General features: G+C 35.5%; 2 protein-coding genes and 1 long non-coding RNA gene across 6 annotated transcripts; all 3 read left to right on the top strand.

Moving 5' to 3' along the window:
- The first annotated feature begins 21,142 nt into the window (after positions 1 to 21,142).
- Positions 21,143 to 53,297, top strand: LOC105750863 (hepatitis A virus cellular receptor 1 homolog). Of its 3 annotated transcripts, none has more exons than XM_031953592.1 (8): positions 21,143 to 21,347; positions 25,334 to 25,672; positions 32,510 to 32,620; positions 35,214 to 35,303; positions 39,865 to 39,920; positions 43,393 to 43,501; positions 48,724 to 48,760; positions 50,632 to 53,297. In XM_031953592.1, exons 1-8 carry the CDS (start codon positions 21,299 to 21,301, stop codon positions 50,819 to 50,821), a joined length of 981 nt encoding a protein of 326 aa, XP_031809452.1. In that variant the 5' UTR covers positions 21,143 to 21,298; the 3' UTR covers positions 50,822 to 53,297. The 3 variants fall into 3 exon arrangements, with proteins under 3 accessions (XP_031809452.1, XP_031809451.1, XP_031809453.1); XM_031953591.1 differs by having other exon boundaries at positions 21,145 to 21,347; positions 25,331 to 25,672; positions 50,632 to 53,296; XM_031953593.1 differs by lacking the exon at positions 32,510 to 32,620 and having other exon boundaries at positions 21,147 to 21,347; positions 25,331 to 25,672; positions 50,632 to 53,296.
- A 19,420-nt stretch (positions 53,298 to 72,717) lies between these two features.
- LOC116421140 lies at positions 72,718 to 78,142 on the top strand. 2 transcript variants are annotated; one of them, XR_004231445.1, is made up of 3 exons: positions 72,718 to 72,913; positions 73,474 to 73,558; positions 77,401 to 78,142. It is a non-coding gene; the product is annotated as an uncharacterized LOC116421140 (long non-coding RNA). The 2 variants fall into 2 exon arrangements; XR_004231446.1 differs by having other exon boundaries at positions 72,718 to 72,932.
- Positions 78,143 to 98,562: 20,420 nt separating this feature from the next.
- On the top strand, positions 98,563 to 137,387 carry LOC100930663 (T-cell immunoglobulin and mucin domain-containing protein 4). The gene is made up of 7 exons (XM_012552010.3): positions 98,563 to 98,663; positions 107,495 to 107,833; positions 108,466 to 108,888; positions 130,372 to 130,409; positions 131,642 to 131,735; positions 133,545 to 133,584; positions 134,743 to 137,387. Exons 1-7 carry the CDS (start codon positions 98,615 to 98,617, stop codon positions 134,828 to 134,830), a joined length of 1,071 nt encoding a protein of 356 aa, XP_012407464.1. The 5' UTR covers positions 98,563 to 98,614; the 3' UTR covers positions 134,831 to 137,387.
- The last annotated feature ends 264 nt before the right edge of the window (positions 137,388 to 137,651 follow it).

Raw genomic sequence — 137,651 nt, 5'->3', positions numbered from 1 at the left:
TGTCTAGAACAATTCCAAGTTCCCACTTAATTTTCAGTTAAGGCACCATTTTTATATAGAAAATTCAGCATTTCCTACTAATAATTATTATGAGACAGTTTCAAGCTTGGATGAGTCCCAAAAGAATACTGCATCGCATGCCAGGGGACCTTGGTTAGAACCTTGACTCTACTACTAAATTCCTTGTGTGATGGGGTAAATTAACTTTCCTTGACTTCAATTTTTTTGTTGGTAAAATGAGGGGGTTGAGTTAGATCATTCTTAAATTCCTTTTACCTCTAAATCCATGATTCTATTACAATAGGCTCTTAATCTGGGATCCAAGAATTTATTAAAATTTTCTTTTTGATCCCTTTCTTAAATATAATTCTGTAATCCAATGTGTTTTATTCTATGCATTTAAAGACATTATTTTGGGAAGTCCATAGGGTTCATCAGACTGCCAAAGGGGTCATGCTGCAAAAAAGGTTAAGAATCCTCTCTTTGTATATGGGCATACAGTTTGAAGCACCAAGTACTGAGAAAGTCACTACCTTTCTGACCTACTCATTCTACTTGGGCATAGTTCTAATTCTGAGAAAGTTTTCTCTCATCAAGTTGGAATCTGAAATGTCCATCTATTATGTTGCTATTAAGTCTTCAAAGATCAAACAACATGACTCTAATCCCTCTCTTTTATATTTTAGGTCAACAATCCACATAAGATTTGTTCTAATATTTTTCTTGTGCATTATGATAAATGTGGAAACATGTTTAGAAGAATTGCACATGTTTAACCTATATTGGATTCCATGCTGTCTAGGGGAAGGGGGAGGTGGGTAAGGAGGGAGAAAAATTTGGAACATAAGGTTTTGCAAGAGTGAATGCTGAAAACTATTTTTGCATGATCTTTGAAAAATAAAAAGCTATTATTAAAAAAATAAACAAAGTTAAAGAAATTATTCAAATATATGAAGATATCTCTTAGGTCTTCAGTCTTATGTGAAGCTCAAATAACAATATGAAACAGATTGTCTGTGTTACCTGTAAATAAAATGCTTTGTAAATTGTAAGTCTTTGCTTTTATTATTATGAGACATCACAGTGTATTGGAAAGATCTCTGAGAATAAAAGACATGATCGAATCCTGATTATCACACTTAATAGATGGCCATCAGGAGCAAGCAACAGCCCTTGGAATTAAATTTTTCTTATTTGAAAAATGAGTATTATTTAGTACTTGCACTACCTACTTTCCAGGGTCATTCTGAGGAAAACTTTTTGTAAGTTTTATAGACAGCACCACTATGGCACCATAAAATTATAGGATCATAGAGGGCATTTTTCTTCATTTTATAGTGAAAGAAATTGAGACCCAGAGGGTATGTAAGAGAGCCAGGATGTAAACCCCAGTCTTTTGACTGTCTATATATTGTAGTATACCACACTGTCCCCAAGCATGCTACTGCTATTAGCCATCGCTATCCTTCCTCCCACCAGAACGTCCCAGTATCCCAGTATCAACAACATGGGCTGAATTCAATATGATTGCCCTGAAAGACAAATCAGGACAGCTCCCAGAGAACTAAAAAAATGCATCTTGCTCCATTTTATGAATTAATGGCCTGAGATTTCACTTATGAAAATATTCTCTTTTCTTACACTATCTCTATTTTTGGAAAGAACTGGAAGATTTTTTTACTGGAGATAAAACTGAGTCTCATTTCTTCTTGGAGAGAAGACAGTGGCATAGAGCCATTTGAGAAGGTCCCCTTTTCATTCACAATTGCCTCCTTGAAAGGTGTGTAAGCAGGGGACAAACCCAACATCTCTGCTGGAAGATTTTTATATTGAACAGTTCAAAGTGTGACATTGTGGCTTTCTATCCCAGAATGCCAAAAACCAACTCCAGTATTGGTTTGTTAATCAGGTAAAAGTGGCCTTCACTTCTGAATGCCCTCTTTCTAATTCAGACATTCCAACACTTATTATTCGCCTTCTATATCTGCTTTCTCTCCCTTAATTCTCAAAATTTCCTCACCAGATAAAGTACAAATCAGCTTGGGTCTGTTAGTACCAGTGACATGCTTGTTTTTTATTACCTCGTGGATAAGTTGCCATTACACTATGAGAGGGAAAAGGCATACATTACCAAGAAAGAAGATGGATCATACATTAGTCTTCATAAATCATAATGTCACACCTATGGCATGCAATATATTGTTTATTTGTTTATAGGTATTTTCAACAAGCAAAGGAAGAAAAAGCAAAAATGATGTTTTACAAAAATGGGCAGAAGTAGCCTAGGTTTTAGAGCTTTCATAGGGCAAACAGTCAATTTGAGATCAGAAGACATAGATTTAAAATGTGGGTTGGTTGCTTCTCACGATCTGGTCAAGTCACTTAAGCCTGTTTGCCTCAGTTTCCTCATTTCCTCAACTTATTGAATAAGTTATGGTATATGAATGTAATGTAATATTATTGTTCTATGAGAAACAATCAGTAGACTGATTTCAGAAAGTAAGGAAGTTGAATTAGATAATCTTTATGATCTTTTCCTGCTCCTCTGAAATTAATACCCTGGAAGGAGACCTTAAAAATCATCCATTGCAATGTCCTCATTTTATTAGAAACTGAAATGCAGTTAAATAGGCTGCCCAAGAACACAGAGTTAAGTAGTAGAGTCCAGGATTTGATCCCAGGACCTCAAAATTACTCTCTTATTTCTACCATCATATACTGCATTTGTTCTGGTATGAAATGAAAATTATTCAGCAGCTACTAAGCATGCTGAAAGTCAGTCTAGTGGAGATGGAATAAGAAGAAAGGGGCTTGTAGTGAATGACTCAGAGGAAAAAAAGTGGGGAAAAAAAGTAGAGACAATGGGCATTGATTTTGAGGAAATAATTGTCCAGTAGTTTTCAGTTGTGTTTGACTCTGGCCCCATTTGGGAAAGATACTGGCATGGTTTGCCATTTCTTTCTCCACCTCATTTTATAGATGAAGAAATTAAAGCAAAATAGCCTTAAGTGACTTGTCCAGAGTCACACAACTAGAAAGTGTCTGAGGACAGATTTGAACTTGGGTCTTTAAAAAAAATAATAATAATAGCTTTTTTATTTTTCAAAATACATACAAACATAATTTTCAACATTCAATCTTGAAAAAACCTGGTGTTCCAAATTTTTCCCTCCCTCCCCATTTCCCTTCTCTCCTAGACAGCCAATAATCCAATATAAATTGAGCATGTGAAATTCTTTTAAACATATTTCTACATTTATCATGCCCAAGAAAAAATCGTATCAAAAGGGAAAAAAGAGAAAGAAAAAACAAACAAACAAGCAAGCAAATAACAACAGCAAAAAAGGTGGAAATAACTATATTGTGATATATATTCAGTCTCCATCGTCCTCTCTCCATCAGAAGACTATTGGAACCAGCCTGAACCATCTCCTTGTTGAAAAAAACCAACTCCATCACAGTTGATCATCACATAATCTTGTTTCTATGTACAATATTCTCTTGGTTCTACTCACTTCACTTAACCTCAGTTCAGGCCTTTCTGAAATCAGTCTGCTGATTGTTTCTCATAGAACAATAATATTATATTACATTCATATACCACAACCTATTCAATTATTCTCCAATTGAGAGGCAAACATTCAGTTTCCATTTTCTTGCTACTACAAAAAGAGCTGCCACAAACATTTTTTCACATGTGGGTCCTTTTCCCTTTTTTATGATCTCTTTGGGATGCAGACCCAGTAAATACACTGCTGAGTCAAACAGTAAGCACAGTTTGAGAGCCCCTTGGGCATATGAACTTTGGTCTTCTTGATTCTACTGTGCCATCTGGTTGTATTTTTTGAAGTATGAATTTCTAAGGTCTCTAAATCTACCCCTGAGATTCCAGAAGATATCCTGGGGACATTTGGAAGGATAGACTTAGACCCCTTGTCTTCTTAGCCTGACTTCTTGAAGGACTCACCAGACTCTCTTACCTATAGCTTATAGACCCATAGGTAAGTCAGTTAGATTCTCTGGGCCTCAATTCCTTTTACTATAAAATGAAGAAGTTTCTTTCCAATTCTAGATCTATGATCCTATCATCCTATGTTGCCATAGGTGCCATATCATGCTCCCTGTAAAACTCAAAAGGCTAATAACTCACTGAGCAATATTCATTTCTTGTTTGTCAGTCACTAGAGCAGTGATCTCTGATCATGATTTAATTTCAAGACTTAGAGAACATCAAGACTCAAAAGGACCTTCCTTAAATGTCATAGAATCTGAACTTAGTCTTGAACTCAGGATCACTGACCGTAGAACAATAGAGCTGAAAAAACAAATAAACAAAATCTCTATGAAGAAAACCGAAATTGACTCTGGAGTCAGAGCATCTGGGTTCAATTCCATTTCTGATAGCTTATTATCTATGTGATATTGGGCTAGTCACTGAACCTTTCTAAGATTTAGCTTTCTCATTCATAAAATGAGGGCGTTGGATTAAATGTTTTAATTAAGACTCCTTTTATCTATAGATTGGTGATCCTATAAAGCTGAGACCCAGACTTGGCTTCTTGACCAGGCTTACATTTCTTTCCAAAAGTTAAACCTACCCTCAAAGGCCTTGTTCTAGCCAAGAATGTTCAAAAATCTCTGAAGACAATTTCCACAAAACAAATTCCAAAAATGTTTTGGAAAGTTATGGCATCATTAGCTAGCATAAAATGTATGACTTTTCAAAAGAATCTTTCGAAGTCACAATCTTGAGTAGCAAAAACTCTTTACTCTAAGCCTTGTTCTGTTCTGATTTTATATTCCTCCATTGAGGAAGGAGGGTTAACAACTGAAAGGAAGTAGGTAAAAAGATCAGGAAGAATTTCCTCCATTCTCACCACAACCTTGGGAGGTAAACACCCTTATCATCCCTGACTAAGGAGGACTTAGCCCTGTGTTCATCTAGACTATTATGTTTAGTACTTGTGTAATCTCAAGTAATTTAATCTCCTGGGACCTCAGTTTCATCTTCATCACAATAATAATATAGTTATTATTTATATCAAAGCTTTTTAAACTGTGGATTGGGATCCTCTATGAGGTCTCCTAGTTAAATATAGGGGTTGCAGAATTATGGTCAGTTATCAGTAAATACCTGATTTGTATACCTATCTTATATCCCTATATACCTGGGGTCACAAAAATCAAAAGGGGTTTTGAGTGGGAAAAGTTTAAGAAGTCCTGGTTTATATAATGCTTTAAGGTATACTTTATAATCATCTCATTCAATTCTCATACAACCTTGGGAGATAAACACCATTATCATCCTCCTTTTCCAAAAAAGGAAACTAAGATTGAGAGGTTAACTGACTTATTGGGGGGTCACATATTAAGTATGTAGACCAGATTTGAATTCAGGTCTTCCTGAATTCTTGTTGCTCTGCCATCTTGCTCACTTCGGATTTGCAAAGTGAAGACACTAAATTTTCAATAATAGGGTTATGATCTTTATGTTCTAGCAAAACTTAATTTGACATATCTTAATTGACGTCATTTCCCATTACTGTAAAACTCTGCTTCCTAATCTCTGACTTAGAAACTTTATCTTTACTCAAAGTGCAACTCTGATATCTACTTCCCTGTGAAATTCTTCCTGATCTTTTTACCCACTTCCTTTCAGTTGTCAATCCTCCTTCTTCAAATTATCTAATATTATCCTTACTTTTGAACAAGCCATACTCCCCTACTAACCTCAAAACTCAAGGAAAATCTAAGTTCCTTGAGAGCAGGGAAGTTTGTCTTTGCATCTTTGAATTTAGCAATATGTCTTGCATAGAGTAGACATTTAAATATTGACTTAAAATAATTAATTGCATCTCAGTGGAACTACTTTGGGAGCAGTTATTTGGAGCAGTTGTTAGACTCATCTTTATCAGTTCAAATCTGGCCTCAGACATTAGCCATGTGGACCTGAACAAGTCATTTTACCCTGTTGCCTCAGTTTCATCATCTGTAATATGAACTGGAGAAGGAAATGGTAAACCATTCCAATATCTTTGCCAAGAAAATCCCAAATGGGATAAATTAAATATGGATAAAAACAATTGAACATCATGGAACTCCCTTGAAGTGAACTGAATTCATTTGGACATAGAAGTTCTGTTTTCTGGGTTAAAACACAACAACAACAACAACAACAAACATAGAGCTTTGTTCATATGTTGTTGTTGTTCAGTGTATTGGACTTTTCATGATTCCCATTTGGGGTTTTCTTGACAAAAATATTGGAATGGTTTGCTAGTTCCTCCTCCAGCTTATTTTTACAGGCAAGGAAATTGAGGCAAACAGGGTGAAGTAACTTGGCCAGGGTCCCACAGCTAGTGTCTGAGGTCAAATTTGAACTTGGGGCTTTTTAACTCCAGGCCTGTTATCTATTTATTGCACCACCTAGCTGCCCCTTTATTGATATAGCTCAGCTGTTATAGACATGTCTCATATTCTGTGAGAGACTGGTTTTTGTTTATTTTTCATTCTGTCTTCTTGAAATGAAGACTCTCCAGAACCAATTTGTCTTGATGGCTGTGTTTAGTTACTTCAGTGGAAAAATAAATAAATAAAAATAAAATTGTAAATATAGACAATCTATCCAAGATTGAATAATTCTGAGGTATATAAGCCATTTCATATTTATAGGTGGTTCTTCCTTCGGGCTTATAGCAGTCTCAGTCCTCTATGTTGTCTCTTAATAACAGTCAGAACACATCTCAAGGTCTTTGTGGAAGGCTGTTAAACTTAGTCTTTTTCAGAAGGGAGCATATTGTTTATCTCAGTGCTAGTTTACCTTCTAATCCTTTTACCATCAAATACCAGACTATTGTTTGTGTTAATGATTGGTTTAAATCAGTTTGGCAAAAATTACTGAGGGGAAGTGGGTGAGATGGAGAAGTTTGACTTTCAAAGATACTTCAAAGTGTTATGCAAAGCCGTGTTTCAGAGATAGGGCATGGGATTCTGGGAGAAAGTTTCATTTAGGAAAAGAAGGAAGTAGATAAAAGAAGTGCTGAGGAAACTAAAGCCTTGTGACCAGCATCCCAAAGCATTTCTTCTGACCAGGTTTCACTTCACTAAAGGTGAGTAGATTTATAAGCAAGAGAAAATTCCATCAATGTAGGCAGATTTGGGCAAACTTTTTCCTAGTTGTTTGGCTATAAGAATCAAAAAGGGACAATTGATAATCAATGAGAGAAAAATAAATCTTGTTTAAAAGTTGTGAAATGCCCTGGCTGATTTTTCCTCATTCTTTATTCATTGACAAGTTTTCTTTCATTTAATTTTATTTTTTTTCATTTTAAACAGAAGCCTATTGTGAAATTGCTTCTGTGAGTTCTTTTGGGGAAGGTTGCTCTACAATGAACAACCTGCGTGGGTTGGCGCCAGATTGTTGATTTCCAAGGTATATGAGAAATGGAAGGATTTAGGTAGTAACGTTAGGACTCAATAGGAATGTGGCTCACTTTGATCATTTGTAAAGTATGACCTGGTGTAATTTTAAGGTGGAAATACCAGGAGTGGATGGGTGAGAAAACTAGCTATATTAAAATTGACACAAACATACTTTTATAGCCACTGGATCTCTTAGTTGGAGCCAACAGTTATGTCTTGTTAGAGAAGCTATGGTTTCTGCCTTAGTTCATTCTAATCTTATTCCTGTCTAATCCCATGACGATTAAAATTACATAATGAAAATATTTCTAAGCCAGTATTGCATAGTAGCCAGAGGATTGAAGATATAATTGGAATAATACTTGCTTGGCTTAAATTTTCATAGACTATTCATCTATTCTATCCATTTCCAATTCTGAAGCAGAATGCAAAATTGAGAAAAGGGACTATTACTTTTGTATTCTCAGTAAATTTAACCTTGCACATAGGAGGTGCTTATTAAATGTCTGTTGAATTGAGAGTATTGCAAATATTATTGGTGTAATTTTATGGAGGTGGAAACTAAGGCTGAGAGAGAAAAAAGTTGATTTCTAGGATTACATGACTAATAAATTTGAGACCTCTGTTTTGAAGCCAGCTCTAATAATTTCAGATCTAGTTCTCTTCTCATTGCAAGGACTGATCAGCCACAGTCAAATACACTGTACTTTGACCCCATTGTGGTGAAGTCATCGATTTTCTTTTGAGTAAGGATGAACAGAAATTATTTTTTCCCATCTGTAATTTACCAACTTACTTGCTTAACCTTTCTGAGTTTGTTTCCTCATCTGTTAAATATGGATAATCCACTAGCCACTTCTTAGAGTTGTTTGCTGAGGATCAAACGAGACACACTTTGTGTCCATTAAAAGCCAGCTGTAAATTTAACTAGCATTATCATTATGTGAAATGTTTGCTGCCACAAAATTGCAATAAAATTAAAGGAATTTTAAATAGTCTCAGAGGTGGATTTGACTTTGTACTAACTTGCACTTGCTTAATACAGATAAAAAGAATTTTAATTTTGCCCTATCTGAAAGAAAGATTCTTTGCTCTCCTTCAGAAATTGCTGATGCTTAGCATTTTATCTGCTCTGCATCCCTTTGTACTGCTCTAGGAAAACAAAACAACACCAAGGGGAAAATTTTCCATTTTATAGCCTTAGGCTGATTCCTTTCCCCCATTCCTACCCAAATAGACCGGTTGATAAGGGACTGCCTCTTGGTTTCTGCCTGCCTTAACTTGAGGCTTAGATTAAAGGTAGTTGTGGCCTATTTAGGCAACTCAGATACTTAATAGGTATTTTATGCTTTTTGTTTCTCTGGAATGTAAGATGATTAACATTTTTATTCTAAATTTCTTTGTGGGATGGAGAAAAACTTAAAAGTGCTCTGATATTTGCATCTTTCTTAGTGTGATTAATATTAATTTTGGTACCATGTAATATTAGAGAAGCATTTTTTTTCAGCTTTACTTTAAAGTGGGTGCACTAACACAAGAGTCCCCTTTCTCCTGTAAATTGGGAATCATGGATTTATTCATGTAAGATACCTTAGAGGTCACTGAGTCAAATCCCCTTCATTTATTTATGAGGAAACTTAGGCCCAGAGAAGTTCAATAACTTGTCTGTGGACCTACAGGCTATAAGGGATAAAGAAAAAAATGTTTTCAAACTCGGGTGCATTGTCTTTCCCAGCTCTCTTTGCACTATCCCAGGCTAAAGTGAGAGAGAGAGAGAGGAATGGGAATAATAATAGCATTTATCTTCCAGGATTATTATAAGTATCAAATAAGGTAATTTTCATAAATAACTTGGAATGCCTGGTACATACGAGATGCTTGATAACTGCTTGTTCCCTTCCCCTGGAAGAGAGGCCATCCAGTCTAATTCTCCCTATATATACATGAAGAAACTGAGACCCAGAAAGGAAATTTCATTTGCTTAATATTAGACAATTAATGAATGGCTGAGCTGGACTAGAACCCAGTTCTCTGGAGTCCTAATTCAATGCTCTTTCTGTTTTTGTTCACAGCTAGCTATTTATTGTCTGAGATTTGGCTACAGACTATGTATTGTCTGTTATTCCATTTTTTTTTTCCTTTTCACAATTTCCTCTTGAGTTTCTGTTCCCTTGCAGAATAATTTTCATGGAGGGAAGGAAATGTGTTATAGTTCATAGAATTGGATCTCAAGGCTCTAAATTACCCTTGTAGGGTCAATAACTACCTGCTGAAGCAATCTCTAGCTAGTGCATGGAAAATTTCTCACTCAGGACAGAGCTTAAATCATCCCCAATAGGTCTACTTTATGATCTTGCTGAAAGTGCCAATTTTTGTATCCATTTGGAAAGATGGGTAAGGTAGGTAAGAGACAATTTCTCTCCTGGCTGATGAATGGAGCCCAAAAGAAGGGTCAGTGTGTTTTTCTGGCACTTGATTGAGCTTAGAGAATCATTTTTCATTTCAAATATACTCATTTTATCTCTAGAATATGATTTTTGTGTGGATCTTTTGTTGTTAAAATGTCATTGAGGTAGGAAGACAGTTGTCAAGTGTTTACTATCTTTTCCTCTGCCCCACTATGAGGCTCCTACTATGAAACTCCAAAAGATGATCTGTCTCCACTTTGTCATCCAGCTTTCATGCTACTAGTTCTCTTCCTCCTTTTCGTTTTTCTAGCTAGGAAAATAAACTTGAATTTAAACATCTTTAGAATAGGTAGATGGAATTATTATTAAATGGAATCTGATGAAACTGTTAGATGTAAAAAAGTGCTCAATAACTATTTAAGGACTTTACATTTACTCTCTTGTTTGGAAAGAAAAGGAATTTTCAATGGGCATATGGATAAGAAGAGAATACAGAATATGGGGGCCCCATTTTTTAAAGCATAATTGCATTTTATTTTCAGGCAATAAGTATTTATTGTCTCTCTTCTACTGCTATTCTTTGGGGGGGGGGAACTCAAATTTTGTAACAAACTTGCATATTTAAGAAAAAAAAATTCCCTCATTAAATGTCTCCAAATCGGAGTCTCATTCTGCATAATAGTCTCTTACCTCTTTGTTGGGAGGTAAGTAGCATGTTTTCATCATCTCTTCATTGGTCATTGCATTGATCAGAGCTCTTAGATTTTTCAGTTTGTCTTTACAATGTTGTTATCATTGTATAAACTGTTCTCCTGGGGCTACTCCCTTCACTCTGCCTCAGTTCATGATTTCTTTCTAAAAACATTCCTGTCATCACTTCTTCTGGCACAATAGTGTTCTATTATATTCATAGTCATTTGCCAATTAATAGGTTCCCCCCCCTTAGTTTTCAGTTCTTTGTCATTAAATAAAGAGCAGCAATAAATGTTTTTGTACATATATGGTCAGTATCCCCTTTTTAAGAACCCTTGGCCTTAAGCTTTGTCACCAGGTGACAAAAGAGGTGTCAGAGGTGATACAGAATTAGTTGTGTGACCTTCTTGAGATACCTGACTTGAGCTTCCTAATCTCCAAATGGAATAATTGGACTAAAAATGACCTTTCCCTTCTCTAAAATTTGATGACTAAGATTCTTTACCTTTCTGTAGAATCTAAAGTTGTATGAGACAAGAAAGTTTGTTGCACACAGTGAATCATTTAGGCATACAATTTCCTGGGTCTGAAGATCTGGCTGAGCCAAGCAATAATAATGAAACTATATTCTGAGTGTTGGCTAATTTATGAAGGTTGTTTCAACAAAACTCCAAATCTCCCCTGGAATGATTTGAGGCTTTGGACCACTTTCAGGTCTAGGGAGGATATTTTTTTAAGAGGGAGAAGGACTGAATTGTATCCACAGAAAAATAGCTAAAGTATCATGGGATTTTTGAATAGGAAGTGACCTTACAAGTTTATTTGTTCAATTCATTCATTTTACATATCAGGAAAATCTCTTGAATTTTAAATTTAGAGAAAACTGGGCGTAAGATGAATTGAGACTCTCAACAGGAGTCAAGATAACTTGAGTTCAGATTCTATCTCTGACACAAGCTCTATGTCCCTGTGCAAGTAACTTAATCTTTGTCTGCCTCAGTTTCCTTATTTGGGGATAATACCACCTATCTCACAGGATGGTTGTGAGAGCAAAATATTTGTAAAGCACATTGCAAACCTCAAAGCACTATACAAATGATTTGTTATTTAGTTGTTTTCAGTTATATCTGACTTCATTACTCCTTTTGGGATTTTCTTAGAAAAAATATTGAATACTGTTTCCTTCTCCAGGAAACTAAGACAAATAGGGGTAAGAGACTTGTCCAGAATCACACAGCCAGTAAGTATACAGGCTAAATTTGAACTTAACCAGGCCTAGAGCTCTATTCCTGCTACTCAGGAGCCACTCAGCTTTCCTTTTAGTTTTTTCCCCTCTCAATTTGTTATTCTTATTCAAGTATTACAGTGATTTAGCTATGATACATATATATCATATATTATACATGTATTATGTTACATATATATTATATACATATTCATATATTATATATAGTTACGTATATAAATATGGAGTCCATTTGATTGAGAAAGAAAAGTGATCTTGAATAGAGAAAACCCTTATAAGTAGACACAGGATTCTGGGGTATAAGATAAGGACTAAACTTGATGCTTCAGCAACTACTTATTGGGCAGAAAGACTAGGAGCAGATTGATTATCATTTATAACTTTAAAATTCATCACCCCTCCCCCCCCATGGGAAGAGAGTCAGTGGAGTTTTATCCATTGGCAGAGATATAGAAGTAGAAAAATTTGTTTATTTGAGAAACATGATCACACTACTGAGTGGATAGAGGTGGGGCACAAAGTTTAGGTAAAACATAGTCCTACTACTACTCTCATGAAATTTATAAACTAATAGGGGGATTAAATACAAATTGGTAATTATAAACAGTTATAAGTTGACCAGATTTGACTTCAAATCCTACCTGACATACTTAAGAACTTCAGTTTATCAAATACAAAATAGCTAATGATCACAGTATTTTACATCAGGAAGTGACCATAGAAGTCATCTTTGAAGTCATCAGGGTCTGTCCCAGCCCCACCCGGATCTGAGCCAATTTAGGGCTGCACCAACAGGCCCCTTTAGCTTAATCTCCCAATAAATTATAAAACAGCCAAGCTGGGACCAGCCCCAATCTTCTATTGAATTCAAAGGGACCAGTATTTGTGAATCAAAAGGTTTTTGATTGATCATTACATCAACTAGGAGGGGTTGGGAATCAGAAAGAAAGGAATCTTAAAGGGATCACATTAGTATTAATGTGACTTATTGTACAAATCAGAAAAGTCTCTAAGCTTTAAGTTCAGAGGCAGTTAGGAAGCAAGCTGGATAGAGTCCCTGACTAGGGGTCAGGAAGATGAGTTCAAAGGTCAAAATCCTACCTCTCTGGTCGTGTGATCCCAGTCCAATCATTTAACCTCTGTCTTTTTCATTTGTGGGTTGTTGAAGAGCAGCATAAATGCCAGTTTATTATAAAGAATATTATAAGGTAAATTTTGAGAGTTTAAAAACAAAGCTTGTAAGATCTGAAAGGAAAAGATAATATCAAATGGGGGGTATCAGGGAAACTTTGATTAAGACATTTTGAGCTGAGAGTTAATGGATAAGTAGGATTTCAACAGGCAAAAGGGAGAGGTTTGGGATAAGCATAAGACAAAAGCATGGAATTGATCTCACATTGAGAGAGACTTGTTCAGTTTAACTGGAGCACAAAAGCAATGAAGGAAAAATATACTAGATATACTTAGAAAAAGAAGATAGGACCGGATACTGGAAAATTTTGAGTGCTTGAACTTCACAATGACAGTTAATATTACTATGAAAGAGGCACTGTGCTAAGCCTTTAACAATGATGCTTTTATTCCCCTTTTACAAATGAGGAAACTGAGACAAACCAGAATTACACGGCTTGTAAATGTCAGGCAAGATTTCAACTCATGTTTTTCTTGACTCTAAACTCAGTGCTCACTACTGCCTCAGGTAGATAATGTGGGAATTATCCACTGAAAATTTTTGAATGAGTAGAATAAGCAGAATTATGTATTTGTTCAGTTGTGGGTGATTTTTTGTGACCCTATTTAGGGTTTTCTTTGCAAAGGTACTGAAATGATTTGCCATTTCCTTCAGCCCATTTTTACAAGTGAGGAAACTGAGGCAAACAAGAAGGAATGACTTGCCCAGGGTCTAGTGTTAGTGTTTGAGGCTGACTTTGAACTTAGGTCTGCTTGACTGGGCTTTCTATAATAGTTGCCTGAATAGAATAATGGATAAAGATTAATCTGATAGAGGTCTTGGGGAGGAGAAGACTTTTAGAGGTGGGAAGGTGGATTAGAAGTAGGAAGAGCTACTTATTAGAAAAATGACTTGCTGCAGGCTAGGTAGGTGATAATAAGATTTACCCCATGGTGATGGCAGTGAAAATAGAGAGGAGAATCAAAGTGGAATTCATTGAAGTTGATAAACTTATTGGATAGGAGAAGTAAGGAAGGGGGGGAAATGGAAGATAAGTCACTGTCTTCCAAAATTGACATACTGGCTGGATGTGGTGCCTGGGTGAAGTTTTAGCTACTTAGGAGGCTAAGGCTGGAGGATCCCTTGAACACAGGAGATCTGTCATGTGTCATGTGCTATGTTGACATGTGTTATGCTGATTGGGGGTCTACACTAAGTTCAGCATCAATATGGTGACCCCTTGTGAATAAGGGACCAGCCATTTACCTAAGGAGGGGTGGAAATGGAGTAGGTCAAAATTAGCATACTGGTAAAGTAGAATTCACTCTCTTGCACGCTGAAACAACCCCATTCAGAGCTACTTGGATATTATCTTTAGAGCTGCAGCTCAGCCTTAGGTTAAGAAAGTCTCGTTTAGATTGTTTAAGACTTTATGACAGACTAAGATAATTCCCAAAGACTCATGATGCAAAATGCTATCCACATCCAGAGAAGGAACTATGAATTATGAATGTAAATTAAAGCACACTATTTTTCACTTTTTTCCCCTCCATGTTTTTTTCCTTTTGTTCTGTCAATTTTTTCATATCACTTATGTGGAAATATGTTTAATGTAATTGCACACGTATAGCCTTATATCAGATTACTTTCTGTCTTGGGGAGGGGAAAGGGAGACAAAATTGGAACTAAAAAATCTAGGTAGCGCAGTGGATAGAGCACCAGCCCTGAAGTCAGGAGGACCTGAGTTCAAATTTGCTCTTAGAAACAACACTTCCTGGCTGTGTGACCTGGGCAAGTCACTTAACCCCAATTGTCTCAGTCAAAAAAAAAAATCAATGTTGAAATATATCTTTACATGTAATTAAAAAAGTGAAATTGTATCTTCCAGAAAAGAAAATAAAAAGACCAAGATAGGTAGCTTCCATATAACTTTGTGCTAAGACAAGGGGCAGTGTTTATTTTTTGCTAGATAAAACTGGAAGGGGTCACAGAAAATCCTGTGGAAACCTCAGTTTTCAAGATAGGAAAGATAATTCTGAATTCAGTCTTTTCAGTTGGTCTAGCTCCATGATGAGTTTCTTACACAGAAGACATTTCAATAATTGGTTTTCGAATGGCTAAAGGAACTCCAGTAAGATATGTTTTTGAATTTTGGGGGGGAAGAAGAATGAGTTAGAGCAAGTCAGACAAGTTTATTTCCTTATTCCTTTCCATTCCTCCTGTTGCCCCTCTCCACTCATGACATCTCGAAAAGTTCATTTTAATCAATTTTGTTTCTAGGCTGCTTTAATTTTCAAATATAGCCACTATCATCCTTTCTATTCAGCAAGCCATTTCCTAATAATAATAGCATTAGGATTGGAAAGTATGGTACACATGCTATCTCATTTTTTAAAATTGTATTTTATTTTTTCAAATACATACAAAGATAAAACCTTGTATTACAGATTTTTCACCCTCCTATTCCTCAAGACAGCCAGCAATCCGATATTGGTAAACATGTGAAATTTTTCTAGATATATTTCCATGTCTAGAAAAATTGCACATGTTTACCAATATTGGATACCAATATGCTTGCATATGCTGTGCAAGAAAAATCAGATCACAAGGGGAAAATCCATGAGAAAGGAAAAAAAAACACCAAGTAAACAACAACCTCAAAAAGGTGAAAATACTATGTTTTGATCCACATTCAGTCTCCATAATCCTCTCTGGATGCAGATAGCACTTTCTATCACAAACCTATTGGAATTTCCTTGAAATACCTCATTGTTGAAAAGAGCCAAGTCTCTCACAGTTGATCATCACATAATCTTCTTATTGTGTACAATGCTCTCTGCAGAATCAAGACAATTGTACAATTGGCTATTCCTTTTAAATATATAATAAAGTTATTCTGTAGATTTTCTCCCTTTCTTCCCTCTCCCTTGCCCCATCCCAGAGATGGGGCATCTCTACCGTTACTTAAAAAGTGTTGGCAACAAATTGGAAATGTGGAGTGAGAGTGAAAATTGAGAATGAACTCTAGATTACAAGATTGGGTAATTGTTGGTAGTGTCGCCAAAAGTAATAGGGAAGTTTGGAAGGAAGGAGGATTTTAGGAGAAAGGTGATTAATTTAGTAATTTATACTGAATTTATACTCTCAGCCTCAATTTCTTCATCTGTTAAAATGAAGATAATATCACCTATCTAACAAAAGTAATGTGATAATCAAGTGAGATAACATATTGTATTAGCCCTTTCCATAGTGGCAAAGAATTGAAAATTGAGTGGATGCCCACCAAGTAGGGAAAAGCTGAATAAGATATGATATATGAATATAAAGGAATATTATTATGTTATAAGAAATGATGAGCAGGCTGAGTTTAGAAAAGACTGGAAAGACTTTAATGAATAGATGCTGAGTAAAGTGAGCAGAATCAAGTGCAATTATCTTTTTTATAATACTATGTATTTATACTATAAAAGATAAAATGAATTTTTAAAAAGTTTACTTTTGTAATATCTTTCACATATACAATCTTTTCTCCTGATCCTATCACTACCATGGTGTAGGTCTTCATTACCTCACATCTGGACCAGTCTGCTGGTTGGTCTGCCTGATGTAAACCTCCCCACCCCAGTCTTTTCTCCCTTAAAGCCCAAGTCTGACTATATCATCCTCTACCCTATAAATTCCAGTGGTTCTCTATCTCTTCCAAGATCAACTATAAAATCATCTGCTGTTCAGATGCCTTCCAACACTCTCCAGCTCCTTTCTGCCAATCCCTTTCCAGTCTTGTTATATAACCCATCATCCCAGTAATCTTCAATACAGTGATAAAGGCCTTTTTGGTATTTACATCTTCTGACATTTTCTCTGGCAGGAAGTTTTCCTGCTTCATTTCCACTTCTAACCCCTGGTTTCCTTCAAGTCCTAGTTAAAATCCCACCTATTACGAGAAGCTGCTCTCAATCTCTCTTAATTCTAATGCTTTCCCATTGTTGATTTTTTTTCAGTCTTATTTGTATATAGTTACTTGCCTCCCTCATTAGATTGTGAGATTTTTGAGTCTTTGTGTCTTTTATCTGTCTATAAATTGTCTCTCTTATTAGATTGTGAGATTTTTGAGTCTTTGTATCTTTTACCTGTCTTTGTATTCCTAACACTGAAGTGTCTAACACATAGGAGGTACTTAAGTGTTTATTGACTAATTGATTTGCTTTGGGTCACACAACTGTTGAGTGGGATTTGAACTTAGGTTTTCCTGATTCCAAGTTCAGTGATTTTAGCCACTAAGAACTCTTGTAAGATAAAGGAGCAAAAGATCACACAACTGAGTAGAATAGCATATGCAATTGTTATGATATGGGAGCCCCACCTGCCAGTGGCTGCTGGAGGTCTAAGTCAGACCTGGATCTCTTCCTGTAAGAGGATGATGATACAAGAAGACTGAGAGGCCGTAGTGTTCTCTGATCTCTCTCTTCTTCCCTCTGCCTCCAATTTATTTCATTCCCATTCCACAAGGAACATCTGCGAAGGCTGCTTTGCAACGCCTTCAAGTGTCATGATTCACAACTGTGAAGGCTCTAGGAAAATTGACCTGCTCGTTCACTTAGGCATGGTCCTTAACAATTCCCCACTTTTTGTTTTATGGAAGTGTAATTATTTTTCCCCCACAGCATGGTCTGTAAGTTTATGCATTGGCTGTTATCTAAGTCCACATGCTAAGGTGTCTGAATCCCCATTCTAGAGAGTGAAAACAGCACTATAGCAGGTGTTGAAGCTTGTGAGATGTCATGGGGGCAAACTTTCAAATTGAGAAGAGGACTATAGTCAAAACATTTAAGTGTCTCTTCAGTCTCCTGTCTCAGCCCTTTGATGTGTTGGCTCATTTAATTACCCTGACTCTTCTTTTCTCCCCCCTTCCCTGCAGGTTAGCAAAGGAATTCTGGGAGGATCCTACTCACAAACAGCTCTTGGATGCTGTTGCTTCTTTGTTTCTTGTATTACTTGTGTCCCATGTTCAGGAACCATAATATAGTGTCCAGACTAGCTCTTTGGAGTGTCTTGGGACCAGCTTTGGCCTTAGTAGAGGAGTGAAGGAGGCAGGAGAACCACCAGGATCGTCTCTCTCATTTCCAGTCCTCTCAGTCCTTAAATACCTCAGTATGATTACATCATTACGGCACACTAAGTATGTGCAATTCGAGATCACACTGATTAAGTGCTAACTATAAGCACCTTGTAAGTATCCCTTGCTTCAAGTATACCTTACCCAGAGTTCCCCCACTATCTGCAACCCTCTACATGTAATATTCACAGCTGCAATGAAGGGGCATAATGGATAGAGTGTCAGGCCTGGAGTAAGGAAGACTCATCTTCTCAAGTTCAAATCTGACCTCAAACACTTAGTAGCTGTGTGACCCTGGGCAAATTACTTGTTTGCCTCAGTTTCTTTATCTGTAAAATGAATTGGAGAAGGAAATAGCAAACCACTCCAGTATTATTGCCAGGAAAACCCCCAAATGGGGTAACAAAGAGTCAGACACAATTGAAAATGATTGAATAACAATGAGGGGAAGTGAAATTTTCTCAATTCTTCTTTGAGGTCAAATTTGCTTACAATTCATTTTGTGTTTTTTCCTCCCATTTATACTGCTGCAGTAATTGTGAGTACTCTTTTTCTTAATTCTACTTACTTGTAGAGATTTTAGCCAATAATCTCATTTTATAGATATGGCAGGTGAGGTCCAGATTGGTTTAGATTCACTCAGTCACACAGGTAGTAAATGTCGGAAGTGGGATTTGAATTATGTTCCTGAGCAAAATACTATGTCTCTGTTTACTGGTTATAACTCAGCATCTAAGTGGATCCCAGAGAGAAATGTTCTCCTATATTTTCTTGATATGGGAAAAAATTGACCGCAAAATTTTTTCTGTAGCTTGGTCTCTGTTGTTAAAGACTTCAAAGGCTTTCTCTCTCTAATAATTAGACTGGAGATATGTAGGGTACCCTAATCAAATTTTGGAGATTCCACCAAATATCTGGGGGTGGACTGACCAATAAAATTCACCTGGAGAAGGGTCAAAGTTAGTATATTTTTTAAAAGCTTCTAATTGACTTTGGAAAAGAACTAAATTTTCATCAATCCCTTAGGTTATCTCTTTAAGATTTTCATAATTTACCTGTTTCTTAATTCTTTTCATGTCTTCTAGCAGGCAGGTTATCATTTATTTTTCCTCTTTCTATCTCTGTCATCCTGATTGTCCCATGGGAATTGGTGAATGGGTCAGCTATTGTCCTGGAACAATAGCTAGTACCTGAGGACTCAATTGTCCCTGAATTTTTGAGCCATATCACCAATTCTTTTTTTCTCAACTGCACAAAGATTTTAACATCTTCCCAAGAAAGATTAAATTGGGGAGCTACCATTTTAAAATCTTCAAAAAAACTGAGTGGGATCTATGGAATAATGGCCAAAGTTTCCTTTAACTTGGGAAAGATCAAATATCAGAGTCTGGCCCTTACTGTAAGAATCTGGGAGACTAATGAGAAGGAGGGTTGGATGGATAAAGGAGAGTTTTTTGATACTGGTGGTGTGGGAAGAGGAGCTCATCATCTAGAAGATCGTTTATTTTTCATTCCCCTTTTCTGGAATAAATTTAGATAGGAGCATCCTCCTTTGTTGAGACTGGGTTGGATCTTGCAAAAGGTCTGTAAAATCCTGGATATATGGAAGCGCAATCCATTTCCTTTAGTGGCAGGGGGAATAAAAGTTTCAAAATAGCATTATATTTAAGGGATTCCAAAACAGTCCATTTTTTTTTTTTTTTTTTTTTTTTTTTTTTTTTTGGTCTTCAAGGTTGTAATGAGACCAGATAGCATTTAAAAAAAAATCAAGACCAAGCTTCTTTCATTTCTTCAAAAGACAATCTAAGGATGAATCCCAGGTTGTAGAAGGTGATTGACTGGTCAACTTTTGCTATGAATTGTAAAAGGGTAGGGGAGCAGGAAACCAAAAACTTTAGTCACTCATCTCTGCTGGTCTAGTAGGAGAGGAATAAACAGCAGATATTCCCAAGAAAAGCCTTGAGAGCTTCCCCTCTCAAGAGGGAATTCTATGGGGCTATGACATGATCCACTCAACCCAATAGTTGGGGAATTCTGTGTAAAGTATACTTGAAGCAAGGGATACTTACAGGGTGCTTATAGTTAACACTTAGTGTGATTGACCAGATAATGGTTCGCACATACTTAGTGTGCTGTAATGATGTAATCCTAAGTGCTTGAAGGGATAAAACTACAGAGCAAAGGGAAGGAGATGAGAGGTTTACTTTGATTAGATGAGGTCTTGAGACACAGACTATTCCACATCCAGGGCAGCTACATTCACAAAGTACACCATAAGTCAAGAAGATGAGGAGATGTTTGGAATGAATTCCCAAACTCAGCCCATCTCCAGGCAAAGGACCATTGCTTTATTAGGATGCTTAGCAAGCTAGCAAAATTCCTAATGAACTTGTAATTATGGAGAAGGTGGGACCTTTTATGAGAAAGGACCCTAAACAGGTATGCTAACTATGCTAGTTATATGTGTCAGTAAGATTACAAATTATCATAGTACAGGTTAGATTTGTGCAAGATTAGTTGCCTTCCTGCATGTATATAGCAACTGTGGCATCATTACAAGGTAGTTCTGTCTAAAGACAATTTTGTCAAAACAAGAAATTCTGTAGTGTCAATTAGTCCCTGTATCAAGAAGAGATAGCAGTAAATAGCATTTCTCACTAGGACCTACTTAGATACTGGGATAACATAGTATTTAGCCAGAGTCTATTCATCCTAATACTGGGAAACCAAATCCAGTCCTCTTTCCATTGTGGTTGTTATCTTTTGTTATCTCTGTACCATTTCATGGTTCTGTATTCTACATATTCTTGGTTTTTTCATTATCCCCCAATTTATAGACATCAATCTATGGCCCTAAAAGGGGCACTGCCAAAGAAAATCTTTCTTGGGCATTGGAAGACTCAGTCTTCTTCCTGGAATTCCTTTAATTTAGTCACACTGTACAGTTCTTTTCTCTTTCCCTTCATTTTGCTGGGTCAGAAATAGCAACTTAGGATGGATTTTATGTGGTGGGAACTGGATGAACTTATGAAGTTTCCTTTTTCATCATTCAGAAGTGAAGCAGCAACTATACAGCAGATACCATGGACTTCACTAGTGCCTGAGGGTTTTGTGGTTGCCAAGTTTGATGTCTAATATAATTTGTCAAGACAGGGGGAAGAGGAAGTTAAAACTAAGAGACTTAGACCTCTTCTCCCTGAGAAACTTAACCAGTCTGTTTGACTTTTTTTCCAGCTAATGCCATGATGCTTTCCAGCTTGTTCAGTTGCATACTGATGGTACTTCTTACAGGTATGTATATGTGTGTGTGGCTATAGATAGGAGGAATTTAGGACTTTGTTTAGTCTCTGTATTTCTTATATTTCAGTAAATCTCCTACTTCCCATTCAATACTAAAGGAAAATATATTAGTGTGCCAGATATATGCACATGAGAATTATAATATAAAGATTAATTAATTTTTCATAAAGAAAGCTTTATTTGACACTTAACCTTATTAATATTATAAAGCTGTTAAATGTTTATTAGAATACAGTTAAATAAATTAGGGAGGCTTCTGATTCTGTTTCATATTAACCAACAGTCTTGTTTTTCTTAAAGTTTTTAAAAAGGATAACTATCATTTTCATTCTCCATTGCTTCTTGCTTTGGAGTGGAAGTAACTCTTTTTGGAATGTTTTAATAGGATAATACAGTTATTTTTAAACTATTCCCCTCTTGTTCCTTTAATAAGTTTCGTGTAAAGGGTAAGTGAAACTGAATTTGGAAACTGAATTTGTGGATGGCAAAATAAGGACAGGAAAGGATTATTTGATCTAGTGAATCTCAAGCCTAGTTCACATAAGAGGGCATGGGAAATTCTCTGGAGAAGGATGGCCACCTAATGGGCTAGGAATCAATCTGAAGTCAAATGCCATCTGTGCATGGAATAGGAAAGCTACTCTTTAGGATCAAAGGATAATATAGAGCTGGAAGAGACCCCAGAGACTCTCTAGTGAAGTTTCCTTATTTTCCAGATGGGGAAACTCAGAACAGGGCAGTTAAATGACTTATTCAGGGTCACACAAGTGATGAGCCTCAGAGACTCTGAGGTCCTAAGCCTTCAAATCTAGTACCATATGTCAGGCTCCCACCATTATATCATACGGAATGTAATTGGTAAGCTACCTGCATCCTACCTTTAAGCTGCCAGAATTGGTTTGGACTAACAAGGAGTAATGAGAAGAGGATAGATCATATATATGTATACATATATTTATATTTACATGTATCTCTCTTTATAGATGGATGGATTTCTCTTTCTGTCCCTCTCTCCTCTCCCTACTCCCCTCCTCCTTCTTTTCCTCTCTTCCCCTTCCCATCTCTCTCTTTCTCCTCTCTCCCTCCCTCTGTTTTTTCTTCTCCCTCCCTCTCTCCCTCTGTCTCCTTCTGTCTCCCTCTGTCACCCTCTCTTCCTCTGTCTGTCTGTCTTGAACATCAGTTCATGTAAGTCCAGGTTTTTGTTATTTCTGGAACAATAACATTTCATTACACTCATCTTGTTCAGCAGCCAGTTTATGGACATTTGCTCCATTTCCCAATTTCTTTGCCACCACAGAAAGAGCTGCTATAAACAATTTTGTACAAATAGGTCTTTTTTATCTTTAAAAAGAATCTCTTTGAGATATAAACTTCCTGGATCAAAGAATATGCACAAGTTTTATGGCTCTTAGGTGTAGTTTCAAATTGCTTTTTACAATGGTTGGGTCAGTTCACAACTCTACCAACAATGCATTAGGGTTCCGGTTTTTCTACATTACTTGGAACACTTCTCATTTTTCTTTTCCTTCATATCAGGCAATCAGAGAGCTGTGAGATCATATCTTAGAATTATTTTAATTTGCATTTCTTTAGTGATTTAGAGCATTTTTTCAGTGACTAGAGATAACTGGTTTCAACTGCCTGTTCATATATTTGGCTATTTATCAATTGGGAAATAACTTGTATGTTATATGTTTATATGTTATAAATTTGACTCGTTCTCTATATATTTGAGAAATAAGACCTTTATTACAGATACTTGGTGAATTTCTCCTTTCCCTGCAGCTTTCTGCTTTCCTTCTAATCTTGGTTGCATTGGCTTTTGTTTGTGCAAAAATTTTTAATTTAATTAATAATTGATTTCTGAAGGTTTCAGGACACATTTCTGTCCTCACTCCAATAATCTTTACAATTTGAAAGTAATGGATCCTTAGGGCTTCATGTGAAGATAGTTATTTTTTATACAACATTTTAAAGTACATTTATTTTAAAAATCATAATGTAGGAATCTTGTTGTTGGAGTCATAAACCTTGGATTTGAAGCACAACCTAGAACACTTAAGTAGTCATGTGATCCTTTGTCAAGTACCTTAATTTCTTTGAACTTCAGCTTTTCTGAAGAGACAAATGGAGACAAATAATATTCACTAGTTCAGAGATTATTCACACCATTTCAATTCAACCACTGAAAACTATGCACTATTATTAAGTGTTAGAGATATAAAGAGGGTCATGAAAACAGCTCTGTCCTTAAGGACTGTACATTCTACAAGAAAGCCTTTGAAAATCGTCGGGCTAATGTCTGACAGTAGAAATGTAGGTTCTTATTATTAGAGTAGTGAGGTGTCCCATAGTGCACAGAGTGCCAGTACAGAGTTAGAAAGACATCTTCTGACCTCACTAGTTGTATGACCCTGGGCAAGTCACTTGACCTTGTTTGCCTTCAGTTTCCTCATCTAGAAAATGAGTTGTAGAAAGAAATGGCAAACCATTTCAGTACCTTTGCCAAGAAAATCCTAAATGGAGTCACAAAGAGTCAGGCATGACTGAAAATGACTAAAACTCAAATTACTATTATTTTTTCTGATTTATTGTTTTATTTATTTATTATTATTTTGTTGCTGTTTTTCTACCTCTTTTATGAGAGGCATCTTGATGTAGTGGATAGAGAGCCAGCCTCAGAGCCAGGAAAACCTAGTCCTGCCTCTGACATATACTGATTGTTTGGCTCAATGATATAAAACTCAAATAGAAATTATATTCGGGGAAGCTAAGTGGTACAGTCAGGCCATGGAGTCAGGAGGAACTTGAATTCAAATGTGGTCTCAGATCCTTCCTAGCTATGTGACCCTGGGCAAGTCATTTAAGCCTGATTGTGTTTAAATAAAAAATAGAAAGAGAGAGAGAAAGAAAGGAAAAAAGAGAGGAAGAACAAAAGAAAGAAAGAAAGAAGGAAAGAAATGCACTAGATTTTACATAAGAATCCTTGTGGCCTAAATCTTGAATTAGAAAATCACATATTAACATTATCTGTGCTCTACTACATTTTTTATTTAATTTGTTAAATATTTCACTATTGTATTTTGTTTTTGTTAAGATACAGAGTGTGAGAGAATGGCAATGCAGAAAAAGCAGGTCTTAAATTTGATACCTCTGCTTTCTAGGCAATTCTCTTATTTTTTTTTATTTATTTATTTTTTATTTAATAGCCTTTTATTTACAGGATATATACATGGGTAACTTTACAGCATTAACAATTGCCAAACCTCTTCTTCCAATTTTTCACCTCTTACCCCCCCACCCCCTCCCCTAGATGGCAGGATGACCAGTAGATGTTAAATATATTAAAATATAACTTAGATACACAATAAGTATACATGACCAAAACATTATTTTGCTGTACAAAAAGAATCAGACTCTGAATTATTGTACAATTAGCTTGTGAAGGAAATCAAAAATGCAGGTGTGCATAAATATAGGGATTGGGAATTCAATGTAATGGTTTTTAGTCATCTCCCAGAGTTCTTTTTCTGGGTATAGCTAGTTCAGTTCATTACTGCTCCATTAGAAATGATTTGGTTGATCTCGTTCTAGGCAATTCTCTTAGACCAGAAGGTCTACCTCTAGTAGATAGAGGTATCTATCATGCTAGAGGTAGTTTCCTCATTGGGCCTTCCTTAGATGATTGAAATCAAAGATCTAGTCTCTACTTTACACTCTACAAAGTACCTTATTCTTTTTCATTTTCCATCATGCTCACACGATAACTCTGATTCTTACATTCCTGTGAATGAGGAGCTGTTATTATCCCCATTTTATAAGATGAAGGAAACTGAGACTGAACTAGCCTAAGTGACTTCTACAGGGATGCAGAACTTGTGTCTGAAACAATCTTGAACTCCTGTCCTGACTCCCAAGTCCAAAGCCCAGTCACTACAGTCTGTTTTCTAATCTCCATCTTTTTTCTTTACCAGCAGGTCCTTCTGAGTCTGTAAAGATTATCAGAGCAATAAAGGGTCAATCTGCCACTTTGCCTTGCACATATTCAGTGCATAAGGGTGTCACCAGTATGTGTTGGGGCCGGGCATGGTGTCCTGTGATTAGGTGCTCAAATGAAATCATCTGGACAGATGGACACGAGGTGACTTTTCAGCATTCCAACCGATACCACTTAAAGGAGAACCTTTCTCAAGGAATTGTGTCCTTGACAATAGAGAATGTGACAGAGGCAGATACTGGATTCTATTGCTGCCGGGTGCAAATTTCTAATTGGTTAAATGATCAGAAAATTTCAATGATACTCAAAGTTGAACAAGGTGAGTCTTTTTCCTTTTCTCCAAATGAAATATATTTGTAAAAGAATTAGCTCAGTGTCTTGCTCATAGTAAATGTTATAGAAATGCTTTATCTCCCCCATTCCCTTCTCCTTTTCTTTAAAAATCTTCCTAAAGAAAACTGAGTCAAAGGAACTTTTCCTAGGTTTGCTGATCTCAATTTCCTGTTTGGATTAGTTAAGGTCTTTGTTCTAGGTCCTCTCTTTTGTAAGGAAACTGGTATTTAGATAACTCTGACCAACTCTATTTTTTGTGGAGAGCTGATAAGAGGTGTTTTTTTTTTGGGGGGGGGAGAGGTAATTGGGGTTAAGTGACTTGCCAAGGGTCACACAGCCAGTAAATTTTAAATGTCTGACACTTTACTCAGATCCTCCAGACTCCAGACCTGGAACCATTTAGCTGTCCTGAGAGCTGATACATTCAGAAGATTCACCTTTACTTTCTAGGCTTTTGGAAAAGAGATTTATTGAAACTGATACAGTTTTGTCCCCTCTTGATGCCATGACCAGCAGAAAGGATAATGAATTTTGGAAAAGACCTGAATTCTCATCTTGATTCTGCTACTTTTGGGACTTTGGGTCCACAAATGGCAGATCTAGAGTCATAATTGGATTAATCTCTAGTCCTAGATTTTCTCATCTGCAAAGCGAAGATGTTAGTCTAGATGACCATTATAAAGTTCTTTTTCAGATCTAAACCAAGAATTCCATGATGTCATTTGATCTTTGCTAGACCAAGCAATTCATTCCCATATTGAGATAATGTTAAGATACCTCAGATAGAGTTGAAGAGATTCCACAAATATTGCTTAAGGCCCTTAAGTATAAGGTATAGATAGATGTGGGAAAATAAATATCTCAATCCTGACTTCAAAGAACTTGACTTTTACTACATGGTTCTCCAAAGTTATTTGGTATCAGATGTCATCTTCCCCATTGGGCAGTTTCATTTATAGAGGGCCTGAGTCATAGTAATGCTTTAATATCACAACCTAACAGGAATGAATCCTCAAACTCTGAACTCCACCCCTTTGTTTATTGATTTTTTTTTTTAAAGGAGTAAAGGGATTTCGGATGTGAGTTTTCAAGATAAGACCCAAAACAGTGCCCTCTAAATGACTGACTTAAAGGAAGCAATGTCTGAGAAAGGGAGAGATGCCAAGAGCAAGTGAACTTAGAAGTGTTAGCGTAGACACTCCACTTGTCAAGTGGAGACATCTCTCCTGCTGTACAAAAGTAAAGGAAAGAAACAAATATTTATTAAACAACAACTATGTGTCAGATGCAGCACTCTATCCCTTGTACTACCCAGCTGCCACTGCAATGAGAACATAGAGAAATGATTCCAAATTCAGCTCGTGTCATCTTTTTTCAAGAAGATTTTGTTACTAGAGTATCCTTTCCAAACTATGTTAGGGTCAACATAAAATCCTTGAAGGCAAAGACTTATATCTTGGTGACCTCTGTGCACTCTGTATAGTGCCTAGAACAGTATAAGAGGCTAATATATAGCTGATGAATTGAATGATTTCTAGTCTTCTTGGAGCAGTAACGTTTTCCATACTTATTTGATTTGATTTTTGCCCTCTGCTTCTCTTGCTTCTATGGAAAATGATGCATGGCATTTATTGGGATGACACAATCAAGGTTAAGTGATTTTTCCCAGAATCACATAGCTAGCAAACGTTTGAGACTGTATTTGTACTCAGGTTCTCCTGACTCCAGATCCCCTTGCTCTATCTACTGTATCACCCTGCTGCCTTGATATATAATATTTATATCATCTATTATAATTTAACTGAATAAACATAAATATGTTGAAAAATTAAAGATAATTCCATAAAATCCCTTAAATAATTAGACACCCTCTAGGATAATGACAAAAAAAATAATATTGAGGAATTCCTGTGGTCAGAGTTTTGAGTAGGGGATATAAAAATGAAAATCAAGTTTTGAGATATCTTAGGTCAGGTATGTATGCTAGGACATGCTTTAGAGAAGCTGAATCAATGAGGCAGATAGTTTTAAAAACCTTTTATTAAATACAAATACTCAGCAAAGATAGAGATGTGGCTCTAGATCCCCTCAAGGAATCACTTAGATCAATGGCATCCTGAGAAGAAAGAGCCAAATTAAGTCTAGAAGAAAGCACTGGACTGTGAGTCAGGAGATCTTGCTTCAGGGTGTGCTAGGAAATGTTTAACAAATGGTTTCCCCCTGAGACACACTTTTAAATTTAATTTTCATCTCCATCACTTTCTTAAATCTAGACAATCAACAAAAAAACTCGAGCTTGATTTGTAGTATTTGCCATACTCTAAGGCATAAATGCTCACACTGAAAATTTAACAAACCAGCTCTCTGGTTCAAGTTTTCTCCAGCACTCTGCCAGAGTCAGGGCTGTGGCTTTTTACCTTAGGTAGAATACAGTAATCTTTACCCATAGCTTTCCCAGTTGTTGACAAAGCATATAGAGTCCTGGGTTTGGAGTCAAGAAGATCTAAATTCTCTTGGGTAAGTCACAATCTCTGTCTGCTTTAGCTTTTTTCACTTACAAAATGGGCAATAATCCCAGAGTTGGGAGGGATGGTACATAGATAGATACACTGAGTCTGAAGTTAGAAAGACCTGAATTCCAATCTGTCCTCAGATATTTGGTAACTGTGTGATTCTGGGCAAATCACATATCTCTGCCTCAGTTTCCTCATATAAAATGCAAATAATAGATAAAACTGACTGCAGTCATTAAATGAGATAATATTTGTAAAGTGATTTGCAAACCTTAAAGCAATATTTAAGTGCTAGCTATTATATCTGTCAAATAGGCATTATAATCTCTGATTTATCCTGTAAGTATAAAGGAGACAAAGTGCTTTGAAAATAACTATGCAAATAAAGAGTGTCAGTTATTTCTTTTTCCTCATAAATAAGCCTAGAGGAAGCTATTACTTGTTCATTAACTATTCCTTGATGTTGACCCATGAAATAGATTTGTGTGGACCTCATTTAAGAATTTATGCTGGGTCTTACCCTTACTCAGAGATAGATTCTAGGATCATAAGAATTTTAGAACTGGAATTATAGAATTGGAAAATAAATTCAAGTTGGAAAGGACCTGAGTGGCCATTTAGTTCAAACTATATCTGATTAAGAATCCCTTCCCCAATATCTTTGACAAGTGGCTATTCAGCCTTTGTTTGAAAAGATATTTAGTGAGGGGAATCTTACTACTTCTAAAGTAAGCCATTCTACTTTGAGAATAGCTCTGATTGTTAATAACTAGGATTTATTTAGCAATTTCAGATTTGCAAAGCACTGTAAAAAATATTTAATTTGATCCTCATAGTAATCCTGTGAAGAAGGTACTATTAATTTTCCCATTTTATAGACGAATGAACTGAAATAGAGATTAAATGACTTGACTAGCGATCATACAGCTAATTAGGCTTGAAGTTGAATTTGAACTCAGGACCTTTTGACTCCAGCACTAGTGCTCTATCCACTGGGTCACCTACCTTCTTTTAAGGAAGTTTTTTTTTTTCCCTTCTAAAGAAGCTTTTCCTTATATAAATCTACCCTTTTATAAATACCATCTGGGTCAGTTAGATGGCAGGGAGGTCCTGTAGTCAGGCAGAATTGAGTTCAAATCCAATCTCAGTCACTTAATTATTTACTAACGGTGTGACAGTCACTTAACCCCAATTGCCTTGCCAAAAAAAAAAAAATGCCATCTATTGCTTCTGATTCTTCTTTCTGTGGTTACACTAAAGCAGCTTAGAGGTCATGAACTCCTCATTTCATAGATATGGTGAAGAAATTGTTCTTTATACAGGAGAAAAGACTTCTCCATCTTTATAAGTACCAGCACTGTCATTTGGCTTGCATTGTCACTGATCTTTGTATTATTCACCCTTTTGTATTATTAATAATTTGCATTATTGAAGTTCACTGATTTTTATATTATGCTCCTTGCCCTAAATTTTTGTTTGTTGGTCATTTCTCACAATTCCCCCCAACTCATGTTTTTGTCTACTTCTGTCTCTGAGGCTTCATTCTTGTCCTGAAAGTTTTATTTCTAATACTAGTCAGCATTGTTAATGCTCTACTTCCTCTTATCTGATGTTGACAATCACCTAGATTGGGGGATTTTTCTTGAGAGAGAAGAGGAAACTTTAAGTATTGGAGCAATGCAGAGTTTAATACAACTGAGATTATCATTCTAACATCCCCTATGTGGAGACAAGATATTACATTGCCAAAACTATCTTCAGAGAAGAGAATGTATTTTCAATGAGATAAATTAAATTCTAAATAGAGAGAAATAAATCTGGACAAGTCTTTAGTAGGACCAACCAAGGCAGATCCCTCCAAAGCTTTTTTTGACACCTATTTAATCTTACAATAAAACAACTCATTGGTGCTGCGGTGATTGGACTCCAATCCCTTTAATCATTTAGATAGCACTTTGAGTTGGCAAAGATTTTATTTGTACAGATGAAAATTATTTTGAAAGGATCCTGGGACCCTGCTTCTTAGTCCCTGCTTTTGAGAGACTGAGGCTGGGATGTCCCTTTGGTTCAGAAATTCTAAGATACCTTGGGCTAAAGCTGATTGGGTGCTTGCACTATAAATCTGGCACCCACATAGTGAACTCAAGAGTGAGGGGAACCATCTTCCTTTCCTAAGGGAGGGTCAACCATTCTATATTGGAAAAATGGAGCAGGTAAAGGCTATTGGGATAATTAGTATTGGAACTGGGCCCATGAGAACACTTTCTCTGCACTTTCAGTCTAAGTGAGATAAGGAGATCTAGTCTTCCCCCACCAAAAAGAAGACTTGGGGATAATGTGAAAAAATTTATCATTATCTTTTATTTTTCTAGAGTGGAAATTCTTGATGTGCTTAAAAGTCTTGTTAATTTTGCAACTACAGTCAAAGGGTTTATACTCTAAATTCTTTTTTTAGACAGTCTAATAATATATATTAGATTTAAGAGAAGCTGAAAGATAATCTCAGTTCACTGTTGAGGAAATAGCTTATCTCTATTTAGACAAATGGTGGGATTAAAAATTTTGCTAATTTTGACTTTTGATATGGATCTCAAAGCCCCTTATAAACATTAAAGACCTTTAATCATTTAGAAGTTGACCATAATATCTTGGGAGGGCCAGAGGTATTTCAAACTGTTAGGAAATTCAGTAAAGAATGATCGTTTTGAAATTATGTATGAGATAAATTATTATTTTTGAAAAGTAAGCAATATGAAATGGAGATAGATGGTTTCATAGATACAATACTTTTTGTGGTTTACTGTGTATAAGGAAGTTGTCTCTTCATATTTGAAGTTCAGGATAAAAATGTTTTTGAGAGTCAGAAAGAGGAATTTGGGTTATGACGTTTTAAAATTTTTTTTATTTCTTTAAAATATTTTCCAATCCCATATAAATTTGTTAACATTCCTTTTTAAAAATTTGTGTTCCAAATCATTTTTCCCACGAACCTCTTCTACTCCTTGAGAAGGCCAGCAATATAGTTATCGATTATACATGTGATATCATGCAAATTACATTTTCATATTAGCCATAGGATAAAAGAAAAAGTACAGAAAACCAAGAAAAACAAAGTAAAAAAAAATGCACTCAGATTTTATCTGTTCTTCCTATGTTTTGGCTTCTTGATATTGATCTGGATTTATGATTTCTTGTCACTGTTGCAGATCAGAGAAAGCATTCCTTTTTTGAGTCTATGGAACACTAATGGATATGTGGAGAGATTTCAGGGTATCCCTGAAATTGAATGGGAAAAATTGCATATTTATTTTAATGCCATTTTCTTTATTGGAATTTTGGCCACTAGATGACGCAGTGGATAGAGTATGGGGCTTAGAATCAGGAAGACTCATTTTCCTGAGTTCAAATCAGTCACTAAAACATTAGCTTTATAACTCGGGGCAAGTCATTTAACCCTGTTTCCTTCTGTTCCTCATCTGTAAAATGAATTGGAGAGGAAATGGCATTTTGGTCATTTAAAACATAATTCTGCTTATATTACCATAGACTTCTCTAGATTGCCAAAGTGTAGATGTGAGGTGCATGCCACCAGAATGGTAAAGATCTCTTAGAATGTTACTTGGGGCATTGAAAGAGATTTATTCAAAGTTACACACTCTTAAGTGTGTGTCAGAGGAAGGACTTTAAGCTAGATATGCCTTATTACAATCCTGGCCTTCAATCCAACCTGCTTAATTCCTCTTAGTATGGTTTATAGAATTATGAATTATTATTTTTTTAAAGGTGGCTGAACACAGTAGGTTACTGATTCTCTAATAATAATAATGACTAGACTTCTCAGTATTTACTTATTTATATATTACATGAAATTTAATGCAGAATTTAGAGAAATCACTGTCATTTTTAGAAGATAATGGAATAGAAGATAAATAATAGCTTCTGTGACTGTGTGCCTTTAGCAACTATAGCACAAAAGGAAGTACCTTACTCTAATCCTTACTTGCTTTGATAGATTTCTTAGAGGAAGTGAGTTCAGAACTGAGATTTGTTATAGGAAGAAGGTACTTGGATAGATGTGTGATTGTTGTAGACACAAGAAAGAGTGGGGAAGAACTCCATTAAATGAGGAAGTAGCTAAGAGATCAAGAAATTATTTGCAAAGTCAAGAATTGGGCATTAAGACGAGTCAATTGACTTTTGATGCTTTTCTAGTTTTCATTGACATAAGAAAAGTTGCCTCCCAATAGAAGGTAGCAGAAGCAAGCTGTGGCTTAATTAATCCTTGTTTTTAATGTTTATTTTAACTCTAGCCAGTACTGTTACTGCTCTAACAACCTTCACTTCCACTCACCCAATGCTGACAACCCTAACATCTGCTTCTACTTATCCAATGTTGACAACCACCCAAGACCAAAACTCAGGTAATGTCTATGTTTTAAGATTATGTGATTTTTTTTTTTTGGTGAGAGAAAGATTTTCTCAGTGATTATTGGAGCAATCAATATACAAGTGCAATTGAGATTTGAGATGGAATGAAGTAGGTTGGGAACTGATTAAAAATGTGATTTTTAAATTAGGGGTTTCCGAAGATTGGTAAGAATGGTAAGAATGTTAAGAATGTTGGCAACCCTAATTCTAAAGGCCCTCTAGTTGGAGCATTTCAAATCGAAACAAGAAGTTGTAATGTAGTTAAGACATCCTTCAGAGGAATAGCAGAAGGAAGACAAATTATGATATAGTATAAATTTCACAGAAATAAAAATATTAATCTAATATCTCAACTATTTCTAGCTTAATGAGAGATGTCAAAACTGAAATAGTTCTCTCATGTCCTCTGACATGTCAGCTTCTCCTAAGACAATTTGAAGTAACCCTTACAGGAATCCTGAACAAGGAAAAGATCATATGTTGAAATTATTTTAAAGTCTCTGCTTCCTGGCTTTCTTCTAATTACAGACAAAATCCCACTTACATGAAGTCTTTTCTTATACTCCTTATTGCTAGTGCCTTCCCTCTGTCAATTGTCTCCAATATATCCTGTATTTATCTTGCTTCAATATTGTAGTTTGCTGTTACATCCTTTCTTAGGCTAAGACCTTCTCTGAGAAAAGTTTGTTTGTTTGGTGTGTGTGTGTGTGTTTTGCTTTGTTTTCATATTCCTTGGGGCTTAAATGGGTTCCTGGCACAGCCTGTTGACTGACTGTGTGACTGAGCGACCGAGCTGGTTAACATTCCAAAATTGGAGTAACTCTGTTTCTTCAAGGACTACTACCTTCCATGATTATCTCTTTCCTGTGATCAGTATCATTTCTTAATAATAGAGGAGGACTTTTCATTTTGAATGGAACAAAAGCTAATTTTCTTTGTATTTCCTTGACCATTCCTTCTGGGCTGAGGAGGAATCTGAACTAAAAGAAGACTGATTAGAAGATCTCCATATTGGAACTTGAATTTCCACTCAAGTTCCTTATAAACAGCACCCTCCTCTTTGCCCTCCCCACCTTTTTTTGCATAACTATGGAAAGCACTTTTAGAACAGACATGTTATTTCTTAATATTTCCAGTTGAACTAAAAAGGAGGTTTTTAATCTGCTTTCATGTGGTGAAAGAAAAATCAATCAAACATAGAGTGAAGGGAATCTATCAAGCTGAAAGCCAAGATTATGTCCAGGCTATAGAGAAGGGGATCATTGATGTAAAGGAATGACAAGGAAAGAAAACCATAAAGAAGAGAAAGATATTTGGGGAGAGAAGTGGAAAAGGCAAATTAGAGAAATCTAAAGGGAAGTAATATCTAGAATGGAAAAAAGATGTATAAGGAACTTATTGAGGTTGAATTCTCCCAGAGATAAAGAGGAAGCAGAAGAGGGCACAAATTACAGGACAAAGAACATTTATTCTTGAATTTGATGAGATACTGTTTGTAAAGTGCTTAGAACAGTGCTTGGCACAGAGGTGTTTATACTCTTCCTCCCTTAGGAGATTGAGATTCAGATTCTTATTTTGTTCCTGCTTCCCTGTGTACTTCTGGGTAGTCGTGTAACCTTTCTGGACCTCTATTTTCATATCCCTAAAATGAGGTCTGTTCCAGTTTTGCAGAGTTAAGAAAGAGAGCCTAGAGTCAGGGTCAGCAAAGAAAGTGATAGAAAGGCCGGGTCCACAAATGCAGTTGTCATTTTGCCATCTGAAGTAGCTCCTGGAAGAAGGGGAGTGGGAAAATTGAATTTGAAAAAGGATATGTAGTATGGGGGAGTGGAAATCAGTATGTAACTTAAAAAGGAAAAGAAAAAAAGAGGACATTGACAAAAGCCCTTGCTTACTTCATTGTTGAAAAAAGCCAAGTCCCTCACAGTTAATTTTTACAAAATCTTTCTGTACTGTGTACAATGTTCTCTTGGTTCTGCTCACTTCACTCAGTATCAATTCATATAAATCTTTCCAGGCTTTTCTGAAATCAGCCTGCTCATCATTTCTTATAGAATGGTAATATTCCATTACATTCATATATCATACTTTATTCATCCATTCCCCAACTGAGGAGCATCCACTCAATTTCCAGTTTCTTGCTTCTGGAAAAAAGGGCTGCTTCACATTTTTGCACTTTTTCCTCTTTTATGCTCTCTTTGGGAATACAGACTCAGTAGAGCCACTGTTAGATCTGAGTAGGCACAAATTGATAGTCCTTTGGTCATATAATAGAGGAAAAGGTTAGAAAGGAAGGTCTGCCTGACTGGGCTCAGAAAGAGCTGACCTTCTTAGGGGTGGTTGCAGCAAAGAGATAGCCTAAATAAAAGAAAAGGCAGAGTGTAAAGATTAGAAAAGAGGAGATAGGGAGCTATATAGAAAATGGGTCATGACTTTCTGAATGATGGAGTATATGGAATGGGGGAGATACATACTAGTACCTTTGGGGAAAATGGAAAAAATAGGAGAGATGAATTTGGGAGACATTCCTTGGATATAGCACTCTTCCTTGACAAATTTTTTTTTTGTCTTGTTTGTTTTTTCCGATAGTTTCTTCCACTCCTGTTTTGGACATAGTGATAACCAGACCTTCAGAAACATCAATTAGAAAAAACTGGACACAGCCTGATAGCCCAATTGGTAATGATTTCTCTCCTCGTATTATTTACATAAAATAAGATAAACCATAAATTTAGTCTGAACATTTATATAGAGCTCAGCTACTCATGTTTATATATATATATATACATACAAATGAGTGATTAATATGGCTCCATTCACATGAGTTTTGTGGATTGTCCTAAAGTAGATAACAGACGTGAAAGCTTTGGAATGGGGGAGATACATATTAGTGCCTTTGAGGAAAATGGAAAAGATAGGAGAGATGAATCTGGGAGACATTCCTTGGCTAAAGCACTCTTCCTTGACAGATTATGGGTTTTTTGTTTTTGTTTTTTTTTTGGTTTTTGTCTTGTTTGTTTTTTTCTGGTAGTTTCTTCCACTCCTCTTTTGGACATAGTGATAACTAGACCCTCAGAAACATCAAATGGAAAAAACTGGACACATCCTGATATCCCAAAATCAGAACATTTATATAGAACTCAGCTACTCATGTTTATATATAGTTACATACAAATGAGTGATTAATATGGTTCCATTCACCTGAGTTTTGTGGATTGTCCTAGAGTAGATAACACATGTGACAGTTTAGTTATGTACCCTAAATTTGCATGTTGATCCATTTATGTTATATCTGTGCAAGGTCTAATGACTATATGGTTTATATGGTCTGTATGTAACTGTGTGGTCTACATTTATAGAAGACTTCTCATATGCTAGGGCTGCTAAATTGTATAGGAAAAAGAAACCTTGTGGTATCTTAGCATATATGCTGTAGCATATATGCTCAATTAAAGAGATTAGGATTAGAACTGTGATCTCACTGTTATAGGAAGAGAACAAAACACACATTTATGCAATCAATGTCTACTATAGTTATAGGAAATTCCTTGGTAAGGAAATTTCTAGAAATAAAAGTCTGTTTCTTTAAAGACAGCTAGATTATGGAATGGATAAAGTGTTGGGTCTGGAGTCAGGAAGACTTCTTCCTGAGTTCAAATTTGGCCTCAGACTCTCACTAGTTACTAGTGTAACCCTGGACTAGTCACTTAACTCAGTTTGTCTACATTTTCTCAACTAGAAAATAAATTCAAGAAGGAAATGGCAAACCAGCCCAGTATCTTCCAAGAAAACCCTCAATGGGGTCCAGAAGAGTAGGATACAACCAAACAACAACAGCAGTAATAAACAGCTGCAGCAGCAGCACATTTTCTCTGCAGTTTATAAACTTAGGGAGTTGTTGAGGATACCAAGAGATAAAGTAGAGCCTAAGTTAAACAGCTAGCATGTGCTATAATCAAGACTTAAACCCCATTTGTCCAGCATTTGGAAATGGTTTTGTTCTACGTTATTCATCTCTGTTCAATTAAAAAGGCCTCAAGTTAAAAAGTCACAGGACTTTCTTCATGTGAAACAATTGAATTGGCATTTTGTTTGGGAGGTGAGTACAAAATGACCATGTGGAAATGGGCTAAACAATAGTGTAAAAAGCAAAAGCCTTTAGAATTTAGTGTTGTTGGGAGGATAAATGTTGGGTAAAAAGAGGAGGGTGGGGATCATTCTCTAAAATATGTCAAGAAAAAAGTTTAAAAAGTGACATCTTTTGAAAAGTTGAAGATAGGGTCAGATTTAAAGATAGATGATTCACCTAATCTAACCCTTTCATTTTATAGAGGAAATGAAAGCCCATAGAGTTTCCTCCACTTATAAAGATCATATGTGAGATCTGAATCCAGGTTCTTTGACTTCTAAACTAGTGTTGTTTCCATTGGGCCATTATGTCTCTAAAACAGATGCTGTATTTTGAAGTTCTCTTTATTATCATCAGTGGCTCAAGAGCTAATTCTTTCTTTCTTTCTTTTTTTCTTGCTGAGGCAGTTGGGGTTAAGTGACTTGCCCAGCATCACATAGTCAAGAAGTATTAAATCTCTGAGGCCAGATTTAACCTCAGATCCTCCCGATTTCAGGGCTCGTGCTCTATGTACTACACCAACTTGCTGCCCTTCAAGGGCAAATTCTTACTAAACCATGTTTTAAATGAATATAAAACCATAGATTAAGAGACTTTAGAGATAATCTGGTCTAATACTTCACACAGGAAGAAATTGGCCAGAAAGGTGGAAAGACACAAGAGTTAGAATCCCCACTGTATTCTAGCATTCAAATTTTACTGAATTCCGCGAAACATAATACAAAAAAACATAGAAATAGACTACGAGACAGTCATAAAGAATTGAAATGGGATTTTTGATTTGATTTTCTATAATTACAAGATTTCCTTTTCCAGTAAAGTTTTCCTCTCATACTTGATTGTGATGTAAATGTAACTCTGTGATCTTGAAGGCTATATGTGGCAGGTCCTATGATCCTGGAAAAGCTTTGTGCTTCTTCAGTGACCAGTCTAACATACCAGTCTAACATAAATCAGAAATCTTATGCTATGTTGTTCACAGAGTGATGGTTTCTTTTTTTGGCTACTGAAACTCTTAAAGCCAACTATTCATTTGAAGAGTGGTTATGGTTTGCCTCTGTTCTGGTCAACACCATTCAAGACAGATGCTTGAGGCATAAGAAGGGGATTTTATCTGTTAGTGGTTGTTTAGAGGCAATGATTCATATTTAACATAAGGAAGATCTTCATATTTCTTTACTTGTGATTTGATATATTACCTTATTAATTCTCTCATCTTAGATTCCAATCACTTGAGAGATATGTTCTGAATTTTCTTAATAAACTGCTAAAATTATGATAACTCCTTAATTAATTAACATTGGGCTCCCATAATAGTTTGTTAAATAGTCCAGTGAAACCTTTTTTGCCATAACTTCTTTTGATCATCACTGTCTATACCCAATATTATTAGAAAGAAGGTTCTTTGTAAACTTTTAAATGTAACAAGGGCAGGCTACCTTAATAGGAAAATTTCCCATGTACCTTTGGGTTCTCATAAAGACAAAGGAAGGAGAAAAGCTTGTTAAAATAAGCAAAATAGTATGTTAGCAGGTACAAGTCAGGTGACTTGCTCATCTCTTTTTTCAGGCTCTAATTTGCTCTTATGTCTCTACATAAGATGGATAGGCTTTTCCTAGGTGAGGTATGGGGCATCTGACTAAGTGGTCAAAAGATGGTCACCTGTTCATGTTAGATAAGAGACAATGGTGCAGAGGTACAAAAATAAATTGGAGGATTTTCTCTGTAGTTGTCACTTCTGCCATACCAGGCTTGGTCCCATGACAAAATAAAACAAAGGTGGAGAGCCTTTCTATGATTAAGCAAGTGAATTTACAATCTACAATTCACAGTTCTGGGGCTTTGCAATTACCATCCCTATTGAATCATATTAAATCGATTAATATTGAGTGGAATAGAGTAGGGGACCAAATGAATTATATCTCACAGACTGCATGAAAAAGGGAAGTTTTAGGGCATTCTTGAGCAGCTGCAAGTAGGAAGCCATATGGTCTTGGGATAGAAGTGAGAAAAGTAGGAACAAGCAGATTGGAGAAACAAATGGTAGGCTGCAGTTGGGAGTGGAGAGACAGAAGGAAAAATACATGGCATCCCTGAATCCAGGACTCCTGGCAAAAGCCTAATGAACCTTGAGTTAAGCAAGTTGAACAAGAGGCTTCACAGATCTCTTACTTGCTCCTGAAGATAATCAATTTCATGAGTAAGAAGGGACCTAATTTTAAGTTTTTACCATCTGGGTCATGAGTTCTGAATAGATTATATCTCTCTCCTGTTCTGTTGGGATTAGTGGAGATGAATATAAAATTAAGATTACATTCTCTTTGGACTTATTCTATTATTTGATTTACTCATGCCATTTATATTGCTTTATGACTTCGTTAAATAATTGTTGGTTTGGTAATTCTTTCATGTCTGGGAACATAGGATGAAGGCTTTATTTCTTTATTTGAATAACAAATTAAGCAAAAGTAACTTTTAAAGAAATTGAATGAAATGACAACTGTCCAGAGTCGCCATTGTTACATAAATGAGACTATTATTCATTTAAAAATAAAGATTTGGGATGGAATAGGGGAGAGGAATGGAATTTAATAAAGCCCAGTATAACAATACAGATGTTATATAAAATAAGTTGTACTATTATCCCCATTTTATAGAGGGGAAAGGTGAGTTTTAGAGGAATTACGTAATTTGTCCAAGGTTAGCATATCTAATTTTAACAATGTAACACATTTCTTTTCAAAGTGTTTTTAATTTAAGAGGTATATTCCAATTTGGGGGGCATATTTTATTCACACTAATAAAAAATCACAGAATAATGTTTATTCTGAGTTTCATTATTCTGTACTTTGCATATGCTTTTGGCTATTTTCCCCTGAAGTTTTATTGATGGCTTTTGGGTTGATGGGAAAGTTGTGGTTATTTTAAAGGTTAAATATATGTCTAACTCGAGTGTGATTGTTAGCACTTGTCCTAATTTTATCGTCATCTCTTCTACTCTATATTCATCAACAGAGTTATGCTACTTTCATTTCTTTCTAGTTACTCTGAATATGTAAGTAGAAATCCAAGAGTTCTTAGCTAATCTAGTTGATGTTTCCTTTCTTTCAGGAGTGAATGATACCGTGACAGGGACTTCAGAAGGCTACCAGGGTGAACATCAAATGGTAGGTAAATAGTTTCTCCACCTACAAACTGTAATCAATCAGTTTCTACAATATCTAAAGGATTCCCTACAAATAAATTGGATATAGGGAATGGTTCCTGGAGAAGCAGCTCATTCAGTAACATTCTCATGACTCACAATGAAAATAAGGCTCATTGGGGACTCTACTGGGATCTTCGAAGTTGATCATCTTAATGCTTGTGTCATATTGCAGTCCTTTTGATTTATCTTTTTTTGGCCCTTTGACCATTTGAAATGAATGAATTTCTTTTATTTCTATCACTAAATTCTTCAAGAATTTGAGTTCTCTTCTCTTCCCCCCAGAATACAATCATTTGATTTTATTAGTACCAGAACATGGTAATCAGTAATGCATGATGATGACCTTGAATCGTCAAGAACAGATTAAGTTATTAAAAGATTAATCATTTTTTGGTTCATGATATCAGAAATTTAGAGCTGGAGGGCATCATAAAAGTCATCTAATTCAAATTTATTCTTTTATAGATGAAGAAACTAAAGCCAAAGTCACACAGGTCACACATTTGACAGTTAGGATTTGAACTCAGAGCCTCTGATTCTAGACTCTACCACTCTGTGCATTCACAGAGTTGACTACAAAAACCTGTTGAAGAACATTTCTCTTTTAAAAAACATTTTAAAAATTATTATAAATTTGATAAATATCCAACTTGATAAATAGCAACAGATACAACATTCACTATACAACAGACCATAAGGTCTGTGTACTATGTACAACTTTTTGGGGAAAATTTCAAATTTATCATGGTAGTTCCAATAATGTTCTGCTTGTTTGTGTATTTTTTTTGGATATTTCTTGTATTTTCTTTTTAATTTTTAATGATTCTTTTCAGCATTAAGATCATTATCCAAAAACTTTCTCCATCCCCACAAAAGTTCAGGTATGGTCGTCACATGAGAAATTCCCATGTTGGCCATTTTTGAAAATATCTTTGTCCCACTTGTCCTTCGCCTCTCTGCCAAAAGACCTCCCCTTTTCATTTTATCATTCTCATCGCAATTTCTACACTCCACTTCTTTTGGAAATATTAGAAAAGAAAAGCAAGGAATCCCAAAATGTCATGGGAATATAGGTAGAACAACTTTATAATCCTTAATGTAAAATGATGATTTAGATTCCTTGAGGTCCAGCTCTGTCTTTTGGTAAGGAGTCCTAATGTCTGAGTCTTTAAGGACTCAGTCCTTTTTTGCTATTTCCAGATGAAATTCCAGATTATCAGAGTCCTTGAAACCCAGTACTTTGTGGTCATATATACAAATAGATTTTCCACTTTGTGTAGCAATCCCACCTGCTAAGCCCTTACCTCTTGGAAATGCACCAATTATCTTAGGAAAAACACAATTATTTAACATCTACTGGTCATCCTGTCATCTAGGGGAGGGGTGGGGGGGGGGTAAGAGGTGAAAAATTGGAACAAGAGGTTTGGCAATTGTTAATGCTGTAAAGTTACCCATGCATATATCCTGTAAATAAAAGGCTATTAAATTTAAAAAAAAAAAAAAAAAAAAGGAAAAACACAATTAACATACACACCTAAATAGTAACCCTGGGCATTGAGAAAATAATGATTTGCAAGGTTATTGTGAATTGCTCTCAAGAAAAGTGCCATGAATGCTCCAGAGAAAATATGAAATGTATCTATCTATCTTTAATACTGTATGGTCATTTCTTTCCCTAAAATTTATTGTTTAGCTTGATACCCAAGACCATTAGCAATTGTTTTCCAGTATTATCACCTACTATTTCCTTTTTGTAACTTGTATTCTAGACGGACTGGCCTTGTAAACTTTTTTGAATATTTTTAGCACTTTTTCTGCATATGTATCCTTGTTCATGTCATATTATTTCTGAGATGTTTCTCCCTTTTACTTAGCCCCTATCTTATCTCCATTAGTTGAAATCTTTGCCATTCTTTTAGGCCTTGTCAAAATATTATCTTCCATGTGGCCTTTCTTGTTTTCTATCATATCTGATTCTCAGGCAGAAGTAACCCCTTCCTCCTTTGAACTCTCAAAATATTTTTCTTGTATATCTTTTATATACTATAAAACATTTAGCATAGTGCCTGACACATAGTAGCCACAATATAAAGGCTTATTATTCTCTTCCTTTCCCCATCTATTAAGTATTTGTTTGTGTATATAAGACCTTGGCAACTGGTTCCCTCACTTCCTGGAAGTTAGAGGGAGAAGAAATGGAAGCAATGTTAGATTTTATATTCTTGGACTCAAAGATCATTGCAGAGGATGACTGCAGTCATAAAATTAAAAGACATTTGCTCCTTGGAAGGAAAGCTATGGCAAAATATGTAAAGCATACTAAAAAACAGAGACATCACTTTTCTGACAAAGGTTCATGTAGTCAAAACTATGGTTTTGGAAGTAGCAATATATGTCTATGAGAATGGAAGTATAAGAAAAACTTGAGTATCACAGAATCAACACTTTTGAATTGTACTGAGGAAGATTTTTGTGAGTTCCTTGAACAGCAAGAAGATTAAAGCAGTCAAAACTTAAATTATTTCAGTTTATTTACTGAAGCTTAACTATTTTGGTCATAAAATAAGGAGACAGGATTCATTGGGAAAGATTGAAGGCAAAAGGAAAAGTGTATGTCAGTGGATGAGATGGATGGTATTATGGAAATAATGAACATGAACTTGGACAGACTTTAAGAGATAGTGGAGATAGTGAAGGGTCTGGCATGCTATGGTTAATAAGTTAATAGGATCATGAAGAAATGGACACAATTGAGTAACAACTATTCTAGATCATAAGCTCTTTAAGGAAAGGCGTCATGTTTTAATTACCTTTGTGATCAATAATTATGCAAGATCTTAAAAAATAACCACTATGTCTTACATATCTATGGCATCACATGAGAGGAAATGGAGTAACCATTGGTAAATTTGGTGTGACTTTTTGAAGTGATATTTGGTTTGGTTATTGGATTAGTCCAAATCTTAAAAAGAGCAATACTTTCATGCTTTTAAAAAAGGTCATTAATTTTGTTTCTAATTCCCATCTGTCCTCGTCTGCCGATTTCACTTATTTATATAACTAACTCTTGGTGTTGAGTTCTCCTCTTGACAAATGAAGTTAATGTTGCTATTTACCCCTAATTCCATGGTGTTATTCTTATCCTTAGATAACTATCCATTTGATAACTATTTATTGGGATTTAACAAATGTCATCTTAGAAATAACTTTTCAGACTTTACAAACTTTACAAGTTTGTAAATTTCAAATTTATGAACTAGAATTTTGGACTTGGAATAACTTTAGAGAAAATTTTTGCTTTCCCTATTTCCACTTATTTTACAGATTTGGGAACATGAGACTAAGCAATTCCAATAAACAATAATTATCCTAGGCAATGCTTTCTAGGTATTTCACCAATACTTTATTTTTTATATCTTTGTGTCTCATAGGCCATCGTACATGATCAAGTGGTGACCACTAATAAGGGTATATATATTGGAGTTGGTGTCTTTGTAGGAGTGCTTCTCATTGTGATTCTACTTGTCTTTGTTTTGAAACGTAAGTTATTTCCAAGTTTTTGACAATTATATAGAAATCTTTAATACCTAGAAGGACAACTTATTGGAAAAATAAGAGACTTTGATTTTTATACCAATGATTATATTGAGGCATACAATGTCTTCTACCTTATGAGATGATTCTTTGTAAATTTAGTATAAAATTTCTGATAGAATTACTATTTGAAGTATCAAATTTGGAGAGTGGTCACAATCAATAGTTGGGAAATTACATAAATCAAATCAATTATTTGAAAAGTAATGATAATAGTGTACCTCAATATGCTATAATTTTGTTTTCTAATTTTATCATTAACTTCTTTTTGGAGGGTAGAGTCAAGATGGTAAAATGAAAGATTATAACTGTTAAACGTCTTCCAAAACTTCTTTTACAAAATGACCACAAAAAAAGGCCAAACAAAATTCTGAGCAGGAAAAGCCAAGAAAAGTCACAACTTAGAAAGACAGGGAAAAAAAGCCTGTGGATACTGGAGTGGAGACTGGCTGAGAACATGATGCTACAGAAGTGCACAAGCTGTGTGTTGTGGCTCCAGTGGCATTGGCAGTGGGGAGAAGGGTATAGTCATTGTGCACTATGACCAAGTTGGATTTATAGCAAGAATGCATAATAGGTTCAGTATAAGGAAAATAATAAATCCAACAAAAATCTCAAAATTATATTAAAAAATGCAGAAGAAAATTGATGAAATACAATACTTATTCCTATTAAAAGACACTAAATGCATAGGAATAAAAGGAGCTTTTGCTAAAATAAGTATTATCTAAAACTAAGAGCAAGAATCATTTGTAAAGGGGATAAGCTGGAAGCCTTACTGATAAGAATAAGGATAAAGCAAGTTATCCATTATTTAGTATTGTATTATATATGCTATCCAAAGCAATCATAAAATGAAGGAATAAATATAGGCTATGAGGAAACAAAACTGTCACTTTTGTAGATGATATAAAGGTATACTTAGAGAACCCTAGAGAGTCAATGAAAAATTGGTTGAAATAATTAACTTAACTTATTACATAAAATAAAGCCACAGAAATCATTAGCATTTCTAGATTTTATTAATAAAACCCAGAAGTAGGAGATGGAAAGAAAAATTCCCTTTAAAATAATTGCAGACAAGAGAAAATGCTTAGGAGTTTGCCTGTAAAGACATACATAGGAATTATATGAACACAATTACATAATACTTTCCCACACAAAGACAGAGCTAAATAATTGAAGAAATATTAATTGCTCATTTGTACATCAATCCAATATGATAATTATGAAATCATCTAAATTAATTTACTTATTCAGTGCCATAGCAATCAAATTGACAAAGAATTATTTTATATAGCTAAAAAAATAACAATTCATTTAGAGGAATAAAAGGTCAAGAATATTGAGGATATTGATGAAAAAAAATAAATGGCATCTATTAGTATGAGGTACTATGTTACAAAAGTGGTAATAGCAAAACAATTTGGTGCAAGAAAGGAAACAGTGGTTGATCAACAGACTAGATTATGTATACAACATATGGAAACAAATGAACACATTAAGAGATATTTGATGAGCTCAAAGATTAAAGGACTTTTGTCTGAGAAACTGAGAAAAACTGCTGAGAAAATATGAAAGTAACCTTGTAAAAACTAGGCATAATCCAACATTTTATACCATATATTAAAATAAGGTGAAAATTAGTAAATGATTTTGACATAAAGGGTGATAGAATAATCAAATTATAGAAGTGCAGAAAAAAAGTTGCTTGATATATTGATATATTGATAAGGGAAGAGTTCATTACCAATAATAGATGAAAGATTTGTAAGAGGTACAGTGAATACTATACTTTTGATTACATTAAATAAATGTTTGTGTACAAACAAAACAAATGTAGCCAAAATTACAAAAAAACAAAAACTGGAAAAAATTACAATGAGTTTCTTTGACAAAGGTCTCATTTCTGAAAATATAGGGAATTGAAATTCATTAATTTCGTAGCCATTCTCCAATTAATAAGGATACGAAGCCAAAACTTATCAATAATCAAATAAAAGATACTCTCAATCATTAATAAATAGATAAGTGAAAACTAAAACAACTCTGAGGTACCACCTCAACTAACAGATTGGTTAAGAAAAGGAAAATGAAAAATGCTGGGTGGGGAGAGTGTGGGATATAAGCAAATAGATACATTAATGAATTCCTGGTGGAGATATGAACTAGTTCAACCATTTTAGAAAACAATATGGACTTATGCTGAAAGGTATAATGCTACTAGGTTCATACTCTAATGATACTAAAAAAAAATAGGAAAAGGATTGCTATGTACAAATATATATCTCACCTTTTTTGTAGTGTCAAAGAATTGGAAACTGAGAGGATGCCTATCAATTAGGGGATGACTGAACAAGTTAATGGTATATGACTGTGCTGACATACTATTGTGCCATAAGAAATGATGAAGGGAATGGCTGAAGTGAAAACTCCCATGAACTATGGCAAATTGAAGTGTAGCAAAACCAGGAGAACAAAATACACAACAGCACTATTATAATGGTTATCAACTGTGAAAGACTTAGTTATATTGATCAATAGAATGATCTGTGACAATTCCAAAAGATTCATAATGAAAAATGTTATCTACACTTCAGATAAAGAACTGATAGACTCTTAGATAAAGAATGAAACTTTTTATCTTTATTTTTCTTCTCCCCTCACAAAATTACTAATGGGGAAGTAGAGTGAATAATATATTTCTTGCCTTCTCAATGAGTGAGGAAAGGGATGGAGGAGAAATGAAATTTGAAACTAAAAACAAACATAAAAAAAATAAATATTGCTCCCAATGATAGGGAAAGATCGTATACAGATGCTGATTAAAAACAAAACAAAATAAAAAACTCAAACAACAACAATTTGTTGAATAGCTCTTGAATTGCATTGGTCAATGAGAAAGTTGATATGCACACCTAATCTGAAAGAATTTTGAATGAAATTATGATAAACTGTTAGTTTTTCCATGGTACTACATAATTTGGATTATAAAATGGGATTTTAAGAGTTTAATCTAGGGTTCTCTAAGCAGCTAGGGAATTCTAGATTAAGAGACCAATTGGTCTTGAAGCTTTTGTAGATTGCAGGAACTTTAACTGTGTAAGTGGATGGCATACCCTTCCTCTTTGACTTTTATACTTAGGAAAATTTTTTAAAAAGTGTATCATTCTCCTTTAGAAAGAGTTAATGATCTTTTGATGATCAAAATGTGGCATATTGGAAAGAGTACTGGATTGGGAATTGGGAAATCTGGACTGGAATCTCAATTTAGGTTCTAAATACCTGTAACTCTGAGAAAATAAGCTGACTTTTCTGTTTTATCATGTTTTATCATCTATAAAACAAGATTTGAGTAACTCACCTAAGTTCATGTCCGTCTTAAAGCTATGATTCCATGATACTATGAAATATTATGTATAATGTAGCTGTTGTTCAGATAAGTGGATGTATTCTTTGGGAGTTTTTGTGGAAAGAAACAAGAAATATAAGGGTGCTCTGGAGTGGGAGAGCAAAGGCAGGAAATATAGCCAGGACACACTTTTTTTTAACTTCATTTTTTAAAAAGCTTTTTATTTTCAAAACATATACATAGATAGTTTTCAACATTCACCCTTGCAAAACCTTGTGTTCCATTTTTTTTCCTCCCTGCCCTTTCCCCTAGATGGCAAGTAATCCAATATATGTTAAACACGTGCAATTTTTCTATAAACATTTGCACAAATATCATGCTGTACAAGAAAAATCATATTAAAAGGGGAAAAATGAGAAAAAACAAATTGCAAGCAAATAACAACAACAAAAAAGTGAAAATACTATGTTGTGATCCACACTCAGTCCCCACAGTCCTCTCTCTGAGTGCAAATGGCTCTCTCCATCACATGACTATTGGAACTGGCCTGAAGAGCCATGTCCATCAGAACTGATCATCATATAATATTGTTTCTGCTGTGTACAATGCTCTTTTGGTTCTACTTCCTTCACTTAGCATCAGTTCATGTAAGTCTCTCCAGGTCTTTCTGAAATTTTCTTACAGAACAGTTACATTCCATAACTTTAATACATCATAACTTATTCAGCCATTTTCCAACTGATGGGCATCCACTCAGTTCAGGACATACTTTAAGTTTATTCTGCATCATTAATACTTTAAATTTAGACAGTCAACAAAACAATAAACATCTTTATTTAGAATGTTTGCTTATTTCTGAAGTGTGAATGATGACATCGAAAGTTTAACAATGGGACTCCAAATTATTCTAATTGGTTCAACAGAACCCTGAGAATAAGGCATCTTCCTTGTCAAAAAGCTTACAGAATATTAATATTTTTAAAAAATCTTTAAAATTATCTAATTCAGGGATTTCCTTAAAAATAAAAAAAAAATTTTTTTAAAAATATTTCCCAATCACATTTTCAAAGATTTCTTAACATTCATTTTTTTAAAAAAAGTTTTGAGTTCCAAATTGAGTTCCCTTTCTATAGCTCTTCCCTTACCAAAGGAGAAAGTAAGCAATATGATAGCCATCATATGTGGGAAATCGGGAGAAGGAATTGGCAAATCGCTCTAGTATCTTTGCCAAAAAAACAAAACAAAACAAAACAAAAAACCCAAATGAGGTCACATTCAGATTGAAGTGATAAACAACCACCACAGCATACATGTGAAGTAATGAAAGACACTTCCATGTTAGAACTGTTGTAAAAGAAAACACACCAAAAAATCAAGAAAGTAAGAAAAATTAAAACAACAACAACAATATAGGGCATCTTAATCTTATGGATTCCATCTTAGAATACATGTTTTCTGAAAATAAAATACAAAGGATTAGAAAAGAAGTTAATTACATTGAAATGAAGTTATAGAAATAAAACCCAGAACACAAATTTTAAACCAACATAAACTAAGTAAGCTCATAGAATCCAGACTAACAATTCCTCATGCTAATCTAATGTTTTCATTTTATAGATGAATGTGCTGGGATTTAGAGATATTGTTCAAGGCATTAATGACAGGTCCAAAATGCAAATGACTCCTAATGCAATTGTATGAATATATATCATGAGGGTTTAATCTTGAACTCTTATTTTATAAGCTTTGCTGACACATTCAATTTATCATCTTTTGGATTTTGACACCTACTTTTCCCCATTTTCTTCCTACCTAGGATATTTCTATAACGGAAAGAATGCACATGTTCTAAGGTAAGCCTCGGCATTGTTCTGAATACTTATATTACTCAGTATAGAGTTGCCTCTGGAAGAAATGGAACAGCCCATATTCCTTCTTAATTATTTCTGACATTTCTATCTTAAGTGAAAATTGAATTTCAGTCTTCCTTCTTGTTCTGACTCCTTTCTGTGCACCCCACCTCTCCTCACCTACAGAGTAAATATCCTAACTCATCCTTGCATGTCTTTTCTCATGCCCATCCCAATTTTAGTAATTTTCACTAGTTTCTTCATTTCTCTGGAACACTGTCAGAACTGTCATAGGATTAACCAAGCAGTTGCTGTTTGCTAGGAGTATAATTGAATCTTTTTGCCTACTTGGTGATGGGGTGAGAAATTGAATTAAATGCTCTGGTCTCTATAGTTGGTCAAATTGGAATGGCCTAGAGCCAGGTTTCTATGGAGCCAAAATGAGCAGGCAAGAGTTAGGTTGTGTGCCTGAAACTCAAGATATTTGGCTGAATGGAAGAGTAGGGATCTGTTTGGGTGGATTTGTATTTGGTACTTTTTTGGAGTAGCTTTCATGTTGGGTTGGCACATGTGAGTGCTTTTACTCACAGGTGTTATCTCTACCTAAGAAGATCAATTGCAAAAATAAATGGTGACTGGAGGACTTTACTGTCTTGGAACTGAATTCTTATGGATACAAATAATTTTCCTAAGAGTTTCAGGGCCTTATAACCCTAATTTAAGTATCTTCTGATTAATTTTTTTGCTTCTGTTTTGAAATTAACTTTTTTGGGTGGCGACTTGGAGATAGGGCACAGTTCCCATAGCTGTCAATGCTTCTATTCTTGTTCAGCTTCTGTGTTTAAAAGTTTGTTTTTATTCATTTGTGGAGAGTTAAGGGCATATTTTTGGATTCATCTTGAATCAGCTCCTCTTTCCCAAAATGAACTTACCACTTTCTTATTGGCACACCATTCTCCCAGTGGAATACAAGCTTTTTGGGGAGCAAGTATTATTTCATTTAGTCTTTCTATCCCTAGGATCTTATGTACTGCAGCTCATGATGCTCACAATCAAAACTCAATAAATGTTCTATAGATTTGATTATTTTTGAAAAAACTGATCATTCTTCTTATGATCACATCACGTTCATTTCTGAGTCTGTTCCTTTTTATCAGAACAAGAAAATGAAATGACTAAATAACCTGTGAAATGATTTTTTTTTCTTTTTTTTCTTTTTTAACTGTGATACCTCCTTTTTTTGTTTTTTCTACAAAGGGGTATTTGTGAGTAGTACATTTAGCTACACCTTTTTCCTTTTTTTTTCTTTACATAGAATATGAAGATTGATATTATTCAATTATCTGACAATATGTCTATTTCTGATTCTTGATCAACACTTTCACATTTAGAGTATGAAAATTAAAGTTCATATTCTAAAAATTGATCCTTAGACCCTTTCACCTCTTTTTCTACTCATGATCACTGAAAGTGGGAAGGACCACACAGGACAGAAAACATTATACAATTCTTTGTTTCATGGGTTGCCATAGCCAAAAGATTTTTCTCTGTGGGGCTAGACTCTTGACCACATTTTCTTAATTTCCAAATAAATTCTTCTCTTTTCCTCTACCCAGAAATCCAGCTTTTTGTAACAAAGACCAAAAAAAAGAAAGGGGAAAAAAAAGGAAAAATCCATTTAGGAAAACTAAGTGGGTTGGTTGCTTTCTAACAAGTGATTTAAAAAAAACATACAAACAAAAAAACCCAACTATCCTTTAAGTGTTCTGAATTTAAAGGGAATTTTCAACTAGGGATTTTAGGTAGTTTGTATTTTAGATGACTTTCTTGTTACACCAATTTCTTATTCATCATTTACTCTTCTCTTTCTGTAGTCTGACTTTCTTGGCACGTGGTAGAGAAAGAATGGAGAGGACTACTACTGAAGATATCAACCATGCAGTGGACAATGGCTATGAAATTGAAGATAATTCTTACATTATTGAAAAGGATAATATCCATATTATACAAACATGCAATGAGAAGCAGCAACCTTCCAAGTTTAGCCATAACATCCTGAATTGACAATTTTTCTGACTTTTTTCCTTATTACTTTCTTTCAAGCTCATGGACTACTTCTGGGTGTTATCTCTACCTGACAGGAGCAATTGCAAAACTAAATAGTGACTCTGGAGATGATAAAAACTAACTTGGTACCAAACAAGGGCACATTTATCAGACTACAAATTGTGCCAGAAAAATTGGGGATTATATCTGGCACTGATTCTCCTAAGCTATGCCATTTTGTGTCATGTGTGAACGTAGAAAAGTTAGGATTTCTGGAGAGTAGCACAATCACTGTAGCTTTCAATCAATCAATAAAACAAATAAAAGGGTAGTTTTGTTTTTGTTAATCCCAATTGCTACATTTCTCCTTAAGTTCTCATGTAGGCAGCTGGTTTTATTTCCATTATATATATTTTAGCACAGGTAGATCCAATTTCCTTTCTTGTTTTTGCAAATGTGGCTTGTTGCCAACTTATTTCCTGGGATCTGAGAGAGCTCATTTCCATAGTTACAGTGCCTTTCCTATATTATGCTACAATATATGCAAAAACATTCTATTAATAAGTGGTAGATATTGCTTGGAAATGAGAACATGAATCCAATGTAGAGAAATTGCAACTGTCTCGACCTTCTGCTGCCACAAATTGACATAAGATATACAAGTCTGAGCTATGGAAAGAAAAACTACTTTGGAAAACTGCAGTGAATGAGTTGTTCAATAGGAAAAGCTTTTTTAGAAAGAAACAGAAGCTATTGCTGTTTGAGATATCCTACTTTAGAGTGACAGATTGTTTCCATCTTTACCTAACAAATTCAAACTTAAAAGATTCAATGATTAATGGGAAAAGGCCAGTTTGTTGATTTTTCTTTACTAACATTATGGGAAATCTGCTATTTCTTCCTCAAAAGCTTAGTTAGGCTTTTTTGTTTCACTGGGGAAATTTGTACGGTAGAAAAAATGATAAACTGATATAGGGACAATAAAGCTATTATTATGGTTGTTTTAACCAATAATTTAAAACAAGAACCTTTTTTTTTTTCCCTCTTTTCAAGTATTTAGAACATTTTGAAAGTTAAGATCACCTGCTAACTTCCTATATTTATAATTTGATGTAGAATGAATTTCCATTCTGAATTACTATTTACAATTTTGTGATGTATGGTTGTCCTAACTTTAAACTGGAAATTTATAGCAACTTTTGGAAGAGATTTCAGTGGTGGTGACAGCTCCACTAAGAAAGAGGGCTGGCTTTAAGATTTTAATGATGGTCAGTATGTAACACATCCTAAAATAGTACTAGAAGGATCATAAGTTGAGGAAATTACCCCCATTATATTACTAAGTAGATGTAGTGTATGTCACATACCAATTAGCTTATACTTCAGCTTTCTGCGTTCTCCAGTGGGTAAAAGTGTCATCATGATCAATGGTGATAAAAGATGTGAAGAGTCTTTGAGAAATTAAGCACTCTGCAAATGTAAGGTATAATCATCCTTATCATTATTACTTAGGATTATAAGTCTATGTGGAGCCTGTCACAGTAGGAAGTCCACAATTACATGCCCAATAAGTTGGATGTTGATGAAAATGATGATGACAGTGGTCTCAAAGCTAAATTGCTGCTCTAGCTTATATGTATCTCTTTAACAACTTATCGTTAGGAATTATTTTTGTTCCATGAAACAAGAGGAAAACAATCTGTTGAACAACTTTGAGTACAAAACACGTTTCATGATTTAATAATCTTTTTTGAATGAAATATTTGTAAAGAAGAAAAATGTATATTATGACATTTAGATTCATGACAATTCATAAACCTCTTTAGCTGGTTTGAGATGGGATATAATGTAGAGTTATCAGTGTCTTTATTTTTAAATTTAAATGCCTCTTTGAAAACAAGCTACTCTTGTCTTTCACTGAAGGGTATAGATCTAACTGAACAATTTTTCAAAATTATGTGCTGTATGTACTCTGTGAAGAGGGTATTTTAGTCCCGTTATGATCATAAAACAAAAATAGTTTTCTTTTGAAAGTGGCTTGTTATTTTCTTAATTTGTGAATGAATAGTGTACACAGTTAGACCACGACATTGTAATATTTCTTCACTAGAGGTCCTTTTATTATTGTATGGATGTAATTGAAGATACTCGGTAAAAGTATCACAATATAATTATAACTAAGTTATAATCTAAGTAGAAACTATGAAGAGAAGTTCAATACCAGATCTATAATTCAGTACAATAATAGATCTATAATTCAAATCATTCAGCAGAACTATGTGAAAATATCTCAGTGAAAACAGCTAGATGAATATTTCTAGTTAAAAGAGGGAAATAGTAAATCCTCAACAAGATGCCAAAATAAAATGATATTAATATATATTACACAAAATCTTAGCTTAAAAAAGTTTTCCTTTGGGGCAGCTCATTGGTGTAGTGTTTAGTAGACCATCATCCCTGAATTTAGGAGGACCTGAGTTCAAATCTGCCCTCAGACACAATACTTTCTGGCTGTGTCACCCTGGTCAAGTCACTTAACCCCAATTGGCCTCAGCCAAAAAAAAAAAATTCCCTTGAGAGTAGGTTAAAAAAAAGTAGCTAAGAGACCCCAGTCCCAGATGTAAAAAATATAATAATGTTATTAGGAACCTAAATAGCTAATAAGTCATGTATATACATTAGAGATAATGCATCATCGATAGGGCCTATAGTTTGTACCAGTTTGATATTTTTTTTTACCTAAATAGCTAAAGGAATCAATTTCTACCTAAAGCAGAGGGACAAATATAATAGTATGGTTTTAAATATAAAAATAACGACATTTTTGATATGTCAAATTTGTACATATTTTATGTATTAAATAAACATTTGTATATATATATATATATATATATATTATGAATATAAATTACATTAAGTTTAAATACCTGGTTAAATTATATTAAACCATTAAAATATAAAATTATTATATATAAGTTTTAAATTATTAAATTGTATATTATAAATTACATTATATAATTATTATATATAATATATATAGTAAGATAAATTAGCTTACCCATGATATTTTAATATTGATTACTAGTAGTAATATCAGTGGCATTCTACTGGGTATCCAGTACTTTACCACTTACCACTAATAGATCAAGAAGAAATCTCTGAAGAAATATACAAATGTCAAGGTCTAACTTCTTAAATCTATTTCTGGGCTATAGTATACAGGGTGTTCTAAAAATCTTAGTTCAGTTGAGTATTATAATATTACATCATGATAATATTTAATAGCTTAAAACTTCAATAAGATCTTTCATATACTGTATGTAGTAGAGTCTATAAGCAAGTGACTTAAGGGAAATAGATCTTGACAGTGTACATTTCTCTGGTTTGAGTTCCTCTTGATGCATTGATGTAAGTAGATAGAATACTGGATACTTAAAAGGAGGCGGTCAATATTACTACCAGCAAATTTAATGCCAGTAAGTTTTTATTGCTATATAAATATGACTACTGTATTTTATAGTTAACTAGAAATAATCCATATTACCCATGACGTATATGTGGCAAGTGGATCAATTTTATCTGGTTTGGTATAATTCTAAATAACTAGATTAATCTATTGCTAAGTATTGGAATAATATCTTAAAACCTGCAAAACCTTGTTTGCAAACTCCTTAAGTAGAATTAAGTTATGTATGCATTCAAGATAACCCTAGTTGCAGCAGAAGATATATTGGGGTGCTGGATTAAGATGAAAGGTTAGATTACTAGAATCCAAATTATAAAAATCCATTATTTTTAGTGGAAAACTAGCAATATATTGAGACATTTAACTAGAATATTTTAATCCTAAATGTAGAAACATGATCAAGAAATGGTGTTAGATTGCAATTTCCTCTAGATTCCACCAATTTATTTCTATTATTCTAAATAGCTGTTTCTATTCAGTGCAGTAATCAACTAGAACCTTTAAATAAGATACTTAAGGGGATTACAATTATACCTGACATTAATTTCTTCATCACAGTTCTTCCTTGAGTTTGTATTGATACAAGTAGCCAGACTACAGAATATTCTGTATTTCTTTAAATCATATAGTTAATTAGGATTCATGAATAAATTATGATGTGTACATTGTAAATGGGCCAAATAGATTATTCCAAATTGTTCAGAATGGTTTTCACATAGCTGGCTGAATCTATTTTTTGTATTAGAAACTCCAGTCAAGTATATGAGAATTAAATACTATTGGCAGATAGGTGGCATGGTGGATAGATTAGTGAACCTGTAGTTAGCAGGATATCAATTTAAATCTAGCCTCAGAGACTTATTAACTTTGTGACTCTAGGTAAGTCACTTAACCTTTCTCTACTTCAGTTTCACCATATGTAAAATGGGAACAATAATAATATCTATGTCAAAGGGTGGTTGTGAGGATAAAATGAGACAATTGTTATTAAAAGTACTTTGTAATTCTTAAAATACTATATCAATGCTAGCTGTTATTCTTAATCTTTGCAGAAGGTTCTCTAGCTAGATTATTTGAGTCACTGATTTAAAATATAATATTCCTATTAGGAAGCCAGGTAGCTTCTAAATCATGCTACAGGAAACATTGTCAAAAAATAGATTGTAACATTTTTGTTTTTTTTAATTACTATGTGCATCTATCTCTACCTAAAGTAGTGATCTTTTAGAACTTAAAATTTAAAGTTCTTGATGTAACATTATTATTATAATAGTTAACAAAACTGCACTGAGATTTTTAGAACATCCTGAGTAGCCCAGGAAAAAGAAATTTAAGGGGAATAGTTAGACCTTTATATTGTATATTTCTTTATAGAGATTTCCTCTTAATTTAACAGTGGAAAATAGCTATAGGACTGAATACTCAGTAGGATTCCATTATTATTACAACTAATAACATTTTGTTACTAGTAAGTAATCAATAGTATCAAGTAAGGCAGGAATTTTAAGTTAACTAAAGCTTAAACATATACCAATATTTTTATATTTTAATAATTTAATAATATAAGTTTGATATGTAAATATAAATTTATGTTCACAAATTTTTACATACATTTTTGTAACTCCCTAGTTACTGTTTCCTTTAACATTGCATCTTGGGAGTCATCTGAAGAAGACAGAGGGAGGGTAAATTCTCCATTCTCCAGAGTCAGGAGAGGGGACTACAGTCTGAGGTCCACCTCTTGCTCACTTTCCCCCCTTCTCTCATTCCATCTCTTCTTTCTTGCTACCATTTCCCATCCATCTTCCCTCTTTAACCCTTTTCTGGACACCTACCAGATCCCCAAGGAGCCTATGTGTGCCCTTATAGGAATGTGTGAGGCAGGGGGGGGAAAGTCAGTCCACTTGTTTGAGTAATTCAAAAAATGTGTGCAAAACATACCTGGAAACCAATCATCTTCAGGAAGGGGGAGGGAAAAAAGTCAGTAAAACAAAAAAAAAAACACTCAAAGGACATGGTACTTGTGATTGGAGATCTTCTGATAACATTTCAATTACTACTGGCTTATTCTCTATGGAAATCTATCTCAGAACATGGAAAAAACAGGATACTAATAGCATAATCTACATTGTCTGATAACATTTCAATTGCCTCAAGGTTGGTCTCTGTAAAAGCTAATGTTAAGCTCAGACTCTCATTCTGGCTATGTTACATGAAAAATATAGGTAAACTGAGGTTAAAAAAAAAAAACAGCCATTGCATTTTGATGCTCTTGATTCATTTGTTCTGGGTACTCTTACAGTTTTGGTGGTTAGGACATTTTTTTTCTCTGAGGTTTCATTTAAATTTTTGTGCAGTTCTTTTCTTCTGGGTTTATCTCTTGTGTTTCTCATAGCTCAACATATTTCATCATTTTCTTTCCAGGATTGGACATTTTTAGTTTTTGGATTGATGCATTGTGTTTAGGTCAAACTCTATTCCCTTCAGTATTCTTGGAAGTAGTATGGAAAGATCCTACTTGGTCTGGATTAAGTAGAGAAGACTAGGCTCCATTCTTACAGGAATTAAACTAACTAAACACTTCATCTCTCTACTCTGGATAATCTCTTTGGCTGTCCTCTATGCATAGAATATTCTTCCTCCACCCCAACTACTGATCTCTCTGGCTTCCTTTAAATCCTAACTAAAATCTTGCCTTCTATAGGAGGCTTTCCTCAGCACCTCTTAATCCCAATTAATTTCCCTGTTTTCCTATTTAGCCTATATATAGTTTGCTTTGTATAAATTTGTTTGCATCAAGTCTTCCCCATTAGATAGTAAGCTCCTTGAGGGCAGGGACTATCTTTTGCCTCTTTTTGTATGCCTAGTGTTTAGCATAGTGCCTGGAACAAAAGTACTTAATTGGTGTTGATTGATTTATTAATTGGATTCATTTAGGTATTGGTCGTGCTTCCATGCCTTTGCAGAAGCAAAAGAAATGGTATGAAATACTGAGCTATTTGGGTGTTAGTCTCGTTGTGTCCCATGTTGTACTTCCATTTGGGCTTCTTGGATATTGGATGCTAAACTGAGCTACTTGGGTACTAATCTGTCCCTGTCTCCTCTTGAGTCCCTGGCAATGCTAAAATATAACCTCATCCCCTACGCTGCTCTGTACTTTGGTTTTTGCTTTCCCAGGACTGTCTTTGATGGAGAAATATCCCTGTGAGGTAGGTAATAAAGAAGTTTTCACTTTACAGGTGAGGAGGTTGAAAAGCAGGGGATACTCAAAATTGACAAGGAACTGAGAAAGTCATATTTCACTTAAAAAAAAAAGCCTAAAAACTATGCATAAGTGATTCTATAAATTTATAAGTTTCTCTTTTAAAATAGAAATTTAGGTCTTTGGTCTGAGAAACAGTAAAATGACCATCCTTTTATTAATAATCTGCTGATCTTGTTAATAAAATGATTAAATTACCCATAAACTATATCTCTTAAAAACTTTTTAATCATCAGTTTGGGTTAAACATGAAGGAATCAGTCTTTTAACTTTAGATTCTTAACTTCAGTTGGGCCCATGTGGACAGTTTCTTTAAAGGATAATTTTCTGTGAGAACTCTGGCCATTATCTGACTCTCCCTTTTATCAGTGAGTAAATTTTATTTGCGTAACCATTTATATCTATATATCTATTTTTAGTAAAAACAGATTTGTGTGGCAGCTTTTTTCTAATTTTTACTTTCACAATGAGGCAATCAGTAGGCAGATGGGTCTACTTGAAAAATCCTCTGAAGTAATCTCAAATTTTCACTCTTCTGGGTCACTTAGGCCCTGTTCTATTTGTCTCTGTGTATGTTTGTGTGAGCTTTCTTAAACTTAGCTTTTTAAATAAGGAAACTGGAAAAGTAGGAGTTGTTTTGGAGAGGCATCAAGGAAAGGACTTTCTCTTTGAATACTCCCTTGAAGTAAAAGGCCCAGTTTTACCAAAGGGCTTAGAATTGTAGCCTTCAAATGCTGATTAAAGAATGCTACTTTTGAGTTTTTTAGTGGGTAAGTGAAGTGAAATTCAAATTAATTTAAAGTGAATTAAATCATCACAAAAGGGTTTTCCCCTCTCTTCTCAAAGAGAGGAACACAGAGAAAAACCCATCATCAGAGGTGGTAGTTCTACTCCTTTCTGAAGAACAACCAGTGCTGGTACCCACTATTTTTGAATGCTATGGAAGTTCTAAGGCTAAGTATGATATCATGAACTATTTTGCTATTTGAAAATGATAACTGAAATTCTGGGGAAAGTGGGATAGTTTATCCCATTTGGCCAAGTGCTCCATTTGGTCAAGATGTCACCATTTCTAAGGAGATTGTTTAAGTCAACTATTACCCATGATATGTTCACTGGATTCAGGAACATGCCATTGGAGGGAGAGTCCATGTGCTGCTTTGACAGTTTTCCAAATCTTGAGGGGGAGATTTCCAAACAAATGATATAATCTAGTAGCCTCTGGAAGCATGGAGTTCTTCCAAATAGGGAGAATATAAATTGATGAGGGTCAACTGCAGGAAAATCTCATTGAGGGGAGAAAATAAACTAAAACAAAATGAGTTCCATCAGGGACAAATGGGAATAATAATAATAATAATAAAAATAAAAAAGCCCAACTGTATTCATCAGATAATGGACTACCATAATTTAATGTTCTCATTTCCTTAACATGTATTTTTAGCCAAAACCTTCCCTGTCCCAAATAAGGTTGGCATTCTCAAGATGACTCTTGGAAAACAAAATTGAAATCTTTGTATAAAAACCAACCAAACAAAAACAATCAAACTTCTTTGACTATATACTCATATCTTTTTCATCATAATATGATTCAGAGTCTAGAGAAGACTCACTATAGAGTTTCAGTTTCTAATCCATTATTAACGTATTTACTTGATACAAATCAGAGATGAAGCTGTATTTCTCTATTAACAAGGTATTCATACCCAATTTCCTAAAAAGTGTGATTACTTCTTTTTCTAGTGAAATGGAAGGGATCATACCATTTACTGACTGACCCATTGTAATTTCAAAAGATAGTTTGACAATTGTTCCTAAGGTAGGTCTGGTGGGGGCCAACAGTAAAAGAAGAACCTGGCCCCTGATCAATCATTGTGAGGAAGGAGGGGTTTCTATTGCATCCTTCTTCCTATCACCAACCACAGCATCCAGGAAGGGACATTTTCTAGTAGTCAGAAAGATGAAACAAAAGAACTAGAAGTAGAGTTGAAGGAAATGCTCTCCAGTCAGACACTGATAAAAGGGGACAACCAATTGATATTAAAGTAGCTTCAAGGAGTGTGACCTCTGACAAAAAAAAAAAAGGAGGAAAGCTCACTGTAGACTCGAGAAAACTAGCCCTTGCAATAAAAAATTTGTGTTGCAAAGAGTAGAAAAGCCTCTCTCTCTCTCTCTCTCTCTCTCTCTCTCTCTCTCTCTCTCTCTCTCTCTCTCTCTCTCTCTCTCTCTTTCTCTCTCTCTCTCGTCTAGAAAAGCCAGGAACTTTGGTCATGTTATCTACTTATTGACCATATTCTTATAGTAGTATAAGATTATGTCCACTTATTTCTTAGTGCTCTGGATATTTGTAGGAAAGTATGACATAGTTTCCTGAGAAGAATGATTTATAAAAACTAATTTTTTTACTACCCTATTTTAGTAAAAAAAACATAATGAACAAAACTTTACTTTGAGCTTAAAAAAAAAGAGTTGACACTTCTCTTCCCCTTAGTTAGGATTGCTAAAAATTAGCTCTGAGAAAGAGTTCTGATTGGGTTGGAGAAGAATGGTGATGGGAGAGAGGACAGAGTAAAAGGAAAAGAAAGCTGTGGAAGTGTACAGAGTTCCAATTAGAGAAATGAAAAAAGTCTGAACCATTCTGAAGAAGAAAAGGATTTTTTCCCTTAAATTCCTGGGAATTTGAAGAAGAGTTTGCATTTTAGCGAATGCTGGTCAGTGGTTTGTTAGTAAATGTTTCACAATTGGATTTTCCTCCCCACACCCAAATGTATACAACATATACTTTTAATTTAAGTTTTCTTTTGGAAACAATTGGGATTAAGTGACTTGCTCAGGGTCACACAGCTAATAAGTATCTGATACTGGATTTGAACTCAGGATCTCCTGGCTTCAGAGCCAATTAGTGCTCTATATTCTGTGCTACCTTGCTGCCTCATGCTTTTAATTTTAATCTGCAAAAAAAAAAAAAAAAAAAAAAACAATCTGCATTATTATTTATTTTATCCATCACTTTCTTAAATCTAGATAGTTAATAACAACAAAAAAATGTTGCGGCTCTTATTTGTAGCACTGGTCAATTTCTCAGGTGTTAATAATGTTCATAATAAGCATTTAATAGAACAGCCTTTCCTGACTATAATTTCAGACCTATGACACACCATTGATAGTTGAGGTCTTGTGCTGAATACCTCATTTATTTCTCCTCTAAAAGATTCTCCATGAATCAATCAATCAGTTGATCCACAGGTATATAGGAAATGCTTACTATGTACTAGGCATTGCACTGAGTGTTGGGGATATAAGGTCAAAAATAAAGATGGTCGCTGTCCTCATATTCTATTGAAAGGTACAACATGTAGTTGTCAACTGGGTTGAAAACAATTACAGAATGTCCATGCAATTCTCCAGGGAATTTCTATTACATACCATGATGGCTCTTGCAGAACCAGATTTCTTAGAATCTTCCACATGAGGAATTTGCATCAGTGGTATTATGTATATGTATGTATGCCATTTCATAGGCAAACTAACCACTCCTCCCACCCCCCCACCCCCATTATATGTGTGTATGTGTGGGGAAGTTGCAGGAAATACTAGTAGTTAAGTGAATAAGCAGAAGGAGACTCCATAAAGGTGGTAAGCTTTAAGGTGAACTTTGATAAAAACTAATTTCCTCCCTTAATTAAAAAAAAATTGATATCAATTAAAATAACTCTGAGGTATCACCTCATACCTATTAGACTTTGTATGATGACATGTTGGAGAGGAAATGGGAAAACTGGGATACTTATGCATTGTTGGTAGAATTGTGAACTCATCCAACTATTCTGGAGAGCAATTTGGAACTATGCCCAATGACCTATGAAACTGCATATCCTTTGATCTAGCAGTACCACTATTGGATCTGTATCCCAAAAAGATTACAAAAAGGAAAAAGGATCCACATGTGCAAAAATGTTTGTAGCAGCTTTATTTGTGATGGCAAAGAATTGAAAAATAAGTGGATGCCCATCAGTTGGGGAATAGCTGAATAAGTTATGGTATATGAAAGTAATGGAATATTATTCTATAAGAAATGATGAATAGGCTGATTTCAGAAAAGCCTAGCTAGACTTATATGAACTGATACAGAGTGAAATGAGCAGAACCAGAAAAACATTGTAAACAGCAATAGCAAAATTGTGTTATGATTAACTATGAAAAATTTAGCTCTTCTCAGGAGTTCATTGATTCAAGGCAATTCCAATAAACTTAGGATGGAAAATGCCACCCAAACCCAGAGAAAAAAACTATGAAGACTGAATTGGATCAAAACATACTTTTTTCACCTTTTTTTCCTTTGTTATGGGTTTTCCTTTTTGTTCTGATTTTTCTCTCTCAATATGACTGTTTGAGAAAATATTTTTAAAAAATAATTATACTTGTATAATCTAAAGACTTTAAAATATTGATATCTTATATTTTCACACCTTTATTTGCAAATATGTCTCCTTTCCCTTCTCTAGCCATCTCTTGTTGCAAAGATTAGAAAAGAAAGGAGAAAATTTTACAGTTTAATCAAACTAACTATTAAACATCAACAATTTGACATTGCAGTGCTTCCCATTCATAGTTCCTCATCCCTGCAAGCAAGAGAAGGAAGTGTATTTGCTAAAATCTCAAGAACAAAGTTTGGTAACTGCAGTTTATTAACATTGCATCCCTTTTTTATTTTTTTTGTTCCATTGTTGGAATCATCCTGTCTTATCTTTTCATGGTTCTCCTTCCTTTACTCTGCATCAGTTCATATATCTTTTTCTTTAAAGTAGATTTTTATTGAAATTTTTTGTTGTACATCATCTAGACATATATCTAGTATCTAGTGTCTCCTAAGCCATCCTTTAAACAAAGAATTTTTTTTTTTAAGAAAAAATACAAAGAGAAAAGAAATCAGCAAATGCATCAATACCTCAAAGAATCTTATATTATATTATACGTCATGCTCTGTACCCATGGACTCTGTAAAGAAACAGAGCATATTTTCTTTGGGACCAAAATTGTTTTGTAATTAACAAACTTGTTACAATTTTGCAACAGTCATTTTTATTTTAGGTGTTTTTTTAAATTGATATAGGCATTGTATTTATTGTTTTTTATCTTTATTTTGAATTAGCTTGTACCTTTCCATGCTTCTTTATATTCATATTTATCATTTCTTATAGTGCTATAATATTTCATTACATTTATGTATCAAAAAGATAGACATATTTTGTTTCTAGTTCTTTACCACCATGAAAAGTGCTACTATCAATATTTTATGTGTATGAGACCTTCCTTTCTGTCGTTGACTTCCTTGAGCTATATGTAGCATAATGCTTGTTGGATCAAAATTTTGGACATTTTTGGTCTCTTTCATTTGTATAATGTTCTCTGTCTTTTAGCATTCTTTTCAACATTGCTTATTTCCATCTTTTATCCCTTTTGGTAATTTGCTGGATGTGATATGACTTCTCAAGGTTCTCTTTTTGACTTGACTTGAGTTTTCCTTACTATTAGTGATTTGGAGCAACTTTTCACATGAAGCTTTATAGTTTGAGCTTTTTCTTTTTAGAACTGTCTGCTTATATTTTTTGATTTCTTATCCAATAAAAAACAGTTCTTGGTTTTATATATTTGTATGTTTATAGAGTGCCCTTTAAAGGAATTCTAGGGGGAAAACTCATCCAACCTATGCAGATGATCAGAAGTCATTGCTGACTGTTAAGGGTGGATAATGCACTTAATATTTCTCAACCATTTAAAAAAAGTCTCTTATTAATACATCCTGTGTTTGCTGGTATGTAACTTTATTTTAACTCATATTTCTGATAGTTCTTTAGTTCAAGAAAGGAGGAAAAGGGGAAGCGAAATCCTTGGAGTTGCATTATTTCATGTAAGTAGTTAAGGAAGCTTGCATTTCAAATAGTTTGATGCCAAATTTTCATTCAAAGTTCCTCTTCTTTAAAAGAGGATGAGGAAGAATTTTTTTTTAAGTGGCCATTAAAAAAAAGCTTCAAGACAGTATCAACGAAATTATCTGAGAGACTTTTAAGGTGGACTTATTTCTTTACTTACCTAAATTTTCAATGTAGCTTAATTAAAAACTATATTTCATAGAATCACAGAATTCCAAAATTGTAGAACCAGAAACCATACTCTTTCTATCCTATACCTAATAATAATAACCAACATTTTTATAAGCACTTAGTATACATCAAACATTGAACTAAGTGCTTTACAAATATTATCTTATATGATCCTCACAAAGCTTGTGAACTATATGCCAATATTTCCTATTTTACAGATGAGGAAATTGAGCCAAAAAGATCTTAAATGAGGTCACATAGTTAGAAAGTACCTGAGGCCAAATTTGAATTTAAGTCTTTCTGACTCTAAATTCAGAACTTGATTACTGTACCACCTCATTGCTTTTAAATAAGATTTCCTTATACATTATATGAAAAAAAAAGTGGTTAGTCATTTTTTTTTTTTTTTTTTTTTGGGAGAATATCAGTGAGGGGGGAAATCACTAACTCTGGAGGTGGACTTCTTTTTACTTTGGGTTAACTCTGATTGTTAGGATGTTTTTCCTTTAGACATTAAACTCATTTTTTTTTTCCGTTGTAACTTCCATTCATGGTAAGACCAAACAAAACAACTCTATTCCTTAGTTACTCGTCTTTCCTTCCATTTTCTATATGTAATCCTAGTTGTCTGGATATACTCAGTTCTAACATGGAGGTGATGAGGTATGGATCGTGGCAGGAATATGGGTTGGTCTCCTAGTTCTCCAAAACACCAAGTTATGGCGGGTTTGCAGGGAGAAACGCTACACAAAAGGCTATGATAAGAAAAGGCACTTTATTAAAGAGAGAAAGACACTAAGATGTTCTCTTAGTGGGCAATATCAGAGAATTGCAAGGAGACATTTTCTCGAGCTTACTTATATACAGAAACAAAACAATTTGGGTTTTTGCATTCGAAAGGAACGTATTTGGGATGGGTTTGCATCCAAAAGGTGCATAGGTTTTACATCTGAAAGGGACATACTTGGGCTGGGTTTGCATCCAAAAAGGTGAGCATCTGAAAGGAACATTTTAATGCAGATGCTCTCCAGGGCGAGGCTGTATTGTCCTCATCATCTCCCCCCTTAAGCACTAAACACAAATTCTTTTGGAAAAGGGTAGGTGGTCTCTAGTCTTCTGTATCTACTTCCTGCTGGGGATGGGCGTAGAGCTCAACCTAAAGGAGGGAAGAAGGGGAAGTGGTGCTTGGAGGAGAGAAGCGAGATCTGAAGGCGGCCGCCATAGTGTCCAGTGGTTGCGAAGTTGGTATTTCAGTTATTTCAGGGTTCCCGGGTTGCAGGAGAAGTTGAAAGTTTGCAGCTTGTAGCCTAGAAGAAACAAGTCTCACGAGCAATTTGAAAACGCAAGGACCAAATATGAGTAGAAGGATAATAATCAGAAGAGGGGTTAGTATAGGTGCCAGTAGGGACCATATCCAGGAATCCTACCCAGTGGACTTGGGGGGTGTAAGAAACTGCTCATGGATGTCTTGCATCCAGGCAGCCTTCTGTAAGATTCTCTCTGTGAGCAACTCAACTTTCCTTGAGTTAATATACATACAGCAAGAGCTGTTGACTAGAGCACAGACACCTCCGCTGGAGGCAAGAAGATAATCTAAAGCCATGCGATTATCCAAAACCATATTAGCCAAAGAGTCAAGAGATTCCTGAATCTCTCTCAAGGAATGAGCCGTTTTGTTGGCAAACTGGTGGATTGTGGCTGTCAGGTTGGAGAGAATGCTTTCATGCTCTAAATATCCAACCCAAGGAAATAGCATCCCGGCCCCTTTCTTCAAGTACCACAGAGTGTTTTCCCAAAATCCCCGTTTATGTCTCCTCAAGGGAATGGGGGCTGCCTCTGGGGCACTGGCATTGTATATAGTGAAAGGGGTAATCAAGTGGCCTAAGGTGCAAGACCCAAAGTGTTTGAAGGGTGTCAAGCACCGGGTGGAGAGAATCACAGGTGGGAGTGGGTTCCAATCAGAGGCATTTCTCTTAATAGGCCTCTGAGAGGTGATGGAGGGGGATGGGGAACTTACTTTGCAGAGGAAGGCATATCCCTTAGGTGCACAGACGGTACCTGAGGTTAGATTCTGAAGCAGTCTCCTGGTTGCTTGGCCCCATGGATGAGTATGGTCACAAAGCATTCTGTCTATTGGGAGGTTAGTTTTTAAAAGGTTACGTAGAAGCCCCTGGGAAGGCAATTTAGAAGCATTGTTAAGGAATTTGTCAGGATAATCCCGGAATGGGCTTCCCACAGTCACTTTCTGGGGAGGTACATAATTGAAAGTGCACCTGACCCATGACCCTTTTACACAGCTGGTACAAGTTGCCGAAGTGAAATTACGGCAGGTCCGAGAGAGACCACAGTCGCTTGCACCCACAGTGGTGGTGGTGCAAGTCAGTGTCTCAACATCAGGGATATAAACCTGGCCGTCCTCAGAAACAGTAAACATCCACTGTCTCCGTAGTGTAGTGATATATAGACGCAAGATCCTTCCCAGCCAGGAAGCAGGGGATAGTCGGGTCAGAGAAGTCCCCTTGGGGACTGGCTAGTACGAAGGGGGTGGCATCCAGGGAAGAGATAATGGCACGTGGGAATGGGACCTTTGCAACAAATGCATTAGGTCTCATCTGTGGGCCACCCTGAGGGTGGTGATGACATACCCAACAGTCCTGGACACCCCCATTCCCCGCGGAGTTCCCTAGTCTGACCAGGAAGTTGTCACCCCACTTGCCAGGGCCCACGGAGTAAGACCAGGAGAGCTGGAAAAAGAACAGTAAAAGTAGGATCTTCATAATGGGGAGGGAAGAAGATTAGAGTGAGAGCCTTATTTCTCCAGAATTTTTCCAGGAGTCTTGCGGAAGAGAAACTTCAGGTCCTCAATGCGTTCACAGGAGTACTCTGGGGTATCTGAAGGAGAGGTAGAAGCAGCATTTTTAATTCTAGAGATATGGGTCCAGCTGGGGGACCCTTCCAGTTTAACAGCTGTTGGAGTGGTTAAAATGACCTTGTAAGGGCCTTTCCACTTTACACCTAGAGGGTCTGATCCCTGGGGCTTCCAGGTTTTCAGATACACCAAATCACCTGGATTGACCTGAGACATTTGGTTTGAGACTTCTGAGGGAGTAGGGAAGTGCTCTTTTGCGTATTCAGAGAGCGCCTTTTGAAATGCACTGAGCTGAGTAGCAAACTGAGTGACTCCGTGCAAGTCCTCATCTATTAGGATGTCAGTGATTAGGAAAGGCCTCCCATACAGAAGTTCGAAAGGACTTAGTTTAATTTTTTCCCGGGGGGCGATTCTCACTCTAAGTAGCCCCAATGGGAGATTCTTTATCCAGTCCTCCTTAGTTTGGTGAGAACCCTCTTAAGGGTGTGATTCATTTTTTCTACTTTCCCAGAAGCTTGAGGATGCCAGGCAGAGTGGAGATGATAAGAGATGTTTAGTGCCTTGGCTATCCCTTGGGTTATCTGAGAAATGAAGGCTGTCCCATTGTCACTCTGTAAGGAGCTGGGCAACCCAAAACGGGGTATGATCTCCTTCAGTAGACACTTAGATACCTCATGGGCCTTTTCAGTCCTGCAAGGAAAAGCTTCCACCCAGTTAGTGAATGTATCAACAAATACCAAAAGCAACTTAAAACCTCTACAAGGAGGCATATGTGTGAAGTCTAGCTGCCATTCCTCACCTGGGTACATGCCTCTCCTCTGGACTGGCTTCAGGAGAGGTGGGGGTTTAACGGCTCCCTCAGGATTTACCTGGACACAGATTGGGCAGGCCTGGCACACCTGTTTGATTGTTTCCCCCAGTTTGTGGCCCGTGAAAACGCGTTTCACCAGGGAATAGAGAGCATTTCTCCCCAGGTGTGTGGCCTGGTGGAGACCAGAGATCAGTTTCCACTGACTTGCCTCCGGGATTAAGAGTTGGTCTGAGGGCGTTTGAAACCAGCCGGAGGGAGCAAGGCTGTACCCTTTTTCCTCTGCAAGGGCTTTTTCCTGTGAGCTATAGGAAGGAACAAAAGATTCAGGCAGTTGGGGAATTAAAGGTACCATAGTCAGTGGTGAAAGGGCAGCAGACTTAGCCGCTAAGTCTGCCAGCCTGTTTCCCTTGGCTTGAAATGAATCTCCCTTCCGGTGCCCTTTGCAGAATATGACCGAGACCTCTCTCGGTTCATGGACAGCTTTCAATAGGTGCATAATTTCTCCTGCATGTTTAATGGGAGAGTTTTTTGCTGTCAACAAACCCCTTTCTTTCCAAATAGCTCCATGAGCGTGTAAGATATGGAAAGCATATTTGGAGTCCGTGTATATGTTGACTCTCATCCCCTTCCCGAGTTCTAATGCTCTGGTTAATGATTTCTGTGCAGAGGTGCCAGGAGGCAATGGTTTGGTCTCCACAGTGCCGTGAAGAGATACCACAGCATAGCCCGCCTTTCTCTCCCCATTCTCGAGAAAGCTAGACCCATCTGTGAACCACTCCCCGTCTGGGTTCTCAAGGGGGGTGTCCTTTAAGTCAGGTCTACTAGAGTAGAGAGAATCTATAACTTCCTCACAATTATGAACAATCTCTTCCGATTGAGAGATGTCAGGGAGAAGAGTGGCAGGATTTAAGGTACGACAGACTTGGAGGGACAGGTCCGGGGTATCCAGCAGGAGAGCCTGGTACTTAGTAAGCCTCCCACTTGAGAGCCACTGATGCCCTTTGGCTTTTTCTAAAATGCTTTGGACTCTGTGTGGGGTTAAAACCTCTAATGTCTGACCCAGGGTCAGTTTGGAGGCTTCCTCAATTAACAGGGCTGTGGCAGCCACTGCTCTGAGACAGGAAGGCCACCCTAGGGAGACAGAGTCCAGTTTCTTTGAAAAATAAGCCACGGGTCTGGGGTCAGGCCCTAGAAGCTGAGTAAGGACACCCAATGCCTGTCCACCCCTCTCATCTACATACAGAGTGAAAGGTTTCTGTAAGTTAGGCAGGGCAAGAGCAGGAGCAGAGGTCAGTTTGGCTTTCAGGGTTTTAAAGACTTTGACTTGTTCCGGTCCCCATTCAAGAGGAAGGTTATCAGGACCTTGAATAGAATCATAGAGGGGTCTGGCAATAATCCCAAAATTAGGAATCCAGATCCTGCAGAAACCAGCCATTCCAAGGAAGGTTCTTAGTTACCTTTTTGAGGCAGGATCTGGGAGGCTTAAAATAACCTGTTTCCTCTCCTCAGTTAGAGATCGAGAGGTGGGTGAGATTGTGACCCAAATATTTAACTGACTGGCAGGCAATGTGGGCCTTTGGTAGGGAGACCCTGTACCCCCTCGAGGCTAGAAAGTTTAAGGTCTTTGTGGCCGCTATCAGAGACTCCTCTCTGGTCGGGCTGCAAAGTAATATATCATCCACATATTGTACAAGGCTGCTGCTGGACAGATTAAGGTCCCGCAGATCTTTAGCTAGGGCTTGGCCGAATAAATGCGGGCTGTCCCGGAAGCCCTGGGGCAACACAGTCCAAGTTAGTTGATGGGGAAGTTGCCCTGGCTTAGCCCATTCGAAGGCAAAAAGGAATCTCGAATCCTCATGTAGAGGGATACAGAAAAAGGCATCTTTAAGGTCTAGGGTGGAAAACCATTGTGTATTCCCTGGAATTTGTGCGAGAATTGTATACGGCTTGGCTACTATGGAATGGATTGGTATAACCGCTTCATTAATCGCCCTAAAATCCTGCACTAGCCGGTAATCTCCGATGGGCTTTCTGACAGAAAGAATCGGAGTATTACAAGGGGAGTTGCAGGGAATCAGGAGTTTGAATTTAAGAAACTTGTCGATTAAAGGCTGCAGCCCTATCCTATCTTCCCGCTTAATTGGGTATTGGTGCCTATGAGGAAATACACTAGGATCCCTTAGTCTAATAAGGGCTGGAGTGGCATGCATGGCTCTCCCAGGGATGCCCTGGTCCCACACGGAAGAGTATTTCCCCCCAGATTTCACCGGGAATGTGGGGAGGTCTGGAGAGGAGTGCACAGAGATTATCTGGAGGCCTCACCAGAGAGAATTGGGCTCCCAGTTTCATCATCAAGTCCCTACCCATCAAAGGGCTGGGACAGGAAGGGATAATTAAAAATGAATGTGGAAACAACAGGTCCCCGAACCGACAAGGCAAGGGGAGGGTTTCTAAGCAATGTCTAATTTTCCCTTCAATTTCCATTACCTTATGGGGGGAGGGACAAGTAGGACCCGAATGCTCCAGCAGAACGGAGAAAGAAGCCCCGGTGTCAAAGAGAAAAGAGACTGGCCTACCTCCTACGTCCAAGGTTACCTAGGCTCTGCTTCGATGATGGAGGTAGGGGGTCCATGGCCAAGCCCAGGGCCCCGTCAGTCCTGGCCTGGAGAGGCCTGGAGGGCGAGGCTGGAGGCCGTGGTTCTCCCCTTCTCCGGGCAGTCGCTCTGCCGGTGTCCTTCCCATTTGTACCTGGGGTAAGGGCCTGGTGGCTGGTTCCTCTGAGGGCAGTTTTTCGCCCTATGGCCGGGCTGATTGCACCTAAAGCACAAGCTTTGGGGGCCCTTGGAAATGGTGACAGCCAGAGACTGGGCGTGTTCTCTGTTCCTTGCTCTGACTTTTCGGTACTCCTCCCGATCCCTGTTATTAAACACCCCAAAGGGGATTTCCACTAATTGATTCATTGGAGTCTGGGGTCCTAATTCCGATTTCTGCAGCTTCCGTCTGATATCTGGGGAAGACTGGCTAATAAAATGCATGCCGAGGACAGCAGTCCCCTCTAAAGAAGTGGGATCTAGGTTAGTATATTTCCTAATGGTTTCTACGAGGCGCCCCTGAAATAAAGTGGGATTCTCATCAGCTGCTTGGGTGATTTCTCTAAGCTTATCGTAATTCACCTGCTTTTTAATCCCCTTTTTCATACCCTCAATGAGGCAGGTTAGGAAATGATCCCTTTTTTCTCTATCCTCGCTCCCCTGCTGATAGTTCCACCTAGGGTCTACAACAGGCACTGCTGCAGCCCCTGCTTGTTATCTACCGGGGGAGGTGATGGCCAACTCGTCTCCAAACTTCTAGGCCAGGTCCCAGATCCTCCTTTTCTCCTCTATGGTACAACAAGTAGAGAGAAGGATGTTAACATCTCCCCAGGACAGATCGTACTGGAGAGTAACAGCTCTAAACCCCTCAGTAAACTTAGTGGGATCTTCAGAATATCTGCCCAGTTTCTTCTTAATCTGGGAAAGATCCAACATAGAAAAGGGCACCTGCACTCTAAGCGTTCCCCCTCCCAGGACTGGCCACTTCCCTTAGGGGGAAAAGATTAGAAGAGGTCCCCAAACCACAGATGAGGACAATACAGCCTCGCCCTGGAGAGCATCTGAAAGGAACATTTTAATGCAGATGCTCTCCAGGGCGAGGCTGTATTGTCCTCATCCGAGGTACCGGTGAGCATGCCTAGATTGCATAACATAGAGGTCTTTCCCCTCTGTCTTGTATATGGAGGTAGATATCTTTGATTGGCTGACTATCTTTAAAATTAGTGATACTGAGCTTTCTGCTTTTATTTTTTTTTCCTTCCTCTGCCTTTCTTTTATTTACTCTTATTTGCTGTGTTCAGAGGTTGTTAATATGGATACCATGAAGTGAGCTGGTGAGAGGGAAAGGACTTTCGTTCCCCTGCTCCCACTCTTTTGTCCTGGCTCTGAAAATGGGCCTGGAAGTATTCTTTTCTGTATTGTGTTGTTTGTCCTCAGTTTCAGGTTTTGGAGATAATCCTCATAGAACCATAAATCCTCATAGGGATTTGAGCCACGGTGACCTTGGGACTAGGATTGTAAATATTGTAGTATAGCCAGTAAACCCAGCATTTTTGTAGGAATTGTTCAGTCATTCTAGGTGTATCTTACTCTTTTTTGATCCCCCATTTGGAGTTTTCTTGGCTGAGATACTAGAGTGGTTTGCTTTTTTCTTCTCTAGCTCATATAAATAGATGAGGAAACTGAGGCAAGCAGACTTGCCCATTGACATACAGACAGCTAGCTTGAAGTGTCTGAGACCAGATTTGAACTCAGGAAGATTAGTCTTCTTTCCTCCAGGACTGATGCTTTTATCTATTGACATCTAGTTGCTCCCCTTAGATGCTCTGAAAATCAAGGACTGGGACTTGACTCTTGAGAGTTTTGGATTTGAAGCAGGTGTGCTATGGGAATTGAGCTAAATTACCAACCAATCCCCTCCTTTTCCCCAAAGACTGAGGTGGTGCAAAGAGGGGCAGCATTATGCTTTCCACTATTGGAGGAATAAATATGGATATTTGTGATATCTTTTGAAGTAAATATTTTTCATAAAACCTAATCTGACTGTTAGTGGCTAAATAGGGTAAAAAGGAAATCCTCTTGAAGGGACCCCAAAACTCTAAAACTCCTTGAAGGACAAATTCTCCTTTAATCCTGCCACTGTAGGGAACCTGTTCGAGGACAAGCAGCTTCATTCTGTTGTCTGGGTGGGGCTGGTTGCATTTCGTGCTGGTTACCAATCCTATTGAATTGGAGAAATGCCCTATTCAGTTGAAGATTTTCTATTCAATTCTAGCTCAAGCTGAAAACCCAGGCCCCATGGAGCAACCCCCAGTTTGTAGCTAAGACTTATAAAAAGAGCCAATCTTAAACCCTCTCTTTGCAAAGGAGCCAATATGCCATGCCAAGGAAACTCTTCCTAGTATATTAGTAAACTCTGCCAGCTGGGATGATATTCTCTTCCAGGTTACCCTCTCTTTATCCTCACCTATTTTCCTAATGAGACTTTGTATCTCTCTGTCGGGACCTTACTTATATCTCTTTGTTGGGACTTTGCCACTAAGGAATTCAGCCTTTCTATTCATGCATACCTAAGGCTGACTACTCAAAGCCTATAATAAACTTTTTATCAGTCTGGCTTTTTGAGTTTGTAAATTCCTTTTTGAACGATCTCTGAGCTGCCATAAAGGGGGTTCCCAAAACTCCCTACCCATGAGCTGAATATCAAGGGCATTTAAGGAAGCCAAACCTCTTCATTTGGTTCCCTGAACTCCAAACCTGCCACTAATCATATCATTTAACTCCCTAACCACCAGGAACCCTAATCTCATTAGTTTGGTTCCTTGAATTTAATCTCATCATTTGGTTCCTTGACCACCCTAAATTTAGACCTCATCACTCTACATTTCAAGGAACAATTACTGTGGTGGGGCTAGAGTCTTTTGAAGAGAACCTTGACACATCCAATCTCCTTTTAGGATACTGGAGAACCCTGGGGAAGAAGTGAAAATCTAATCAACCTAACCTTGTAAGCAGTGAGAGCCATGGTAATCTGTTACAATTTTTTTTTTTTTTTTTGTAATTGCTTCTTTCTGTCTTCTGAATTTCTTTCTTGAGGGCTTTCCATCCTTCTTGTGCTGACTTTCTCTCTCTCTCTCTCTCTCTCTCTCTCTCTCTCTCTCTCTCTCTCTCTCTCTCTCTTTTTTGGCTGAGGCAATTGGGTTAAGTGACTTGCCCAGGACCACACAGCTAGGAAGTGTTACATATCTGAGGACATATTTGAATTCGTGTCCTCTTGACTTCAGGGCTGGTGCTCTATGCACTGTGCCATCTAGCTGCCTCTTGTGCTGACTTCCTGCATGGAATTTAAGTCCAAAGCATCTTCCTTGTCCTTTCCCTAAACTTTTGGAAATCTGCTCTTCATAAATCTAAGATGCATACCTAATTATGTTCTACTTTTCTCTCCTTTCCTCCATCATGAATATTCAGATGGAATGATTGCATTCTTTCAACCCCCCTCTCATTTCCAAACCTGCAAACTTGGTGAAAAGTGGTCTTTTCTTTATTATTATTTTCTGTACTTTGAAGGATGAAGTTGTTATTAAAGAAAGTCCAGATGTTATTAGTTTTTTTACCTTGAAAAGAAGAGAAAGAATTCCAAAGGAAGAAGTTGGTAAGTCCTTGTGTCACTATTATTATTCCAGGATATACTTTTAAAAAATATTTCTGAATTTACCTGTTTCTAGCCATGTACTTTTTGTTTCTATCCAGGCAATATACTCTGATGAAAGTATATATATATATTTTTGCTTTCTCTATTCTCTCAAATCTCCAATGAAGCTTGAATTTTTATCTCTGGATTTTTTCATCTCACTATTTTCTTCTTTAAAAAAACCTATTTGAACTTGATAGTAATAATATTTTTCCTACTATACAAGGACAGAAAAATAAGATAGTGTAAGAAATCATGAATTTAACATGTATCATGTAATCTAAGTATAAATTAATTTATCATGGCACTGACAATGTTTTTTTTTTTTTTTTGTCCATTCTGTATCTCCTTCTGAATTTCTTGTTCTCCTGAGTATATTTTAAATCAGAGACTCTTAGTCTTTTTTTATTGCATGGTCCCATTTGGAAATCTCAGGAAAAGATAAAAAGATAATTGTATCTAGGAACAGATATTCAAAGTATTTATTCAAATTCAATATTAAAAATTCAATAAAATTCAGTATTAAAAATTGAAAACATTTTTAAACATTAAAAAAAAAAAAAGAAATCCATAGGTCTATAGCTAAAAAAAACTTGTTTTAAATTATACATTACTTTATCCTCATCTTATCTAGTATGTTTCTTATAATTAAGTTATACTTTTTCAGAACAAAACCTGGCATACATCATACTAAAGCTTATACTCTTTTTTTATCCTTTATTATATCCTACTACACCTTAGTGATATCCATGAGATCATATTGACCTTCTGACATTAGCATCATTTATTTGTTCACCTTGTTTGTCACCTATTGTTGTTACCTATGTATAGATCTCTGGGGTCATAGATTTTATTGACTACTCCTTTTCTGGAATTTGTTTCTTGGATTATTGAATGTTTCTTCCTCTTCCAGCATTGTAGAAATTCTCTGTCATCTACTTTGTGGATAGGTATAGACAGTTTTCTTCCTTCTTTTTCTTTTTTAAGAGTAAAGCTCCCTTAATTAGATTTAAATGACTTCAGGCAAAGACACTTTTCCCATATAAGGAACTCATCAATCAACTTAAATTTAATTTTACTTTTTGCCTGTGTAAAGAAAAAATATCTTTCATTTTTATATCCTATTTTTCCCCATATTTTTTGCCCTCCTTCTAATTGTTCTTCCCTCCCACCCAATCCCTTACCCAGTGACAGGCAATCACATTTTTATTAGCTCTTGTAAGGTATATTGCATCCCTGGTCAAGGGGTAGTCACTCCCATATATTCAACTGTGGTTCAGAGATAAAATTCTCAAATACCATATTTTAAAGTAGCTATTCACTTACCAAATCAATCTTTTTTTTTTTTTTTTTGGTGAAGCTCTAGCAACAATGTTTAAAATAATTTCTGCCTCTAAAGTGTTGGCAGTTGGTTTTTTTTTTTGTACAAGTTCAAAATTCTTAATAGTGCTTTAAAAACAACAACAAAAAACCCCTATTTTTTTCTTCTAAACTTATACACTAAAAATCATTTCTGTACCCATCACAGAACACAAAAGGATTCTATATGAAACCATTATTTACTTTTATAAAGTATAAATTAAAATTTGTATGTTACAATTCTCCTATTCTGAACTTTTCAGTTATTTTCTGTGCATTTTACAAAGTATTATAGTATTTCTTTTCTTTTCTTTTTGGCAGCACTATTATTCCTTGCATCTATGTTGCTTTCCTTCCTCTCTACATATTACCCACCCATGTTTACATGGAGAGAAAAACAACAATAACAATCTTGTGATAAATACACATAAGTAGTCAAGCAAAATGAATCTATACAGTGGTCCTTTTCCTTGTGTCTTATTACATTTATGACAGACTATGTGTAACATGCTGTAGTATAGGTCTCAGAGACACACTTGGTCCTTTCATTGACCAGCATTCTGAAACATTTCAAAGTGTTTTTTTTCTACACAATGTTATTTTCTTTTCACAAATTATTCTGGCTCTGCTCCCTACTCTCACCATCAATTCATACAACTCAAGATTTTCTAAAATTATCTCTTTTATTATTTTAACAACAAGGCAATATTCTCATTCATTTATGTACCAAATTTGTTCACTCATCCCTCAACTTTCTAAAAGGTAATAGAAGGTATTCCTTTGAATTCTAATTCTAGGATTTTTTTTTCCTCTCCCTCCCTCTCCCTTAAAAAAATTCTTCCTTTCAGAATCAGGAAGTTCATTTTATTTGTAACTATTCCCTCCTTTGAATTATTATTATTTGTTAATATTAAATTTTATTTTTTAATTTAAGGAATAACCCCCAGATGTTATTACTATTTTAGATACAAATACATATAGATGCATATATACATCTATATGTATGTGTGTATATATAATGTAAAATTATTCTATACCTATTCTATATGTAGTTTTTTTTCAGGATTCAGATATAATCTTTATTTATATGTCATTTATAGCTAATTTGGGTGTTTATAATAGTCAAAGTTGTTCTCAAACTGTTCCTGTATACAGTGTTCTCTTGGTTCTATTCATTTCTCTTTTGATTATTTCACAGAAATCTTTTCAATGTTTTTCTAAAATCATAGAGTTCATCATTTTTTAATACTACATTAGCATTTCATCACAACTGTATACTACAACTTGTTCGTCTATTCTCCAATTGATTGACATCCTTACAATTACTAGTTCTTTGTCAATACAAAGAGAGCTGCTATAGATAGACATTTTAGAACACAGAGGTTCTTTTCCTTTTCTCCTAATTATTCTTCCTTTAACTTTTCTCTCTCTCTCTGTTTCCCTCCCCCATCCCTACTTGTTTTCCTGTTGTTTGATATATTTTTACAGTAAACTGCTTATAAGTCTATTTTCAATCTTTCTTTTCCCAGTTCAGTTTAAAGTAAGGCTCAATTTATGCTTCTTCCCAATATCCTATTTTTCGTATTTGTATATTCTTCTTCCCATGCACTCCAGATTGTGAGAAAAAGCAAGATTTATCTTTCTTACTCTTTTCCACCCTAGTATATTCTTTCTTGTACTTTTCTGTTTGGGTTGATTATTCAGCTGTTTCAGTTACACTCTTTGAGACTGCATTTGAGGTTTTCTTGACAAAGATACTGGAGTGGTTTTTGTCATTTCCTTCTTTAACTCATTTTATAGAAGAGTAAACTGAGGCAAACAGGATTGAGTGACTTACTCAGGGTGACATAGATATTAAGTGTCTGAGGCCAGATTGAATTTGGGAAGACAAATCTTCCTCTCTCCAGGACTGATATTTCTATCTATTATGACATCTAGCTGCCCTGCTTAGATGCTCTGAAACTCAAAGATGATGGGACTTGACTCCATTACTTAAGTATAGTTTATTACAATTTACCCTTCTAATGTACTGATTATCTTTGTAATTCTTTCCTCAAGAATGCTTATTTCATTAAAAAATTCTTTTTATTTCATTTATTTTAATTATTCATGTAGTCATGAGAAATAAATTTTTCCTTTGATTCTGTGCTTGCAGTTGTTATGAAGTTAGATGTGCAATAACTTTTGATTTACTCATTGCTCCAACTTTAAATTGTGAATTAAATTGTGAATTAAAGATTTGTACCAAGGGCAGTCCTTTCTCGGTTCTTAATAACTGTGTGATCCTGAGTATGTCATTGAATCTTTGCTTCCTTTTCCTTGCCTGTAAAATAAGGATAATACTAGCATCTATCCCACACAGCTTTTGTTAGCAACAAATAAGATGATATTTGAAAACTGCTTTTCAAATCTTATATCATTATATAAATGTTTTTATGTTTCAGATACCTTCAGGCCCTGATGAAACATAAGAGGTAATTCATGCCCATGGATTTGGTCTTAGTTTCAGAGTGTAATGGAGTTATGTCTTTATCAACTAAAATAGAGATAGCTATGTTGGAGATACCTAAAATCTGCTTTTAAAAGACATTCTCTCTTTCTCTATTAGGGTCTTGTCTCTTTCTATTGACTGTAATTGGTAATGGGCTGCATCTTTATAAGTAAGAGAGTGGGACAGTCTTATTGTATTTCCAGTTCTGACTAGGGATAAAAGCACTGTTCATGGATATCATATACTAAACTAGATGTGGAGAAAAGGTTCATCTTCATCATCATTAAATTATTTCCAGGCTCCCTGACATCAAGAAATGGACTTTGGAGTCTTGGTGTTTTATAATTTTTAGTTCTAGGTATAATCCATGGAGTTACTGGACCCTGAACTCAACCCATAATTACCTTGGAACTAGGCCTAATTCTGGACTTGAAATTGTTACTCACTCATCAAGGAATCCCTGAGAAGCCAGGAAACTGGGATTCAAATCCATTGGGGCTTTGGACTTGACATCTGGTAGGATCATCCTGTGCAGAAACAAAACCATGAAGCCAATCCCTTTCTCATCCTCAAACTAATGGAGTGAGGGGAAATTATGCCTGCAATTGCTGAGGGGATATTTGTATGTTTTTTCTTGCTATATTTTTGAAATAAATACTCTGTCATAAAAGTTAATCTGACTAATAAATGGTTAAATGGAACTGGGGTTCTGAAGGTTCCCTAAAATTGAAAGAATAAAATCTATGCAGGATTGAGCCAACAAGCTCCCTCTCTCCTCCTTAAATGTACCAGGGAGGAGTGGGATATAACATATTTGCCCTTTAGGCAGTGGAAGCCAGAATAGTCACTATTACAAATGGAATATCTTAGAATGTTCTGCAAAAACATTTATTCCATATTGTCACAGTGGTGCAGTAATGCACACTCTTAGTCACTCATTCTATGACTAATGCTGGCTTCCTGCCAGTGGTGGTATCAGGATAATATCCGGTATCCATTCTTCAAGCCAGCATTTTGATAAATGTTCTGAATTGTTACTTGGAGAAGTACAATCTTGCATAACATTTCCTTAGACTAATTTTGGTAACTCCTCATTCATTTCCAAAACCACACAGTCCTCAGTGAGTATTTTGTCATGTCCTTATGTTAACTTTCAAGTTCTATTATAATTTAAATTTTGATTAGTTAGGAAATGACAGAGTGAAGTGGGCAGAACCAAGAGAGCAATTCATGCAATGATAGCAACATTTGAAAGAAGAGTGACTTTAAAAGACTGGAACTCTTAAATGCAATGACCAATAATGTTTTTTAGAGGACTAATGATGAACCCGACGGAGAGGTGTTGGATATAAGATGCAGAAAAGATATATGTTTTTGTACACTACCAATGTATGGGTTTGTTTTGCTTGGATGTGTTTATTTGATACAATGGATTATTTGTCTTTTTCCCAGTTTTTAATTTAGGGTCCAGATGGTAAATCCTATGGCGAGGTTCAAGTTCAATCACTTTTTCAAACACTTTGTGGAATTATTTGGGATTTTCTTGACCTAGGTACTAGACTGGTTTGTCATTTTGTCCACTTTATTTTACAGACAAGGAAACTGAGGCAAATAGGGTTAATTGACTGGCCCAGAGTCACATAACTAGTAAACACCTGAGGCTGGATTTGAATCCTGGTCTTCCTGACTTCAGGCCTGGTGCTCTATCCATTGCAACACTTAGCTGCCCAACAACAGTGATGCAAAAATACAAAAAACAAAAACAAAAGCAAATCCAAAGAATGTAAAAACATGATCAACATTTTTTTTTAAAAACTAGATGTGGTCTGTATGTGTTCCTTTCCTCCTTAATGTTATTCAAGAGAATGATTTACTTGTTGAAATCAGACATTTTGTGGGTGAAAAATCTATCTAGAGTACTCATGAGACCAGGTGTTGTTTGTATTGTTTCTCAAGCCCCAAAAGATGAGCTAATTCTGAAAAAAAAAATATTGAACTTGTATCAAATTTAGCTGTCTTGATCCAACAGGGCTCCATAGTCAAAAACAAGGATATAAAAAAAAATAGTGGCATTTCCATTTTTGAGAAAGGTACAGTACAACAATCTAATGAGTAAGTTGGAAAAGATATCAAAGGGATCAACACTTTTTCAGATGTCAAAATTAAAACAATATTTTTTGTATTTTTGCAACAGTAGTGATCCAAAAATGTAAATAAAGGAGTTTGATTTTTTTTTTTTTTTTAACATTTTAAGAAGCAACAGAAAGAACTTCAGAAGAAATCTTAGATAAGCAGGACAATTTTGAAAGTAACATGTAGGATATATGTATACTTAAAAAAAAGAATATGAAATAGAGACTTATGATTTTATCTAGGAGAGTTTTTATTCCATTTTGCTGTGTGTTTAAAAATGCTCTTCAATATTTAAATGCTCATAAGTCTGTGATCTTATTGATCTAGATATTCCCTTGTGAAGCACAGATCTCAACTCAGTCTATATTTTGTGAGTTAGCTATTAGCTGAGTGACTAGAGGGCTGGGCCTGGATCCAAGAAGACCCGAATTCAAATTTGACCTCAATCACTTATTAGCTTTGTGACTCTATGCAAACCATATAACCTCTGATTACCCCAATTTCTTTAGCTAGACGTAGGGGATAACAATGACAACTACCTGGCAAGGTTGTTGTGAAGATCAAATGAGATAATATTTGTAAATAATACATAATGTATGTACATAATAGACAATAAATGTTTATTTTCTTTCTTTTTATTATAGCCTTTTATTTATAAGATATATGCATGGGTAATTTTTCAGCATTGACACTTGCAAGGCCTTTTGTTCCAACTTTTCCCCTCCTTCTCCCCAACCCTTCCCCCAGATGGCAGGTTGACCAATACATGTTAAATATGTTGGAGTATAAGTTAAATACAATATGTGTATACATGTCCATACAGTTATTTTGCTGTACAAAAAGAATCGGACTTTGAAATAGTGTACAATTGGCCTGTGAAGGAAATAAAAAATGCAGGTGGACAAAGATAGAGGGAATGGGAATTCTATGTAGTGGTTCATAGTCATCTCCCAGAGTTCTTTTGCTGGGTGTAGCTGGTTCAATTCATTACTGCCCTATTGGAATTGATTTGGTTCATCTTCATTGTTGAAGAGAGCCATGTCCTTCAGAATTGACCATCATATAGTATTGTTGTTGAAGTATATAATGATCTCCTGGTCCTGCTCATTTCACTCAGCATCAGTTCATGTAAGTCTCTCCAGGCCTTTCTGAAATCATCCTGCTGATCAATAAATGGTTATTTTCTTCCATTCTTTCTAATACTCAACTAGCCATTATTGTTGCCAGGCCATCCTACAGCTAGGTGGCACAGTGGGTAAACGGGTTTGAGATCAAGGATAAGGAGCAATCTCTAGATGAATTGAGGGACTCAATAATGGATGATAATTATGCTCCAGGCCAAGATCTCCAAATGAATTGTGAGTGAGGATTATTATGGGAGTTTCCCTTAGGAATCAAGTAGGAGAGTGGGGATGCTCCCAAAGGTTGGGAGAGGTTGAGATTTAGGGTTTTTCCAACCTAGGTCCATCTCTTCCCAAAAATCAGGGGGACACAGTTCCTATTATATCATTCTCCCTCAAGCAGTCACCCCCAAATTCATTTGGGCCAAAGGGATGAAGGTCTCATCTTCTGAAGCTTCTTCAAGCTGAAAAGGGCCATAGAGCTGTCCCTATGCCCAGTAGGAGTTCAGGTCTGGAGGAGAAGTGCTAGATTTGAAGATGGCAGCAGCAACATCTAGGAGATGTTGAGTGTTCAGGTCAGTTGTACCATGCTCTTCAGACTAAACAAATGGTTGGAAGTTTGTAGCTTAGGGCCCAGAGGAAACAAATCTCACAAGTAGGTTAAAAAATGGGGTGGCATCCAGGGTGAAGATAGTGACATTTATGAATGGGGCCTTTGCAAATAATTTATCAGATCCCATTTGTGGGCTCCCTTGAGGATGCTGATGGCCCACACAACAATCCTGAATGACCCCACTGCCTATAGAGCTCCCTATCCTGAAAGACTAAGAGGGAGTTAACACCCTACTGGCAGGGGCCATAGAAAGACTTCAAGAAAGCGGGAGAGAAAATGCTAGGAGCAAAGATCTCATCGTTGGAGTGGGGAAAAGTAAGGAAGAAAACTAGAGTGAGAGAAAGAAAAACAGACAATTTCACCTTTCTTTTCCCAGAGTGTTTTTGGGGATCCTGTGGGAGAGTAGCTTCAGGTCCTCTGTGGGTTCACAGAAATATTTTGAAATATCTGAAGGAGAGCCCTAGGGTGACAACTCCAGTTATCTTTACCAAGAAAATCCCAAATGGAGATCATAAAAAGTTGGACACAACTGAAAAATGATTGAATGATAATATACTATGTCTTTCTTATCAATTCACTATCCTACTAGCTATGCAAACAACCATGCAAAAAAAACTACCTATAAAATAAATGAGAAATAATCAACAGAGGGAAGGTGGTAGAATTAAGAGATATTGTGAAAAGATTACTGTAGAAGATGAGATTTTGAGTCAGAGTTGGAGGAAGCCAGGAGGAATGGGGAGGTGTAAGCATGATTGTAGGCAGTAGAGAAGCACTCAGTAGAAAGGAAGAGACTGACATAAGTGAGAGTTGATAGAGTAAGATGCTGGAGTTGTCAGAGTAAGATGTGATAGTTGCTGGAAGACTTTGCTTTGGAAAGAAGGGCCACCTCTTCATATGAGACAGAATTAGAGGAGGATAATGACAGATGGCATAGAATGATAGGTTATGGGGTAGAGGAGAGAAGAAAGAGATGCCAGTAAATGATCTCATTTTTTCCCCAGTAAAATATGGGGAAAAGTTCTAAACCTGAATGAGTGAGGAGGGGAAGCCTTGTGAGGTTCGAAGAAGAATGGGAAAGGTTTAAAAGATTTATTGTGGACAGTGAGATAATGAGTTAGGGAGGTGTAGAAAGATTATCTAGTAGTGGTGAGGGCTCAGTTGAGGTTATGTGAAGTAAGTTTTTAGTAACTCAATTAGAATTTTATGTGATTTTTTTTTCACCTTTATTCAGAGGCATGTGTATAGGAGGAAAGGCAATGAATGGTTGGGATAATCCAAGGCTAAGTCTTGGTAGGCCATAATCAGTGATGTGCTAGAGAGGTAAAGGACTGAAAAGAAAAAAAGAAAAAATTGAACTGGTTCACTAAGGAGTTGAGCTAATAAAAGGAAGAAAGTGAGGAATCAAGGGACTAGAGGTCTAGATGAAGACCAGGGTTTGGTAATGGAAGGTAGAATGAGAGATGAAAAGCTAATAGACTGGTCAGGTAAGGGGATTTCAAAGTTCATGAAAATGGAAGTGATACATTTGGGGGTGGTGGCAAGATGAAATTATGTCCATCTTTGTGTGTGGCTGAGGTGGGGGTAGAGGAATAGCTCATGGGAAATAGAGGATCACTGAGAGTGTCTGAAGGAATATCAATTCATATGTTGAAGTCCTTTTGTATGAAGGCAAGAGTTGGAGAGGAGAGAAAGATTGTGAAATAGTTACAGAATACATAAGAAGGAAGGGGAATATTCAGAGATGTGAAGACAATAGCTTACATGATCCGGTAGATGTGGATTGTGTGGACCTCAGAAGGGGAGACTTTAGTGAATAGTTGCCACAGCCAGAGAATTTAGAAGTGGCAATGGGAGGCAAAGAGAATTGTATTTCCCTCACTATGACCAGTGAGTTGAGAGGAAAGGAAAGTGAAAGTGCAACTAATGCTGAGCGATTCAGGCTTCAGGGAGAGCCAGAAGATAGAAGGAGTGGGAAAGGAAAAATATTATGAAAGCAAGTTTGATGTGTTTGAAACAGACATTTCAAAAAAACAGTGGAAGGGATATTTGGTTGGGTGTTTGGAGGGAGGTGTTGAAGGGGATGGGAAAAAAGAATTGGGTTTTAGAGGCAATGAGAATCGGATTTGGATGATGTCCTACAGGAGTTGGGTTTTTTCTTTTGCATATATTAAATTTAACAGTATCTCCAAACCTGCCTTACTTGTCTTTCTCCCCTTCTGAACTTTAACTCTCTTCTATCTCAAAAATGTTTCATTGACCCTTTTTTTTTGGGGGGGGGGAAGGAATCATCATCATTACTCCCCTCTTTTCTCTTCCCAAAGATTCTCCTTTGTTTATTTTTAAAATTAAATTTTACTTTCAGATCTACTTTCTTTCACTACCTTAAACCCGTCCTCCCCCACTATTGAACAATGCGAGAAAAACAAAACTGCTACAAGCATGTGTGATAAAACATCTTCAAGTACTCAGTGTCTGCATTCTGTGCCCTAGTTCAGACTACCCAGATCTTCAAATTCACAATTTCCTTGTATACAGTTTCCTCCACTCAATTCTTAGAACCTGTTCTGATTTATTATTAAGGTATTGATAATGACCATGGCTTCATGTGATATCCTTTTGGAGCTTTTATTTATTTTAATATATAAAGGATCTTTTATTTCACCAGTGTAGGGGTATTTTGTTCATTGACAGAAATACCAGTCTCACCATAACTTTGTAGGTGGTCTTAGAGAATTGTTGTGCCCCCCCCCAAAAAAAAAAATCCACTACTTTGGATTCCAGGCTGTGTCTGGTTCTTAGACAAATATCTTTGTCATCTTCTTTCCTGTTATTCTCCTTAGTGTATAATATGGTTCAGCCAGAAGAGCTCAGTCACTGTTCCTTGTGTAATGTTCCTTATTTCCTTTCCCTGACTGCTCTCTATATCTGGAAATCTTTCATTCCTCACTTCCATCTCTTAAAATCTCTTTCTTCCTTCTATACTCAGCTCTTGAGACAGAGGAAGGAGATGAAATTTCCAAATTCAATAAATAATTAACTTGTAGACCACTATAGTGGATATGTAGAATGGATGAAGAAAAATAATATGAGATAACTTTGAAACCTTGGCGGGGAAAGCTTTGAAGCTTAGGCTATTGTCTGATTGTAAAAAAAAAACAAAAACAAAAACTTTTTTTTTGTTGAGGATATTTATTTTATAAAATTCTGAATTTCACAAACATATATTTAAACTAGCATTTCCTTATACATAATAGAACAAAAAGAATTGTACATGAAGTTGAGAATCTATATTATGTAAAATTTACTATAATATACATACAAATAGATGTTAAATTCAACATATATTTTTCTTTTCTTTTTAAAAGTGATAGCTTTCTATTTTTCAAAATATATGCAGAGATAGTTTTCAACATCCACCCTTGCAAAACCTTGTGTTTCAAATTTTTCTCCCTCCCTTCCTCCTCTCCCCTCCCCTAGACAGCAAATAATCCAATATAGATTACATCAACATGTATTTTTCAAAACTGTCCTTGACAATGATTATTTCTTTCTGTTCTATCATGTGGACACTCAATAAATTTATTCTATATGATAACTTTTGTGTGTCTATTGAATTTAATATGATCATAAGACCATGGATTTAGAGCTGAGAGAGACTATGTAGGTCATGGAATAAAATCCCTTCAGTTTCAGACAAGAAATTTTGGGTCCAGAGATGTTAGTGGTTTGGTCTAGTAGAGCTAGTAAATAGCAGAACTGGCATTTGAACCCAGATCTTGGATTCCATAAAAGTCAAAAGTCTTTTCCATGGTCCATCTGCACAACCAGCAGCAAAGTAGTTTTGATTCCTTGCACAAGGAAGAAGCACTGATTTATCTACATTCAATTCAAAGGCATAGAATTTACTTCCCAGAAATACCAACCTATGTTTTCATACTTTCTGTGTTTCCCCCACATTACTTTATCTAGAAACTTTCTTTCATTTTCAAGGGGTGAAAGTCATTTAATAATAGTTATTTGAATTCCTGCCCAGAATCCGGGGTCCACCCATGTTTCCCTTTTCTTCTTTCTATTTATAGAGGTATTTATATGAGACTAGTGGTTTTGACTGGTATTGGGAACTGATATAATGCCATTTCTTTTGTTTAGCTGGCACCTGCTATGGGTTCTATTCATCCTTCCTATATCCAAATTATTGATGCTATTTAGACATTCTAAAGAAGTTAACTTAAAGTTTTGGACTCATTGAGAATTGCAAGAGACTTTGGAAGCTACCTATTTTAACTGGCCCTAGTTTTATAGATGAGAAAAATGATACCCAGCAGTAGTACAAGGTACTTAAGCCATACAGCTAGTTAGTAGCAGAGTTGGGCATGGGTCTTTTTGTTTCTTGGTTAGACTTCATAGAATTAACTTGATTTGTATTAACTGTCATATGGATAAAGAGGAGAAGAGTCAGTATGTTATCTTTTTTTTAAAAAATAATTTTTAATACATATTGCTTTATGAATCATGTTGGGAGAGAAAAATTGGAACAAAAGCGAATACTCATGGAAGAGGAAAAAAAACAGAAAAAAGAAGTGAACATAGCATGTGTTGATTTACATTCAATCCATAGTACTTTTTTTGGCTGCAGATGGCATTTTCTATTGGGATTTCTTTAGATCACTGAACCACAGAGAAGAACTAAGTCTTTCATAGTTGATCATTATACATTCTTGCTATTACTGTGAACAATGTATTCCTGGTTCTGATAGTTTTGCTCAACATCAGGTCATGTAAATCTTTCTAGGCCTTTCTAAAATCATCTTGTCCATCGTTTTTACAGAACAATAATATTCTATTTCCTTCATATACCCCAAATTATTCAGCCGTTCCCCAATTGATGGGCATCTACTTATTTTTCAATTCTTTTTCTTCCACAAAAAGAGCTGCTGCTAACATTTTTGCACATGTGAGCCAGTATTTTATAAACCATAGATACTGTAGGTCTGGTATGGACAATTATTCACACAAGGGCACTCACTACTCTTCCACCAGGAGACACCTCTTTTTTATATACAAAAGATAAATTGGCTTTTCTGAGCAAGATGGCAGTCCACCCAACTCTCACAGACCTATTTTAGAAAAAAAATATAGAATAATGATGAAACTATAAAATGAGAAAGTATTGTAAGAATGATTTCTTTCACTCCAGGACAGTATAGGAAGTTATCCAGAAGGCCAAGATGGTAAGAAAAGGAGCTAGATGCAAAACTCATGTTAGCTCAGAAAAACAAGCCTAGTCTCTCAGTAAAATGGGTCAGAAACACACACACACACACACACACACATATACTGCAATATTCTATGATTGATGATGACAAGAGTAGAGAGAGAGATCCTTGAGAAAGAGCTACAGTTGGAAAGACACAGGGTATTTAGAAAACACTAAGGTCTTGGTAGCTCTGAAGAGAGGATACAATTAGAATGGCATAAAAATACTCAGATCAGAACATCCTAACAGCCTAGGGACTCTGAGTTATCTAGCACTTTGTCCCAAAATGTTATAGGACCTGAAAACAGAATGCTATGAGCCTCATAGATCTGGAGGCAAAAGGAGAGTAGCACTAATCTTATGAAGTATAATTCAGAATAAGAATTAAGGGAACCCAGGGTAGTCAGAGAAATATTAAGCCGTATCAACTACCCCACCCAAAAGTGCAGCAGGGGAAGATGCTGGCCCTGGCACAAAGTTTGACTTTAGGAACTAAAGTTACATATATAAGCAAATTAACATGCTGATTATATAGAAAAAATACTGTAAATCTAAATATCCCTCAGAAGAACAAATATTCCATAACTGTGAGTAGTGACTCAATGGGGGAAATAATTGTCCAGAAGAACTAAGTGAATATCCAAAAGAAATAAAGCAAGAGATGTCCACGATTCAGTAAGAAATATTAGAGCAAAATTAAAAAATGGAAAAAAATAGAAGAAAACATTTCCATCTCATATTAAAAGAAAAATAAACCTCAACTGGAAAATAGTTTAAGGAGAGATAATTTAAGAAGCATTGAACTCCCTGGAAACTATGACAATAAAAATCCTGGACGCTATATCTCAAGAAATCATAAGTAAAAATTTCTTATATCTATTAGAGCCGGGAGGAAAAATAAGATAAAAAGAATTCTCTGATCAACATTTGAAATAAATGTCCCAAAGAAATCTCAGAGACACCATAGTCAAAATTCAGTGCTTCCATATCAAAGAAAAAAATTCATCCATGTGCCAAGGAACCACACGAGACCTGACAGCTTCTATTTTAAATAAAAGCATGTCTTATAATAAAATATTCCAAAAGGCAAAAGATATAGTCTTACAACCAAGCATAAATGTTTATAAACCTAAAGGTAAAAGAGCAGGTCTTTAATTCATTAGAAGACTTCTAAGCATTCCTCACGAAAAGACGAGAGCTGAGTGGAAACTTTGAAACATTAATCCAAAAAGTCAGAGAAACCTAGAAAAGTAAATTTATTTGAGCAATTGAAATAGTTTTATGATAAAGTAAGGGATAATTTTCTTTTTTTTTTTTTTTTTTTATTTAATAGCCTTTAATTTACAGGATATATACATGGGTAACTTTACAGCATTAACAATTGCCAAACCTCTTGTTCCAATTTTTCACCTCTTACCCCCCCCCCCCACCCCCTCCCCTAAATGGCAGGATGACCAGTAGATGTTAAATATATTAAAATATAACTTAGATACACAATAAGTATACATGACCAAAACATTATTTTGCTGTACAAAAAGAATCAGACTCTGAATTATTGTACAATTAGCTTGTGAAGGAAATCAAAGATGCAGGTGTGCATAAATATAGGGACTGGGAATTCAATGTAATGGTTTTTAGTCATCTCCCAGAGTTCTTTTTCTGGGTATAGCTAGTTCAGTTCATTACTGCTCCATTAGAAATGATTTGGTTGATCTCGTTGCTGAGGATGGCCTGATCCATCAGGACTGGTCATCATCTAGTATTGTTGTTGAAGTATATAATGATCTCCTGGTCCTGCTCATTTCACTTAGCATCAGTTCGTGTAAGTCTCTCCAGGCCTTTCTGAAATCATCCTGTTGGTCATTTCTTACAGAACAGTAATATAGGGATAATTTTCTAATAGAATGAGAAGAACTTTTAACATTTTGAGGATATTGAGAGAGTTAAATTACAAAAGCAGAAATACTTGAGGAAAAGGTGGATTGGCTTTTTCTGAGGGTTTGGAGAAAGCAAAGAGAAGGGAAAGTAAAAATAGGAACGCCCAAATGTAGAAAGGAGGAAGAAAGGAATGGAAATTCTCACTTCTTGTAATTGATGCGCAAAAGAAGAATACAGTACACAAAAACGGAAGAAAAGATTGTGGGAATGTACATCAAAGAAATCCATTCTTACCTAAAATAAACAAAATGTGTTTGATGTTAGCATCGTTCCTCTTGTTGTTGCCTAACCATAGCATCAACAGATTAGTTCTGATCTTCCAATTGATCCTTGTAGGTAATTGGTCACCAGTGGCTTCCAATAAACTCATGGGTGATTCCCCTCGTTGCAATTCTCTGTTATGTTCTCTGTTCTCTGTTATGAGGGCTTTTCCCCCCTATCCTACTCTCTTTCTTTCCTTTCTCTCTGCTCATTCTCTCTTCCATGTTTTCCACAAACAAACCTCTTTATGAAAAATATTTGGGACAAGCTGAAGAGTTTGGGCACAGCCCAATGGTTCAGCTACATGTTCAGTGTAGTTACATTAAACATTATAATTATAATACAGATTCAGTTTATATTACATTATTTTTTATTGTTGTTATTTATATCATTCTCATTCTTGTTTCCATACCTATACTTTTATAAATTCCCCCCAATTAGAAGAACTTTAATACTTCTGAGTGTCATTACATAATCTTTACTGTGTTTTTTTTTTTTCTCCTGAAGTTCCTTAAGAACACAGAACCTCTCTTATGCTTTTGCCTATCTTTCACAGAACCATTTATGTGTAGATGTCTAACAAATATTTGTTGACTTACTAATTTTTAATATGAATACTTAGAAGTGCAGACCCCAAATCCACATAGTAGTACCCACAGAGAAAATGCTCATTGCAGTCATCAATTGGGTATACTCTCTTCAAGGGTAGCTAGGTTTAACCACAGATAAAATATTAGATTCAGGGGCAGGAAGAAAGGAACCCTCTCCTCTCCTCTCCTCTCCTCTCCTCTCCTCTCCTCTCCTCTCCTCTCCTCTCCTCTCCTCTCCTCTCCTCTCTTCTCCTCTCCTCTCCTCTCCTCTCCTCTCCTCTCCTCTCCTCTCTTTTCCTTCCTTTTCCCCCCTTTCCCTCCTTCTTTCTTTCTCCCTCTTCTCTCCTTCTTTCCTTCCTTCCTTCCCTTTCTCTTCCTATCTCTAGCTCTCCTCTCTCCATCTACCACACCCATTCCCAATTAAGAAAAAAAAAGCAAATTCTTTTTCTTTAAAAAATATTTAAAAAACTCCCAATAAAATGAATACTTCTATAAACATATTAGAACGGAGGGAATTGTACATGAAACTAATAGTATTTACTTAATAGTATTTTTTCTAATAACATGTAAAGATAGTTTTCAACATTCAATTATGTAAGATTCTGTTACAGTTTTTTCTCCCTCCCTCCATTATCTCCCCCCCTCCAAGAAAACAAGAATTTTGCTATAGATATTACATGTAGTCATTTTAAACCTATTTCCATATTAGTTATGTTATGAAAGAAAAATCAGAACAAAAGGCAAAAGACACAAGAAAAAAAACAACAAAAATGTGAAAAATAGTATGTTTTGGTTTGCATTTGGACTGCATTGTTATTCTGTTGGGTGAAGATAGCATTTTTCATCAGAAGACTCTTGGAATTGTCTTGAATCACGGTATTATCAAGAAAACCTAAGTATATCATAGTTGATTATCATACAGTCTTGTTGTTCCTGTGTACACTATTCTGGTTCTGCTCACTTTGCTCAGCATCAGTTCATGGAAGTCTTTTCAGGTTTTTCTGAAATTATTTCTTATAGAATAATAATATTCTATTATATTCATATACCACAACTTATTCAGTTATTCTCCAATTAATAGTATCCCCCCAATTCCTGGTTCATTGCCACTGCAAAAAGAACTGCTACAAACATTTTGCATATGGGGATCCTTTTTCTTCAGAAAGCTATTTTGTATAGCTTGCTTGTCTTAAAGCATGTGATTAATTCAATTCAGCCTATAGGATTCAGAGCTGTTCTGCTTGTTTATGCTTCTTTCTGGACTTCTTTCTGTTGTCTTCTCTGAATTAAAACAAAACAAAATAAAAAAAAAAAAGATGCTCACTGATCTACCTTCCTTCCTTCCTTCCTTCCTTCCTTCCTTCCTTCCTTTCTCTCTCTCTCTCTCTCTCTCTCTCTCTCTCTCTCTCTTTCTTTCTTTCTTCCTATCTCCATTACCCCTGTCACCTATAGAGGGCCAGAATTCTGGAGAAGTATACTTGAAACAAAGATACCTACAACAAGGTGTTAACTTAGTAGAATTGATGAGATGGTGGTTCTTTAGTATACATATACATAGTACTTAGTATGGTGATGTAATGGTTCTCTAGTTTGCACATATTCAGTATGTTGTAATGATATAATTATGCTGAGGCATTTAAGGGCTAAGAGGACTGGAAATGAAGCATTCCATCTCTGACCATCCTCCTGGTGGCTCTCCTGCCTCCTGCACTCTTCTACTAAAATTAAGACTGGATCAGATTGTGACAGATACAGACTGTGAAGGAGACAGACTGTGAGAATAAGGACTTTAGACTCTTCTCCTGTCCATCTTTGTGGTAACTATCCTGCTGAAACCAAGGCCTGTCCAGAAGTCCTCCAGAAAGCTAGCCCGAACATTACAGTCACCCTCCTACTCTTTCTTAATACTGGAAAGAACAAAACAAAAACAACACAAAAAGAAAAACAAAGCCTTTGTAATAAGTATAATAGTCAAGAAAAACAAATTCCTTATGTTGATTGAGTCTGAGAATGTATTTTCTATCTCTCATCTATTACCTATTTACAGAAATGGATAACATGCTTCATTCATCATGATTGATGTAGTTTGAGGACCAAAGTGACATAGTTGATGTAGATACCAGATGATGGTAGGCACCAAAAGTTGGGGTTTGGTCATATGAAGAATTAACAATGGTCATTCTCTTTGGCAAAAGACAAATTTATTTAGGGGAATGGGATACAGACAAAATGAAAGGATACAATAGATCTTGGAAATGGTAAATTTGAGAGTGGGAGACCATAGAAAGGGGTTTTCCTAAAAGGGATATAGTACCCTGAAAAAGTTAGTTAATTATAAAGAGAAGTGGGGTTGAGAAGCATAGTGGAGTTAGGGAAGATACAATGTGGCATGGGGAGGAGGGGTAAGGAGAAAGACACCATAAGGCAGACTGACATAGCAGCCATGGAATGGCCCATAAATAGATTTTATAGGGAAAATTTAACCTTAGGTCCATGACTTGGATTTCTGACAGGACATGATGAGGTGAGACTGCTTAAGACCTCCACAGAGGGTGGGTCTCAGAGGTCTGACATAACTTGGATTTCATAATGGACAACCTCCTCAGACGATGGGATCATGGAGCTAAATTGATCTCTATCAGTGACTTCTCCTTTGCTTGCCTCAGGGACCAATTCTTGAGTTTATCTCTGTCCAAAATTTCATTTAAGACCTCATTAATAAGTCTTTCAGAATTGTATTTGGTTAATGCATTGATCAGAGTTCTCAAATCTTTTTAAGCTGTTTTTCTTTATAATGTTATTGTATTATTTTTTCTTCCTGTTCTACTTATATCACTTTATATCAATTTGTAGAAATGTTTCCAGGTTTCTTTGAAATCATCCACCTTGTCATTTCTTTTTCTCTTCTTTTCTTTTTTTTTTGCTCAGGCAATTGGGGTTAAGTGACTTGTCCAGGGTCACACAACTAGGAAGTGTTAAGTGTCTGAGATCAGCTTTGAACTCAGGTCCTCCTGATTTCAGAGCTGATGCTCTATCTACTGCACCACCTAGCAGCCCCCACCTTGTCATTTTTTTTTTTTTTACAATGTAGTTGTATTCCATTACATCTATATACTATAGTTTCTTTAGTCATTCTCCATTTGATATCCAATATATATATATATATATATATATATATATATTTTTTTTTTTTTTTTTTTTTTTTTGACTAGGTGAAAGAGAGATTCTTTGCCTCAACTGCTACCTAAGTTTAAGCATTAAATAGTTGTGGCCTCAATCAGACTGAGACCTATTGAAGACCTTAGCTTAAAAAGGACAAAGTCTACCATTTCATCCAGGACTATCTCCAGTCATTTTGATCTATATCTTGCCACTGGACCCAAATGGCTCTGGAGGAAAAGTGAAGCAGGTGACCTTGCACAGCCCTCCCTCACTTAAACCCAATTCACTTGGATGTCATGGTATCACCTCCCTGATGTCATGGCCCTCTCTGAGAATAAAGGAAAAAGAACCACCGTTTCTTTACTATTATAAAAAGAATTGTTACAAAGATTTTTGAATATATGAGTGGTTTTATTCTTTCTTTGATCGCTTTGAGTTCTAAGCCTAATAGCAATATCAATAGATTAGAGGACATAACAAAGTTTTTTGTCTTTACAAGATACTTTCCAGAATGTCTTGAACAATTTATAGTTTTGTCATATTGCATTTTCCTGCAATCCACCCAACAATCAGTTTTTTTTGGCATTTTTGCCAATTTGATGAGCGTGTGATGAAATCTCAGAGTTATCTTAATTTGTGTTTTTTAAATTATTGATGATTTTGGAGCATTTTAAATGTATTTGAAAACAAATTCTTTCAAGAATATATTTAAGCAAAACAAATTCCTTCATTAGTTGTGTCTGAAAATATTTAGCTTACTCTGTATCTTGAGTCTATCACCTCTCTATCAGGAAGTGGGTAGCAGGCTTCATCATTACTCCTCTAGAATCATGACTGGGCAAGGCATTGGTCAGAGTTCTTGAGTCTTTCAAAGTTGTTTTCCCAATGTTTTTTGTTATTGTATAAGTTGTTCTAAGTCTTCCTAGTTATCTATGAAACTAACCCTTTCGTAATTTTTTATGACAAAAATATTCCATCATATACGATCTTTTAATTTTATTTGGAAACAAAAAGAGTATTCATTCATCAACCAAGAAATAAATATACACATTATACACACAATATATATAAATGTAAATGTAATATAAAATGTATACATGTATGCCCATATATGCATATAGATATATGTATTTACATATGTGTGTATACACACATACACAAAGAGCTACAATAAATGTGTTTGTGTATATGGGTTGTTTTTTTCTTTGATATCATCAGGATCTGGGTCTAGTAGAGATATTGATGGCTAATAGTAAATACAGCTTAGTGACTTTTCTGGCATAGTTTCAAATTTTTTTCCAGAATTGCCGCCTAAATAACAGCTCCCCCTACAGTGCAACAGTGTGCTTATATTCCTACAGTCTCTCCAGCAATTGCTTTTTTCCCCTTTTTTGTCAATTTTGTCACTCTGCTTTGAATGAAGTAGACCCTCACAGTTCTTTAATTTATATTTTTCTAATTATGAGTAATATATGGGCAGCTAGTAGGTCCTAGAGGGCCAGACCTGGAATCAGTAAGACTTATTTTCATGAGTTCAGATCTGGCGTGTCCTAGCTGTGTGACTGTGGGCAAGTTACTTAATTCTGTTAGCCTCAGTTTCTTTATTTGTAAAATGAGTTAGAAAAGTAAATGGTAGGTCATTGGTTTGCCAAGAAAACTCCTGAAGAGTCAGATTCAGCTGAAACTACAGAACAAGAAAAAGCAAGAATGATTTGGAGCATTGAAAATAATTTGCTTGCTATCAGCAAGATAGCTTGGATTTCTTCCTTTGAAAACTGCCCATAAATATTCTTAGGTAATATATACTAACTCAGAATAGTTACTCCAGTCAGAGCATATGTTATTGTTTTCTCATTTTCTACCTTATCTATTCCTCCTTGGTTCCCTGCTGAGTAAGGTTTATACTTACTATAAGAAGATGGAGAATCTGTGAGATATATTTTTCAATTTTTTTGTGAGGCAATTGGGGTTAAATGACTTGTCCAGTCACACAGCTGGGAGGAGTTAAGTGTCTGAGGCCAAATTTGAACTCAGATTCTCCTCACTCCAAAGCCATGCCCTATCCACTATGCTATGTAGCTGCACCAGGGATATATTCTTTCTATAGTGGACATGGGAGAGAATGTAAATGTAAAAGGGAAGTCAATAGACCAAACTCTGTATTCTAAGGAAGAAAATAAAGAGAAGTTGTAACAGCTAGAGATCTTGAGTCTGGTTTCTTACTACCTCTACTCTTTGGAGTTGCTGTCCTTGAGTTTAGATTCTCCTCCCTCTCAATTCTCTCCTTGTAGTTCTTGCACCAAGAGTTGGGGCAACCTCTACTAGTGATATGAAACTGAGGGATTCTTTCTCTTTGGGGATAGAAGTAGAGGAAGGAGAATTATGATTTCTGTTATTAGTTTATAGTGGGTTCATTTAAATTGTACAGAATACATCTTCCAATAGATATTTATGGTTATATTGAATTATAAGTAGAATATAACATAATATTATAATGGTAATGACAGCAATTAAACTAGTAAAGCAATGTGGCATCAATTACAATGAGTCAAAAAGACCTGAGTTCAAATTTCACCTCTGACATATACTTGCTACGTGATCCTGAGCAAGTGATTTAATTCTTCACATGGTTCACACAATTACAGAAATGCCTACCTGAATTGGTAGAGGGAATTTCCTAACTTGGAAGTTTTTGATACTAACGAAATTACTATCTACAAAACATTTTCTTCACAACCACCATGCATATTATATTGTTTAGAATTAAAAGGAATTTTAGAATTTATTGAATCTAAAACCTTCATTTGACAAATTGAAACTCATAAGAATAAGAGATAGGCTTAAGGTCAAACATTTACTTAAGAGGCAGAATTGGAACCCTAACCCAAATATATGCATTATATAGACATGGAGGACTCTATATGTAGAGAATGATCTTGGTGTCTTGGGTGCTAAGGGCAGGTATGTAGCTCCTTGGACTTTCAATTATTGGTTTAGCTGGAGCCCTTAGCCAGGATACTGTGTCTTTTTGCTGGGTGGGGGTGTGGGGAGAATAGACTGTCCTTTAGTTTAATAGTTCTCTTATTCACATGTTAACTTTTAAAAAATGCAACATATTCATTTGTTTTGAACAATTTGACTTTGGTTCAAAAGATTTTGATATATATTTTTGAATTTTCCATCCTTAAGCTATAACTTAATGTCTACATTATAGACATTTGGATAATGTCTACCTTTGACAAACAGTCCATTTTTCCAAATCTTTCTTTTTAATTAAATTTTATTTTATTTTCAGATTGCAAGTAATTTCCCCCTTACTCAAGTATCTTTCCCCCAATTGAGAAAGAAGAAAAACAAAATCCCTGTTAAAAATTTATATTCTATAGAAAAACAAATTCTTTAATTAGTCATGTAAAAAACGTTGTAATTTGAAGACTAGGATTACCTTTCTATTTTCACATGTTTTCTTCCATAGTTCCTTTATTTAATATTTTTTTTTATTTTAATGGTACATTATTTTTCCAAATACAAGTAAAGATGATTTTCAACATTAATTTTTGTTAAGATTTTTAAGTTCAAATTATTTTTCCCCTCCCTCCTTTATCTTCTCCCCTCCCAAGACAGCATGCAAACTGATATAAGTTATACATATGCAATCATTTTTTAATATTTTTACAGATGAGTCATGTTGGGAAAGAAAAATGAGAACAAAAGGGGAAAATCATGAGAAAAAAAATCAAGAACAACAGAAAGAAAAACAAACAAACAAACAATCAACAGCAACAACAAAAAGGTGAAATAAGTAGATTTTGATCTACAGTTTCCATTGTTCTTTCTCTGGATATGGATGACATTTTCCATCCAAAGCCTATTGGTATTATCTTGGATCACTATATTGTTGAGAATAGCTAAGTCTATCATAGTTGATCATTACACAATCTTGCTGTTACTATGGACACTATTTTACTTGTTCTGATCATTTTAGTCTTTCCAGGCTTTTCTGAAATCAGCATGCTTATCATTTCTTATAGAACGATAGTATTCCATTATAAGTACACCATAACTTATTTAGCCATGCTCTAATTGATGGGCATCCCTTCAGTTTCCAATTCCTTGCCACCACAAAAAGAGTTTCTACAAACATTTTTGCATGGGTCTTTCCCCCTTTTTTATGATCTCTTTGAGATATAGACCTCATAGAGATACTGCTGGATTAAGGATATGCACAGTTTTATAGTTCTTTGGGCATAGTTCCAAATTGCTCTCCAGAATGTCTGGAGATTCATAACTTTATCTACAATACATGAACATCCCAATTTTCCCACATCCCCTCCAAGATTTATCATTATTTTTTTTTGTCATCTTAGACAATCTGATAGATATGAAGTGGTACCTTAGAGTGATTTTAATTTGCTTTTTTCTAATCAATAATTATTTAGAATATTTTTTCAGATTACTATAGATGACTTTAATTTCTTATCTGAAAATTGTGTTTATATCCTTTGACCATTTATCAATTGGAGAATGACATATTCTTCATACATTTTCTATATACTTTCTATATATTTTAAAAATGAAGCCTTTATCAGAAATACTGGATGTAAAAATTGTTTCCCAGCTTTCTTTTCCTTTCTAATCTTGGCTGATTGATTTTGTTTATGCAAAAACTTGATTTAATTTAATCAAAATTATCTATTTTGCATTTCATAATATTCTTTCTTTTTTGATCATAAATTCTTCCATTTTCCAAAGATATGACAGGTTAAATATTCCTTCAATCTGTCAGTTTTTCTGGTCCTCAGATTGAATAGGATTTCCTCCTGCAAGGAGATACTTTGTTCTAGCACAAGTTCTGTGGAGACATGTCTAGTTTACTAGCCTTCTTAAAGGTAATTCTTTTTTTTTTATTTTTTTTTATTTTTTTAAATTCTATTTTCTGATCACTAAAGTCTGAATCTCTCTAGCTTAGGATAAAAAAAAGTCTATGTAAGTTGGCATTTATTTTTTGACTGGAAGCCCTATGGCCTTAAACTTATTTCAAGGGAATTCTGTCACAAAAACTTCAGAAATTTATGTAGTCAAACTTCTTGTATCTTTTTTTTTTTTTTTTTTTTGAGGATGGGGAACCAGTATTCTTTGCTTCTGCAAAGTAAATGGATCTAAGCATCATAAAAAGTTAAGTCTTGGGATAAGATATCATGTATCTCCTACTTTTTGTTGTTGTTCAGTAGTTTCAGTCAAGTCTAACTCTTTGGGATTTTCTTGACAAAGATACTGGAGTGGTTTGCTGTTTCCTTCTCCATTTTGTTTTACAAAGGAGGAAACAGATAAAGAGGCTTAAATGATTTGCTTACAGTCTGATCAGACTTATTTATAATTCGACCAGATTTAAACTCATGAAGATGAGTTTTTCTGATTCCATATCTGACACTTTATTCATGGTATCACCTAGCTGTCCTCATCTTCTGGCCTAATTATCTCCATGGAATTTCCTAAGCTTTGACTTTGCCATAAATCATTATCATGATCATCATCACCACCCCAAGGAAGCATCTCTCCTCACCTTTTCTTTTTTTTTTTTTCTTACTGCATTAACTGCATTAACATTTTTGCTTATGTTACTGTATGTTCTCCCTAATTTTTTTCTCACATTTAGTATTAAGAGCAAAATGTTTCCAAGAATCAAGGTGAAAGATAGCATACAAGTGTCAGATGGAAGCAAACATCAGTTTCACCTCTCTTAGGCTCCCATGAGACCATCAAAAATGTTAAACAAAAACAAACTAAACCCCACCATTTTGATCTTTTAGGCTATCTCCCCTCAGAATGTCAAGAATTTGCTAAGATTGCAAAATGCAACCATATACACACAGGCATCCTTGATCCAACCCCCTCATTTCCCCAGTATCTAGGAAAGTATACTCAGCAAATCCCATATCTTGAGAGGCCATTTAAGAGAAGGTAAAAAAAAATATTGAGGCAAAAAGAGAAATGAAACTAAAAGAGTTTGACTCTGTCAGCATTCTAGCATTTATAAGCAATGCATTTTGAAAGAAGTCACAGAATCTCTGGGTCAGGAATCAGCCAAAATGACCAGTGGAATGCTCCTTTTCTGGATGGTTATTGAGCTCTGTCTGAGTAAGTGTTCTGAGGTTTGCTGGGCACAGCTCCCTAGAGGATGATTCACTAGTATGCACCTTATGCTTTTGATGAATTGCTGAAATCAGATATCCCTCAGTGAAGAGTAAAGTGATTCCCCTCTTTTTATTATAGGGTTTCTCCTGTCCTTTTATTTTATTTTTTAGAGTAGGGGGCTGCCCAGTTGCTGGCTTCGGAATTTGTGAAAATGTTTACATTGGAGGCAGCAGATGCAGGGGGGTAACATAAAATGGAAAGCAGAAAATACTTTGGTAGATGTTGTTAATTCAGCCGTAGTCACTGGGATGTTTATTCTGATTTGAGCTCATCTCAGTTTTTTCAGCTCCATTCCTGACTGCTGTGTAGTCAGGGGACATTTACTGAAGTAGAGAAGCTTTTGGGGATATTTCTTTTATTCTATTTTATATTTTATAGTTTTGGGTGGTGCATCAAGGACAAATGAAGGATGACATTTGGTATAGAGGAAAGAACATTGGGATGTAAATTTAAAGACAAAGTTTCTAGTCCAGACTTTGATTGAGTAGAGACACAGCAGTTATTCTGAATGGTGTAGGATTTGTAGTCAGAAGTCTTGGACTCAAAGCCTAATTCTTTTAATTTTAATTTCTTGTAACTATTATCTGTATGACAAGTCAAGTAACTTCCATTTTGGGGACTTCAGTTTCCTTATCCAAGAAAAATAAGAAGGTTGAATTAGATTGCCTCTAAGGTCATTCTAACTTTCACAGTCTGTGATTCCAATTTTATGTATGAAACTAAGAATATATATTATGTACGAAACTAAACAAATAACTTTCGCTTTTTTTTTCTTGCAGAGAAATATTAAAGGAACTAGATTGGTTAGGTTCATCAGATCTAGGAGTTTGACCCAGTTCATTATGAGTTTGATCAAATCACTTGTTAATAGGCAAAGTCACAAGTTGAAGTAATTTTTGATGATATAAGTATTAAGGAGCTGGTGTGATCTACTGCGAAGTATACAAGACACAGAATCAGAAGGCATAGCCTTGTATTCTAATTTTATTCCTTAGGAGTTGTGTGATCTTAGGCAAATCATTTTACTTTTATAGGTCTTGGTTCAATCAACTATAAATAAGAAGGTCAGAATAGATGCTCTCTAAGATCCCTTCTAAGTCAGTTCTGTGATTTATAGGCACTATTTCAGACTCTAAAAGTTTGATATTTCCAAGAAAATGTTTACAACTTATTAAAATATTTTTAAAAATTCTTATCTTTTGTTTTAAAATAACCTTTATTTTCAAATATGCCCCCCTGTCCTTATAACTCAGAAAGACATCTTATGTAACAAAAATTTTTTAAAAGAGGAGACTTGTTTTTTTACATACATATCAGAGCTCTGGATGAAGCTAACAAAGCATACCTATCTTATTTTCTGATTTACAAAAAAACAGTAAAAACCTTTTGAGTCACCTATCTTGGGTAATATTTGGTATTCTTGGTTTTGACCACAAAATTCTTGCTTCTCTTAACATAGTAATGTGAAGAATAAAAACAGTGCTCTATCTGTCTTTGATAAGAAACCAGAGTTTTTTCTAGCCATTTGAGCAGTAATTTCTATGAGTCCCCCGTCTTTATTTTTTGCCAAGAGGATGTATTTTTACCTGTATCATACCTTATATCTTTGTCCTAAATCAAAGCTATGAAACTGTCCTTATTTATGAGTCTAAAATTGGACTCAAGAAATCAGGTATTTCATGTTACTATAAAGGGAGAAAAGAGTTCCCAATAGGGCAATGTTTCTTTTATGTCCATTGACCCATTCCAACCAATAGCCTGTAAAAATACAAAATGGTAAATTAGATAAAATTTGCTTTCTAGACTCTGTTTTTGCTTTGGGTTTTCTTCTAATTGTGTGTGTGTGTGTAGGTGGTGGGGAGAGAGGTAGTGTATATGGTTTTTTGATGCCTCCTATCACCCTTCTTTTTTCTTTTTTTTTTTCCTTCCCTTTTGAAATCCCCAACTGAAGCCATGCTTCTGAAGAATTATTTTGTATTCCACCTTTTCCTCTATCCCTAATCCCAGTTTCCAAACTCCCAATTCAGATCTGTTCATTTTATGTCATAGGACTCTCTTCTCTATTTTTAACAAGGGAGCAACTATTTAAGCTAATAAAGTATTCAGTTGAATTGAATTGAATAGGCATTCACTCCAGACCAAATATTTGCCCATTACTATACTAGGTACTAGGAATTCAAAGACTAAAATTAAAATAGTTTTTATCTTCCAGGAGCTTATCTTCATAATTGCATTCAGGCTAATGGGTTAGAATGTTTGTTAATAAAACTTCCATTTTGATATAACCTTCATTTCTGGGTGTTGTTACACATTCTTGAAGTTATTGTGTACAATGTATTCCTAGTTCTGTTTGTTTTGCTCAGAGTCAACTTGTTCATCATTTTTTATAGAACAATAATATTCCATTACTTTCATATGCCACAACTTAGTCATTCCCTAATTGATGGGCATCTACTCATTTTCCAGTTCTTTACTACCACAAAAAGAACTGCTATAAACATTTTTGCACATGTGGATCTTCCCCCCTCCTTTATGAGTTCCTTGGGATATAGACCTGTAGTGGCACTGTTGGGTCAAAGAGTATGCTCAATTGTATAGCCCTTTGAGCTTAGTTCCAAATTGTTCTCCGGAATGGTTGGATCATTTCACAACTCTACCAACAATGCATTATTGTCCCAGATTTCCCACATCCCCTCTAACATTTATCATTATTTTTTTCCTGTTATCTTAGCCAATCTGAGAGATAGGAGAAAATTTCATTTCTGAATGTTACATTCTCCCTCTCCTATCCAGTGAACATCTCTTGCAACAAAGAATAAAAAAAGAAAAAAACAGTTTAGTTAAATTAATGCATCAGTCACCCAATTCTGATAGTGAATTCAATGTCTTTCACAAATTGTCCCCAACCTCTACAAAGATATTATAATTGTTAGGTGTTCAGTTTCTTTTTAATTTTTTTCCCTATATATATGGTATATATTGTTTTTCTGGTTCTATTTCCTTAATTGTTAATTTATGTGTCTTCTCATGTTTCTCTAGATTTTTCTTATTCATCATTTCTAACAGTAAAATAATGTTCCATTCTGTTCCTAACCATTTCCTAATCCATTGTTGATATTCAGTTTTTTTTTTTTTTTCAATAATTCTCAATTCTTTGTGACTGTCTTTGGGGTTTTCTTGGTAAAGATACCTTTTTTTTTTTTTTTTTTTTTTTTTGCCATTTTCTTCCCTATCTCATTTTACAGAGAGAGAGAAATTGAGGCAAACAAGGTTAAATGACTTGCCCAGGATTAAACAGCTAAGAAGAATGTGATGCCAGATTTGAACTCAAGAAGATGAGTCTTTTGACCCTAGACTTGTACTCTATTTACTGTGCCACCTAGCTGCCTTCCCTTATCCACTCCATGCTCAAATTTTAAAGGAAGAAAATTAGCTGGCTCTTTGACTCCACTTTTCCTTCCACTTTCAGGTAGCACATACTGCTTTTCCTGAATCCTTCAGTTGTTAGAATGCTCTCCCATAATACTTTGTCTTCATTTTGTGTATATTTTATATTATTTATCTAGTTTACTAGTTGTTTCCCTCAAGAGAATATAATTTCTTTGAGGGCAGGAACTGTTTCATTTTTGTTTGTATAAGTATAACCTTTAGAATGATTCCCGGATCACAGTAGATACTTACCAAAATTTATTGAGTGAATGAATTTTAAATATCCTTCTAGGGATCATGCTTCATTTTTTCCAACTAATCCAAAAAAGTGATCTTTAATGATGAAGATTTTCAGGCTAGGGAGAAGGATAAACTAAAAGAATATCTTATAGTCCCTTCAAAACACACTCATTAGATATCCTCTCTAACTTTGGTATGAGGAGGATGTTATATCATTCTGAGTGGAAAAACAGAACAAAGGAAGACAAGTGTGAATCCAGTTACAGTCAATTTCTTTAATAAGCACTTAATAAGCAATTTTTAAAACAAATTGGTTATATTTATCTCATCAATAATTAGACTCCCATGTTCTCCTCTCTCAGATAGGAGGCAGTTTGGTAACTTTGTTGCATTAACATTCGTCTGATTGGCTCACTTTTTAGATTAAACCCAATGGAAGTCAGTTTTTTAATACTCTATGGGAACTAGTAGGATACTGCTACATAATTTCATAGAAAGATTGCTGGATTGGGCACCAGAAGTCCTGAGTTTAAATTCTGGCTCTGTTATTATCTATGTGACCTTGGGCATATAACAGCACTCTCTGGGCTGTATTTTCTCCTCTGTAAAATGAGGATGGTGGAATAGATGGTCTCTAATTTGTTGTTATTCAACTCTTGTAACACTGTATGGGTTTCTTGGCAAAGGTACTGGATTGGTATTGCCATTTCCTTCTTCAGATGAGCTTTTTAGTTGGGACTTAAAAGAAGTCAGAGATCAGTAGGGAGAGCAAAGAAAGGAAAGCATTCCAGGGGTGTCAGTAGAAGAAAGCCAAATTTTAAAAAAGCCAATTGAAAGATGGTTGCTTTATTCATTGAACAACCAAGAGGTCAGTGTCACTGGAACAAACTGTTGTTATGAAGTAAGATATAAGAAGACTGAAAAGGTGGGGTATGGGAGTAGTTTCATGAAAGACTTTGAATGTCAAACAAATCATTTTGCATTTGATCCTGGAGGCAATAGGGAACCACTAGAGTTTCCTGAATGTGTTATGTATATGTGTGTATGCGGGCGTGAATGTGTGCACAGGAGAAGACCCACAGATGTGATTTGATCCAATTTGAGCTTTAGAAAAATCCCTTCTCTAGTTCATAGAGAGTTAGTTTCTCAAAGTGATTAAATTCTAACCCTGTACTGGCACCATGCCAGTAATTGAGCAAGAAAAGAAAATCTCCTTCCCATTGCCCTTTACATAAACACACACTTCTCAGATCATCTCTGCTGGGCAGATTCTATACTTCTATGCTGTGATTTGTGAAAATCCTTCTCATCTTCTTGCATCCTGTCTCATTTTGTGTGAGACAAAATGAGTATTCCTGGTTAAAAAGGAGTGGACGAATTGTGATATATGTATGTATGTTTGTGTCTCTGTGCATTTATACATATATATATATATATATATATATATATAAATAAATTCAGGGTTTAAAAAAATTTTCCACTTGTGATCACTGTATGTGTGTGTCTCTGTGGATTTATATATATATATATATATTCAGAGTTTTAAAAATTTTTCCACTTGTTAGCACTGTTCACCCAAGAAATTTTTATACATCTCTGGGTATATGGGCATATAAAATAGTTATACAAATTAAAGATTTATTCATAATAAATCATAATTTTGTGACCTCCACATTCACTTAAAGAGCCTCATATGGGATCACAAACCACAGTTTAAGAAGCTTTTATTTATATCACAGATTTCATTTTATTACCTTTTTTCCCCAAACTATTCCTCTTCCAAACTTCCTCATTTCAATGGAGGGTACCACTTTTCTTTCAGTCACCCATGATCAAAATGTGGTTAGTCATCACTACCTCTCACCTTCATATCCAGTCAGTTGCCAAATTTGTTTTCAGTTTTTACAACTTCATTGAATATAATTTATTAACATATGAAAAAAATGTGCTCACAGGGGCCACTAGGTAGAGTCATAGTGCACAGAGTGCCAGGTTTGGAGTCAGAAAGACTCATCTTCTTGAGTTGAAATCTGGCTTCAGACAATTTTTATTGTGTGATCCTGGGCAAGTCACTTAACCCTGTCTTTCTCAGTTTCCTCACCTGTAAAAAGAGGTGGAGTAGGAAATGGCAAATCCTTCCAGTATCTTTGCCAAGATAATTTACAAAGGGGTTTTAAAGAGTTGGACACACTTAAAAACAACCATAAAAAGAAGTAGTAAAAATGTTAAGAATCAGAGCATCAGGGCAAGGTGGGAATTTAAATTCATCAAGCATTAAGCAAATAATGCATACTGGTTTGTGTGGGTTCATTCCCATACAATTTGGAAGATTTACATTCTTGCTGCCTGGAAGAAAGTTTATTTATGTGAATAAACTGACCTAAAGTTAGATGTTGAGAGGACTTTGATACTTAGGAAAGATGACTACAGACATTAGGCCTTATCTTGTTAGTCATCTCCTAAATTTGTGTCATTAGTTTTAAAAGGGTCTGGATGAGAAAATGTGAACATTTAAGTGCAAATTTATTAAGATTGCTAGAAAAATATGTCATTATATTCTTTTTTGGGTGTGGTATCAGTAACGCTTTAGTATTTAAAGGAAAGATTTTATTATTGCAATTTAATGTTGATAATATAATGGAAGAATTGGGATAAACGTAGTAATAAAAGTAAATGAGCATCCAGGCTAAAAAAATAGAGAAATAAGAATGTCATCACTTTTAAGAGAAGAACTAGGATAAGTGGGGTAACGAGGTGGTGCAGTGGATAGAATGCCAGGTGTGAAATCAGTAAGACATCCTCTTGAGTTAAAATCTAGAGTCAGACATTATTGATATAGATTTTATCATTTCAGTTGTAGCATGTAGAGCTCCAAGGGATCAGTGGCTCATAGAATCCTAGCTCTAGAGTTGGAAAGATCTTTAGCGATTATCTAGTCAAATCCCCCATCTCCCAGGTAAGAAAACCAAATGGCGGAGTAACTTGCCCACAGTCACAAAGGTAATAGCCAGTCGATCAGGCATTTGAACCCATGTTTTACCTTGAAGATCTTACTTTCCAATCTAGAATTCTTTCTGGTATATTATTCTCATGTCCTTTAAATTATAACAATTTATGACATTGTTTAGAAATAGAAAATGCATTCCCAGATCTACACATACAGCTCTATCTTCTTTCATGTGCTATAATATGCATCAATCAGTTAGTCAACAAACATTTCTTAAATTGTACATGTTTAGCCTATATTGGATTGCTTGCTGTCTAGGGGAAGGGGAAGGTGGGCCGGGGGGGGGGGGGGGGGGAATTTGGAACATAAGGTTTGCAAGCGTAAATGCTGAAAACTATCTTTGCATGTATTTTGAAAAATAAAAAAATCTTATTATAAATTAAAAAAAAAAAAACAACCAACCAAACATTTCTTAAAGGCTTGCTATGATGTAGGCATTATGCTAAGCACTAGGGATACAAAGAAAGGAAATCCCCTCTCTTCAAACACACATACTCACAAACACACACACATACATACACACAGAAAAAGATTATTTGGAATTTTTTCCAACATATAAGTTTTATTGATTGACGACCTTCACTAAATTCTATTTTGATTTGGAGATAAACCTGTGTTTTTTGGAAGCTATGCTTGTAGACCCCATCTCTTGTAGATCTTACCAAGGCAAAAGGCCTTCAAATGTCATTATGGTAATAAGCTATCTGTCTGTCTTATGAAGACCAGACTAATTAGGTACAGATAGATTTATCACTATGTTGCCCACAGGGTAATTATTTGTTTTTGTAATAGAAAGACTTTGTAATAAGACCAAGAAGGGTTTGGCAGATGTCCTTCCACTTACAATGTATTAAGCCCTTGAATTATTGAAGCAATGGGGAAGATAAGACAGATTTGCAAAATACTTTATAAAAATATGTGCTAGCATGAGAAAAAAACCACCTTTTATTCCCCTTACTGCAGAAATGGGATTCCACAAGCAGGAAGTATTGCATATACTATCAAGCATGTTTGGGGGGGCAGCTGGATGGCAAAATGGATAGAGCTCTGGGCCTGGAGTCACAAAAACTCATCTTCCTGAGTTCAAATCTGACACTTCCTAGTTGTGTGATCCTGGGCAAATCACTTAACTCTGTTCATCTCAGTTACCTCACCTGTCAAACGAGCAGGAAAAGGAAATGGCAAACTACTTCACTATCTTTGAAAAAAAAAATCCAGATTGGGTCACAAAGTTTTGCACAGTTAACTGAACAACAACAAAATCAAGGTGTGGTTAAAATGGTGACTGATAACCTGATTTACTTTTGTTTTTCACACACAAGAAATGACTTAACAGGTGGGGAGGAATGTTTTTGGAAGCAAGGGTGATGTGAAAATAAAATATATTCATAAAAACAAAATCTCAAAAGGAATATCTTCTAGCAAAATACATATATGACCAGAGACATTAACCCTTCTCTTGGTAGTCATCTCATAAGTGGGTGTCATTAACTGTAAAAGGGTCTGGATGGGAAGGTTAAGTGCAAATTCATTATGATTGCTAGAAAATATGTCACCAACTATGTCCTTTTTTGGGTGTGGAATTAGTAATGCATTAGTATGAAAAGGAAAGCATGCTATTATTGCAATCTAATGTTGATAATATAATGGAAGAATTGGGATAGTCATAGCAACAAAAGAAAATTAGTATCCATACTCATTTCCTTCAAGAGAAGGAAAAATAAGAATATAATCACTTTTAAGGGAAGAACTAGTATAACGGGGACAGTTAGGTGGTGTAGTGGGTAAAGTTCCAGGTGTGGAATCAAGAAAACTCATTTTCCTGAGTTAAAATCTAGACTCAGACACTAGCTTTGTTACTGTAAGCAAATCATTTTACTCTGTTTGCCTCAGTTTCCTTATTTGTAAAACTAGATAGAAAAGGAAATGAGAAACTACTCTAGTGTTTTTGCCAAGAAAACTCCAAATGGGATCATGAAGAGGTGGATACAACTGAAATGACTGAACAAAAATTTGTATAACTTCTGTTGAAGAAGCAGTAGAAAAGAAAACATGGAAATTGTGTGTTTGACTTTATTTTTTCTCTTTTTTTATATAGCCCAAGCCATTTCAAAAACTGTGACAGGGTTTTTGGGTCACTCTGTACAGTTGCCTTGTTTCTACAGTGTTACAGATAGACAGAATCATGTGATGTGCTGGGGAAAAGATAAATGTCCCAATAACAAATGCAATGGAGAAATTGTCAGGACTGATGGAAGACGAATGACATGGTCAAAATCTTCAAAATATCAACTTCAAGGAAATATTGGGAGAGGTGATGTGACCCTGACAATCAAAAACACAAATATCGGTGATAGTGGCACATATTGCTGCCGGATAGAGGTGCCTGGGTGGTTTAATGATATCAAAAAGGAAATAGTTCTGCGGCTAGAGAAAGGTAAGCCCAAATTTGTGTGTTTGGAAAGGAGATTGTCAGATTTATGAGACTCAGTGTTGCTAGAGATTGTTTTTTTTAGGATTGATGGGAGATGAAGATTAAATAATATATGCAGTAGCAAAGACTAGAGCTGAATCTAAGTATGCTTCCAAAATAGACATAGTTTATCTTCTTGAGATAAAATTATTTCTGATAAATCTTTTCTCACTTTCATATCTTTTGCAATTTTGGTTATTTGTATTTTTAAGCATACACACAAGTTACTTATATATGAACTTATAATATGTAGGATAAAGTGATTTTGACTGATAGTGATTATTCTACTCTGGAAAAATTTGAATTGACTTCTTGATCTCAGCAGTTGAGGTATATATTTTCATGTTCACTAAAAATAAGTGGGTCCTTCTTGGCTTATGAGAGTTAGGCAAAATCCACGTACTTAAGTAACACCTAGTCTTTAGCCATCAGAGTCAGTTTATGCAAATCTGAATGTTTTGCATAGTAGATTCTTCTAGGACTAGAAATGTGAAATTCTTAACTGAGTATGTTCTCTGTTTTGTGTTTATTTTTAAATCTGTATTTCTCTTGGATTGTACTTGATGGCAGATATATCTTTTATTTGGGTACTTCAGGTCCAACCACAACTACTCACCGGACTACAACTACTCATCTGACTACAACTCAGCCAGCTACAACTACTCATCTGACTACAACTCAGCCAGCTACAACTACTCAGTTGACTACAGCTCAGCCAGCTACAGCTACTCAGTTGACTACAACTCAGCCGGCTACAGCTACTCAGTTGGCTACAACTCCTCTTCCTGATATAACTGTTCATCCGGCTACAACAACTTGTCCGCCTACAACAGCCACAACAGCTCTCCAAATAACCACTTCATTTATTCCTAACCTAACGACTATAATGACACACCAGTTGACTTCAGTCACTCTGAAATCAACAACAGCAACTCTTCCTCTAAAATCTACTTCAAATCAAGTTATAACTCCAACATCGAGCCCTCTCCCATTGACAGAAGTTGCTCCTGGGACTACAGGTACACAACACAAACAGTTAATTTTCCTTTCTTCCTTTTAAGTTGTATTTGAACTCTTGGGAACAGAAACCAGGAGGAAACTCTTTTTAAACCATCTGAGAAAGCCACCTTGTGTCAGTGCCATGGTCTATGGAGACACAGCCTTGTTTCTGACATAAGAGATTGAGGGGTAGCTTATGTGACAATTTGATTTTTTTTCTATGGCGCATATATCTCTAAAGTCAAGGTAGGGATGCTCCCAAATACCTCTAGATTCTGTTACATCTATCATCCATAATTTTATCTTTGTTCTTCTTGAACTGATTATAACTTTCATCTCTACCATCTTTTGGAGTATTCAGTTTTTAAGTTCTGCAACTTTAGGAAGATTTATTTCAAAGCTATGATTATTGAACAATGAGAAAATGTTCAGTGACAATGCAAAAGGTCTCTTAAAAGTTTTAACCTACTTCAGAGATGACTATACAACTTAAATGTTTGATTGCCTCAATGGAACTATGATCTCATCCATGTGAAGACTTCCTTTCACTCTTGTAGTTATCACCAACCAAAAAATTGTCCCATGAAATTCTTGTTGATAAGAATTATTTCAATTCTTTAGAGAACATATTATGCATTCTTTTAATATTTTGTGGGTATCTATGCAACCTATTGCTTTGTGAGAGTACTGCTCTGTGATCATTATATATATATATATATATGATTCTAAATATTCCTGCAGATATCTCTTAGGTTGCATATTAAATGTCTTGCTAATATTGAGAAGTTATAATTCCTTCATAATTCTGGTTTTCACATAATCACAGAATCCTAAACCCTTTTCTTATTCCAGTATGTTCACTATTCACTCATTCCTTGACTAAACTTTTCTCGAACTCCACTTTCTTTCGGAATCAGTGAATTGTTGTTTTTCAGTTATGTTTGACTTTTTTGACTCCATTTGGTTTTAATTTTTTTTTTTTTTTTTTGATAAAAATACTGGTGTGATGCTATTTCCTTTTGTAGCTCATTTTACAGATGAGGACACTAAGCCAAACAGGCTTAAGTTACTTACCTAAGGTCACACAGCTAGGAAATATCTAAGGCTAGGTTTGAACTGAGATCTTCCTGACTCCAGGTCTGGTACTCTGTTTATTGTATCATTTAACTGTCCTAGTAAATTGTTTCACCCTAAATAGTCCTTAAATAACTATTGCCAAAACATTTGATGGGAAATCAGGTTCAACCATATTTTAAGTTGTGGTTGGATAAGGGTCTTGTCTTTCTATCTTTAACTTATTATTGAAAAGGGATAACTATTTGTCTGCATGTTACTGAAATCCCTTTGATTTTCTAGGTTATGAATAAAGCACCTACTATGACCACAATGTCTTTTTCCATTTTGAAAATAGGCACAGGTGGAATCTGTGAATATAATCCAATGAGAAGAATAAGCAAGTAATTGAATCACTCACTAATTAGAGCAACTTTTCATTCTAGCTCACCACTAGGTATGTGCTTTTGTTTTTAGGCCAAGGAACCAATTTCTGCTTTCTCTATCATTCCTTTATAGAGGTTTGTAATGTAAAAGAGAAAGATGGAAATATGGAGCTGGAGATCAGGATAGAGAAAAAGTTGTATGAATGTGTGTATGAATGCACAAAGTAGATAAATCCAGTTTGATGACAGTAAACAATATCACCCACTAAGTCAACAATAAATCAACAAGCATTTGTTAAATACTTACCATGTTCTAGATAGTTGGTAAACAGCTGGGCAATAAAATAGATAGAGTTCTAGGACTAAGGTCAGGAAGACTCATTTTCCTGAATTCAAATCTGGCCTCAGACCCTTATTAGCTATGTGACCCTGCGCAAGTCACTCAGTCCTGTTTGTCTTGGTTTCCTTATCTATAAAATGACCTTGAGAAGGACATAGTAAAGCACTTCATTTTCTTTGCCAAGAAAACCCCAAAAAAGTTGAATATGACTGAAAAACTGTGCTAAGCTTTGGGGATACAAAGAAAGGCAAAAAATAGTTTATGCTTAAGGAGAATGGAATGGAGGAAACAATATGCAAACAATTATGTGCTATCAAGTTCCATATGTGGTAAATTGGAGGTAATTTCAGAAGAAAAGCACTAGCAGTGAGGTGTTACAGGGAAGGCTTTTTGTAAAATATGGGATTTTAGTTGAGAATTGAAGCAATATCAGGAACTTGGAAGAGGAAGACAAAGAGAGAGAACATTACAGATATGGTGAATGGTCAATGAAAAGCCATCAGTCAGGAGGTGGTCTATCTCATATAAGGAACAACACAGGTGCCATATATCATTGGGTTGTAGATGTATAAAAAGGAATAAAGTGTAGGAAGACTAGAAATATAGGAAAATGTCAGGTTATAAAGGACTTTAAAAGTCAAAGAGAAAAGTTTTCTATTTGATCCCAGGAGAAAAAGGAAGTCACTGGAGTTTATTGCAGGCAAGAGTATTAAATGGTCAGACTTATGTCTTTGGGAGATCAGTTTAACATCTGAGTGGAGGATGGGTTGGGGAGGGGAAAGATTTGAAGAATCCATTGTAAGAAGGCTATGTTAAAGGTACGTGTTTGAGTTGATGAGGTCCTGAACCAGTGTGCAGCAATGTCAAAGGAAAGGTCAAATTAGCAGGATTTGGCAACTCATTGAATTTAGGAGGCAGTGAGGGAAAGGGAGAAGAGGATAACATTTGGAGTATGCTGGTGCCTTTGAAAGTTATAGAGAAGTTAGTAAGAAGGAAAGATTTGGGAGCAAAAATAATGAATTCAGTCTTGGAGATGTTAAGTTTAAGATGTATATAGGACATTCAGTTTGAAATGTTCAATGATGTAAGAACCAATACCAGAAAAGGGGAATATAAGGATAAAAGAATGCTCAAATCAGATTTTTAGAACTCACCCACATTGAGGAGATAGATAGTTGAACCAGCACAGAGGACAAAACAGAAACAGACAAATAGGAGAACCTGCAAAGGGGAGTGTCATCTGAGAGACCAGAGTGTATTAAAAAAGAAATTTGACAAATTTCATTAAAAGATCCAGAGAGGTGAAAGATGAAGTCAAAAGGAGCCATTTATCTTGGAAAGTACGTTTCTGTAATCCCTTTTCCTTGATGTTATTTTTTTTTTTAATTCATTTTATTTGAAAAAAAAAAACAGTAAGAAAAAAAGAAAAACAGCAAAGAAATACAAAACAAAATAAAGCAAAACAAAAGAAAACATTGTCATATGCCCAGTAGAACATCAGGAAGGATTCAAAATGTATAACAACAGATTACCAGATCAAGAAACATATATATTAATAGAAGTTATATTCATGAATATCCATTCTTTACTTCCTTGTAAATTGTCCTTTGGTTCTCTACTGTGTACCTTATTTATTTTATTATTTTTTCCCTCTTTCATCTCCTTCCTACCCCCAAACAAGCTACCGTTATGATTTACTTATGTATACATATATAGATACATACAGAGCCATCCTCATACACCTCACATACACACACATCTTTTCTATCTCTGATGCCTTTTTAATTAAATTCTGTTCCATAACTTGCTTACTGTTACTTAACCTTCCCTTTCCCAAGGATCCCTCCTTTGTCTTTTCCCCTTATCTTTTGTTCCCCCATTCACCAGTCCCTATCCCCTTATTCCTTTATATATTGTGGAGGAAGCTATGTCCTTCATGGTATATATGTAGTGTTGCCTATTGAGCCCATTCCCGATGTGAGTAGGTTTTCAGAACTACAAGCCTATGTTCTTTAGCACCAAAGTTACCTTTATGGCATTGCATCTTTCCAGATGCTAGCATTGAGGTGAGTGAATTCAGTTACCAATTTTCTATATTTTAAGTTGCTTGTGAAGCAATTTCTGTTTTTCAAAGAATTGGCAAGTCTACTTCTCAGAGCAACTTTCCATGTAGTCTTTATTCACTCTGGGAATAGATTACAGGTCTCTACAGATGCCTCTCACATTTCTTCCTGGGGCCAGATACATACACTTGGACAAGAACTGGGACAGATATTCATGCCATATTCTTCCTTTCAGATTATTTATGTTCACATCTTTCTTATTATCCCTTTTCTGTCCAGGGATGTTATATTTCTTTCCATTTGATGAGGAAAGGCAGACTTTATTGAAACAGAGAGGAAAGAACCAAATTTATTTATTTATTTATTTTTATTTAATAGCCTTTTATGTACAGGTTATATGCATGGGTAACTTTACAGCATTAACAATTGCCAAACCTCTTGTTCCAATTTTTCACCTCTTACCCCCCTCCCTCTCCCCCAGATGGCAGGATGACCAGTAGATGTTAAATATATTAAAATATAAATTAGATACACAATAAGTATACATGACCAAACCATTATTTTGCTGTACAAAAAGAATCAGACTCTGAAATATTGTACAATTAGCTTGTGAAGGAAATCAAAAATGCAGGTGGGCATAAATATAGGGATTGGGAATTCAACGTAATGGTTTTTAGTCATCTCCCAGAGTTCTTTCTCTGGGCATAGCTGGTTCAGTTCATTACTGCTCCATTGGAAATGATTTGGTTGATCTCATTGCTGAGGATGGCCAGGTCCATCAGAATTGGTCATCATATAGTATTGTTGTTGAAGTATATAATGATCTCCTGGTCCTGCTCATTTCACTCAGCATCAGTTCGTGTAAGTCTCTCCAGGCCTTTCTGAAATCATCCTGTTGGTCATTTTTTACAGAACAATAATATTCCATAATATTCATATACCACAATTTATTCAGCCATTCTCCAACTGATGGGCATCCATTCAGTTTCCAGTTTCTAGCCACTACAAAAAGAGCTGCCACAAACATTCGTGCACATACAGGTCCCTTTCCCTTCTTTATAATCTCTTTGGGATATAACCCCAGTAGTAACACTGCTGGATCAAAGGGTATGTACAGTTTGATAACTTTTTGAGCATAGTTCCAAACTACTCTCCAGAATGGTTGGATTCATTCACAACTCCACCAACAATGCATCAATGTCCCAGTTTTCCCGCATCCCCTCCAACAATCATCATTATTTTTTCCTGTCATCTTAGCCAATCTGACAGGTGTGTAGTGGTATCTTAGAGTTGTCTTCATTTGCATTTTTCTGATTAATAATGATGAACCAAATTTTTTTTAAAAAAAGTTTTTACTCTTTTTTGTTTTTGTCATTTAGATTTGCCAGGATTTGTCCTCTTGTTCCCATTCTCAGAGAGTTATTGCTTATAAAAAATAAATTTAAAGAAAAACAAAAACAAAAGAATAAAGTCAATGTAAAAATTTAGTACAACAAATCAACACATTGAAAAATTCTGATGTTATTTGTAATATTTCAAAACTGTGGAACCTCCCCTTCCACACTTCTAGAAGGAAATGAAGAGAAGTCAGTGGTGGCAGTCATGAAGAGGGGCATCTTTTCATATTTCTTCTTTGGTATCAAGTTCATTCTCTATAACTTCTCAACATTATACTTTGTTTTGTGGTGGCACTTTTCATTTTCATTGTTTTAATCATTATGTTTATTGCTTTTCTATTTTTACTTCACTTTGCATCAACTCATATGTCTTTTCATATTTCTCTGAATATATCATGTTCTTAATTTTTTATAGTACAATAACATTTCATTATAGACATGTACTATGATTTTTGCAGTTCATTTTTATTCCCTGCCTTCTTCACGATCATTTTCTTTCCTATTTGTTATAAATCCCTTCTGTGGATCCATGTTCTTTCACTCTTCTGAACGTTATTTGCCTCCATGATTTCTGGTTTCCCTTTTGAAACAAAATGCTATCCATGGAAGCATAACTTTTTCAGAGGGAGTGGTCTTTTAAAGCACCGAATCCCTGCAAATTATATCCATTATAAGGTTCCTATATGCCATTATGGATTCTTTCTCCTTAATGGGAATAGTCATTAGTAATATACCTTATTACAACTGAATTGAAATTTTCCCTTTCTTCTACCCTGTTTCAATCTTTTCCTTTGGTACCCTATTCATCCTCCTAACCACTCTTCTTCCTAAGAGACTATAGAAGTTATTTTTATTTAATGGTTTATCTTGATTTAATTAAAATACCTCAGATACTTCTTTCTACCTCATTTCTTTCCTCTCTCTTTTTAGGTGTTTTCCCATTCTGTAGTTTAGTCCCACCAAAACCAAAATAAAACTTGTTTCATCTGGGTAAAGGATGTTATCTCATGACGTTTTAGGCTTATTCCTTCCATAGTACTAAGTTCCAGGTTCATCTTTATCTCCATGTGTAGTTTTAGGGAGAAATCACTTAATAATTCCTATGTTGTTGCTTTGCTGTTCCTATTATTATTAACTCTTTTAGCTTCTTTTTCTATTGGGGTTTTTATTTTTTCCATTTTTTTTCTAGGATAATTTGGTTTGTTAGTTCCACTTTTCTTGGTAGCTATATTTATTTTTCTTATGTTTCTGTTCTCTAGGAATGTTTATATTATATTTATATAGATAGAAATTTATACACACATATATTTGGTGGACGGAGAAGAGAATGATTCAAATATATCTCTTTCATCGAACTTTTTAAAAAACTGATGATTAGGATTAGGTTTTCTGGGGATGTACTTTGAGTTGTATTTTGAACTTTTTTGCTCTTTGGAACATATTATTCCATTCCCTTTTGTAGGTTTGGGGCTCAGATTTTTTTTTTTTTTTTTTTTTTTTTATTTAATAGCCTTTAATTTACAGGATATATACATGGGTAACTTTACAGCATTAACAATTGCCAAACCTCTTGTTCCAATTTTTCACCTCTTACCCCCCCCCCCCTCCCCTAAATGGCAGGATGACCAGTAGATGTTAAATATATTAAAATATAACTTAGATACACAATAAGTATACATGACCAAAACATTATTTTGCTGTACAAAAAGAATCAGACTCTGAATTATTGTACAATTAGCTTGTGAAGGAAATCAAAGATGCAGGTGTGCATAAATATAGGGACTGGGAATTCAATGTAATGGGTTTTAGTCATCTCCCAGAGTTCTTTTTCTGGGTATAGTTAGTTCAGTTCATTACTGCTCCATTAGAAATGATTTGGTTGATCTTGTTGCTGAGGATGGCCTGATCCATCAGGACTAGTCATCATCTAGTATTGTTGTTGAAGTATATAATGATCTCCTGGTCCTGCTCATTTCACTCAGCATCAGTTCGTGTAAGTCTCTCAGGCCTTTCTGAAATCATCCTGTTGGTCATTTCTTACAGAACAGTAATATTCCATAATTTTCATATACCACAATTTATTCAGCCATTCTCCAACTGATGGACATCCATTCAGTTTCCAGTTTCTAGCCACTACAAAAGGGCTGCCACAAACATTCGTGCACATACAGGTCCCTTTCCTTCTTTATAATCTCTTTGGGATATAATCCCAGTAGTAACACTGCTGGATCAAAGGGTATGCACAGTTTGATAACTTTTTGAGCATAGTTCAAACTACTCTCAAAATGGTTGGATTCGTTCACAACTCCACCAACAATGAATCAATGTCCCAGTTTTCCCACATCCCTCCAACAATCATCATTATTTTTCCTGTCATCTTAGCCAATCTGACAGGGTGTAGTGAGTATCTTAGAGTTGTCTTAATTTGCATTTCTCTGATTAATAATGACTTGGAGCATCTTTTCATATGACTAGAAATAGTTTCAATTTCTTCATCTGAGAATTGTCTGTTCATATCCTTTGACCATTTTTCAATTGGAGAATGGCTTGATTTTTATAAATTAGAGTTAATTCTCTATATATTTTGGAAATGAGGCCTTTATCAGAACCTTTGACTGTAAAATATTTTCCCAGTTTATTGCTTCCCTTCTAATCTTGTCTGCATTAGTTTTGTTTGTACAAAAACTTTTCAGTTTGGTATAATCGAAATTTTCTATTTTGTGATCAGTAATGATCTCTAGTTCTGCTTTGGTCATAAAAACCTTCCCCTTCCACAGGTCTGAGAGGTAAACTATCCTATGTTCCTCTAATTTATTAATAATTTCATTCTTTATGCCTAGGTCATGAACCCATTTTGACCTTATCTTGGTATACGGCGTTAAGTATGGATCAATGCCTAGTTTCTGCCATATTAGTTTCCAATTTTCCCAGCAATTTTTATCAAACAGTAAGTTCTTATCCCAAAAGCTGGGATCTTTGGGTTTGTCAAAGACTAGGTTGCTATATTTGTTGACTGTTTTATCCCTTGAACCTAATCTATTCCACTGATCAACTAATCTATTCCTTAGCCAATACCAAATAGTTTTGGTAACTGCTGCTCTATAGTATAGTTTTAGATCTGGTACAGCTAAGCCACCATCATTTGATTTTTTTTTCATTAATTTGGGGCTCAGATTAACCTTGTGTTATTGAAATTTCCTTTCCTTTATATAGAAAGATTTTTTTCCCCTGGTTATGTGTAGAATTTCTTGTTGGAACTGATCAATTTAGTCACTTTATTTCTTAAGTCTATTGCACTAAAAATGCACTAAAAAGAAGGTTACTCTGGATCATTTTGATTGGCACCTTGTTTTCTTTGTTCTGAATTTCTGGCTAGTTTCCTTATATGATTTCTTATATTGTAGAATTCAGATTTTTTTGATTTGTCATGTCCTTCTGGGTAACCTATGATTCTTAAATTATATTTATATATTTGAGATCAATGTATTTTGCTCATAAAGAGATTATATATTCTTTTAAACATTCATTATTGCTCCTTTTCTTCTCAGATTGTTCTTCACTGCTATTCCTAAAATATTGTTTTTTCTTCTATTTCCTTGGAGAGAATCACCACTATGGATTCTAGTTTTTCTATTCTTCCTATTATTTCTGATGTACAGTCATAACATCTGCCTTCATAATTCTTATCTTTTTCCTATTAGACTATTCTGAAATGTATTTCTGGGGTTCTGTGGGTATTCTGCCTCAGGGGTATTCATTCATTTTTTCTTCATCTCGAAATTTTTCTTTTAAAATGGCTGGGTTCACTTAGATATTTTAGAGATCATCTTCACTTCTATTTTTTTGTTGATTTATCTGCTAGTGCTCAAGATTTTTAAACTAGTTTTCTTCTATTTGGTATCTTTGGTAATTTTGACCTATTTTCCTTGTATATTCCCTTATCATTTACTTTCTTGCATGCAGATTCCCTAAGGAAGAATCTTAAAGCTATCTAGCCTTCTTTTATATTGGAGAATTCAGTTTTCACTGGCCTAGTTTGAATGCCAATCCCTTTTCTTCAGTCCTGATGCAGTTCCTCATTCTCCACAGGCTATGCCTCAATCATTTTTTGATGCCCTCAGCATCTATGGAGACATGTTGCTACTAGGTATCTCTATTTATTTTATACATGGACAAAGTTTTTTCAAAAAGTTTTTTTCAATTAACAAAAATCTGTTTTATCTCTCTCCTACTCCTCCCTCTTTAAAAAAGAAGAAAAAAAGAACCCTTGTAAAAAATATACAGTCACACAAAAGAAATTCCTACATTGGCCATGTCCAAAAAAATCTGTATCTGTATCTATATCTAATCTATATATATATATGTCTGCACCCCGAGTCGATCAATTTCTCTTTAAGGTATAGATTATCATATTTTATCACATGGGCCCTCTGGAATTAACATTTCATTTAATCAGCCAGAGTTCTTAAGTTGTTTGTCTTTACATTGTTCTTGCATATTTTTTTTTCTCCTGGTTGTGTTCATTATATTCTGCATTAGTTCATAAATTAGTTCCCAAGTTTCGCTGAAACTGTCTTCATGAATTCTTATAACACAGTAGTGTCTTGTTATGTTCATATAGCAAAATTTGTTCATCCATTTCTTAATTGATGATACCTCCTTAATTTCCAGTTCTTTGCTACTGCAAAAGTTCTGGTATAAATAATTTTGTGTATATGGAGCCTTTGTTAAAAGCAAGCTTTCTATGAGTCAGGTCACCATTGTTTTCTTATATCTTCAACATCCACAGGGAGAGGTCACTTTAGGTGTTTTTCCTTGTTTTACACACAAACAGAAATTTAGCAAGGCAAGGCAAGTCACAGGATTGTGACTATCTCAGAACTTATTCCAATAACTTATGTGTTCTCAGAAACAAAAATAAGACATAGCACCTCATAATTACATCTAAGATGTTCTTGGAAAAAAAGAGAGAAATGTCTTTCCTTTCAAAGAGATTTTGGTGTCTCTGATTTTTCTGCCACAGATTTCACAGAAAGACTTGAGGTGGGATGTATCATGTGTGCTGTTTTTTATTTCCGAGACACTAATTTGCTTGGGTATCATCCCTGATAAAAAAGCATAGCCAAACTGGTATAATAATAATCATACTTGACATTGGTGGAATGCTTGCTACAAGCCAAAATACTATTCTGTTATCACATTTGATCTTCTCAGTGCCCTTATGATGAAAGGCAGGTAATACTATCTCTAATTTTCCAGATGCAAGGAGGTCCAAGACCTTGTGCAAGGTCACATAGATAGTGCCAGGGCTAGAAATAGGGCTTAATTCAGCTTTCCTTTCATCTGGTACATCTTCACTTAGAGGGATGGGAAGGAGGTAGGGAAGGATGAACCCAATGTTTCCAAGACCTTATGTTGCTCTTTTTCTAGTCTGATCAGTCCAAACAACATTTGTTAAGTGTCTGTTATATATCATAGTAGGTTCTGGAGGTAAGAATCGGAAAGAATGAAAGATTAATATAAAAACTCAAGGAAACCATAGAGGGACTTTTTGGTTCTCCTATCAGTATTTTATTAGGCAGAAGTCTTAGATAGATTTCATATTAGCCCAACATTTTACAAATAGCTGGTTCCTTCAGAATGTCCAGGACCAGTTTATATTGAGAATGCAAGGATATTTCTTCTATGAAGTCCTTGAGGATCCTTTGCAAGTCTCAACTTAAAGACATGAGATTAAATAGTAGAAGAAAAATGAAAATTTCTGGTCTTTGTGAGTAAAAAATTATGGACAAGTGGCACAGTGGATAGAGTAATAGGCAAGAGTAAGGAAGATTTATTTTTGTGAGTTCAAATCTGGGCTCAGATCATTTAATCCTGTTTGCTTCAGTTTCCTCATCTGTAAAATGACCTGGAGAAGGAAATGGCAAACCATACCAGTATTTTTGCCAACAAAGCCTCAAATGGGGTTTTGAAGAGTCAGACACAATTGAACAACAACAAATAAGAGTAAAAAATTGGATATTATCCATGAAGATCAGAATGAAACTAGAAGAAACAAATGAAGGTAAGGATTGGTGGGGAGATTTTGAACAGTAGAACATAGTCATCTGTAAAATGGAGGCCCAGAGAGTTGTAGTGCTTTAGCTAAAGTTATATAGTTATTTGTAGACAGAGATTCTAGACCACTGATGTTAAACTGAAATAAGAAATGGGTTACTAGACCACACATATATAAAGATTTCTGATAGCTGCATCTTGATGTAGGAACTGAATATTAATATTTTCTTTTTTTTGTTTGTTTTTCTTTTCTTTTTTTTAATAGCTTTTTATTTACAAGTTATATGCATGAGTAATTTTACAGTATTGACAATTACCAAACCCTTTGTTCCAATTTTTCCCTTCCTTCCTCCCTCCCCCTAGATGGCAGGATGGCCAGTAGATGTTAAATATATTAAAGTATAAATTAAATACAAAATAAGTATACATGACCAAATCGTTATTTTGGTGTACAAAAAGGATCAGATTCTGAAATAGTGTACAATTAGCCTGTGAAGGACATCCAAAATGCGGGTGGGCAAAAATATAGGGATTGGGAATTCAATGTAATGGTTTTTAGTCATCTCCCAGAGTTCTTTCACTTGGGTGTGGCTGGTTCAGTTCATTACTGCTCCATTGGAACTGATTTGGTTCATCTCATTGCTGAAGATGGCCAGTTCCATCAGAATTGATCATCATATAGTATTGTTGTTGAAGTATATAATGATCTCCTGGCCCTGCTCGTTTCACTCAGCATCAATTCATGTAAGTCTCTCCAGGCCTTTCTGAAATCATCCTGTTGGTCATTTCTTACCGAACAATAATTGAATATTAATATTTTCTATATTCTATTGCACTTTTATTTATTTAAATATTTCTTTATCAGACTTTACTCTGATTCAGGACACATTTAGGGTTGTTGCAACACCCAGATTCTGTATTTAGCTCCTCTGAGCTAGAGCATGATACCAAGCTTTTGAGCCCTTTTTTTTCTATTAAGAAGCTGAATACATTGACTCTGGAAAGCAGTGTGGGAGGTTAAGTGTGAATGCGGGCATCCAAGCAGTAGCAGCAACCTGGCAAGAAGGTGTGGATGTACTAGTATTTGTTGTGCCCCTGAAAATCATTCCTTGAGCCACATAGGTATGTGCATCTATTGGTTATTAGTCTTTGGGAAAAGCCCCTTGTTTTTGTCTATTTCATATCACTTAAGATCAAAATCTCATAAATTTATGGCTATAAGGGCCCTTAGAAATCATAGGATTGAAAGAAAGGAGGGCAACTGGTTCAAAAGTTGATAGATGACAAAATGAAGATCCAGAAATGTTGTGACTTGGCCAAGATCACATAATCCCCATAGTGACACAGGTAAAATTCAAAACCAGGTCCTCTAGCTGTATGATCAATTCCTTTCTATAACTCCAGAAAGCTTTGTAAGAGACAGTTTTTTTAGTTTTTCATCATTCCAGGAGACTTGTGAATATATTTGGATGTTCATCACTGGTGGAGAAATATCTTCTGAACCAATTTTCCTTACCATCTTAAATCCCTTCTGAGTAGCAACTCAGATGTTTAAGGAACTATAGTCAGACTTTCAGTGCATGAGAACATAATTTCTTGCATGAAAGTAGGCTCTTGATGGCTCCCCAAAGGCTTCCATTGCTACTGAGGAAAGACTTTGATACTGAGAAGAAAAGAATGTCATATCTATGATTTTCTAAATAGGATGAAGTGGCTCAGACATGAATATAGGACTTCCTGTCTGAGGACAGATTGTCTGATTAGCTTCAAAAAGATTTTGACTTAGGTCCCCAAATGAATCATTATTCTGTCATTGGCATTAATTCAAGCTGAAGACTGATTTCCAATTTAAATGGACATAAACAGAAGGATAAAGACTTCTTGATCAATTCAGTAAAATTGGATAAAATGAACACTGCCTGTAATAACATCCATCTTTTCCCGAAGATACTTACCACAGCCTTTTCTTGGTCTCTGAGGGACAGTTTCAGGAAATTTGCTTTTCCTTCTTGCATCCTGACTTTTTGTAAAGCTAGATAGCAGTCTGGGCCTCAGAATGTCAAATATATTAGTCCTTCCTGGATGAAAAAGATCATTTAGGGATTTGGGGGAAGGAGGGAGAAAAGAAGACAGATTATTGGGAAGTGATTCTGGTTCCAAGAATAAAATGAATTAATAAAATATAATAAAAGAATCACCTAGAGAGCAGATTAGAGGCATCAGGATTTTGTTTGTTTGTTTTTGTAACTTTGGTGTTTTCTTTGGTGTAACTTTGGTGTTTGGAAAAGTGATATAAAGTGCTTTTTTGATTTTTCAGAAGAGAACTCTTTTGGGAAAAGAAGATGGGAGCTAAGTTAATTTTGTTAAATGGAGATCAAGTCAATGGGTAGGAACAGAACTAAGAGATCATTCAATGTAACCCCCTTGTTTTTAATAGATGATAAAAACAAAGCCCCAATAAAGGAAATGTCTTGCCCAGAATCCTGCAGGCAAGGTTGGGTCGAGAATATAGGGCTCCTAGACCCTAATCTCATGTTGTTTTTTTTATTACATTTTACTGTTTTTTTTTAAAGACAAGATATAATTTTGGGAAATAGTATTTTAGTGAATAATTTTTTAAAGGGCATGATATTGTAAGAAGAACGATTCTTCTAGGTGAAAGATAGGCAGAAAGAAGACTGAAGTCAGCAGAAAGATCCTTGTTTTCACTTGAAATATAAGAATGAAACAGGTTTTAATTAATTTCAAAAGCAATGTCTTTTATGAGATATCATTTATTTTGTCTTGTTCATGTTGATTTTCTTTGTCCATTTGGCTTTCTGTGTGTGGATAGTTTGGCTGAATTCTTTTTAGAGATTATCCTTTTCATGCCAAAATGCCATTAGCCAGTGAAAGCTAGAGGGCTTCACAATTTATGGGAATTTCTATTCCATTCACATTCTGCTAAACAACTTCCATGATAGTTGCAAATGTTTTTGTAGTGCATGAGTTTCCGTGCTTTTTATCTTGCTTGATATTAATAATTAGAGAATCATTCAAGTTATATGTATTATACCGCCCCCCCAAATAAACCCCAAACCCCCAAATCTTGTATAATTTTAACATTTGGATGGCAGACAACTTGTTGAAGTCCCATTCATATTGTTCCTTTCTATATCAAGTTAAATGTTTCTTTTTTAAAAAATGTTTCTTTATGATGAATAAATAGGCACATTAGGATCTTGAATTTGCTGTACTTTCTAATGCAAATTTGTCACAGTACAGATTTGATCTGTGAAGAATATCATTTATGAAAATTAGGCTTCTTGAATCTTCCTCAAGAATGTTGTTTCATGTGTAAATTATTCTCATGAAAATTTTGTAGAGATTAGAGAGTAGATATATGGGTTAGTTGTTATTGTTGTTTTCCTGATTTGCTTTTTAAACATAATAATAACGTCTATAATTTTCCCCAAAGCTTTCATATCCTTGCTTATTTCAGGTATCTTTAAAACTGATCCCTTGATACCCCCAACATTATATCGTCTCTGGCAAAGATCTAATATTCTATATGCACATTTAGATTTTGTTCCTTTGCTTGTGCCATTTTTATTTTTAATATCTAGAAATTTAGAATCTTTGTTTTCATTAGTATCATTCCCACTTCCTCATGAAGCACACTTGGGGGCTTTAGTTCTAGAATTAAAATATAATAGTTCCACTGTTATTAGTGGGGAAAATATTTTATTATGGTAATATTGGCAGATGCTTGCTTTTTTTTTTTTTTTTGGAGGAGAGGTCTGTTCTTCCATTTTTGTCCTAAATGTTTTAGGAATAATCTGGCTTATTTGGGTCTCTCACCAAGTTGATTATAAATTTATTGTCTCTATACTGCTTCTTTCTGTTTTATGAGATGGTAGCTGGTGAGAATGCTAAGACAAAGGATGAAGAGAGAGAGGGGAGAGAGAGAGAGACAGAGAGAGAGAGAGAAACAGACACAGAGAGACAGAAAGATAGAGAGACAAAGAGGAAGAGAAACAGAGACACAGAGAGACATAGAGATAGAGAGAAGAGACAGAAACACATATACACAGAGACAGACAGACATATACAGACCCAGACCCAGATACAGAGAGACAGACAGAAGCAGAGAGATAGACACACAGAGACAGAGGTAGAGAGACAGAGACACACAGAGACAGAGACAAAAATAGAGAAAGAGAAAGACAGAGAGCTGGAGAGAGAGAAGAAAGAGAGAGAAATAAGCCAGAAAGAGACACACACACACATATGTAGTGATACACAGAGACACACACAGAGAGGTTCGTGCACACACACAACTCTTCTCCCCCCCACCCCCCACCCCCCGTCCCCCACCCACACACAAAGGAGAAGGTTTCTGATCCTTTGGCTCACTTATTTTTAGCTATTGTAACCTGGGGTAAGTTATTGAATTTCTCTGGCCTTCTCAGCTGCCTGACCTGTAAAATGAGAAGCTTGAAGACAGAGGATTAGTCAAGATGCTATTGAGAATCCTGACATATATGAGATTTATCATTCTGTGGCATTTCTTTTTATTGTTAATCACTACACAAATTAGTGTTAAGTGAACTGGGGTTCTAGACTGGGGTCATATATACCATTATCAGATTTGGGTTTAATGGTTAGGCTCTTCTGAGAAAAAGCTGTGCTCAACAGTGACCTTTGGGACTTAGATTCCTTAGTAAGGAAGATTTATGTGAGAGGATATTACCTTTTTATGAGTTTTTTTTTTTTTTTAAATCTAGTCATATAACTAGAACAGTTTGTAGAAGGAAGTTATAATTATCTTCTTGCACTTTTGCAGGCTATTTCCTTTATAAACTCTAAGATCCACAAGGACAGGGAAGATGATCCTCCTCTTCTCTCCTTTCTCCTCCACTCCTTCCCCTCTTCCCTCTCTCCTCTTCCCTTTCCTCTCCTTCCCATTCCCTCTCCTCTCATTTCTTCCCCTTCTCCTCTCCCTCCCTTTCCCTTCTCCTTCCCCTTCCTCCTCTTCCTCCTCCTCCTCCTCTTCCTCCTCCTCCTCCTCTTCTTCCTCTTTGTCCTCTTCCTTTTCCTCCTCCTCCTCCTCTTCCTTCTCCTCCTCCTTTTTCTTTCTTCCTGCTGTAGGACAAGCCTCAGGTTTGACATTGGAAAACCTGGCTTCACATCCTAGATCTCTCACTTACTATCTTTTTGCAACACTTTTTACAACAAGTTATTTTCTTCTCTTGGACTTGGTCCCCTTATCTGCAAAATGGAATGGTGGTGGTGTTATTTGGGCCATATGGATAAACTAGTCCCAAAACTAGTTCTTTGAACATAATATTTGCTGAATAAATACTTTTTTTGCTAGCTTGATGAGGAAGTCCTGTTCTGATTCCAGATTAGCTACTCACTATTTGGACAAGTTGCTTAACCCCTCTGGTCCTCAGCTTTTTTTTTCTATAAAAGGAGTTTGGACTAAAATGTTCCCTAACTATTGTTACTTTGCATATTGTACTTTGAAGTTTTAAAAGCACTTTAAAATATGTTGTCATTTGACTCTTGCAACAACCATGCAAAGTAGATGTTATTTCTATCCTCATTTACAGATTAGAAAACTGAGACTGAGAGTGGTTAAGTGAATGGTTTAGTTATACTAAATAGTGTCTCCTGCTGCTGTAATTCTATGAAATACTGGTTGTTGTTCAGTGACTTCCATTTGGTGTTTTCTTGGCAAAGATACTGGAGTGGTTTGGCTTTTTCTTCTCTAGTTCCTTTTACAGATTAAGAAAGTGAAGCAAACAGGGTTAAGTGATTTGCCCAGGGTCACACAGCTAGTTAGTATCTGAGGTTAGATTTGAACTCACAAAAATGAATATCCATGACTTTAGGCTGACACCTTACCTACTGTACTGCCTGGCTTCCCATAATGTACTGCAGTGTTTCATAGGAAAGCCTTGACAAGGAACCAGGATTTATCAATATAAATCATCAATTTCGTATGGGATAATGGGAAAATCATTTCCTGTTGCTGGGTTTCAATTCCATTATAAAATAAAGAGGCTAGACTAGGCTAAATGATCTCCAAGCCTTTCCGTCTGCAGTACCTTATAATTGATTAAATGGCACTTTTCCCACCTCTGCTTTTTTTTTTTTTTGTTTGTTTATTTAAATCAAAATCCTATCACAGATTATACAGCAGGGGTCAGGATAAGACAGGGAGACAATGAAAAAGATTTGACTTGAGAAAATGTTTTGAAGAGTTTTTCTTAAATATTTTCATTGTAGCTCTGTGTTCTGATTGTATCACTGAAATGACTTGTTCCAGAACAAATTTTGTGTGCAAAATGTAGGTGGTTTAATAGAAAAGTTGGGGTCAGCCAGTAGCCGTTGTCAGCAATAGTTGAGAGAGGGTAAAAAGCAGCAAGACTGAAACTCAGCCCACCATGTAACCCCAGGCACTTAGAAGTGACTTAATTTTTCTCCTCAGTTTCTTCCTCTGTAAAATAAAGGAATTTGATTACAGGATCTCTGAGATCCCTTCCAAGCTTTAAACTGTTGAGTCTAGCTGCCTGTGGGTATGGTTATCTGCCAACACAATGAAATAGGATGTTTAATAATAAAGCCAATTTGAAGGTATTTTATTTGGACCTGATTCTTTCCTGAATCTCACTAGTTCCATGAATTTAAATACTCAATGATTTTTAAAAAAAAAGTTTAATTACTCCTCCACACATTTTTTCTAATTATCCAAACAACTCAACAATATGGATGTGAAAGGGTCAGAGTGACAGGCTTATCTAGCCAGGTTCATTATAATATCAAGAGTCTTTTTGGGGCAAAGAAGAATTCTGTTTTTACAATTGTTTTCAACCAATAAACATTTTAAGCACCTGCTATGTGCCAGGCACTTTGGTAAGTGGGTATTGTGGGTACAAAAAGAAGAAAGAGACAGTTCCTGCCCTCAATGAATTTATGATTCACTGGTTGAACAACATGCAAACAAATATTTGCATTATACAAATTATACAAAACAAATTATATTCAGTATAAGTAAGAAATAATTAACAGTCTGAAAGCACTGGGAATAAGGTGAAGGCTTCCAGTAAAAGATAAAATTTAGTTGAGATACAAAGGAAGCTAGAGAAGTCAGTAGGAGAAGCTGAGGAAGGAGAACATTGCAGGAATGGGAGACAGCCAGAGAAAATGCCTAGAGTTGAGAGATGGAGTGCTGTTTGTGGAATAGCCAGTAGGACAGTGTCACTGGATCAGAGTACATGTTGGGGAATTAGATATAAAAAGACTGTAAACATAATAGGGATTTGGTCATGAAAGACTTTGAATGCCAAACAGACATTTTTTGCCCTGTCTGGGGGGTGGGTCTTCTTGAAGACAAGGGGGATTAAAAAAATAGCCTCTGGAGATTCCTTTTTAATATTAAGATTCTATTATTACTGTTCTGTAAGAAATGACCAACAGGATGATTTCAGAAAGGCCTGGAGAGACTTACACGAACTGATGCTGAGTGAAATGAGCAGGACCAGGAGATCATTATATACTTCAACAACAATACTAGATGATGACCAGTTCTGATGGATCAGGCCATCCTCAGCAACGAGATCAACCAAATCATTTCTAATGGAGCAGTAATGAACTGAACTAGCTATGCCCAGAAAAATAACTCTGGGACATGACTAAAAACCATTACATTAAATTCCCAATCCCTATATTTATGCACACATGCATTTTTGATTTCCTTCACAAGCTAATTGTACAATAATTCAGAGCCTGATTCTTTTTGTACAGCAAAATAATGTTTTGGTCATGTATACTTATTGTGTATCTAAGTTCTATTTTAATATATTTAACATCTACTGATCATCCTGCCATCTAGGGGAGGGGGTGTGGGGGGGTAAGAGGTGAAAAATTGGAACAAGAGGTTTGGCAATTGTTAATGCTGTAAAGTTACCCATGTATATATCCTGTAAATAAAAGGCTATTAAATTAAAAAAAAATATTAAGATTCTATTTTCCATTTTAGGATTCTGTTCTGTCTTAGTATTCCATATTCTAAAAGTGAATTGGACTATGATTTATGTACTTCAATTTCTTTCTTCCACACTAGAAGGTTGTGTTTTAATTATGACAAATTATTGTTCATAATTATTTACACACAAGTGGGTAACCCATACCATTTGTGACAATGCAAAGATAATGACTCAAAATCCAGAAGGTCTGGGTTCAAATCCTGCCTCAAATATTTACCAGCTAAGTGACCTTGGGTAAGCCACTTAATCTGAAACTCAGTTTCCAAATTTGTAAATTGAGGGGTGGTGGTGGAATAGATGACTTCTGAATACTTTCCAGCTCTAGGTCCAAGAGACTAATAATCACAACTCTCCTTCAAATGCATGTATTATTTCCTTGATGTAAATTGGTATGAGTTGACTCATTGATCTTTCAGAATGCATTCATTCTGTGGTTTTGTTCTTGGAGTTAATATTTCTCATACTCTCATATACATCATCTGGGTACCACTTTAAATGTCTCTGTAGTAATGCTTGAGAAGCTTATTTTATTCAGAGATAATTTTATGTCTAGGCCAAAGCTGAGTTTCAAATTTTTAGCTTTACAATGTATATCATCTTAGATTGTTAGAAGTAGGATAGAATTCAATGTATCTAGTCCATTTTAGTTTCCAGAAGAGGAAACAAATCTTGACTTGTCCTAGATAGAGCCTATTAGAATTTATGTGGCATACTCCTTTCCTCATTTAGAGAGGTAAGCAGTTCGTGGGTATGGAATATTACATATATTTTCTAATTTCTTGGATGTAGTAATTACTTTTGCTGATTTTTTCTCTCTTCTTATTTTTTTCAATTATGGGAGGGACAAGGGGATTTACAGGAAGAAAATTAGGCAATGTCTAAATAGAAGGGACCAATAATTTTTTTTTAAAGCATTTGTATGGTATAATGGGAAATACATTGGATCCTGGCATCACAATGATCTGCATTTATAACTCGTATTTAGAACTGGAAGAGACTTCAGAAATTATGGAATCTAACCCCTCTCTTTGTTCAAATGAGAAACTGAGACCCAGAGAAGTTAAGTAACTTGCTCACATAGGGTCATATAGCTAAGAATTGTCTGAAGTAAGATCAAACTCAAATGTCCCTGATTCTAAAACCAGCTCTCTCTGCTATCTATTATCCCACAATGTCAGTTTTATTGTTTAGTAGCTTAAATGACCCTAAGAAAACTATTTAGGGTTTCTGGATCTCAATTTCTTTTTTTGTAAAATGAAGGGGTTAGAGTAAATGATCTCTAATCTTTCTTACTTCAAATCCTATCTTTTAATAACTAGGGGAAGCAATAGAAAGAGCTGAAAGAATTTCATAATGCTTGGTAGAGCTTTTCTGTCATAGTTGGTTCTGATTGTCACTCAAAAACTGGTTGCTTTTTTCAGACTAAAGGATAAAGTCCCATAATTTGCATTTTCTTGTTGCTATAATACAGGGAACCTTATTTCCCAGTAGCTTTTTCCCTGGGATTTTATTATTATCTGAAGAAAAAATGGGAATAATTTGGTGTCACTGGGGACTGGTTGCATTTGTGGGGCAATACTTTTCACATTAGACATTTCCAATTTAAAGCTCATATTAGCCCTGATAAAAGTTACCCTGGCTGGCTTTTCTCTTTGATGGTTTCAATTTCAGTCTCATCCTTCTGAAATGATTGTAATCAAACAGGATTCTAACTGAGCAGGGACAGGAATTTTCGAGTCTTACCTACAATTTCCGGCTCCTAGGGATCATAGAAAACTTAGTTGCAGGATATTAAGATATGTTGAATTTCTCTTTTGGTTCTTATTCCATTCTGATCCTCCCCTTTCCTTGATAAAAAGCCCATTTGCAGTACTATGGTCTGAAGAAACCTTAGAGAAATCCACTCCATCTCCCAAAGTTTCAATTTATCCATAAAGTAATGATGGATAGCAGATTACTTCTGGAACTGAGTATATAAAAATACATGCTTACTGATAACCAATAAAGATGAGAGGAAAAAGGTGAATTAAAGAAAAAAAATTAAATATGCTGCCTGAACTTCCTGACAGGTTTGAAAACTTTGTGTAATCTCAGAAATTTATATTTTATTGTCATGGGAAATATAACCATTATCTTCTCTTTTTTCTTTCTTTTTTTTCTTCCCTGGCCATCAGAAACAAGTTTTCAGCAAAATGATTCTGAATTTGAAAAGGTAAAGCAATCCATCATGAAGTATATGGGCTTTGTGATTTTAATTAAATGTTCACACACTACCCCTACCACTACCACCACCCTTGCCTGCCAAAATAAAAGGAACTCAGTTAAGATTTCCCATATATTTTCTAAAGCCACACAGAGCAGGTGCTACCCTGCACTGATAGAAGGAGTAATCTTATTGGGAGTTATCCATACCTATGAAAGTTTAGGTCTGGTCCAAAAAATCAAGCCTAATCTGGTCTTAAGTTTGTCATGACTTTCAAGTCTATCAAGCTCAGAATGCTTGCCACCTGCTAGAAATTCATATTCAGTTCTAACTTTTGCTTTAGAAGCTTAAGTCAGCCTCAAATGTTAGCATACAGATGTGGAGGCCCAGACCAAAGCAATTAGGTAGTCTTCAGCAAAGAATATTGGTGAAAAATGGGAAATCTCAGCTGTAGTGGTGGTGGATGCTAGAGATCTTCAGAGTGTTCTGGCTCCGTTCCAGTCCCTATTAAAGTATCATCTTCTACATAAAGCCTTCCCCTGTTCTCATTAATCTTAGTTTCTTCCCTTTGACATTAACCTTCTTTTGTTTCCATATTCTCATTAGACTATGAGTTCCTTGAGAATAGACTATTTTTCCCCTTTCTTTCTATCCTGAATAAAATGCTTGGTACATAATAGATGCTTAACACATGCTTATTTACCTATGACAAAAACAAGGTATTCCTTGGTTTCTAGGAAGTTATATTTAATTAAGAGCAGACAACAATTAACTCTAAGTTAAAGAAAAAGTATGTAAATACAAGATTTTTTTTTTTTTGGAGGAGGCATTCACTAGCAGTTAGGGAATTAGAGATGAGAGTGTGGGGATGGAACAATGGAAAATCAAGAATGTAAAAGATTTAGCCTCCTGAATCTCTTTTCTAATACCAGAATACTTTGTATGAAACTTTAGGAATCCTATGATGGGATGATTAAGGAGTTCAGGTTTTTTAGAGTTTTTGCCTCTTTCTGAAATATCGCACTCATTCAAATTATAGCTCAGGTTTTAAGAAAGATTCTCAAACATAAAGTAGGGTGACAAAGGACAAATCATTGTCACTGGGTTCTGAGCACAGTAAAGCTCATGACTTTTCAGCTGTCCAACAGTTAGTGCCCTTACTGACTGGAAAGGAGGCAGGGAAAACTTAGAGACTATTTAGGTGAGTGTATTAGCTATTCTGCTTTCCTGTGTCTCTCTAGGTAACAGCTTTTGGAGATCCTGAACTGCTGATGATCATTGTTCCATTGGTGGGGTTTGTTATCCTCCTGATGCTACTGGCTTTTATTTTGAGAGGTAAGGAAGACAAGGCCTTCATAGTACATATGCTAGACATCCAATAGATCTTTGTGAAAGAAATGAATGAATAATTTTATGAATAAATTATCATTACCCTAGCTATATCCATATCTAAACAGATCTGAAAATATAGATGGACAGTCTTGGTTGAGTACCATGTCCTCTTTCCGATCCTTTTGCTGTTTTTAGCTTTCTATTGTCCCCACCAAGATTATCTATACTTTTACCCTGTCTATTTTCTTATTAGGTAGAAAAGGAATCTGATAGACTTACTCACACTATGATTATGGAGATTTCCAGAGAGTATTTGCATTTTAGCTAATTCCAGAGAAGGAGAATAGTATTAAATCCAAGGGACTGAGTCTCTCAATATAGGATTTTTACAAAGTATGGCTCACAGGTAGAAGATATGAAATGGATGATTTTCAATCCTCAACTCATACTAGTTAGCATTTACTTATGAAGTTTACTCTCAAAGTCAACCCAAACTCTGCCTTTCCTTTGGTGAATTGACAATATTCCGTCTGTTAAATAGTCTGGCTCTCTAACAACAACAGCAACAACAACTATTTATACAGTGATTTAAGTTTCATACATTATTTTATTTAGTCCTCACAACAACACAGCAAAGTGGGCACATTATGAACCCCATGTTAAAGATGAAGAACTTGATGCAGGGAGAAGTTAAATGATTTGCCCATAGTCACACAGTAAGCTTGCTGACCTGAGATTTGAACTCATCTTTTCCTGATAGCATGCCAGCCTGTTTTTTCACAATACCAGGTTGCTTGTCCATCAATAATAAGGGATTTCTGAATTAAATGTTTAGACTTCAAGCTAAATATGGTAAATGGCTTCCCATTCTAGATGTTGAAAAGAGAATGGTCAGTCACCTGAGATTCACTGGATAAAATGAGTTTAAGTTTTGAGGGCAGGAGAAAAAGCAAGTACTTATTTAATTTGGTTATAGGAAAAAAACTGCAAATGTTGCTCGGTTTATTTCATTACACTGTCATGTATTACATTGTCGTATTTAACTAAGAAAGAAAAAATGTTTAATAGCATTTTTTAAGTTACATGTAAGGAAAATTTTTAACATAAATTAAAAAAATTTGAGTTCCAAATTTTTCCCCTCCCTTTCTCACCCCCACCTCCAAAATATGGAAAGCAATTTGATATAGGTTTTATATATATGCAATCTTGTAAAATATATTTCCATGCTAGTCATTCTGTGAAAGAAGAAACAAACCAAAAGAAAAAAAGACATGAAAAAATAAAATGAAAATAGTATGCTTTAATCTGCATTCAGATTCCATCAGATTTTTTTCTCTGGATCTGAATAGCATTTTTCCTAGAGTTTTTTGGAATTGTCTTGGATCATTTTATTGCTAAGTCATTCATAGTTGATAAGAAAGAAAATAGTGAACTATTTTGGGTTAGACTATACACACATACTTGGCTAGATGTTTTCATTGGTAGAGATAGTAAAGAAATGACTATAATTTGAAACCTGTGAGTATTTGATTTTAAGGGTAGGGAGGGGACTCAGCTGTTAGATTAGGCCTGTAGAAGTATAATGATGCTTTAAAAGAGGGTGTCAGATAAATATGTCTCTGGGAGTCTATCTTCCAAGAACTAATAATGCTTTTATGCATTGTTTCTCTATCCCTTCTCCCTTTCCCCACACTCAAGGGCTGTTAAGTTTGTGTTCTTTCCTCTCATAGTCCAGTATTACTTTGAGATTCTCACTAAAATTGACTTTCTTGCTTATCCACATTTCATATTGTAACCTTGATTTGTTTCTAGGTAAAATCATAAGAAAGAATTATTCAGATGCACACAAAAGGTAATCTATCCTGCCTGCTGCTCTGCTGATGTGTGTGTGGTAATGACTACAGGAGTTGTTAGTGATGATTAGACTCATTAAGCTCAATAGCTTAATGGCTCCTTATCCTCTGACTAGTTGCAAATGGGCCTGCCTTGTCTTTCAGCTTCCAGCTGCACACTGGAAATGAGGGGCCACTTCAGGGCTGGGTGAAAATAGAATTCCAATCCTTGGATTTTGCTCTTCTGCCTCTTTATAACTAAAGTTTGATTTGAACAGTACTTAAAATATCATATAAAGGAGGTGCTGGCCACCTCTCCCTTTCTGAAGCTATTTGAGAAAACAGAATATTTTGTAAATTGTCAATAGATGTCCAGGCCAGTGGCTGGAGAAACTAACCTTAAAGGCAAGAATACCTGGATTTTATTTCTGTATCTGACTTATTCTGGCTGTGAGACATTGTGCAAATCATTTATATTTTTAGGGCTCTAGTTAACGCTCTTAAGATTAGAAATTGTGGAGAAAGCGTCATCCATATTGGTGAAGGGCATTCCCAAGGCCAATGAGGTCCAGTCTCCCAGGACCAATTAGAAATAAAGATACTACCACCACTTGCTCAGATTCTTTGTATTCATGTTCACATGAATACTTCATGTTCTATCAATATAGACTTTCAGTCTTCTCTCTATAAATACATAGGTCACGACTATGGACTAAGGAAAGAATTTCCTTCTTTAGTCTAAAGTTTTCGTTGTCCAAATCTTTGTTATCCCATGCATATAATATACCAATACTGGGTCTAGAAATTTATTTTTGGCAAAGATAGTGGAGTGCTTTGCCATTCCCTTCTCCAGTAAATTAAAGCAAACAAAATTAAAGTAAGTAATTTTCCCAGAGTCACACAGCTAGTAAGTGTCTGAGGCGGTGTTTAAATTCAGATCTTTCTGATTCCAGGCTCAGCACTCTATCTACTGAGCCGTCCAGTTGCCCCTCATCCAATTACCCATATAGCAGGCCTGGTTTATTTTCCTGTAAATGGAAAGGGTTAGATTAGACGAGGGAGGTTAGACTTCCAGCTTGAATTGTCATATATAGAATTGTCATATATAGAATTGTCATAGATAGACATTCGATTTTGTGCCCATCTGTTTCATAAACAATCTCTGTTTCTCTTTATAGGATAAATAATGCTGGAGAAGTTAACAATACTCTTAGCACCCCACCTGGTAGGACAGAAGAAGATGAAGAAGGACTTTTCACCCTCTAATAGCTTTCATTTGGAGAAATATGAATGTACATATGTGATATATATATGTCTGGTAATAAATTGATTTAAGTACACTTTAAAAAACATACCAGAATTAAGTGAATATCAGTTATTTCAAAGTATACTTATCCTTCCAGTATTTCTACTTTCTCATAACATTTCAAGAACAGGTTATAAGAAAATGATTTTTAAAGACTTATGTATGTTATTTGGTCTGGGAGGGGTAGAACATGAGCTCCCTATATCTGAAGATCTACACTCATTTATTCTTTGGAAACATGAAGTATCTGCTGTAAGGAGAAAGTAGTTGTAGTAAATGACTTTATATAAGGCTGTAAAGTTTGTAAAATGCTTTATACCCATTATCTCATTTAAGTTTTATGATGTAGTAGAAAATGAAGAGCACTGCATTTGTAGTCAGAGGCCTAGACTTTAAATTCTACTTGTTACCTGTTAATAGTCAAACTATTTTGTGAGCATGGACATGACCCTTCATCTCACTGGGACTCGGTTTCCTCATTTGTGAAATAAGTGGCTTGAATTAGATGACCTTGTAGGTTCTTGTTTTCATTCTATGATCTATGAATGTGCTAAGGTAGATCCCACAAGTATTATTATTCATTTGAGATGAGGAAGATGATACTCATGAAGGAGAGAGAATTTCAGAAGGAGAAATTGGATGATAAAACTGAACTACACATTGTGGGGTCAGTTTGTTAAAAAGAAGTGATCAACAAATGTTTATTATTACTATGTGCTAGGAATTGTATTAAGCTCTGGAGATTCAAAGACAAGCAGAAAGCTCATTCTTGCTCAGGGAGTTTATATTCAGTTAGGGGAAAATGACATCTAAAGAAAGCTGAAAAGAATGGTAAAGGGAAAGAAGATAGCCACTTGGGGGCATGATGGAAAATGTCCAGAATGTCAGGATGTAGATTAAAAGGGTGAGGGGAAGAAGCTGATTGTAGCCTTTGGTTCAGTTTGAGGAAGTTCTTGACCTCTAGGGGCTGTGTCCAGGGACCCCCCTGGAAAAAAACATTTTAATAAGAAGACAGGTCTAGAAATCTAGGGCCAGATATATGTTTCTGACTTTCACAAGGATTTGTGATACAAAATCCACAAAGAAATCATTGATTTTAACTTTGGACAGTTCAATTTGCTCTCTGAGACTCAGTCTCCTCATCTATTAAATGAGAGGATTGAATGAAATTCACTGTCCATTTCAAGTGCCTACTTTTCAGGTCACAGTGCTGGGCAGTGAACATACAAAGACAAAATTATGTCCTTTCTTTCAAGGAGCATATATTTTAACAGAATTATCTCTAAATTTCCTTCTGCTCCAAATTTGATAATCCTGCAATCGTTTACATAGACAACATGCTTCTTCCTGATTATATAGCTCAGAGAAAGTCTCTTCATTTCTCTGGACCTTAATTTCTTATTCATAAAACGAAGGGGATAGTGTAGATGGTCTCTAAGTTCCTAAGGGGCTTACATTTTTAAAAATAATTTTTGTTTAGAAATTGTCCTTAGAATATGAAGCACAGGACCTTAGAACTGGAAGCACACTGTTATGTAATTTTACCAGTGGAAATCTTTTACCTTTAAATGGCAATTTGATTTTTGGAAAGAGCTCAAATTCTAAGCTACATCTGGTGAATGAGGTGAATAATCAAACTGGGGAATACCTTTTTTTGTTATAACATGAGGCAGGTCTATAAAATAAATAACTTGATTTTGTAGTGTGTTTGTAAGCTAGAATGGAAAGTGAAAAAAGGAAAGCAATGGTTGGACAAAGAGAGACAGTCATTTGGGAATGGAAGATAATAAATGTTTTTTTTCTTTTTTTCCTTTTCTAACTCACAAAGGTTAGGAAAGAAAAACATATGCCAAAGGAAATAATAAAGTTGCCTAAGGCTCAGAATTAGAGATTTTTAGACAAATTGCTGAGAAGATACTAATAGGAAACTTCTCTGACATCAATGGCATGAAGCAATGGGAGAAGCCTGAGTACTGTTATGAATTAATTGCTTAGTAAGAATGAAGAGAGACAAAGCTAGGAAACTTAACTTTAATTATGCCATAGTAAACAAATGGCTGACAATAGCATCCAATTTCCAGGTTGCTTAAACCTTAGCATATGTGCATCCTGAAGGCTAGGGCTGAACCAAACAAATTGGGTTTTGCTAGCTTAAAGAAGATAGCATATAAACCCTGCTCCACAATAAGGGCTCACTGCAAGGATTGTTTTTGAGAAATAAACTTGAAGTTCAAAAAATACCTAGACAGACAGAACTGGTCCAAGTACAATTGAGAAAGGAGTATGAGGTAGCCTGGTCTTGGTTAGCATTTCCTAAAGAAGAGTTTCAAAAGCACTTTGAATAACTCCATCTTGGAATAAGTGTGTGGTTGCTTGAGGTGACTACTTTGAAAGATGTATTTCATTTGGATATATAATTTCTGCCACAGTTTTAAAAATAAATTATTGATAACTTTTATTAAATTTCCCCTTAACTCCCAGAGAACTGTCCTATACACCAAAAAAAAAAAAAAAAAAGTAAGAGAAAACAGAGGAAGAGGAGGGAAGAAAAATGGCCAAAATGATTAATACATTGAAAAAAAATCTGACAACATATGCAGTGCTCCACCCCTCATAGACACCCTACTTATGCAAAGGTTGTTCCTTCCATTTATATTGTTGTCATCATTATGTTTTCCTGATTCTGCCAATTTCATTATGTATCAGTGCTAATTTAGTTTTATGATTTTACAGTTGCATCTGTAAGGGATTTTGTAGATTCCTTGGTCTAACCTGTATTTG

The sequence above is a fragment of the Sarcophilus harrisii genome, chromosome 2, assembly GCF_902635505.1.
Source record: "Sarcophilus harrisii chromosome 2, mSarHar1.11, whole genome shotgun sequence".
NCBI lineage: Eukaryota > Metazoa > Chordata > Mammalia > Dasyuromorphia > Dasyuridae > Sarcophilus > Sarcophilus harrisii.
Note: the sequence above shows the minus strand (reverse complement) of the source record. Positions and strands in the feature narration are given on the sequence as shown.

Coding starts and splice junctions, on each gene's coding strand:
- LOC105750863 (XM_031953591.1), top strand. CDS start 21,299: ATGATGCTTTCCAGCTTGTTCAGTTGCATACTGATGGTACTTCTTACA. Junction 35,304..39,864: donor ACAGCCTGATAGCCCAATTG/GTAATGATTTCT, acceptor CCTTTCTTTCAG/GAGTGAATGATACCGTGACA. Junction 39,921..43,392: donor ACCAGGGTGAACATCAAATG/GTAGGTAAATAG, acceptor TGTGTCTCATAG/GCCATCGTACATGATCAAGT.
- LOC100930663 (XM_012552010.3), top strand. CDS start 98,615: ATGACCAGTGGAATGCTCCTTTTCTGGATGGTTATTGAGCTCTGTCTG. Junction 107,834..108,465: donor AGTTCTGCGGCTAGAGAAAG/GTAAGCCCAAAT, acceptor TGGGTACTTCAG/GTCCAACCACAACTACTCAC. Junction 108,889..130,371: donor AGTTGCTCCTGGGACTACAG/GTACACAACACA, acceptor CCTGGCCATCAG/AAACAAGTTTTCAGCAAAAT.